Below are 144,179 nucleotides of genomic sequence, written 5' to 3'. Positions count from 1 at the left end.
ACTGGTAGGCTATTAGTGATAGCCTACTAGTAGCAAAATTCAAAACAATGGCGGAAAATTCGCGTTTCGCCGAAGTATCTGAAGATTTTTTGGACGACTTGTTGGACAATTCCGTACCAGAAAAAACAAAAAAAGCAACAAAATACGGAATTGCAATTTTTAAGGGTAAGAAAATACATAAAAATAACGTATACTCAATTGAATTTTTATATTTAAACTGAATTTTAAAACATTTTACGCGAACAACAATTAAAATATTTTCTTCCTTTAATATACGAAATAAATTTCAGAATGGTTTGCAAGCCAACAAGAATTTTATATTGTGTTTCCTAGTTGTAAATTAATGTTATAGTTTATACTAAAACAATTAGACAACTCGGCCTCGTTGTCTATGAGCAAATAGTCAACTCGGCTTCGCCTCGTTGACTATTCGCTCATAGACAACTCGGACTCGTTGTCTAATTGTTAATTAGATATTCAGACAACACAACGTATTTCAAAAAGTGTAAAAGTTCAAAATTAAAAAAAAACGTTTGTTTACATACGGACTTGATCAACACATTAATTGTTAAGGTAATCAACCTATAAAATGAAATCCCTAAAATAAAAAATCTAAACCCCTGATAGCTCAGAAAAAAATTAAACTTCTTCTTCTAATCTTTTGCAACATGTTTCAGTTACTTTGTCTTGTTCGTCTTGACACGTCCGAAGATAACCATATCACCAGGAATGTACACCTCTTCCAGTTGAAAAACATCCATGTTCGGAAAAAGAACCTGCGTAATGGCGAATGTTGAAATATCTCTGAAATTGAAATCTAATTTTTTAAGGTAACTTCGAAGTTGCGCCTCGATTTTTCTTTTGGCTCGTCGTAATGAGGTACCACTGTTCCAAAATATATCCCATCCTGACACGGAATCCGAGTGAACATTCACCGTCGCTGACTCGCCTGTATACGTAATGGTCTGGGCCTGATCGATATTTGGCTTGTAGTACTTGACGAAGTTCACATCAAAGTTTTTTGTCTTTTTTCTTTCTTCGTTCCAGCAATGATACGCAACATGTCCGGCGCATTTTTCTACATAATATGGTATCCTTATTGGCTGGTTTTCTACTTCCCAAGTCACTTTAATCTTCTTTCCTCTATTACTTGATCGAACTTTGAATTTTCTTGCACTAATCGACACGTCAACTTTTCCTGCTTTTGCGAACAATCTAAAATGGTACTTCGCGTCCTGAACTCCGACGACATACTGGGATTGCTGGCTCTCGGTCATACCTGGGAAATTTTTCGTCTGCACATCAAATGATAACTTTTTCCTGATGTCTTTCACCATGATGTCACCGAAGATGATTTTGTTGTTTATAAATAAAACTACTTCGTAACCATTCGGAATGACTTGTCGGTCGATCGTAATGGGATCGTTAAAATCCCTCGGTGTCGCACCTGTCGCCGAGGAGCTGGTGAAATGTGTGCGGAAGAAAATATAGAGACTCCCATCACCTGAGCCGTCTGGTTTAAAGCCGCCTAAAAAATTATCGAAATGTTAGTGCCTCGTCTTCTGGCGTCTCACGCTCAGAATCAGTATGGTGAATGGGGCAAAAGCAGGGCGCTTATATATAAGCCCTGATTGGCTGTTGAAAGTTCGGAAAATCACGAAGGCCAAACCAATGAAGAAAAAATGTCTTCGTGATCTCTAGAATTTGCCTACGATTTTTCCGATCATGACGTTTGTCGAGTAAATTGCATCCCGCCTCTGTTTAGCAAAAATTTCGATAAAAATACACTTTTTATAATTTCCAAAATGGAAGTATTTTTAAGTTGTTTTTAAGTCTAAAAATGACTGATAAATTTAGTAAACATATCCAAGGTATTTTGTATCCAGATTTTTTTTTCATGAAACTAGGGTAATTTTTGTGTTTCAGGCGATGGTATATATTAATGTATGCATTATAATTCTTGTCAGAAAGTTGCCAGCCTTAGGATAATTATATACATAAGATATGTATGTGGTACCCGCATTGACCAGGCTGCCTATGATCTGATGGTATTGAATTACACTGGCAACGATACACATATTTCGAGATTCCACAGTCATTAACATAACTGCATCTCGAACTAACTTTTTCTTTTAGCGCGCAAATGGCGGGAAAAGAATGAGCGGAAACCGATATTAGCGGAGAGTTTAAGACCTACGACACACAAGCAAAGTAACTATTAACGTGAGGCCAAAACTATGAGCCGAAACTGAAACTTTCGTGTCGAAAATGAAACCTCGTCGCCCGATCTATCGCTTCGTATAGATCTTAATCTCTCCATTTTGATTGTAAAAACATCCTATTTAACTATCACATCACCTGTAGCTAGGTAGAAACGATCAGGTACAAGGGAACGAGGCGTGAGAGTGTCTTCGTACGTGATTCGAGCAACTTCGAAATCGCTGGAATTTAAACGTTTGGCGAAGAAGGCTCTAATTTCGGTTTCGATTTTTGATTCAGTTAAATCACCATTTACTAAATGAGGAACGTTAACAATTGCGGTGGACAAATCCAGGACCACTAATGACTCCTTAGTCAATCTCCCTTTTATTTGAGTTAGCCTAACAATAGCTCTTACTGCAGTATTTCTATTTACTGTCTGATTGAAGGCATCAAAAGCTTTTTTTTTAATTCGTCCCAGTATTTTTTTGAAGAAAGTGAATTCAACTTTCCCACTCTTTATCTTGAACGTCAGCGTAACCTCGTCATGATTATGTTGGATAAATTGAATTTTTGGCGGCCCAACCTACAGTAGTGAAAAGCAAGAACAGAAAAAAAAATACTTGGAATCGAGGATACTTGGAATAATCTAAAAGTAAGTCTGTAGGCTGCCATGTGAAAATAATATATTTTATGCAGGATTATCTAGAATTTTCAACGCCTCACTGATAGCTATCGGATTCGGATAGCTAACAATTATAACGAATATTTGGTCGAGAGAAATTTAGTCTTTGTACGTACCTCAAGAAAGCATCTTGCATACGTTATCATCTTAGGATAATCGGTAGCCACTGCCCTCTCTGTTACTATGCTCTTCACAAACCCAGCTTTAGTTTGACTGTCGTATTGTTGTTTCCAAATTTCGTTCACGCGTTTAGCGCTAACTGCCATTATTGCGTCCCAATTTCGAACTAAAGAGCGACCATTAATTCTTTGGAGAAGATCATGCTTGCTACCAGAAACATCACTTCTGCGGATTCTTCTTCGTCGACTGGATAATCGAGGAGGGTCAAAGATTGCGTTGATGTAAAACCTAATTCTTAGCGTTGTCAGTTCAGACGAGAAGCGAAGATCTTTATTTGTAGTGACGTTTGGAAGCCGAAAGACCCACTTGTCAAATGGTGTCATTTTAATGAATTTTGATTCGAAGTCAGATGATGGTTGCGAAGTGATAATTGCCTCTTTAGTAACTATATTGTAGGTAAAACGGTAACTTTTCGGCGCGGTAGTAAATGATATAGGATTACGGTCTAAGTCTCTGTCTTGGAAGGACTCGCCAGAAGCTGTGGCTTCTATGTAGGCTTCGTTGTTTGACACATTCGCGATGTTGTCAGCGCGCACTTCAACTCTCAGAATTCGCACACGAATATAATTCTGAAACTCTGCAGAACTCAATTTAATTTCTTTCTCGCAGCCATCAGAGGATAAAAGCTCTTGTACGCGAACCCCTGGGATATTGTACTCGATGGGTCGTTTAAGATCTTCTGGTGCAGAAGGAAACCTTTCCAAAATCGTAATACTTGATTGGACTTGTTTCGCAGCGGCTCTTTGGATAGACAAGGTATCGTAGCGTTTGATCACGGTTGGTTTCTGGAAGTAGTAGTATTGTAAGGCAGCGTCCATGAAGCCAAACGATTGAACGAGATATGTTCGAACTTGGTTCTCTCTCATTTTAATGATAGTTCCAATTTCAAAGAGGTCTGTTATATTTGCTGTATTGTCTGTGATATCCTTCTGGATCACTGTTGTTTTGAGGGCTCTTAGACGATCGCTTTGTCGTTTGGCAAGGTCTCTTTGCATTTCAAGGTTTATTTGTTTGTATTTCATGGCAGCAATATTTGCTGCAATGCTCAAGTATTTTCTGCCTCGTGCTGATAAACGTTTCGCAACACGTTGGAAGTCTAGTGCTTCTCTGTGAACCTGATCAGGAAGATAAGACGTATATGACATCACGTCTACATCAAAATCTTCCCACTCCAGATCGGTTGGAAAACTGTCCGCATCGACCTCAAAACTCGGTATATTTTCCATCGCCCTGTTTACTTTCCCAATATCATTCCTCAAATCTCTTCCGAGACTGTACATTTTATTCACTTGTTCTATAATGCCTATAGAAATTTCTACTTTCTTTGCCACTCGAACAATTCCTTCAATGTCCTTGGCTATGTTCAGAGCGCCAACTCCCCCGGTGAATAGAGATCCGACTACGTTAATAACACCAAACACGGCCGAAAAGATTTGCTCTGTTTTGTATTTTTCTATTGCCTCTTTTAAGGCAATACCGGCGTCTGTTACTTCCTTTTGTGTGTTAGTAATTTCCGTCCACAGAATCGCTGCCTGTTCTTGCTCACGACTTATTCTATCACTTTCTAGGTCATGCAGTTGTTGATTGGTGCCAGCAATGTCGTCTTGATATTGGGCGCCTACTTCGGTTTTCTGCACAAGGAATGAGCCAATTCTTTTGACGTTGTCGTTCAGTTCTTTCATTGTCTTTGTAGTTGTTTCGCGGGACTTATGATAAAATATTTCGGTCGAGATAGTTTGAAAGGTATTCTCGTACGCGGAAACTTCGGCTAACAGTTTATCGTAAAGTGGCTTATACACTGAAAAAGTTAGTTTAGGTACAAGCCGCTTAAACTGAGCATACTTATTTAATCTTGTCTTGCTTATCAATAGAGCCCTCCCCAATGCCATCTCCAAATCAGTGGGTAACTGAATAGTTCCGTTCGGTTTTTTCGTTGTGAGAAAATCGGTCATCCACTTTAAGCATTCTCTAGCCGTGTTCACAGAGTCGGTACTTGCACGAATAGCGAGGATGCTTTCAATCGTCGAGACTGATAGCTGAACACTGCTAACCAGACCTTCTTGTAACCACTTCATTTTGTTTAACGTATTTTCGGAAGAATATAACTCTGGCAGACTAATTCGATCAGGTTTGTAAAGCCTCTTGCTTTTATCTGTGCTGACGCTATATTGTCCGGAATGAAATGGGTGTTGTGAAATTTTATAAACTTCGTCGTTTGCATATGTGAAGTGTTCATTTGTTTTAGCTTGGGTGACTTTGAAAACTCCGCGCATGGTTTTTGCCACAATCTTGACAGTGGGTACAGTATTGTCATAAGCACCAACGACTATTTCCGGGACACTATTGTTCGATGATAGTGCAACCATCTCTCGACAAATAAGATAAATTTTCTGAGATCCTGGTAGCTTTATCATTGAGGCGCGAAGTTTTAGAACATCGGCGAAGATGAAAACGTGTGTTACAAAGGAAGGATTGAATATGAAAAAGTCGTTCAATACAAATGACATTCGCGTTATTGTGACATAGTTAGTTGCCGTTGAGGTGACGAGACTGGGATTAAAACTGTCGTAAAAGTCTTCAATTCCAGAGTCGATAATGGTGGGAAAGTTAGGTTGACTTTCTGGGCCAAATTTTTGGAAAACTGCCGCCGATAATACGTCGTTCCATACTTTCTGTGATCGCGAGTCACCTGGCAATAGTTTAGTGACCAAGGGTTTGAGATAGAGTTTTATCGGGATAATAGTTGTTAATTTTCTCGGTAGCAAGTACCCTCCATATTGAGCCACAAACATAAAGATACTTTCGGGAACTCTGAAGACATTATCTCGGAGCTGTGACGCGATATTTAGCCAAGCAGGGTCATTGCTAGCTGTTAGAACTTTGCCTGCTTCAAGACAAAATCCTACACCACTTTCTGTTTTTAGTTCAGTGTACATGCGATAGTAATATCCCCAATATCCAAAACCATAAGTGGGATTTTTATCAAAGGAAAATTTCAAGACTTTTTCCGCGTCGTTTTTATCGTAAACAAATACTTGATAGATGAGGTCTCCCATCTGGTAACCGGATACGTAATGGGTGCCGTACTCTGAAAATTTCTCAAGTATCTTATTGCTGCCAGAATTCAGGAAGACATTTGCTAGTGGGGATGTTGTGACGTCAACAGCCATGGTTGTGTTAAGTTTCTTCCAGTATCGGGCCAGCACGTACACTTTTCCCACGAGGTTTTCGGGAGATATTCCTAGAAGACTGGAATATTCGCTACTGTTGGTTTCTCCGTTGACATTTTGTCGATGAAGGAAGGGTCCCGCATAACGCTTTTCTTCTGAAAATTCCCACATGGAGAAGAAACCCTTTATCAAGTCATTTTCGTCTGCGTGGTAGGTTAACTGGATGAACGGACCAAATTGGGAATATGAGTTCTGGACTGTCTTCGTTTGGACATTTTGAAACAGGTTAGACCTTTGTACTGGGTAAAATATTTGGTTTAAGCTGTTAGCATTCGGGAACACTGGTTTTAGCCCGTCTAGAACGCTGAAAGACTTGCCAACTTCGAAGGCTGTGAGATAGAACAAAAATAAATGTGTCAATTTGTTTAAATGTGTAAGTTAATCATTACTAATTCTGGCGACATTTGACGTTTAATATAAACCGATTGCAATATTTCCATTAATTTTAGGAATCTCCGGTTTAAATAGTAGCTCTCGAAACAAAAGCAACGATAGCTACATGCAGTTTCTTGGAAACAGAAAATCCAAACCTATAGTTAAATAAAGTAATGAACTTGGCATGTGATAAAATAAACTAAGTCGCGAAGAATAATGCGCTCAACATGCACAAAAAATTAGACTCGTCATGATTAGGATCTAATATAAGTGCATGCTAGATAATGATGTGACATGATAAAAAAACCTTGGATGAAAAACCCTTGAATAAAAAAACGCGGTTTCTCCAAATTTAAAAAATAGACACTTTAGTGATCGAGTGTTTTCTCAACCCCCCAGATACTAGGCAATATTTTTGGTGTTTTGCTGATTTTGCAATTTACTGAACTTGTTTGTTACCTTGATAAGCGTGAATGATTGTCCACAAAACCACAAGAACTCTTAAAGGCATTGTCAATTCAAATGCTGCGACAGTCCTTCAGCAAATTAAATTCGTAGGCTGCAAAAAATCTTAAATTGCAGTAAATGAATGGTTGCATGATAAGCATTACCATGGAGAAATTCAGGACATTAATTATCATAATGCCAGGATTTCGCAATCAAAGATGGCTTCCTTGTTATTTCTGCCCGTCTTAAATCGAAGTCCGCAACTGCAATATGTAAGATAGAAGTTGCTTTAATTTCAAATTTTTTCTCTTGCCTAATATAATTCAATCATAACAAGGCAGCAATCTTTGATTAAGAAATCCTGCCATTATGAATTTTTATGATAATTAATGTCCTGAATTTCTGGTTATGGACTTTTCATTCAACTAATTTTATATATAGTATTTAAAACACGAGTAGGAGTGTTTTATGCGGTATAAAACGCGAGGCGCAGTCGAGCGGTTTATAGCGCATAAAACACGAGCTACGAGTGTTTTGAATAGCTTAAAATACGACATTAATATTCAATAGACGTTGCGACCAATCGGATTGAACATGAACTTTATATAAAGCCACATGTGTCTTTATATAAAACAGTGTCCTGATAGTGCTTTGTCGAGTATAAAAGCCTACTCACGTGTTTAAAAAGATTCATTGGATTGGTCAAAACGTCTATTGAATATTAATGAGTATTTTAAATCTATACAGTTATTGACAATATAAGAGAACATGCATGAAGTTTGGTGCTGCCGAGCGCCTGCGACCATCTAGGTTTTTCGCGTATTGTGGATTCGAAATATCGATTTGCGGATACGAATGAAAATTAATAAAAATCAAAAGAGTGAAGAGACAATGTGTGATTGATTGTGATGATCATTTAATGCTCAAAGTTTGGCTACGAATCTTGGCAAACAAAGCGAATTTCTTATTAAAAAACAACTAAAAAACACAACCAGTCAAATTCATGGAGATTTAGAACACAAAAAATATTTCATATTTTTTGTCCAAGAGGGACAAAAAATTAAGTTTCGGAAGTTGCGGATATGGAATATGGATCGAGTATAATTTGCATATTTGTTCAAATATCCGTTTCAATTGCATGCATGCAGCAACTATGAATTTCGCAAAATTTGAGAAAATCCTTGTGTATCTATATATATCTATATCTATATATATATCACATGTGAAGCACAATGGTTTGCATGTGTTTAGTCTTTTAGGCCTAAATCAAACGTCGCTCTTTTCATGCCCAAACCTGATGCAAATGAATTAAAATTTTCAGTATCTGTTTATTTTAAACAGCTGTATGGAACACATTTGATGGAAAAAATATTATTGGAGTGAGCTGCCATGCTGCTCTCAGTCTAACAGGACTGGTACAAGTAAAGATCTTCCTTAGCGGTACCAATTTAGGCCAAGACCGTCGCTTGACGGTTTAATTGGGTCATTGGGAGACGGTGTATTCATATTTCATGTTCAAAGAACCGTTAAAACAATCCTTTTCAAAAGAAATTGGTCGGGCATAGGACGAAACAACACCACGGGAAATTAAAGCGACGCCGGGTAAGTATAACTAAAAAAGTTTGGCCATGCAAAAGCAGACCAGTTTATTTATGAAACCTTTCTGTCAAAACCTCTTTTGGATATTTGAATCAAAACATAAAATGAATTTGGACCAAAAGATTTAGTTCACTTTCGGGACGATTATAGTTTTTCTAAAATCCTACCTGAGTTCGATGAGGAACTTCTGCAGGACTTTGTCTTAGTTCTTCGTTTTTAAAGTTGCTCTGTCTTTGTATGTTGCAAATGTTTAACTAGTGGCTAGCGCGCAAGATATCAGCGGCTTGTATGTGCACGGAGCATGAAATTAAATCGCGACAAACGCAGGAAGTTCACCTGCAATGTTAGGTGATATTGGGAGGATTTATTAACACCATTGATTTCTTCTGTAACAAGTAACTAGGCAGGGGTCGCGGAAGATCTTTATGTGAAGGCGGGCTAATATCCATATATTCACCTTTAGCATTATTAGTTTCTTTTCAGAATTGTTTCTTTTCACGAGTACATGAATATGAGCCTACCCCCACTTCCGGGGCCCCATGCATGGCTTAATATCGAGTTGCTTACTATATGTCTAAATCAAATACATTTTGTATCGCATTGTGAATCAGTGTGGCAGCTGAAAAAATCCATTAACACCAAATGGTCATCATGGTCTAAGATTCGAGATGTGTGAAATCTTGTATGATATCATTAGGTATATACAGGAGACCAAGTACTATAATTGGCTTTTGGTGTTCATGATTGAACTTAGGAGTTTGGTACTCGTGTAGGAGAAGCGTTTGGGACTATACATGGGTATTTGACAAACGCTGCTAGGTGTTTAATTACACTCAAAATGCTACTAATGCGTTAAAATTGCTACCAATCGCTGTAGGCGATTTGAGCCAACCCCATGCATATGTTCGATTTTGAATAAACTGACCAAAACACAGGTGAAGTAACCTTAGATATATACTGATATTTTAACAGGTCTTTAAACTAAACCATATAATTTGCATATTTGTTAAAATATCTTTCAATTGCTGCACTATGAATTCAGCAAAGTTTGAGAACATCATTGAGTATTTACAATTTGCCTTAGTTTTTTCTTGTAAATCAAGGCATATCGGAGTTTCTGAAGTAATCACTTTTGCTCCTGTAGGTTAATTTATATCAACTATATAGAAACGTTTTGTACGGTATTCAACGTGAGCAAAATTTGGAATAAGGAACCATTATAGCTAGCTAGTGAATAAAGGTCCTATCATTTTCGGCATGCAGGTTTAAAAAATTTCAAAACATATCTGCGCTAAATTAGATAGTAATATTAAATTAGATATATAGAGCGCATTACCACACATTATAATAATTATATAGGCGCTTTGTTAACTTGTGATCTTAAAATCTGCGATGCAAAAATAGATTTTCACTGGTTTGACCATGCAGTCAGATAATAAAATCGGTACGATTAGAAAAATTTTAACATGTTTTCTCGCACAGCTTACAGTTCTTTTAAAATCTTACCTTTTCGTTTTGATTTCGGACTTCAACTGCAGACCGTTGCTTCTTCAAATTTCTTCCTCAAACTTGTGATAGCTATAGTTGATCGTTCTACACCAGTCTGGCCGTCTTTGCAAATGCACGCAATGTTAGTGTGAGACTGTCTGTCCAGTGCAAATGATCACCAACTTATAGGTGGGGGTAACGAATGAACTTTACAAGGGGACAGGAAGTTCAATTACCAAGCAGAAGTCGGGTGATATAGTGGCTTGCGGGTGAATTGTCAAAGCCGACTAGCGGAGATTACCGAAATGCATATATACATATTGATGCAAAAATATATATATTACATTGATAATTCTCGAAGTGCGAGTTGTAAAATGTCTATTAAATACAAGGAACGACTCTTTTTGAGAGTCAAAATATGAATCAAACAAGAATAATACTAACTCACCTGACGAATGCCCTCAGGTTGCCGAAACGTCGAGAAGTGTTAGGTATTGTTGCTTTGGCGTTGTTATACCACATTTGAGAACAATACACAGGTTAAGGACCTGTAAATTTTCGACTTTATTTCAAAGTCATTTTCAGACAGAATGACATTGCTTCCACTTTAAGTTCAAATTTCCTTTTCGGAAAGTACTTTGAAATCTCTTGACAATTCATAAAACTCAAACAGCTATAAACGCCGTTCTGAGACATGAGTATATATATGTACACATGCGTGTAAGGTTATATAGTATATCAGTAGAAGAAAATTATTTACACGATTTTTCTTAACGATGTGCAAGTTTCAAATCTCCAGTGCAAAACGCATTTTGTTCGCATTCATAAATATTTTTTCTCACAATGTAAAAACTGATAGGTTAGAATAACCAAAAAAATAGGCTGTTTGGGCAAGAACGCACAAAGAATTTCTGTGTTTTTCATTTCGTAATGGATCGCCGGTTGTCGGTCCATTACGGGCGAGTGCCGGAAAGTAATGGACGGCTGAAAAATTCTTCTTAGCCAATCACTGTGCTCCATTTCACCGCAAATGACGCTTGCCATATATTAAATGCCTTATAATACTAGGCTTTTGGATGAAATACAAACACTACAAATTAATGCATGCGCATGTTGGTACTAGAACGTGGGTTACACTCCTTCCCCAGACCCTATGACATCAGAATGCATACCAATATTTCATCTGAATGCCATTTGAACAATTAATCATTTTGAAAAACTGCACAGTCATTTCTTTATTTGCTCATCTAGGGCGGGTTGCTTAAAGCTTGATATATACATAAATCCAGTTAATAGGTTTGTTTAAAACGTACGCGTCAACCCTTTACATGAAGATTTTTACCTAACCATGTAAACATCGCTCGAATATTTTTATCAGTAAATTCGGCTGATCTTATTTTGGCTGACTGCTGCATGTTTAAAAAACCGGCTTGCTTTAATAATTGTGCTTTATCTGGTAACCACGCACAGTCTTCTACTGCATACACTTATAAGTGTACGGTAATTAAGCGTGGCATCGGGTACTTTTTGCTTCTAGTATCATTCTTCATATCAAATTAAACACTTTATGGAAACCAATATCACACACACTTTAAAAAGCGCCAAATTCATTATGCGCTACTGTATAGATGATAATATACTATATATATATTAGACTCACTTACCCAGATTTTCTTTCATCAGCCGATCTTAGCGGTCGAAGCATCCATGTAGGAATACATCGAAAGCAGTATTTTCATTTCAAAATCACAGTTTGGATATACGAATTGTACTTGACACCATCTTGAATTGGTATTTAAAGTAAAAAGTCATAAACAATAATTGTTTAAACTAAGCCGAACAAAGGAAGCTTTGTCGAACGAACCCAAAAGCATATTGCCTTCGTTTGGATATTGTCTGTGTAATCTTTGCCAAGATTTTGTTTGTATATATAACTCATCCTGTAACATAACCCGGAATTACTGCCGAAATCATTCAGAAGTGGCTGAATCTTCTCTTTCAAGCCGTAATCAAAATCTTACTTTCCTTCTGCTATTGTTAAGAGCTTGGCCTGGGTGAAACTTCGCGCTATAACTATTCATGCACGCCAAATGGGATTAACAACAAAAGATAAGTGACTGAGTTGTCTTATCATCCATTGTTCAGTCAAATGCGTTGAAAACATGTGAGAACAACGTTTTATTCCGGGCGAGAGTGCAGCAAACAGCACGTATTACGCTTCTGTTTGGAATTTGAATGCATGCATGAGTACAACAGCACTATAGGGCCTGTTGTACACTAGTTAGCTTTCAACTGCAGTTAGGGACAGAATTCGCCAACCAGAGTTGTGTATTTCGGAGTTAACTAGGAGTTTTATACAACCGGTCCCTGTGCATTAATTATGACCATTGAAATTTCAACAGAAGCTTCATTTCAATACGGAGTGATTTTTCATGTACATTTTTTATGCACCCTGTATATTGAATTCTTAGGACAATTTCGATTATGCACCTTTTTACGATGAATACAAAAGTGTGTAATTCTGGGTATTATGAAAAAAGAATGGTTAAATTTTCAGATCATATACCATCAGCTTGATAAAAGAATGCCTTGTGCTGCAGTTCGAGTTGGTAATACACCCAGAACAGCGACGATCAACACATTTATTGGAGAAGTGACATTCATTTTCAGACATGACCAATATCACAGTCTGAATTTTGTCAAAACTTTGTCAGTATACTGCTATTGCAATCTGTAGGAGTCATGGCTGTCATGTATTCATCGGCGCAGGTAACAGGATCCAAATTATCGCAAAGCAACAAAGCAAAAACAATTACGAGAAGCCACTTCGGCATTATACAGGATGTCCCAAAAAAAAGCAAACTTAAATATGCAGAACATTAATACAGCTCTAAGGGGCTGTTTACATGAGCCCGGTTACCCGAGATTCAACGAAGCTTGAGAGGACTTTGAGGTATTGAAATGAGCAGATGCATGATCCTGGCAGTCGTATAATCACCACAACAATAGCATGTGCTTATTTGGTGTCAGAAAGACTTATTTCAATACCTCAAAGTCCTCTCACGCTTCGTTGAATCTCGGGTAACCGGGCTCATGTAAACAGCCCCTAAAGCGCAATAGATAAGCACCTTGGGAATTGAAATGGCTCTTAATCCTTCATTTACAATGCTAAAAGTCATTTTAGCTGAACTATGGTGCAAACCCGAACAATATTAATATTCTTGCATATCTAAGTGGTTCCTTTTTTTTTGGGACACCCTGTATACACAGACGCTTATATGTACAGGGTGTCCCAAAAAAAACGCAACCATTTAAATATGCAAGAATATTAATATTGTTCGGGTTTGCACCATAGTTCAGCTAAAATGACTTTTAGCATTGTAAATGAAGGATTAAGAGCCATTTTCATTTCCCAGAGTTGCTTATCTATTGCGCTTAGAGCTGTATTAATGTCTTGCATATTTAAGTGGTTGCTTTTTTTTTGGGACACCCTAGCTGTATATGCATGCTGTCCAACAAAATAACAAATTACACAAAGCCGTCTCTAAAAAAACTTATTTCGATATTAAAACATTCACATGTTGGGGCGACATATATCGTTTTGTTTTAGAAAGCATTTTTAGAACCCGTAATAATTTTTGAAAAGAGACATGCACACGCTATATCCAAATTAAAGTCCGAAGACTTTCCGATCTAATGAAGTCGTAGACCCGGAATTATTATTGCTTAAACTGTAATAATCCTGCCTCGCTCTATTATGATGCGAGCACTTTTAATTCATACACTTCCTGAGGTTCGCAACAGATTGCAAATTAATATTTTGTAAGTAATGCAAAGCTGTGTGAAGATTTTTAGCGTCCAAGACCTGAATAAGATCTGTCAAAGTGAAAAGCAACTGCTACCAACCGCTGCTTCATAACGACAAACGAAGATATCGTGACATGCAGCGAAACCGGTATCGTGTGATGAACAGGGCCTTAGTCAGGTGCAATGACACAACTTGCGACATTGAGTATAGGTGGATAAGGTTATTCTCTTTTGGCGCGCTTCCCGACCGCTATTCATTTCGAATCGCGGATTATGTAAAAAAGATGAATAATTATTCAACGACTTAATTAAAAAAACACATTTATTTTTCCAAAAAGTAAACCCCAAAAAACATTTATTACATTTAGTGACAACTATATTACTAAATTTTTTTTTAAATTTTTTAAAAAGTATCGCAAGAATCATTGAAATAAAAGCTTCCCATGCACACGGTGTCCCACTATTTAGCCTAAATAATGGGGACTTTACCATTCCTGATATAAAAGTTTAAGATAATCAAAATGTCTACCCTGCTAAAGTAGTAAAAGCTTCCAATTAAAAGTTTATATATCACCTGCAACAAACTCACAAGCGTTTGCTTTTCCAGGCTCATGCTCACATCCCTCAGATTTCTTATTTCCATACTTGTCAGTGATCACCACTCTCAAGACATCTGTACCTGGGTAACTCCAACTACCAAATGCGTACATTTCTCTCTTCGACCCAGACAACACAGTCGTCACGTCTTGGAAGATTTGCTGACCATTTGCCCATTCCATAGAGTACTTTCCCAACAACTCGAAGATTGCTTTCCATTTGTACTCCAAGTCCTGGACAGTTCTCAGAAGGTTGATGGTGATTTCAGTGTCTTTCGGTACTTCAATGGAAACATCTGTCTTATCCGTTGTCGTGTACGTTTTTGTCTTACTGGATTCGACATTAAAAGATCCTGTCCCAGTTATTTCCTTTGTAAGGGTTGTTTTACCACCTAAACCAAAAGCTCCTGCACTGATTTCCGTAGAGACTCCAATTTTCACCGTCAGCGAGAATCCTGAACCGATCTTGAGGGTGGATGAAGTTGATACAGAATGTCGTGAGCCACTTGGTGCACTTGTATGGATTAGGATGAGCGGAGCATATGACGGGACGAAAGCCTTCGACTGGTTCAGGTTTGGCGACGTTCAGTGGCGATTTATCTTCGATGTTGAATTTCACAGCATTGAGCGCCAACATGTTGTAGCGATCGGAAATACCTTTGCATTTGTATGTTTTGCTATCAGGAGATTTATCCATCGCATTCATTGTGCACTGTTTCAGCTGTCCGGATGTATCTTTAACTTTGATCGCAATATCTGGTCTTTCCAGGAACGAGTCGCCATTGTAAGCTCCCATCTGGCAGCATTTAAACTCTTCCAAGCAGTATAATTCGTCACACGAATTTCTGTATAACCCCGCCATGTAGTATCCAGGTTTACAATCGGTCCATCCTTTCTCATCAAATGAATTCCAGGCATAGTGATTGTAACAATGTCCCCAACTCTTTACCTGGGATTTTGGTCGGCAGCATAGCGCTTCTTCGATGCTGTATAGTTTATCTCCAGAATTTCTCCAGAGTCCAGCCATGTAGTAACCGTTATTGCAGGTAGACCAACCTTTCTCATCAAAACTATTCCACCAGTTGTGGGTGTAACAATCTCGTTCACCCCTTGCCGAAAAAAGGTAGTCGCGCGCATCGACACAATATGCTTCCTCGATAAGATGAATGTAATCGTCACTGTTCTTTCTGCTGTTCCTGTACAAACCCGCCATGTACCTGCCACGCCCACAGGTTGACCATCCTTTTTTGTCAAAGGTATTCCACCAGTTCTCGTTGTGGGTATGAATTTCTGGTCTTCTAACAAGTGATTTCATGTAATTCTTCCATCCGATGTTTGTCTGCCACTCGTGACTTAGTCTACGAAGAACTTGTTTCGCGACATCAATGTTGCCAACGACGCTCACAGAATAAGCACTGGGTCCACCGCAGCAGCTTTGAGGGTCATGACAGGGCGACCACGATCGACATCTGCTGGTGCATCGATTTTTTGCGACTTTATGTCCTCTGGGGTAAATGTTTCCGCACTGACATTGATCTCCCTTCGTCGCCGCCAAAATGTAACCCTTATCTCTGCATATGTCTTGACACTTCACGTTAGAGTTGTGACCCCCCATTTGTTTTGTCAGACCTGCGCCTGCAACAGAAGAGAAACATCCCTCCACGGTGTATGTATTTACAGATCTTTTTTCCCGCGGGGTTTCAACGTCTGCCGTTAATATGACCATCGGTAGCAAGACTGTCAACAAGACCAACACTTCTGGGAAAAGCATTTTGAATCTCTAATAATAATAAGAATAGGTCGTATTCAGAAGCACAGGGGCCGGTTGTATCAGGGTTTCACAACTTATTTGGATACGGCTATCCTCTTAGGGGGATGGCAATGACAAAAGAGAGAAACAAAGAACTTTTGAAAAGAATGCATAAAATATTATAGTGAAACAGACCCCTCCATTCCTTGTGGTTGCCAATTGCACGGAAATTTCCTTGCATTGTGGAAACGCTGGGTTGTATGAAAGCCGGTTGGTTTTTCCAATCGTTTTCATATCGTGCGTTGTTTGGTATAATTTTGATTAAATCTTAGTTCTCCTAATTGAGGATCCTCTTTAATTATTGTTGATTCCTAAGCTAAAATTTTATTGCTTTTCAAGCATTTTTAGAACAGTTGAAAAAATCAGTAACCGGTGGATAACGCCATACGGCTTTCATACAACCGACCACGAAAGCACTTCTTCTTACTTGGTTCCGATACAGTGTTTTTTTTAATTGTTTTCAACTTAAAAGGTGTTTCATTACATTTCACTAAGCCTTGACTCAAACTTGTTCTCGACCCTCGACAATATGTCGAATCTTCGAGGCTTTGTGAGCTCTTGATTATATATTACAGCACAAATGGGGCATTTCCTGACGGAAGTGCTCACTTCCAAGTATTGTATTAATAACGTTTTACACTTGAAAGGCTCTGTGAAGTGAGAAACAGCTTTCAAACGCTATCTTTGTTATTATTTGTGTATTTGACGAACAATCATATGAACAGTCCCTTAGAAGTCCCTAAGTTTTCTTGTTTATTTCAAGCAACTGTGCATAATAATGCATGCAACACATTTGATCATTACTGCCATTAGCGTTCAAGCTTTGAAGCGTGCAAAATATTTTGCGGGGTAATTAGCCACGTTTGGCCAAAGATATTGATTCGTTAATATGAGCTAGCCTCTTTCGCAGGCATCTCTTATGTATTAACGAAATGCATATTTGGCTTGGGCTAGCTGTGTCTGGGAAGCGTGAAAAAGACACAGCTAACCTATGCCTAATATAACTAATATAAATACATAAGAGATGCCTGCGGAGGAGGTTAATTATGAGTATGCAACGGTTATTATTAGTAACGAAAATGACATGTTTTGATTCGTAAAACAGCACGTTTGGTAATAAACGTTAAGTAAATATAATAAATACAATGAAACCCGCAATTTGATTGTAAATGGTTCAAACGTGCTGCTTGTCAATCAAAACATGTCAAAAAATAACCGTTACACCCTAATAACAAATGATCAATATCAAGCTGTCAAATTTCGCCCGAAACGTCGTGTTTTAAACGTAAACAAATGCAAATATTTTGCAAGCCTTAAGCTTGACCGCTAATGGCAGTATGATTTGATTGAAACAATTGAAAAAGTATTAATTCGAAAAAGCTATCGTTCTCCACCCGAGCAAGTAGGACTAGTACAAGTACAGTTAGTATACGATATCCTTAACTTGTACAAGTTTAGACCATGTCAGGAACGTCGCTTGAGGTTTAACTGGCCGGAAGTCTGTATATTTTCATATTGATATAACTCCTGATTTCAATCCATTTTTTTTAAAAAAATAGTCGGGAATAGGACGCATAACCCTCAACTTAAATCACCTATTAAACGCTATCAATGATTGAAACCTTAGACTAGAGTTTCAAGCGACGCTGGGCCAGTATAACTAAAAGTTGGGTCTACTTAAAGACCACTTAATTCACGAAACATTTCAGTCGAATCCTCTCTTTGTAATAGTTCAATAAGAGTATAAAATGAATATCGTGCAAAAGATTTAGTTCACCGTTAAAGCGGCAAATTAGGTCTTCTAAGATTATTCTCACCTGAGTTTGGTTTAGGTGACAGCAGGCCTTCGTTTTTTCACGTTTTTCCTGTGGCTTGAAATGGCTATAGATGTTTGTCAATTTTCACGCGTTGCTTCGTCTTTGTAGGTTGCAAATGTTTGACTGCGGTAAGCACCAAGCTTTTATGTGCACATGCAGACGTGCATGAAATCAAATCGACAAACACAGGAAGTTCAAACGAAATGTTAAGTGATTGTGGGAAGATTTGTCAACAACTTTGATTTCCCCTCGTAACACGTAACTAGGGGATCTTAGTATTGAGTTGATTGACATGTCAACAAAGCTAGCCTTTTAGACAAATATATTGGACAGTTATATAGTGTGGTGGCTTAGAAGATTGCTATATAGTGTAGTGGCTTAAAAGCATCTTGCCTTCGTATTGAATTCGCGAAGTGTTAGAAGTCGAATATGATAGAATATTTGGAGGACCGGGTACTAGTTTGTTTTTGGAGGCGACTAGGTCCTTATGAAATTAGGACTTTGGTCTTTATACGCAGGGCAAGATTGTCAGTTCTGCTAAATTAAACATCTTTAATTAAAGAATAGCATATGTAAAATTGCTCAGGTGAAATATACAAAAACGTCCCGGTCCTCTCTATATATTCGATCAAATACGACCTCTCAGTTCTCATAGCAATCCGATATATTTGCCTAAAAGGCTAGCTTTGTTGACATGTCAATCAACTCAATACTAAGATCCCCTAGTTACTTGTTACGAAGGGAAATCATGCAATGGTGTTGACAAATCTTCCCAAAATCATTTATCATTTCTTTTGAACTTCCTGTGCTTGCATGTGGATTTGATTTCATGCTCTGCTTGTGCACATAAAAGCTTGGTGCTCACCTGTTAGAATGTGGTAACATGTTAGATTGTCAAAAACATGAAAATAAGAAGTTCTTTATAAACAATTTTTGTAAGTATAATATGGTTTGTTTTTGGAGGCAATTAGGACCTTATGAAATTAGGATATTTGGTCTAGGGGGAAGATTGTCAGTTCTGCTAAATTAAACATCTTTGATTAAAGAATAATAGCACATGTAAAATTGCTCAGGTGAAGTATACAAAAAATATTTATAAAGAACCTCTTATTTTCATGCTTTTGACAATCTAACATATTACATGTTTGGTATTTTCGCGTGTATAGAGATCTTAAAAATTAATGTTAATTGCGTAATGCGTAGCATTGCTGATGCGTACAAACTACAACCAGCCGTCTTATAATGGAAAAAAAAAAGGAAAATTAAAAATTTATTATCTTACATTGAAATATACTAACAATTTAAAAACGTTTAAAAAGACTTTTCGGTTTGAGTTTTAATTTTTCTGAACGAATATTATTACCGTTGATTTCCAACAATCGATTTTGAAAACGAAATCAGTTAAGTAAGTATACGGTATGACAATGAAATGAATGAATAACTAGGAAGGCTAGGAAGCGTTCTCCTTCGTCGAACGTAATTAATATATACAATTTTCGTGCATTGGCCTAAATATACTCACGCGATTGGTCAAAATCGATCACGTGGTTTCTTGTTGCGTGGCGACAGATCATGGGAATAATAATTTATTCGCAATAACCCATGAAAATCGTGACTTATTTGCAATAACCATGAAAATCACGGTTATGCAACAAAGCTTGGATCTTCAATGCAGCAATGAACCCAGATGAACTACGGCCTCGTGCAATATTGAAATCTCGAGTTCATTGTATAGTCACCAAGTGCGTTCATTTCTCAACAAAATACTTACAACAGTCTCTAACCCTTAAATAACCTGAACTTTGAGTGAATTGCTGGAAAAGTATTTTAAAATTTTGGCTCACCACCGCGGATTAAGTTAAACGCCTCACTGGTGCGTGAAAAAGACTGACCATATTGTTTTCTTGCTCAATACCATGCATTTAGATTTTATACCGACAGCTTTCAACTGACTACAGAACAAAGGGTTTTGGCGCGTTCACTCGTACGCAATTGTAGTGGCTTTTTTCCACGAGGCGGAACTTTGTGCGCGAGCGAAATTGTTTCTTTTTCTAATATTACTTTTGCATGATTTAAGAGAGCGCACAGACAATGGAAAGTTTAATTCCGAGCGCAAAATTCCACCTGGTGGAAAACAGTCCTATTTAAAATTGATTATATCGTATCGTCCGGAGGCGGCAAGAGACACGATCCGAAATATCATGATATGGTGACGTCAACAAGGCTAAAGTACGGCTTTCTTATGTTTCCGCATGCGCAGTAATCATGCAAGAAAAGATTGGTTAACCAGTGGATGCAATGAGATTTAAACAGCCATTGAAATTTATTAAGAAAAAACACACTTACTTTGTTTCAACTATATTTCTAATTCCGTAATTTTCTCCAAGTTAATTAACAAAGAAAAAATCTTCTAACAAAAAGCGTTCGACTATATCTTAGCTACAATATTGATGACCTAAACGTCTCACTCTAAATGTTCAAAATGACGCGACTGAATACTTTAGTAAATGTTATAAAGTTCACAAAACCTGTTCATATGTTGTCTTCCTCACAAATCACAATTTTCTCCTTTTCCTGCCTCATGCTCACATCCGTCAGACTTCTTATTCCCATACTTGTCAGAGATCACCACTCTCAAGACATCTCTGCTCGGGTAATTCCAACTCCCAAATACGTACATTTGTCTTTTCGACCCAGATAGCACAGTCGTCACATCTTGAGAGACTTGCTTACCATTGCTCCATTTAGCAAAATATTTTCCCAACAACTCAAATGTTGCATTCCACTTGTACTCCAAGTCCTCAACAGTTCTGAGAAGGTTGATGGTGATTTCAGTGTTTTTCGGCACTTCAATGGAAACATCCGTCTTATCCGTAGTCGTGTACGTATTCGTCTTGCTGGATTCGACATTAAAAGAGGCTGTGGTCGTGACTTCAGTTGTAAAGGTGCTTTTCGCTCCTGTGCCAAAGAATCCTGCACTGACTTCCACAGATGCCCCAACTTTTACCGCCACAGAGATTCCTGAACCGATTTTGAAGCTGGATGAAGTTGATACAGATGTCGTGAGCCACTTCGTGCACTTGTATGGATTAGGATGAGCGGAGCATATGACTGGACGGAAACCTTTGACTGGTTGAGGTGCGGCGACGTTCAGTGGCGATTTTTCTTCGATGTTGAAACTCGCAGCATTGAGTGCCAAAATGTCGGAGCGATCGGAAATAGTGTTGCATTTGTATGTGTTGCTATCAGCAGATTTATCCATCGAATTAATTGAGCACTGCTTGAGCTGTCCGGAAGTATCTTTAACTTTTATCACAAGGTCAGGTTTGCTTACCCACGAATTTTCATTGTAAGCTCCCATCTTGCAGCATTTAAATTTAACCAAGCAGCTTAATTTGTTACACGAGCTCCTGTATAACCCCGCCATGTAGTATCTACTTTTACAACTGCTCCATCCCTTGCTACCGAACGATTTCTGGACATTTTGATTGTAACAATGTCCCCATTTTTTCACCTGGAACTTTGGTCGGCAGCATTTGGCTTGTTCGATTTTGTCTAATTTATTTCCCGAATTTCGCCAGAGTCCCGTCATGTAGTAACCGTTTTTGCATGTCGACCAACCTTTTTTGTCGAAACTTTTCTTCCAATTGTGGTTATAACAATCCCGATCATTTTTTGTTAAATACAGAAGGCCAGGAACATCGGAACACTTTGCCTGATCGAGAAGGGAAATAGGGTCATTTTTTGTTTTCTTCTTCCTATATAATCCCGTCATGTACCTGTCTTTTCCGCATTGCGACCAACCTTTTTTGTTAAAAGATTTCTTCCATTTCTCTACATGGTTTCCAATCTTTCTTGGAATTTTGCCTATTGCAACAAAATTTCTCATGTGATCTCTGTACTTCTTGTTCGTCTGCCACTCGTGACTTAGTCTACGAAGAACTTGTTTCGCGACATCAATGTTGCCAACGACGCTCACAGAATAAGCACTGGGTCCACCGCAGCAGCTTTGAGGTCCTTGACAGGGCGACCACGATCGACATCTGGCGGTGCATTGACTATCAGCGACTTTTTTTCCTTTGGGATACACGTTTCCACACAGACATTTATCTCCATTCGTCGCCGCCAAAATGTAACCCTTGTCCCTGCATACTTCTTGGCACTTTACGTTGGAGTTGTGGCCCCGCATTCGTTTTCTTAGACCCACGTTTGAAAATGAGGAGTAGCAACCCTCAACGGCGTAGGATACTGATCGTTTCTTCCGAGTGTCTACATCTTCCGCTGATATTACGATCGGTAACAGAACGGTCATCAAAACGAAAATTTCTAGGAGATGCATTTTGAATCTCTCTAAAAGTAATAAAAACATGTCTGTTTAAAAATCCTATCGACCTGATTCACATTACAGAGTATCCCAAACCACCCTCCCCCAAAAAATATCCCCAAGAACCATGCATGTTTGGACCCACAAGTGTATTAACCTTTGGCATAAGCATTTTTATTGTAATTATACACTTAACATAATTTTACACTTTACATGCAAATATGGATGACAATATTCAAATATATGTACAACCGAAGCACCATGACCTTTGACATACCCTTCTTTTATTTAGCATTTTATAAATTGCATGGGTTAATCCTCACGGGCAAAAATTCGCGCACAAGTCATTTAAATTTTGAATCATATCCATTGACGTATTTTTCATTTTAGATCATATCCGTTGTATCATTTTTCGATCAGACAAAGGATTTTGCACACCAGTTACGTAAGACAAAGGTCAAAGAACCTTGCAAAATTACATCTTAAAAACAATATATAAGACTATATTTCCCCATACAGTATATAGCTAATTTTGTCGGAAACTGCATTAAAAGAGCGAAGCTTTTCTCGGTTTTCAAAGGAAAATAATCCATAACATTGTGGCACTATTAATGACTGTACGGCGGTGGTCGGCCTACCCGGATACTGGATAATATTTTGGTTAAACGCACATTTTTGACCGATAATACAGAGGAAATGATAAACTATTGAAGCGCATCGTTGCGTTCGCCGCGTATAAAGGGGGTTTTCTTAAGAGAGTAAATATGAAGGAAAACTGATCTGTGAGAGCACATGTCTTGTTTGAACTGTGAAAGCGAAGCACGTGATGAAAATAAACCAATAGGAAATAAAGAATCAAAACAAATTAGAATTCATGAACCATTCCGCTGTCAAAGATGTATCTACACTATATAGACTGATGCATGCGGAGTCCAATACACCAACTGTAGGCTGTAGCTGGTACAATTCACATGTATGCATGAGTTACACAGAATGACCTTTCTGGGTTTGCGAGATATAATATTCATATTCAAGTAAGATGTAATATTTATTAAACATCAGTCTATTTGATCTACTTTAATGCGAAATAGAGTTTCGTGAATATTAAATTAAATTTTCATTAAAAGTTCAATAGAGTCCTAACAGTGTATTATAAGAGTTATTCACGGGTATGTTGAAAACATGTTACAGCGAGTCACTTGTCAGTTCTTACTTAAGTATAACGACAAAACGTTTAGAATATTTCGACATGGCAAATTGAAGTCTAAATGCAGCTCTTTTATATCGCGCAAAACAAACTGTAATAAACAAGGATCCGTTTCCTTCAAATATGAGCGCATTCTTTTCAGTCTTAGTCTACGCGAAATTTCCATTCTGAAAGAATATTTTGAGAGATATGGCACCAGATCAGTCAAAATGTATTATTATCTGAATGATAATCATTACCAATCTAGAATATCATAACATTGTCGAAATTAGCAGCTTTTGAAAACTGAAAGGTTTTTTTAAAAAAATCGCGTGGCGTTGGCGAATCCGTCATCCGTGTGTGTTGGCTTTGACGCAAATATCAGATTTGTCCGCGTCAATAGGTGCGTGCGCGCTTATATCTACATGAACAGGCCACATGCGGTCACAACTTGACTTCAAAAATTACGATTTTATCATTCATTACCCTGAAAAATAAAGATTTCGCACCTAATATGTACATAACCAAATGAACCCCTCTATATACATCATGGCTGGAGTGGACACGATAAACTTCTCACAATCAAGTTAAGCTTGACGAACATCATTACAGAAAGCCAAAGACGTTTGAATATTTGAACTTTTCGACAAAGATCGAGAAGCATAAAGGCATTAACATCGGTACAATGCATAAACTTATAAACTTTTATTAACGTAACAACATATATCATGCACCATGTAGAGATTTTAATTCAACCTGGAGCCGGTTGTATCAAGCCCGTTTACCTTGAACGGTGGTTATGTTCAAAATAGAAAGCAAGTCTATCGTTTTATTCAAAAGCAATCTAAATGTTTTCAACCTCAATACAAAGATACTGTTTACAACTACATGTTCAGTGCACATTATTCAAGTTGACTCATTGAAGAGAGAAGTAAGAGTGTTATTGAAATTTGAATTATCCTAAACTAAAGCTAAACGGGCTTGATACAACCGGCCCCTGTCAGATAATGGAATACGTATTACCAAAGATTTTTCTTTGGTGCCGTGCAATTTAGTTCTTACCTGAGTTAGGTTTGATGCCAGACTTTAACCGAATGTAGACGTTGTAAATTGAATTTTTTCTTCTCAGAGTTTGGCTAATTCTTCTTCGTGCAAATGTCTTCTCTATACGATGCTATTGTGAGACTGTGTGCTGTGCAAATGATTTCACCAAGTCCTACTTTATATGCGAGGGGAAGCAAATCAAGCAATTAAATAAACAAACACAGGAAATCCAAATTTCCCCTGTCGACGACCCAAGTACTGCGTAACCAGGGGATGTTAGTATTGGATTACTTGATTACGCCAGTAATATACTACGCTATTAAGTACCCATGACATTTGTGTCGTTTTGTAATGGTCGAGAAAATCAGATAACTAGGTTCGAGATGCAAAATGTAAATCCATCATCTAAGGGAACTGATTGTAATTTGCCGTCCCGCGGACTTAATAAAAATGCTATAATTTGAAAATATATACAATACTTTGCATATGTAGTAAAACTTGCATTAATTGTTAGTTATTCAGGACCTTACCAGACCTGTCTCAAACGTCGACCATTTCATGCGCCCAAATGCATGCAAATGAACTTAAACAAAGACTTTAGCACATAAACATTAAGTTCGGCACATGCAAAGTCCGACTACAATTACATGGTTTCGTTTTAAGATCCACCGCTTTTAGTAATACTTTTAAACACCACCAGCATGAAAGACTGTAATCTATGCATATGTTGGCAAGGTTGATGGTTCTCATTCATGCAAGCCTTCCAGCCTTCCAGCCCTTTCTTTACACGATATCCGGATTCGTTCGTCATGCACGACATATTCCGGTTGACGTCAATTGACGTCATGCACGACATATTTCCGTTGACGTCAATGCTGATAGATCTCGTGTCATTCATTATGGTCTCGAGCATTAAGACCTTCACCATTCATTAACCGCAAAATTTGACCAATTCGGAATTCGGATAGCAATCCGGCACCGTGAAAACGGGACCGAATATTAAAGAAGGAAATCATTTACGTAAATGAAGTTTTGTGTTTAGGAGTTAAGTGCAGTCTTCCGTTCTGGTGGTATATTTCAATTCATGTTCAAATTAATCAGGGGCCGATTGTACCAAGGCTGAATAGCGCAATCCACCGGATAGTGATTTTACAACCGTTCTATAAAAATGCTCCAAAAGCGATAAAATCTCATCTTTGGAACCAACAATGGTTAAAGAGGATTCTAGATTTATCCAAGTGATAGCAAACAACTGGTGATTTTAAAGCGATTGAAAAAATCACTATTCGGTGGATAGCGCGGTGATAATCACTATCCAGCTTTCATATACCTACGTATAACCGGCCCCAGCAGCTACTACAAGCAATAACAAATTAATAAAAAGAGATCTTCAGAAAATTAGCTGACTTATTCAAATTTCGTCTATTTGTTCTCTTGAAGCATGTATATATGGAGTTGACACATTCTCGTACGTTCCGATGACGTCCTTCTGGGTTATTTTCGTTAAAGTTCATTCACAACTTAGTTTACATTCAGCGCCGAAACTGTCGCGCAAAAGTTCGGAACAAATTGTGTTGATAGAAACGAAATTTTGCTTTGTTTACAAGGTAGCTACGAGGTTGTGAATATTCCGCCGGGTTGAAAATCATCCTATTTAGGGTTAGGCCTATTTCTACTAGGCGGGATTTTGCGCGCGGAGCGGAATTTTTTTGTCTTTTTCTCACAGTAGTTCTGCATGAAAGCGCGCAAACAATGAAAAATTCCGCATTGCGCGCAAATTTCCGTCTAGCGGAAAAAAGCCCTTAATTATATTCGTGTAGTCTAGCTAGACTGCACGAATAACTTGTCTTTAGATTCAATTTACAGAAATTTTTAGACAACAGTAACACAAAATATAGCATGTATTCTACACGAAGAACTATTAGACACACTTATCGGAACAGCAAATCATCTCTGTACAACGTTGTTAAAGAAAACTTTGTAAACAGACATCGTGCCCAAAGGAAAACAAAAACACATTTGTTATTTGTTCAAATCCTGTTCAAATATATCGGCTTAAAATCATCGCAAATTCCGTCGAATGCGCATTCCTTTCATGAAATATCATTTCCATTGAAAATTGTTTGAAAAAAGGGTTAAAACCTGGTATGATTCATACAAAAAATCGCTTCACCTCTTGTGACTAGCCCACGCAAAAAAGTGTTTTATACTTACAAGACCATCTTGGCTTCACTCATTAATAAGGGAAAGTCAGAGAGCTGACGATATTAAATGCTGACGAGGTCGATGTTACAGCACAGTTATACCTTCAGGCTTTCTTATGATGTTTTGCCATGCGCAGTAGCGAGTCATGCAAAAAAGGATTGGGTAATCAATTTGCGACACGTGATCTAAACAGCTATTAAATTTATTATTCAAAAATAAAGAAAAACCCACCTATTTCGTTACAACTGTATCGCTAATTCTAATGTCTTTTAAGATGTCAAAATTATAACAGAAAATGTCTAATAACATGTCCTCTTGTTTAGAATGACACGACTGAATACTTGGTAAATGTTATAAAGTTCACAAAAATTGTTCATATATTTTCCTCTTCACAAATTGCAACTCTCTCCATTTCCTGCCTCATGATCACATCCCTCAGACGTCTCATTCCCATACTTGTCAGTGATTACCACTCTCAAGACATCTGTACCTGGGTAATTCCAACTACCAAATGCATATATCTGCCTCTTCGACCCAGCCAGCACAGTCGTCACATCTTGAGAAACTTTCAGACCACTGCTCCATTCTACAGAGTATTTTCCCAACAACTCGAAGGTTGCTTTCCACTTGTACTCCAAGTCCTGGACAGTTCTCAGAAGGTTGATGGTAATTTCAGTGTCTTTCGGTACTGCAATGGAAACATCCGTCTTATCCGTTCTCGTGTACGTTTTTGTCTTACTGGCTTCGACATTGAAAGAGGCTGCGGCCGTGACTTCAGTTGAGAACGTGTTTTTCGCACCAGCTCCTAAGAATCCTGCACTGACTTCCACAGAGTCCGAAACTTTAACCGCCAAAGAGAATCCTGTACCAATCTTAAAAGTGGATGACGATGATACCAATGTAGAGAGCGTTTTGGCGCACTGGTATGAATTGGAATGAGCTGAGCATATGACTGGATGGAAACCATCGACAGGTTCAGGTTTGGCGACGTTCAGTGGAGATTGGTCTTCGATGTTGAAATTCAAAGCATGGAGTTCCAAAATGTTAGTGGTATCGGAAATACTTTTGCATTTGTATGTGTTGCTATCAGCAGATACATCCTTCGCATTCATCGTGCACTCTTTGAGATTTCCGGCAGTATCTTTGATTTTGATCGCCAAGTCTGGTTTACTTACCCACGAATTTCCATTGTAAGCTCCCATCGTGCAGCATTTAAACTCTTCCAAGCAGTATAATTTGTCACACTCGTTTCTGTATAACCCCGCCATGAAGTATCCAGCTTTACAGATGCTCCATCCTTTGTCATCGAATGATTTCCAGACATTTTCATTGTAACATTCTCCCCATTTGCTCTCCTGGGTCTTCGGTTTGCAGCATTTGGCTTCTTCGATGTGGTATAGTTTACTTCCCGAATTTCTATAGAGTCCGGCCATGTAGTATCCATCTTTGCATGTAGACCAACCCTTTTTGTCAAAACTTTCCCACCAGTTGTGGTTGTAACAATCCCGATCTCCTTCTGCTGAATACAGGTAGCCAGGCGCATCACTACACTTCACTTGTTCGAGAAGATCAATAGCGTCTTCACTATTTTTGCTGTTCCTATACATTCCCTGCATGTACCTTTCATGCCCGCATTGTGACCAACCTTTTTTGTCAAAAGATGTCCACCAGTTATCGTTGTGGCTTACTGAGGCTGGCATTTTGATATTTGCCATCATGTAATTCCTGTATCCGCTGTTTGTTCGCCACTCGAGACCAAGTCTACGAAGAACTTGTTTCGCGACATCAATGTTGCCAACGACGCTCACGGTATAAGCACTGGGTCCACCGCAGCAGCTTTGAGGTCCATAACAGAGCGACCACGATCGACATCTGCTGGTGCATTGACTGTCGTTCACTTTTTTCCCCGCGGGGTATACGTTTCCGCACTGACATTGGTCCGCTTTCGTCGCCGCCAAAATGAAACCTTTATCTCTGCATATCTCTTGACAATTTACGTTGGAGTTGTGACCCCCCATCTGTTTTGTCAGGCTCACGCCTGGAACAGAGGAGTAGCAACCCTCAACAGCGTAGGATACTGATCGTTTCTTCCGAGTTTTCAGGTCTTTCGTTGATATGACCATCGGTAGCAAGACTGTGAAGAAAACCAACACTTCTCGGAGATGCATTTTGAATCTCTCTAAAAGTAAAAAAAACAAACATGTCGGCTCAATAATCCGCTGTTCATTGCTTATACCCTAGCAGGTTTGGTTACAAAGAGTAACTGGTCGAATTAAAAGATAGAAAAGCAACTTTTCGTTCTTGCCATTTCTTTACCAACCAAAACATTACATGTCTTAATTTTTATTCTATCCAACCGAATGCAATTATGTTACATAATTATACATATGACTCTGGCTAGGTGCGCACGAGCGTCGTTTTCAAGCCTTTTCAAAATCGTTTTTGTCTATTTTATTGTTTCGACGCCCTGTCCACACGCTCGAAAGAAAAATATGCTTCATATTATAAATTAGCTTCAACTTCTTTCATAAATTGACGTGCTTGAGACCGTTTTGGCGTGAAAACGAAAATGAAAACGCTCGAAAACGTTACCGTGTGCTCATAGTTTTATTGATCAACTGTAAATCACGTTAAAAACAATATAGAATAACGCATTGCTTGGTTTTTATTTTTTGTTTGCTTTGTGGGGATATATCCAGGAACAAGCCGTTTCATTTCAATATTCTGGTGAAATGAAGGTTTATATTTAAAATAGTTTACCTAATTCCTCCTTCACACTGTTTTTTCACAAATATATTTAACCATACAACAAAGAAAAGTGACTCAACCAACCCATTTCTCTTCGGTACAAACACTTGAGTAAATATATGAATTTTTCGTGCACTCTTACCTTAGTTTCGACCGTCCACTGCAGAAGATATTAATTCAATTTCTCAGTCTTCAGACTTTGCTAGTTGTTCGTTTTTCACGTCTTCCCACTATACGATGCTAATGTAGGAATGTGTGGAGTGCAATTGATCTCACGAACTTTATATAAGCGAGGGGAAGGAATGAAATGACCAAACCCAGGAAGTTCAGACGGAAAAAAAGAGGACAAAAAGCCATTAACCTTTCTCTAGAAACAAATTCCTCTCTTGACAAACTAAGTAACCATGAGATCTCAATGCTAGATTACTTGAAATATGTCAATTATAAGCCACGCTATTAGGTACGGGTGATTTTTTGTATTGTTTTATTTGGTGGTATTCGAGAAAATCAAATAACCTCCATAACTCAAAGTGCAATATGCATTTCCATCAAACAAATGAAATGTAAACTTCGACAATATACAATACTTTGAAATAATACGAAAAGTTATTCCTGACGTTGGCTGTCGGGTGCTTAGGCTGAGGAACACTTTCAGAACCACAAGAATGGAAGACTTTCGTCCATGCAAACATGCATGTATGGGTATTCATGCCAAGGGAGCCTCTAACTCGTGTAAAAACATTTATAGGTTATACTCTTTAACATGCATGGATTTTTTCGTAGCTAGTTGTAGCCAATTGAGTTGTATCTAATTAAACTATCACGCAAAATTACAGATCAAACCTAGCTATACGGTTTAATTAAATCACTCCATCCTGAATGAGGAATCTTAGTTATGGGGAAAAAGTTAAATATAGCTCATCTTTTTGGACTACTTCGAACGACAACATTTGTATGATAATAAAATTATACGAAGTTATTGCATGATGATACAGAAATAATAATATATGTAGTAATATGATGTACGTTGCTTAATTGCGTTCGTTGTTTAAGGGGAACACAATTGAGAAATAGCGTCATTTCCTCTGTAAAAGTATAGGAAATACTACACGAAGCTTTGCACTTAAGAGTTAAGAGCCACCGTACGAAAATAGGAATGGATGGATGACAATCTTCTGTTCCGCATAGCCTTGAGTAGGATATTAGAGGAAGGGAAACCAATAGCATAAGTTTAGGATCTATTTGTGATATAGATCAGGGACGAGATGTATAAAAGACTAGTTAACTTTTAACTGTATTTAAAGATAGAATTGGCCAATCAGAGTTGCGTATTTCCGAGTTAACTAGGATTTAACTATACAAAATGTAGCCTTAAAGAGTTTTACAACCAGCCCGAATCATAAAGTCCCGTACATGCAGACAGACAATTTTTTTCATCTAAAAGTGTCCTACCCATGCTTCATGCGCGTTCAATTATTGCTATAGCTAAGCTATATAATTTCTGCACAAAAAGCAGTCTTTGAAAGATCCGCCCCGAGTATATAGCAATATTAAACAATTAGCTAATTATTTAACAGTTTCCGTGCTTGCAGGCCCTGATCCAAACACGCGGGAATGTTGCGAGAGAGGAGAAGTGCGCAAATGAAATTATTATTATATAGATTCACGCATTGAAGGCATGTATTTGCGTTTATGTATTAAAATTATTAAAGACTAATCAGTTCTCTGTTCGTAAAACTAAGTCAATCTTTTGAGTTAAAGTAGGTTCTATGAGAATATCGAGGAACGTGTTAAAACGGAACTGTTTATACGATACTGAATGTAAATGATTTTGTAATGTTTCATGGGGCTGATTGTACGATAGATAGCGCTATCTACTGGATAGTGAATTTTTGAACCGTTATGTAATTAAAAAGCAATAAAACTTCAGCTTTAGAGCCAACAATTGTGTAATAGGATCCTCAATATAGGAAGACTATAAGATTTAATTAATCAAAGTTATACGATACCGAACAACGGGTAGGCTAATTTCAAAGCGACAAACTACCTAACCATGGGTTCTCAATGCTGGATTACTTGAAATATGTCAATTATAAGCCACGCTATTAGGTACAGATGATTATTTGTATCGTTTAATTTGTGTGCAATATGCATTTCCATCAAACAAATTAAATGTAAACTTTGACAATATACAATACTTTGAAAAGAATATGAAAATTATATTCCGGACGTTGGCTGTCGAGGGCTTAGACTGAGGAACACTTTTAGAATGACCAGAATGGAAGACTTTTATCCATGCATACAAGCATGCATTGGTATGCACGCCAAGGGAGCCGCTAATTCGTGTAAAAACGTTTTCAAGACATACCTTTTAACATTCATGGATTTTATTTAGTCGTAGCTAATTGAAAACTATAACACAAAATTACAGACCAAACATAGCTATACTGTTCATCCTGAATGAGGAGTCTTAATCATGGGGCAACAAGTTAAATATAGCTCACTGGACGCCTTGGAACGACAATATTTGTATGATAATAAAATTATACGAAGTTGTGGTATCATGATACAGAAATAGTAATATATGTAGTAATATGATGTACGTTGGTTAATTGCGTTTGTTGTTTAAGGGGAACACAATTGAGAATCAGCGTAATTTCCTCTGTAAAAGTATAGGAAATACTACACCAAGCTTTGCACTTAAGAGTTAAGAGCTACCTTACAAAAATAGGAATGGGTGGATGACAATCTTCTGTTCCGCATAGCCTTGAGCAGGATATTAGAGGAAGGAAAACCAATAGCATAAGTTTAGTATTAAAACGAATCTATTTAAGATATATAGATCAGGGACCAGATGATAAAAGACTAGTTAACTTTTAACGGCATAACTATTAATTTTTAACTGTGTTGAGGAACGTGTTAAAACGGAACTGTTTATCACACACTGAATACAAATGATTTTGTAATGTGATCATGGGGCCGATTGTACGGTAGATATAGCGCTATCCACTGGATAGTGAATTTTTGAACCGTTGTGAAACAGGATCCTCAATATAGGAAGACTAAGATTTAATCAAAGTTATACCATAAAACAGGCGATTTTAAATTTAATAAGCGATTGAAAAAATCAGCTTACGATGGATTGCGCTATATCTGGCTTTTATACAACCAACGGGCCAAAAAACTCTGAATGAAATGCTGATCAAAGTAAACAGGTATTACGAAAAACATTCAGTCGCCTTGATAAAAAAACGGAAGAATGTTTAATGATGCGACAGTGGTTGCTTTCTACCCGGCGGAATTTCGCATGTGGAGGTGAAAAATTAAGGGAGAACTATATTCGTGAAATCTAGACGTGGTAATACCAGGGGCGGATCTAGACCGGTGCAATGGATGCAGATGCATCGGTCAAAATTGTGATATTGAAATTTGGTCAGATATAATATATTTGTATAAATTATACACATATAAAAATACCTGATAGCTAACTAATGTGATCACACCTCTCCTTGAATAAACTCAGAGTTTTTAATCACTTCAAACCAGCGATTTAAACTCATTATTATTGCCAAGTTATCGATATTTGCGATCAAAACATGATTTCGCACTTTCTTTTGTTTTTCGACAAGTCGTCGTGAATAATTTCGCGACAAAAATGGCCTCAACATGGATATAAATAACTTTTCATTACGTAATGCACAGTAGCACATGTGAATTAAGTGCACCGGTCCCGAGTCCTTTTCCGTGTGAAATCTACTGTTACGTCACATTGCCATTGTTTTGAGAGTAGATTTGGAAGTTTGTGCACCTGTGAGTGCACCGGTCCCGAGTCCTTTTCCGCGTGAAATCTACCGTGACGTAAACGTTTCCATTGTTTTGAGGGTAGATTTGAGTCCGCCGACCGATGCACTCGTGCAGATTGCGGGCTTTTTGCTACCTTTTCGCTTCAAGCCTCGTTTTGGATTCTACTGTGACGTACAAGCTTTCGCTAAATCGCTAAATCGCTTTGGCATAATGCATTTGCTCAGATTGCTCTCCCACGCATTATCGAAGTCATGACTACAACAGCAAATAAGGGCATTATTCAAATTGAAAGAAAAATAAAGTTTGAGGTCAAACGGTAACGTACTCGCATAATTTTTCAAAATAAAGAAATGACTGCATGCCCCTGGAGTCAATAATATAATCTCTATTCTCGAATACTCAATGGTTCTGGGCTTCTGGCCAGTTCTCCAGTTTGTTATTAAATATTGCGTATAAATTTAAAGTTGCTTAGGTTTAATATAAAGCTTATGTTATATTATAACATAAGCTATGTTATATTATAAATAAGCTTTATTTATAAAAGCAAAGGAATAAATGCCAATAATGGTCATATTATTATGACCACTAGACCTTACTATGACCACTTATTATTATTACCACTATACCACTAATGACTTTGAGTCACTAGACTAGGTATAAATTATAAACTGTGATTTACATTATTTTATTAATGATGTAAATCACAGTTTATAATTTAATATTTATACCTTAACACCATTACTATGCGTGCGAAATAAGGTAACTTGTGTAGCTGATGTCAAGATAATACGACAAGTTTGAGGTATTACAATGAAGTTGTTTTCTTGTTTAATAATGCTACACAACAGCCACAAAAATTATTAGGAATGAATGATCAATGATGTCCAGTTTAGGTCATTACCAATAGCCTTCTGAAGTGCTTACGTCACACAGTTTTCTGTCTATACAATTTTGTCCCACTTGTTTCCCAGATTGCATTGCGATTCATTGTTCGAGACCGACATGACGTAAGCACCTCAAAGGTCTATTACCATACAGGTAATTAGACAGTGTAAATTCCTTAACTTCTAGCTATGGTTGCTCATGGCTGTTTTGGTCACCAAAGACTGGTGAATTCCTAAGACTGGTGAATTCCTAAGACTGGTGAATCACAGCTAGTCTAAATAACTAAATTGCCTAATATAGTTCAAATTAACTCAAGTCTCAAGTATTGCTGTAAGTCACATGACTGCATTGCTTTAGTTTTAAGATTCTTGGGATAATATAAAAGTTATTTGGGATGATATAACTTTTGCAACAATATGGGAATCCTAAATGCCTGTATACACTAGTAATTGATTGTGAGGAATATTTTTATTACTCATTGATGTATTCACTGTTGTAACTCTTGAACAACAAAACTTTAGGATTGCATGCATACAACCTCATTTATAAATAGATGGACCTTGCTTTTAAGATTTGGCCAGGCAGGATACTACATAGTCTTGGCATATCTTCTATATTAGAAAGATTGTTTACATGAGCTTTGCTGATTAGTTTAACATAATTAGCCCCACTGCCCCAATCAGTGTTTGTCAGACTAAAACTAAAAAGTCAATTAATAAGACATAAACACTTGAATATTTGCCTTTTGCAAACTCTAAAAAGTGGTTCCTTCCTAGTCGTTTTGGAAATATTTTATTTCTAAAGGGAGACAATACTTTGTCAATATTTTTAATTAAAATTTGAATAACTTGCTTTGTACTACTCACAAAAATATTGATAAACATTATTAAGATTGATCAATAACTCTCTCTTATTTCAAAACATCAATTTTTTCAAATTTTTCAAATACTTTTTTGAATAATGAAATTAGTGAAACTCTTGTTGAATTATTAAAGGCCCTATTTCCTCTGAGCTTTATGGAAAAAATTATTTGAATATTTTGATTAGTATTGACTTTCAACTACTTTTGCAAACACCGATTTAATTCAAGATTTTACAATGTCTAAACTGCAGTTTATGCAAGATTCTAAAATGAACTCCTGAAATTGTATTATGAAGTACCTCTTTATGTTTAAAGGACGTAGTTTTGTCATGAATCTTTGAATGCATGAGTTGGTTTCTGTTTGAATGTCATTAAACTAGTCAGCCAAATTAAATGCAGGGAATCGCGTTTTCGAGTCTCGCATTCCTAGGCTTAAAATTTCCCGGGATAGGTGTCTCCGGCCCGCTAGTGGGTGGGGCCTTTGACATTATCCATGAAAGATGCATCGGTCAGGAAATTCGCTAGATCCGCCCCTGGGTAATACACAATCTCAAATATTAAATGCTGACGATATGGTACGGTTATTTTAAGGGTTTCCTAAATTATTTTAGCATGCGCAGTGGCGAGTCATGCAAAATAAGATTGTCGATCAGTTTGCGACATGATTTAAACAGCAAGTATTAAAATTTATTATTCAAAAATAAAGAAAAACACACTTATTTGGTGACAAATGTAGTCATGACCAGAAATGCAGGACATATAATTACCATAAAAGTTCATAATGCCAGGATTTCGCAATCGAAGATGGCTGCTTGTTATTATAGAATTATATTTGGCAAGAGACGAAATTTGAAATTAAAGCAACTTCTATCTTACATATTCCAGTCATAGAGCTTGATCTAAGACGGGCAAAAACTTAGTACTGTTATGACATTTTTTTCATATTTTATATTACCTTTAACAGGTTCCCCAGTAATTTCATTTCAGCGAATAACTATTATTTTACATACTTGCAATATAATGTTTATTTGCTGAAATTAGATTTATGGGAAACCTGTTAAAGGTAATATAAAAATATGAAATAATTTTCACAACAGTACTGAGTTTCTACTCGTCTTAAATCAAGCTCCGCAACTAAAATATGTAAGGTAGAATTTTTTTAATTTCAATTTATTCTCGCGCCTTATATAATTCTATAATAACAAGGCGGCCATCTTTGATTGCGAAATTCTGGCATTACATGATCTGTTATGGTAATTAATGACCGGAATTTCTGGTTACGTGCTAATTCTAATGTCTTGTAAGATGAATGAAAATTGCTTCTAAGTTCTAACATGTCCTCTTGATTAGAATGACACGATTGAATATCTGGTAATTGTTATAAAGTTCAACAAATGTTCATATATTTTCTTCTTCACAAATCACAACGCTTTCCTTTTCCTGTCTCATGTTCACATCCATCAGACCTCTTATTCCCATACTTGTCAGTGAGCACCACTCTCAACACATCTGTACCAGGGTAACTCCACCTACCAAATGCATATATCTGTCTCTTCGACCCAGACAGCACAGTCGTCACATCTTGAGAAATTTCCTGACCATTTTTCCATTTGACAGAGTATTTTCCCAACAACTCGAAGATTGCTTTCCATTTGTACTCCAAGTCCTGGAGTGTTCTCAGAAGGTTGATGGTGATTTCAGCGTTTTTCGGCACTTCAATGGAAACATCAGTCTTATCCGTTGTCGTGTACGTATTCGTTTTACTGGCTTCGACATTGAAAGAGGATGTGGCCGTGACTTCAGTTGTGAAGGTGGTTTTCGCTCCTGTGCCAAAGAATCCTGCACGGACTTCCACAGATGCCCCAACTTTCACAGCCAAAGAGAATCCTGAACCAATCTTGAAGGTGGATGAAGTTGATACCGATGTCGTGAGCCACTTCGTGCACTTGTACGGATTGGAATGAGCAGAGCATATGACGGGACGAAAACCTTTGACTGGTTCAGGTTTGGCGACGTTCAGTGGCGACGTATCTTCGATGTTGAATTTCAAAGCATTGAGCGCCAAAATGTTGGAGCGATCGGAAATACTTTTGCACTTGTATGTGTTGCTACCAGCAGATCTATCCATCGCATTCATTGAACACTGTTTAAGCTGTCCAGATTTATCTTTGACTTTGATCACTAAATCTGGTTTATTTACCCATGAATTTCCATTGTAAGATCCCATCTTGCAGCATTTAAACTCTTCCAAGCAGTATAATTTGTTACACGAGTTTCTGTATAACCCCGCCATGTAGTATCCTCGTTTACAGTTGTTCCATCCTTTGCGATCGAATGATTTCCAGACGTTTTTTTTGTAACAATGTCCCCATCGTCTCACCTGGGACTTCGGCCGGCAGCATTTGGCTTCTTCGATGTGGCTTAATTTATTTCCCGAATTTCTCCAGAGTCCGGTCATGTAGTAACCGTATTTGCAGGTAGACCAACCTTTGCGATCGAAACTTTTCCACCAGTTGTGGTTGTAACAATACCGATCCCCCGGTGATGAATACAGGTAGCCAGGCGCATCGACACATTTCGCCGCTTCGAGAAGGAAAATGGGGTCTCTACGTCGTCTTCTCTTGTTCCTGTACAATCCTGCCATGTACCTACCATTCCCGCATTGCGACCAACCTTTATGGTCAAAGGATTTCCACCAGTTGTCCTTGTTGCTTCTAGTGCGTGGTCTTCTAACACGTGCGATCATGTACTTCCTGTACCCGCTGTTTGTTTGCCATGCGTGACTTAGTCTACGAAGAACTTGTTTAGCGACATCAATGTTGCCAACGACGCTGACGGTATAAGCACTGGGTCCACCGCAGCAGCTTTGAGGTCCATGACAGGGTGACCACGATCGACATCTGCTGGTGCATCGATTGTCGGCCAACTTTTTTCCTTTGGGGTATATGTTTCCACACTGACATTGATCGCCTTTCGTCGCCGCCAAAATGTAACCCTTATCTCTGCATATCTCTTGACACTTTACGTTGGAGTTATGGCCACGCATCCGTCTTCTGAAACCTGCGCTTGGAAATGAGGAGTAGCAACCTTCAACGGCGTAGTAATTTACCGATCGTTTCTTCTGAGTTTCAACATCTTCTGTGGAGAATACAACCGGTAACAGAACGGTGATCAAAACCAAAATTTCTTGTAGAAACATTTTGAATCTCTCTAGATAAATAATAAGAACGAACTTGGTACCGAAAAGAATACAGTCGGGAGAAATGGTACACACCATCGAAAACTACCCACCATTATGGTCACGCATTTCTTTACCTACCCAAGTATCAGATAAGTTAATTTTTAAGCCCCGTTTACACTACACTGAGTTTATTGGCACGGCACGGCTAAAATAGGCACCCGTACCCAATTTTATTAGTGTTCAGGCTACCAAAACATAGGCCGAGTACAGATGAAATGGTTACAGGTGCCCATTTTAGCCGTGCCGTGCCAATAAATTGAGTCGTAGTGTAAACGGGGCTTTAATCTACGCAACCCTCCAATTACGCAATGAACAAACCCAAACACGCAGGAATGTTGTGAGAATTAGGACTGCTTTCCACTGTCGCATTTTTTGCACGTACGTATATTCATGTAAAAGCCTAAAATCTTCTAAGTTGTTGTATAATTAATTTTACGCCAGAAAAAACACACCAAATTACAAACAGCATGCAACCCTTTATGCATCTACCCAATCGCTGATTTCATAAGTATCATTTGAATAACTTTTTCGTGGGAATACGTACGCACAAAAAAAACGTGACAGTGGAACACAGCCGAACTGAAGGAACATTCCCGAGTGTTTGGGTCAAGCGATCCAAATACGGTAAACCATGAAATATCTTATTTTATGAAATATCAACAAGGTAGTATTCCAAGCCTTTGATTTCCGTGTTTGGAAGGCCTGATCCAAACACAGGCCTCAACCAATGAAAACACACGTTAAATACATGTTATTTTATAATTATGTTCCATGTATACATATGAATTATTGATACATGTACGCCGCTGTTAGTCACGGTATATAAACAATACAGAATTATGCATTTATTTCATTGTAGAATACATATTTTATAACTCGAGAAGGGACTTTTCATCATATTTAAAACGCGAGTTCAAGTGTTTAAATTACTTCAAATACGCCGCATTGTTGTCGACAAATCAATTTGCTCCATGTACGCAATGCGAATTAGGATGAAACATTATATAAAGAATGCTAATGAGGGTGACAAATTACATAATGTGCCATCCTGATTAGCATTCATGGTATTAATTTTACCACCTATAAGCCACCCCATGTGACTTCTAACGGTCCATTTCATAGGTTAAAGAATTATTCAAAAGAATTATTAATGAGCTGTTAAATTGGTTTTAAATATTTCGTTATCTTTGTGAGAATCAGCGTTTCGACAACTTATCTGCACAGGCAGATGGTAATGACAAAAGAGAGAAACAAAGAACTTTTGTAAAGAATGCATAATATATATCATGTTAAGACTAATCTTTTCCTGCCTCATGGTTGTCATTTTGAAGCAAATTTCCTTCAATTGCAGGGGCAATGGCGTAGCCAGCCCGACAATTTAGTCATGCTATGCTAATATTTTGGTGTTCATTGATTGTGAAAACAAAGAATTTCTAAAGAAATGAATAATGATAATAACATAAAATTTGCATAGCATGACTAAATCGCCAGGCTGGCTACGCCACTGAACGCCACTCAGGATATATCTAGGAACAATTCATTTCATTCAAAGCATTTCAATATTTTGTTCAAAGTAAGGTTGGTAATAAAAATAGGACCCATACAGCCAATGTTTTTTTCCCTTTGCTACGAACCCTTGGAAATGAGTAGCATCAAATGTGGTATAACAACTGCCTAAATAGACAAAACACTTCTCGAAGTTTCGACCTGAGGGCCTTCGTCAGGAGAGTTAGTATACTAAGTTGTTTGAAGACGCTGCCACGCTGCTCCTTGGTTGCCCTGAAATTGTATATGAACATTCCCTCAGAACATGATAACAACTGGGTTATACCGTATCTTTTGCTAATTTCCGAAGCCTTGCTATATGTGAACGCGCAATAAAGACTATCTTATCTAGTCATTCAAATGCTCTTCGTCAAGGAATGTGAAAAAAAAATATTGGACGGCACATGCTTTTTATAAGTTATAACCCATGAGCGCAAAGTGCGTGATAAAAAAACAACCAATGGAAAAAATCAGAAGAAATTAGAATACAATCCCGTTGCAAAAAAATCCACAACTTTAAGATTCATTTAGAATCCGATACAAATGAAACTGTAGTCGGAACAATTAAAATACTTTGTTACTCAGTTTGCATTTTTTCACAAAGTTCTTTGTCTCTTACTTACGTCATTGCTATCCCCAATTCGAGGATAATCATACAGTATGCAAATAACCTGTGAAAAACCTGCACGTGCATGGCTATACTAGGTATTGCAATGATCTTGTCATCATGTGAATGTGGCGACAAAATGAGCGGAGCAGGGTCGAAACTAGAAAGATAACTGGGGGGTCATTCATATATTCAGTTCTGCCCGATGGATTTCTTTTGTAAGTTCAGTAGCTTACAAAAGGAATCCGTCGGGCAGAACTGAACATATAAAGTGACAGCCCCCTCTCTCAATAATCGTTCTATGTAGTTTCGGTCCTGGTGTGAAAAAAGGATTCACTTATGATAGAGAGGATACAGATCATGATGAAATCTTGCACGATGCCTTACAAATACCACATTATGTTATGCATTCCATATATCAACCCATGCTGTCGCAGTCGTTCATTTTGAGACACGACAACAGGTTCAGAATCAAGGAACTGTTAAGAATGAGTTCATCGAAACAAGCAGGACACACGACAAGACTGTAAATTTTGAACTTGTATCAAAGTCATCTTCAGACATTGTTTAATACAATTTTCATGAGAATTTTCGTGAAACATTATATCATATATTGCGTGTGTTTACGACCGTTCACAACAGAGGCAATATTTTCAATGATCAAGTGGGATCAAGCCTCAAAAATTTTCCCGGCTCGCGCGAATCAAAGTAACGCCTCGTGAGTATGGACTCGACCTTCTTGAAAACAATTCTATGTATCTGAAATTTCATATCTAAATTGTAACTACCAGACTGTGGTGTTTAACTGAAAGCTATGCTTCCACTGGTTCATTAACCCATGCAAATGAAGTCGCTAAAATGGGGAACTTGCTGCCCAAAATTTAGTCTCTAACGGACTCTCTTCTCGCACTCTCGGGCCCTCTAAGGTTACATAACTTGAAAATATACGCCTTTTTCTAATCGCATACAATCGCATTCCGGTCCCGAAACTTACAAAATTTTTGGACGAGCGTAAAGTAAGGCGTCCACAATGCTCAGATTTGCGCCCCATATATTTATTCATTTTCTAAGCGATTATTTCCTCTGAATTGTGTCCTTGTGAAAAACCCTTTTTTAATACCTGAACTGTTTATAAGGAACAGGTCATTTATACCTCGTAAAACTTAAAATATGTCATGACAAGCACCTGGGTACAGGACAGTGCAGTGCTGTGCAAATATGGGTGAATGCATGTCGACGTCTGAGTTACAGGTAACGATTTTAGTTTGACTGGTCAGGTAATAGAAATTCGTATTGAAAGACTTTTCTTTGTTGGCGTGCAATTTAGTTCTTACCTGAGTTAGTTTTGATGCCCGACTTCACTGCAGATGTTGTTATTTTATTTTTCTTTCTTCAGAAGTTGTTCGTTTTGCACTGATCTTCTCTGCACGAGGCTAAATGTGAGACTGCGTGCAGTGCAAGTGATATCCAACTTTATACGCGAGGGGAAGCAATGAAATATCACAAACAAACACAGGAAGTTCAAACGGAGAATTAGGGGCCATTAATGTCGTCATCAACACCAATAATAGTGATAACAATATTAACAAGTAATAACCTTATTATACAGGGTGTCCCAAAAAAAACGCAACCACTTAAATATGCAAGAATATTAATATTGTTCGGGTTTGCACCATAGTTCAGCTAAAATGACTTTTAGCATTGTAAATGAAGGATTAAGAGCCATTTTCAATTCCCAGAGGTGCTTATTTATTGCGCTTTAGAGCTGTATTAATGTTCTGCATATTTAAGTGGTTGCTTTTTTTTGGGACGCCCTGTACAGGGTGGATTATCAAATAAATGCAACACTTATATTAATATTCATATATATGTTCGTTTCTATTCAATAGCAAAGGATCGTGCGCCTCTGGGAATTATAAAGGTTGCAGTTGTTTTGATACAACCTATATAAGCAAGGCTCCTTCTTGACACAAACTCACCTGGGTTGCCAGATTACTGAAAAAAGAAGTTTTTAGTCGGGCCTTTAATTTCTTTGTTTGAAACAAAGAATACAACGAATATGGTCATAATATTTGACTAATTGTTGAGTAATTTTGCAACCCAGATAAGCACTTCGTAGCCAGAGGATCTTAATATTGGATTAGCTCAGTGATATGTCAATAATTACAACGCTAATTACACATTGTTGACATTTTGAAATCTTATTTTTTCCCTGCTATTTGAGAAAATCAAAACACTACGAGGACTCGAAGTGCAAGTGCAAGCTAATATTGGCCGCGCTCTTGTGAAATGTAAACTAATATACAAGACTTTAAAAGCATTTGAAGTTTAGTTATTAATATAAATCGCCGCATGCTAGCAACTCAGGAAGTTGCCGTTGAGTGCTTAGATTATAAAGATCGCTTTAGTAGCACCAAGAAGACTGCCATCCATGCATGTTTTAGGCAAAGAAGATCTTAAGCTTGCCGCCTACGGGGGCTATCGGTTGAGCTAAAGACCTCGCGAGGCTGTTAGCTCAGCAAACGGATAGTTTTCGTGAGGAATTCACCTCGAGAGGACACCGCGGAAATTGGTATAGGCTTAGCCGCAATTCTCGATACTTAGACTTCAAACTTCGTGAGGAAAAAGATTTATAAATATTCAAGAAAATATGTCTTGCACAAAAGATTTGAAGCTTGCTCACGGTAAAAATGAATCGTCTGAATTAATAATCTTGTGTATACTTTAAGCCTCAAAATGGCCATTTCACAGCGGTCAGATGTGTATGATGAGCTGTCAAAAGATTGCAGAATGCGTATTCAGAAGAAAAATTGAACTTTTTTAAGATATTCAAAAGGTTTCTCTTTGATAGGGCGATACAGAAATGCACAATTGTGAACCAGCGATTAGATTTTCGGGTTGAAACGTCTTAAACACCAATTTCTGCGGTGTCCCTCGAGAGGCAAGTGTCTGTCGTGTGAGGATGATTTTCAGGCTGAGCTAATCTTAGCTCAGCTGATAGTTCTCGTGTGCGGGTTTTACTCGTACAAAACTTTTTATGCATACCTTAAGCATGTTTCATTTTGTCGTAATTGTTGTGAACTTCATTGTAATTGTGAAATAATCTGTATTAACTCAGGTTTTCTTTGTTCTCTGTATAGACTTGTCGCCATTAACGACATGCATCAACATAAAAATATTCTAATACATGAATGAGAACCAGCTCTAAACAAACCCCACGACCGGTATTCTCATTTACAGTGTATGTCGGAAGAAATCGCCGACAAAAATTGACCATTTCATAAGTACAACGAGTGCAACGTTTTTGTATATAATCGATATCGTAGCCTAAGAAACCAAATGACTTCTCAGCTTTAACTTTTCTCCTTTTGAAACAATCTGTTTGCCTTCCCCTATTCCCGCTTGAAGCAAATTTACCCGCTTTTCAAAACAAAGTTCATCGTGACAATTAAAACAGCGTTAACAAAACTTGGTTAGTCATAGGGGAATTATGCGTCGGTGTCTTTAAGAAACTCTGCCGAAGAAATCATGTTGCTTAAAAAAATAGTCGAACGCTTTTCTTGGTGGAATATATGATTTTTCTCAATATTTTTTGAGATGCACTTAGGAGTATGGTAAGTATATATAAACGGTTATGAAACCCCGGAAACGAGTTTGAGGGTTATTTTATGTGCTCTATATAAGCCGTAAAATCATTTGATAAGTGTTTATGTCTTAAACTAACACGCAAAGTTAACATGCAGATCAAGCAGATATACGCTTAGGTCATTGAGCAAAACTCAACTTGTGCTAATGCGCATAAGACTCCAGTCATTTGACACATTGGAACGACATTAGTTGCATGATAAGAATTATACGAGGTTAATTGATGATCCAGAAATAGCTCTCGTTTTGCATGAAAACCTGCGTCATTTCCCCCGTAAAAGAAAAGGTGATTGTGTCTGCCAAACACAATAGCAATAAATCTAAATAAAGGATCCTAATACCAATTTACAAAGAAGATTTGTGCGGTCTAACACATACATGTAAGACTGATTACTGAAGTAGGCAAGTTTTTCACCTTAAAAAAGTTTTGTATTTAAGAGTTAAGAGCCGCTTTGTCAAAACCGGCTTGGATCATGGTAAAACATCTTTATTGCGCTGGTGCTTTAAGGGCGGTTTACAGTCGGTAATGTAAACAACCGCTTTGTTTACAAATTGATTTGCTATATCTTCTTAAAATATCATGTCCTATCGCAATTATTGCCATTTCAATTCACTATATATTTTTAAATAAATAAAAGATAGAGTGTATGTTCAAAGGAATTCAACAGATGCGAAATTTGGGCAAATTCTTAATCATGGAGTCCCCTCAATGTAATGAGCAGAACCGATGAATTCACGTTGAATCATTGCTATATTCAAGAGATAAAAAACACCAGATTTGAGAACTTGGTGTAAAACATATATCGCAGTATATTACATGGACATGATAGCAAATTTAACTGGCGTTAACCGGGAATGTGCTTAGACAAAGACTTCAGAAAAGAGATTTGTGAATATAAATAATACAATAATATGGCAGGAATCGAACCAACGTCCGGTGCGGTTGTGCGATGTCGGTGATTACAGCCCAAAATATACGAGGGGTACAAGCATAGGTTTATAAGTTTCAAAAAAGTTGCGAGTGAAACTTTCTTTGGTTACCATCCCTTAGACGTATATTTATAAATGTCATATTTTTATCAGATACAATTTCATGAACTGTCTGGCGTCTGCAGCGGAGTGATTGGGGTGATTGGACGGAAGCGGCAACGAGACGCCAATTTTGAGTTTTCAGAAGCATATATATTAAATTCTTGAAGCAAAATTTTGAGTCTATGGACGCCAGAGCAGTCAAAGTGTATTATTGTTGTGTAATATATTCAAGAATATTATGACAGGCTAAATTTTTTCATTTTGAAAAAAAACTAAAACATTAACAATTCGCGTCCTCTCTGTGTGGGCCTAAGGCGATTCCCATTAAGTTCCCTTCCCCGCGCGAGCGAAGACACCTGCTCATGCGACCGTGACGGAACTAAAAAACAACGCGGACGAAATGGAGAATCGTCTTTAAGGCTGTTTTCTCCTTTAACCGTATCATAGGGACACGCAGCGTATATCATTTTCCTGGGCACTTGGATAGAAGGATTAATGACTTCGAAACAAAGGAATACGTACGCTACAGTTTCCTTACAATACGTTCGAAGTGGAAATCAGGCCTTAGCATCACATGTTTATTTTTGCACTCGGGTTCTGAGTCAAAACAGATCCGGCCTAAATAACGCTGGAGAAGTATTAGACAATTAGCCCAGTTTCCAGTTGCAAGCATTATGAGAAATAACTTTGGGTGATACCACAAAACAAGACCACTTATCCACTGCTGCAAGCTATGTATTTAACATATTTTTTCGAATTATATATAGGCAAGTTTAATAAAAAATATATAGCATAATCACCCGACCTGCCTGAAAAACACATTGTCAAAATTTAGTATTACTGTAATCTAAACTGTATGATTTGACGATTAGCTTGCTGTTCTTCTACATGGTATGTACATTGAAAATATTTGAACTCTCCAGGCCTTTTTTGTTCTATCGTTTCTGTCTTCCTGACCTTTGAAACTTTACGTTTACGTAGGTCAAGTTGCGTATTTTTTTTTACAAATGCTTGTCCTTTAGCATTTTTATAGATATCTAATTATATTTAGTGAGTAATAACATATTTTGATATGCAACCTTTTGGGTAGCCTGAGAAATTCAGAAATATTTTTTACGTAAGCACAAAAGTAAACATAAATTTAAAACCGTTCCTCCTATGACGGTTGCGAACGCGAGCGGCTTCACCACATCCATATGACCGAAGGCGAAGGCTTCATGTAACGGGTACGGGGCAACAGCAATCAGGGTTAGCATGGTAATATTTACTGCAACAATTAAAGAGTATGTCCATGCATAGTATCTATTTAGCCTCTTTTCATCATCTCTGAAAAGCTCGAAAAATGTCTTGGACGGATGGAGGATAAACGGGAAAAAAAGATACGCGAAGATGAGGAATATACAAGAAATTAATGGATATTTGAAAATTATTTCACATAAAACGTCCATACCGAAGCTGCAACTCTCCATGAAAAGTAGGCCAATCAAAAGGACTGTGATATGCATTAGAAAAGCAAGGAATATAACCCACCTAAACCTGTATGCAAAGAGAACAATTACCGTGAGTCGAGCAATAAAACCAAACAGCTCGTGAAAGAAGATTGCCACTCGAAAGAGTTTGCCCCTTTCTTCTTCCTCTTCATCCGGTCGTATTTCAAAAGCAGCAGTTGTCCATGTTAGACTAAGAATGGAAACCACGATGGATGTTATGGTGTACCATGGAAATTCCCATTGATCTAACATTATGTAAAACTGAAGGCACCACTGTGGAGCGGATTCGTACATTGCCTCAATATACCGCGCTAAAATGATTGATCCTTTTAAATCATCGGATCGACATAGCAGCCGAAAAAAGATCACGACCAAGCCAATTGCGAAAGGGGCGACAATGAAAATTACTGATAAAAAAAACCACCCCATGTCACCATTCTGGAAATGCTTTACGGCCACAAAGGTATCTGTGCCGAGATCAAATAGAAACAAGACCACGCTTACGATAGTCATTATGTTTTTTTTCCACATTTTCGTGCAACACGAGCTGTAAAAAAATGTTTACCAGATATCAGTTACGGTGGCTCCCTACAGTTCATTGATATTGTAAATTGAACAGGGATATTAAAGCATCCAAATTGTTGGATAAAAGACGAAATTTAATATATCTTCTAGCCAAGATATGTGAAGCCAAAATCAATTTCGAACTTTCGAACTTTTGCTACATAGGAAAAGAGACGTTTCAAAATGGCGGTCAAGTTTATATTGGAAACGAGTTCGATGACCCACAATTTTTTTGCATTAAAATTTTACACCATGCACGGATGCTTTTTTTGTATTTTTTGTACTTGCGAAAAATGTTATTTTAGCTCTTTAAAAATCGCACTGCACAGATTTCTTTTAAAAACTTTTCTATCAATAAGGATCCGAAGTGTAAAATTTTGATTAAAAAAAAATGGGGCTCCCCGAACTCGTTTCTAATATAATCTTGCAATTGATTAAACTCCACTTAGCGGCCAATTTGTTAGGAGCCACCTTAAATTAGTGCTTCTCGTGCTGAAAAAATACACTGTTTTGAGTAATTATACATATATCGATCAGAATAGAATTTGGATAAGGATACGAATTTGGGAAGACGCAATTTGCATAACTTTGATTTGGATTTGTCTGTGTTCTCTCAGAGTAACCAGCTGCAATCACTCTCCCAGCGAAATCAGTAGTCTCGCACGGCGCTCCCCGCCGGCTTGGGGATTATTTATTAATCACTTCATCACGTGATTTATAGACGCGTCATCGCTTATAATTCTTAACTAGACGCATGCCGACATGCGTAATATGATGCGGCAGGAATATACTGAGAAGTTTTAGCAATGCATGACTACAAGCACGACTACGAATACCAGATTCGTCTGCAGTCTCGCGCTTGTTTCCTTACGCCATAGTTTGCTTACGCCATGGTTTGCTTACGCCATAGTTTGCTTACGCCATACGCCAACTCGTAGTCGCTGCGTTTTTTAGTATGAGCTGGTTGATTATTTCCGCATTCAAAAGCCCAACGGCTACGAGTTTCGTCAGATGTCGTACGAAGGCAAACAGTTCCTTATTATTCAAAATAGTTTAAATTAGGGGACATACGATCGAAAAAACTGATCAAACGCGAGGATATCCACCCTTCGGGTATTACGACATAATAGGGAGTTTTAGCAGCGACTACGAGTGCGAGATTCGTCATTCTCGTGCGTTGTTTGCTTACGCCATGTCGCCATCAGCCAAAACTCGTAGTCCCCGCGCTTTAATTTGAGTATATATTATACGAGTTTGTTGGTTAATTTCGTACTCGAAAGAAAAACCTTTTTTAGCCAAATTACGTTGTTTTGGTATGTTTTAAAGCAATCTATACTACAGTGAAAATATGACTGGAATGTATTATATGTACTTTGTAATTTTTGATTTAGAATTTATTCTACACGAAATTAAGAAGAAGCATTCCTGGCATGCGTCTACAATAAACAATAGTGCCTATGCATTCTCGTGCAACAATACGGAGGTGACGTTATTTCGACTGATTCTTTCACAGCAGTTCTTTGTTTAATGAAATCTTTTGTAGTTCCGGTCAGTATGGTCTTATATATAATGCAAATAACTTAAAAGGGATTAGCATAGAAAATGTAATAATCACATTACCTGCACCTTAGCCACTGCATCATCGACATAACATTCCAAGCACAAGTGAAGTGTGGTATTAACTGGCACTGATACAGCAAGGAAATTTCAGATTTTGCAAGAACGAAATAGCTTGTCGTATGTTATGTATACTCTACAGCTGGACAAACGCATATCAATCATGTGATATAAGGAATTTAGATGCAATTTGATCGCGAGATATGTGTCGAAGGATATTGAGCAATCAGGATGTCCTATGGCTTTTCAAAAAATTTGGCTAGCATTGTTGATAATAACTTACATGTGATGTACCCAAATGCATGCATGTAAATGGGTTTCTTAGCCTTTTTAAACCGACTGGTGTTGAAAATGTCAGGTTCGCGGTCAATGTTTTCGAATCATTCGTATACTTACTACTATAGAAGTAACTAAAAGTAGTAAGTTCTGGGGAAATAACGTTTCCGGAAGGTAGCGTACATTTTAAAAACGGGTGGGACTAGTGCTTTTGTCTCAATTGAACTATGTGCGAAATAAAAAAGAAATTGATCATTAAAAAAATATGTTTTCATTTAGTCGTAATTGTCGTGAAAAGTCAGGGTGGCTGGTTTTATAGAATATGTAATAAAATCACGGATTTGAATACAGTGATAAAGAAGAATTTACATCCGGGCTATTTCTTATCATTGAGAATGATTTTCGACCGTTACGACAAAACTAAAACGAGGCTTATCTAAATATTTAAACACATTAAGTAACATTTCGTGTTCTCTGGAAATTATAGCATTGAAAGTGCGCACGCGCAGCAAAGGAACATACATACAGTACAGACCGTGAGACGATAAGGAGCTCCGTTCAAAAGATATAATCAAATTTGATAATGAGTAATAATTCCTCAGCAAAAGTTAGCTGTTGCATGGCGTAGCACTCAATAAGAAAGGCAAGTTAACGTGGACAAGATCGTACGAAGATTTGCAGATATTTGTAGAAGAAGTACTGAATTTAATCGACGGAGATTGGGGTTGTCCGGGAGGAACTACAAAGCAGTTTAAATCCGAAGATTTTGACTTGCGGTGGTATCCCGATTCCCTAACAGTCACCGTAAATGGAAAAAAGAAAGATGAAGTCACGGATAAAATGAAATCAGCTGCCCTAGTTGCATCCGAAAGTCTAGTAAATCTAAACAAATCGAACTAAGGTCGCCACGAGGACGAAGGTTATGTTGCTTCGACCCTGAATACTAATGAATCGGAAATTAGCAACGAGTCATACGACCCTAACCTCCCACTTGTTGACGAAGCATTTAAAGATGTTTTTAACTATTTGGAGAATAAAATCAATGATTGGAACACTACATTAAACAGGAAAGTTAATGATCTGAAACAAGAGGTGCTTCGAACAAAAGTTGATGACAAACACAAAAACGACATAACATAGTATATAGACCTACCTTGATTATATACAGGGTGTCCCAAAAAAATGTCCTCTCTATTGAAATCAAGCCTTTGTTAGAATCTGATTGCCTTAATATTATAATAAACCCAATTGAAAGCAAGACGACCCTTTATTTGAATGCCTCAACCTAATCTATGCTATTTACACCCTATACTGCGTTGATCATGCATTCAAATTCCAACAAAAGCTTCATTTCAATAGGGGGGACTATTTTTTTAGGCGCGTTCTGAATCGTTGATTTGTACCACGTGATGAATTTTACACAGCAACCATTTATTGCATTGGCAAAATGGCGATATTTAATACAGAAATTGTACACTTGTCTGTTCGTAAATGGTGTATAAAAAGTCAGTCACTACATAAATGTAATAATTTCACCAATTGCTACAGTCATGATTGTGTATACCAATAATATATAGCTAAGCTATGGGAATAATAAACGCTGTGTAATCGTATTAAAGCAAAAAAAAATGACATGATAATCTTTCTATTTTACAATACTTATTATGCTTGATTTTCGAGGTGTTTATCTTAGCATATTTGACCACTTCGAAATATCCTACCAATTTTTAGCAAATTATTTTGGGCAGATTAATGCGTATTTTACAGTTAAATATTACGAGAAGCACATACAAGCCAATCATGCATTTCCATGTGTTTGTCTTGTAAGCATTTTTAGTCCCTGATTGTGCACGAGACGCAAATTCACAGTAACAAGTGTGACACGAGCTAAGCTCGATTATATACTTGCGATTTTTGCTGCGATTTTCTCCCTTTGATACATGTGAACGAGTAATCAGTTACGAATGCTCTAAGGTATAAGACCTCTTACTTTAATATCACTAACCTATTCACTCGTTTACATTTATCAAAAGAAGAAAATCGGACATAAATCGCAGCCAAAATTACATTCCATTCTAACGATTTTCACTGTCGGTTTTCATCTCATCACAAATGATGAATTACAAATTTTCCATCGAAATTAGCAAGCAGAAATTAGATTTTTTGGACAACATGCACAAATAATGTATAAGATGAAAAATTACTAGAAGATGAAGGATTGTTCCTTGTTTTTTGTTGTTGTAAAGCCAGGTAATAATTATGAAGAGCTTTTCGTACACACATCCTGAACTTAAATCTCAAAACTTGCATGCATTTTCACCGATTGATCCCTTTTAACGTCGCTACATGCATATAGCTAATTTTGACAAACAAGCTCATAGTTATTGACGGGTTAATTGTTCCTTTGGTATTTTTTTGTCGAGAAAATTCTGTCTCAACGTGTTTAGTACCTATATTTTAATTTTTTATAGACTTATACTAAGATTGCTAAAATACATTATTTTCATAATTTCTCAGTTTCAACACACGCATTTGTAACTAAATCACAACTCAATCACAAATCTGAAACTCAATCACACACTCACACAACATAAAAAACACAATTAACACAAATGAAATAAAGCGGTTAAAATACCCCCTAAATGCTTTGATTTAATGTACAATAATTTCGTCAACCTGGCAATTTTGACGAATGTAACCGATAAATCCTAATGTCTATTTCATGCACATGGCGCTATTGCCAGTGGAGTGCTCTTTCACGGGGTATGTATTATTTCCACCGCACATTCGTTAAAAGAGACTTTATTATTAGACGCTGCGTCTTCTGTATCACATACATTTGGTGTGAATGAGTTTTAGATTTTAAACAATATATTCTCGAATTACGCAGTTTGAATGAATTTAGAGAAGGAATAGGTATTAACTTTGGATAAAAAATCCAAAAACAACCAAATCGATCGAAAAGCCATTAAGGTTAGCGAGGCATGCACGCAAACAATCACTGCTTGCCTCGCTACAATGCAATTGTTTTCGAAAATTCGTTTCCTTCCTTTACGTCTGCATCAACAAAATTAATTAACATTCATGCAAGTCGCTTTTTCAATGAGGCAGAGAAAGTCCTGGAGTGACGGATCTCACAATTCAGTATCAAAGACAAAAGAAGAAAAAGATGCATAGAATAAAAACATGGAAGCAAAATTCGAAATTTTTAAATCAATTTTGTCCGAATACACAGCAATGACTACATAAATGTACACATATATTCCTAACTTATATATAACTACTGAAAAAGGGTCTCGATTGCGAAAAATTATTTGATTTGTTCTGTTTTGTGCCTATGTATGTTCATACCTCCACCGCAGGCCTTTCTTTGGGCAATTGTGCAGGCGGTTATAATAACCTATGGTTTTGACGAACAGCGCTGTGGTAAAAAAAGTGAAATCTATGCACAGAATCGTCTTCATCACTGCTAGCTAGTATACCAGAATTGCTATGATAGGAAAATGACATAGTAAACAAGACATCTTTCCTCAGCCAGTTATACGAACATCCGAGCGCAACCTTAGTGAAATTTAAAGACAATTCAGACAATCTTGATTTTACGAAGTCGTATCCATTTTAGCTACATCTATTCTTCTGATTCATCTTCGTCATCACTGCTACGAGTAACGCCAAACAAACTTATGATATAATTATCACTATCACTATCTCTATCATTTGTTATTTTATCTTCCTGGATTGGTGTTTGAACTATTGATGAAGAATATTGGCTTCCTTGTGTGTGGCATGTTTTCTCTTCCAACTGAAAATTTCTAGGTAGATCAAAATTCGGAGGTAACCCTGATTTCAGAGCGCTGAAATAAACCATTCTCATCTGACCAGAAGATTCAAGGCAAATAATTTTGTCCTCGTCAGGAGACATCGCCATGCTGATAATCGATTCTAGCTTCACGTATGCGATGGATTTCCACACAGAGAGATCAAACAAAAACACAACACCATCGATACCGTAAGATATCAGATAGCGATTCCCTCGCAAAAAACTGCAATATTCAATTCTACCCAAGTGATTGAGTGGCACATTCCAAAAGCTATTTGGACCATTGACGGGATGGATCAGAATCTCATTTCCAATGCAACAAGCCAATAGCTTGTCGTCAGACGAGATGGTGCAGTGATTACATTTACGTTGTGCTATGCGATGCACGTTGGGCACATCCAAAAAGTTAAAAGAACTAGCAGAGAGCTTTGGAGGGTAATCTAGTACCATAACAGACAATGCGTTACAGAAATACAACTTGGTCCTATTTGAAGAAAAACAAGCACTTTCTATATTCATCATATATGGAAGGCTTATAGGATCAGACAAAACGCTATTCGTCACATTCCATACGTAGACAGACTGGTCATTGTCACCTTTTTGGATGCAAAATAGAAGTAAAGAATCATCAGTTGAAAACGTGAGACAAGGAAAACTGTGCTTACATTCTTCTTCGACATTAAAAACTGAGCAAAGAAACTCTCCACCTTTAAACAAAATGAGCTCAGATCCTTGGTGCATGGCGATTATTTTTCCACCATGAGAAAAAGTACATTTCTTCACGAGGTCCTTTGTTGAGTGCTCACTGTTACTTAAGTATTGAATGTCGTGCTGGATCATGTCTTTATCCGTTAAGTTGTACGACAGGCACAACCCATCGTCAAAGAGAAATATAATTGAATCAGGTGAGGTGAATGTAACTTTATCTGGCTGAATTGGTTTAGTATAATTTCTAAACCAATAACGAACAAATTCTCCAGGCAAATCTTTTAATGAGACAACTTTGGTCTCATTGTTAAAGCCTGTGAAAATATATCGAAATTCACCGTGGTGGTCGTGTTCAAATGACCAAGGAAGCGAAACTACTGTTGAAGTACTTTCAATCTCTTCGCCTGTCTGAAGAGAAACTGCGAACAGTTTCTGCCCAGAAACGTAGATAATATTATCGTCGTGGATGAAAGCAAGATTATCCACCATTTTCATTTCAAGTAACGCAGTTGGACGATTTTTCCAAACAGGCCTACGTTCCTTTATCTCTTCAAACAGCTTGAACTTACTATTACTAACTACAAGCTGTTTCGGAGGAATATAACTATAAGGATAACCTAAATTCTTTACAGACAAAGTATTCATACTTTTACCTGGAGAATACTGTTTTAACACATCTTTGTTTACAGTTGCTGCGAGAAGAGAATATTTGCTGTACAAATCTTTCAGCTCTGATAGAGACGACGATATATTTGAAACCGGCCTAACGAAATCGTCCTCATCTGAACGAAGACCTATCTTTTTCGATAGATAATCTTCTAAACCTTGATGGAAAATGTAATGAAGACTTTTCTTACTGAAACTTTCACTTGGCAGCTCATCTTCTTCTACAGTTAATGCACACGGAGAACAGTAGATGGTCTTTTGCTCCCTACGTAATTTTTCATTTACATAGGCCGATAAACTTAAATGTCGACATCCTCTAAAAAAGGTTGCGAAAAAAACTTCCTCACTGATGCTTGGATAGTCAGTTGGCAGATCGTCCACTACAGTGATCGGAAGACCAAAAATTCTATAAAAGGCGTGAAATATTGCAATGTCATGAAGCGCAATGTCTTCTGCATGTGATATGATATATTCAATAGGCATGACAGAAAAAATGTGCCAAAGATAGAAAAATGGCCTTGACTTCTGCGAGGAAAAAATCTCTTCTAACACAGGCCTTCCAGTCTTGACATCCCAGATTTGACGCTCAAAGATATCAGCATAATAAAAATAAATTATTTTGCGAATATCAATCGCCGGATTGTCAAGTTCTTTATAGTTCTTACAATTTTTGTGCCTTTCAGCAATCGGCGAGAGGATTTCAAGATGCATTTCCCGAGTATAACCTGACCATCTTTCTTTCGGACAAAGTTCACCAAATAAAGCCAACTCCTTAATAGCCCATCTAGAAAACATGTGACGCAAACAAAATGAATGTTTAGGAATTTTCCCACTCACCGCAATATATTGGCCATCAGAAATAAACGAACCCCATTCATAACACTTGGAGTTCCCTTCAAACTGAGTTTTCTTCACGACACATTCCTCCTTCACCGATAACCATCGGTCAAGTCTCCCAAAAAAAATGAGTTTGTCATCTGGCGAGAATTCTAAATGTGATATACATTGGTTACTTTCAATCATCACTTCAATTGGCCCGAAAATTTTTTGGAAAGAACCCGAATCATACAAAGATATATATCGTCCTTTCCCTCCAGCAAGGAAGCTTTTGTTATGAGAGAATGTACAGAACTCCATGTCACACAAAATATTCCTGAGTGAGATAGCATGATCGAATACATTACATGACTGGCCTTGGATAATTCCACTGTGAGCTAAAACATTTAGAGGCGTAATATTGGCCTGTGTAAGCTGAGATGCTTTCCGGAGACAAGAGGCGAGAAGTTCAGAACTTCCAAGAACAATATATTTGTCTTCCCTAAGAACCGAAGCGATGTTGTCTAGGATAGCTTCTTTCTCCTGATCAAACGCCATGTTGGCAACAGATAACTCTAGATCTTCAAGGAGAGAATAAATTCCCAGTTTGTTACTTTCTAATCGCTGCTTAAGAAAGTAGTAGTTTGTCAGGCACTTAAAAACAATTTCAGAGTTCACACACACATCTGTACCTGACTGATACAACAAACGAAATCCAATAACTAAGATATATGTCACTACATCGGGTGAAGTCTCATCAAACGAAGGGTCATTTTGTCGTTCAAGAAAAGAATCGAGAAATTCAACGATGATTTTTGTAAAGTATTTGCTTGACACAGCTTTGTCAATGAACAATTCTCGTGACGCCTTTTTTACATCAGTTAACCAGGACGGAATCAAAGCGTGAAGAAACGCAAAGGTTTTATCTGAAGTTCGGAAGGCAACAAACAGCGAGACAGCATCAATCACTTCTTGCTCATTTAGAGCGTTGTTTTCTTTTTTCAAAAGAAACGAAAGAAATGAAACAGGAAGTGGAGAAGGCGCCACCAAAGCACAGCCAAACAATTTCCTATAAATATCCTCACCTATTTTTTCTTTGACGCGTTCGAAATTTTTGTTGAAGAATTCGTTAATATTTTTAGGAAAAAGATCACCATCCTTAATCTGGTCAGGATGTTCCGCAATGTAGAAAGCGTACAAAAACATTCCATTGCATTTTTCTGTTAGTTGCTCAGCAGTATAGGGCAGACCCACAAAGTTTATCTTATTCTCTAAAAAGCGTTGAATATCCTGCTTATGCTGTTCATAAAAACCTGCACTATCGCTATTACCAGCACAAATTCGAATACATGGGTTGTACGTTTGCAATTTGAAATGGACGATGCCCTCCGGTCGACTAGTGATGAAGAAAACGAGCCATTCAGGAAGCATTGGAAAACGGTTTATTATGAGATCAAGAAAATCTTTTCTGGACAAATACTCTGCCTCATCTAGTGCATCAATCACAACAAGTTTTTTCGCAATACCACTGCATTTACTTAATGGCTCTTCTAGCAATTTTGTAAAGAGCTCCTGAACTCCTAGCTCAGCATTAGTCAACATATTTTGTATCCCGGACTCCCCTCCCACAACTCTACCATATTCTTTATTACAAATACACAGTTGACAAGCAATAGTAGCAAGCAGATACCTGGGATCACGACGTGTGCCATCGTAGTGACGACAAAAGTACGCCGCTGCCATGTTTCCATCCTTCTTTGCCCTCTGAGCAACGACAGCAGCCATGACACTTTTGCCAACTCCGGCATCACCCAGCAGTACATAGGCTCTGGAGTTATCAGAATCACTGAACCACTTGTTGAAATCTTGCAGTAGCCAAAGTCTTGTGTCTGGATCGTAACGTCTAGCAAAATGTTTAATGTCAGAAGTACAATCGGAGAAACCTAAAAATTTCAAAAAATTTAAGCCACAATTGTGAAGCAGGTATAACATATTAATAACTAAAACCCCTCTATAAGTAACTTGATTCATGGATTAACCAGATTAACCATTAGTTCAGGTATAGTATACTGGGCCAGTATTTCAATATTTTATTAGAACTGCGACATTACTAATGTTGCGAAATTTTATTTTCCTCAGTTTCAATTTCGCGCAATAAAATTGGTCGACAAAAAAACAGAACAAACTAGCGTGTGCGCAACAAATTGATTCGCAAATGGGAAAAAAATTCGGATCCGACATACAGAAGATAAAAAATGTCCGATTTAATCATACGTAAGTTTTATATTATATGATAACCAATTGCTACAGTTAAACAATACCGTAAAACGTGAAACGTTGTTGAATGGCTTCATATCCGGTCTGATGTAAATCAACTCTGACTGAAATAGAACTCTGTTCTTCTTGAAGAACTTCTTGCTTGGTTTTCAGTTGTTGTACTTCGTCAATTGTGGAACTTAGTTCATCTTGCATAGTATCCAGGGTAAGCTCCATTTGTTTAACTCGTTTCTCGCAATTTTGTAAATTTTCGTGAATATTTTCTAAGGTTTCTTTCAAGTTGCACAATTCTTCTTGACTCTCAAACGCCATCTTGTTCACATCACTTGACAATTTAGTAACATGCTCTTGCATTACTTTAACTAGCTCTGAATCAATTGAAGCATTCATACACAATGCAACACCTAAAACAAGAAAAACAAAAATTTCAGTAAAAATAATTTGGGGACTAAATTTCAAATCTAAAAAATTTGCTTATTTTTTCACGCAATACGCGGAATAAAATATGCAACAAGAAAATAATTACATAAAAAAATATATACCTTTGTATTTCCAGTCATTAAGACCCGCTAAAGCGTTCGATTTATTTGGAGGAGATAAACCAACTTTTTTTAGCAGTTTTCTCATGCCATCAAAACTCTTCTTGAAGTTTGATTCATTCCACTTAGTAACATCACAATGAGCCCAGACGTTTCTATCTTTTCTGACAACATTTGCCGCATTTTGGAGAGCAATGTTAACAGAAAACACTGGAATTCTTCCAAGTAAAGTAAGCACAGCGGATGCATCACAAGTTTCATCGAACGCGTTGAGCTTAGCCATGTAATTCTCCAGAAAGAGCTTGGCAAAGTCAACATGGGAAGTAACTTTGTAGTCAAACTTGGAGTAATCAAACTTTTGATAATGCGGGGCTTGTAACTTGGTATCATTCTTATTGATGTTCTCGTATTTTATGGCATTATCAGTTGGATAGTTCGATGAACGAAAGCTGTGTGTGGTCTGAACGTCAATATTGTGGTTCAATTTAAGGTCGTTGTACTCCTTGAGAATTTCCTGCTCTAGAACAGGACGTATTGCAGGGACAACGACATGGTTGAGAACAATTCCAAAGACGCACCATCGTTTATGGTCCTCTGTTAATGTGGTTAATTTTGACCTGGGTGACAAAGAATATAATTGTAGCATTTCATTGGTCGAAAGCGAATCACGCGAGAGTAACGAAATTTTGATGTCGCCAGCGCGACCCCCTGCAGAGTGAGATAACGTGTTATCTCATGGGAAATAACAACTTTCATCACGTGCGGCGCATCTGGACGTGCGACGTTTACACTGTTTATCCATTTTTTGAATAGATACTTTGTTGTTTACCTTGTAGTTTGGTTTTTCTTTGACAAGTGGTATATAATAAAAAACTTATTTACCGAGAAGTTAGAAAATTTTTTGTGGACCCTCGATAGGTCTCGGGTCCACAAAACATAATGTTTCCTTCGTTCGCAGTGAATAAGAGTTAAATATTATGATCGTGTTTTCAGTAGATATTCACCGCGCTTTCGGCGAATAATTATTCACTCATTAGCAGCGGGTCCGAAACTAGAACAATATTTGGGGGGGGGGGGGGTGTTTGCTCATTTATTCAGTTCTTTCCGACGGATTTCTTCTGTAAGTCCAATAGCTTACAATTATTGTTGTAGTTGTAGTTTCGGTACCGATTACCTTGTCTCAAGCAATTGTGTTTTAGTCTTCCCACGCACATGGTGAGTAGATTCACGTGTGCATGAGTAACACCGCGGAAAACGTCTGCGCAAGCGTCAACTCTGCCTGTAAGTGAGATTAAAAATAATTAAAAAGCGGTTCCGAAATTTTCCGAAGGCTAAGAATGGCGGCAAAAAGGAGTGATTTCATTCGTGTCTTCAAATCCATATTTCGAGGGCATAAATAAACATTGCATTATAGAAACTAAGAGAAAAAACGTCCGGAGAGTCCTAGAAGTGGCATGCTACAAAAACACCTGTAAAAGGTGACTGTTAACAAATTTTTCGTCTCAAACATTTTGTTTATCAAATAAGCAACGACAGTTTCCGAACTTTTAATTGAGACACGTTTTATTAAAAAAAATATGTCGCCAGATACGAGACGTTTGCGTGTTCTCAATGATTGAAAATTAATATGTATTTTACAATTTAAATATATTAGAAAGCTTAACTTTCCGCGGGTTTTCTTAACTTTTAGGTTTAAACTTTTGTCTCCGAAAAATATTCTAAAGTCACCCCGTAAATCAAAAGAAAATTTACCGTGAATTCCAGTTCGTTCGATACTCTAAATGCTAGAAGGCTTTTAATTTATGTTCTGTCTAGCCGTCTTGTATATTTTTTCCTTTTCTTAACTTATATTTTATCAAATAATGGGCATGTTTTGTTCCAAAAGTTGATATTTAGATTTACCATCATATTTTAATATTTCGGCGCGTGCGCAGACATTTTTCCGCGGTGTTCGTGTGAGTGGTGTCAATGGTGTTTTATAATTTCCTATTGACGTGAAAAAGGCACCTACAGTAGGCTACGTGAATGTATCCATTAATATATCAATTAGTATTTTTACTTTCTTCCCAAAGTCAACGTTTTGGTTGGTTTCAACTATGGTGTGCAAATAGCTAAATTGTGATTCTTTATAATATTAAAAAAAATAATAACAATAATACAAATACGAATTACCTTTTATGTGAATCAGTTTTCAGTGTACTTGTCATTTTGTGGTTGTTTTCCGTAATATTTTTCAACAGTAATTTTCCACCAATAGATCCTTTAATAGTAACAAGTTTCAGTTGTTAGGGAAACGCAAAAATTATTTCCGTAAAAAATTTCCGCGGATAAGTTTCAATCGACACGCTTGCATGCATAACAATAGGAAGTTTACGATTTACGACGCAGTTAGCTCGACGATGGTAGTAAATTATTTTGCTATAAATAAGCTACCAGAAATTTATCCGTACTCTAAAATAATCATACAAACGTCTCAATTGTGTTAAGAACCTCCGACATTTAGCTGATATTGCAGTTTTATATAACCTGTAAAACAGCTATCACGTTGTGGCTGATGCCTCATTGGAAGGTGTCGTAAAAATGACAACGCTTTCATGTGACCACAAATTATGCATTCTTACTGTCTCTCGTGCTAATTTTCTTTGTTTTCCAAGCGCGTCGTCCAGCTACCTGCGTCCTGAATCGTAAACTCCCTAATGCTTCCTTCGTTCGCAGTAAATATGTGTTAATTAGCAGGAAATTGAAAAAGCAGGCTTCTTGCAAATTCTAGAGGTTCAAATAAGGCAAATTCATCTTCAAATTAAGGCAGGTTTTATAAGGCAAACTTTAGAGGTTCATAGGGTCTTAATTTTTGAGTCAAATACACCATTATTATACGCCTAGCTTGTTTCTTTTGAGATGCTCTACAAGTATCCAGCAAGATAAACATTTCTGAATCAATGTGAAATTTTACAACTTAATATGATAATTACAAAAGTTAACGACATGGTTGGCTGCGTAAAATAAATTATAAAATTGTCTCTGAATAATTTTATGCCTCAATGCTGTTTTAATAATTAAATAAATTCAATAATATGAAACCAGATAACCTGCATATTTCGCTCGACCGCCGAGACCCGAGCAAATAAAGTAAAATAGTTGAACGAATACCGGCGTACTCAACTCTTATTTATTTCAACATTACTTTTAAGCGAATTTTGCAATATAGTAGCAATTAAAAATCCAAATCCACCTTTCTGTTTTCGCTGCGGCCACAAATACTGGTTGTTGGCATAACAACAAAACAACAAACTAACCTAACAAACTTTCAAACTTTCAAACCCGATAGCAATGTATCTGCGCTCGCAGATACAAAAATCGGCAAAAATCCTCTAAAGGCTCGATTTTGACGCTAAAGATAACCCGTTTTGGTTTGCATTTTGGGCAATATTTTATAGATTAGGCCGCTTTGATGTGTAATATTGAATAATAAATAAATCGCATATCAATCTAAAAACAAGCATGTATCTACTGAGGACAATTATCTCTTTGAAATGGTTCTATTTTTATTAAAATCAGTCCAGTATTCCGACAGAAATCGCGAGTTAAAATGAGCTAACCACTTTGAGATGCCATCTGATCCGATGACAATAAGTTTTAACTTCAATTCTATATTTAAAGTCATATTATCGTTAGTCGTCTATATGCCAGCTAGGCCGGAAGCTACTATATAAAGTATAAACCATCAAACACGTTAACACATCCTTTATTGCCAGTCTACTATATAAAGGTTTGTTCACACTATCCAACTTTGTTGGATCCAATTCACTTCTATCGTATGAAATATAGTTGGTTATTGATAAAGCAGTACTGCATTGGCTTCGGTAGATTTGCTGCTCGTATACATTACAAGAAAACAGACCATAAAAGCATCCATCAGAGGTGAATTGGATCCAACAAAATTGGATCGTGTGAACAGACCTTAACAGCGGTGAAAACCACATCTATGATTTGATCTATACCATCACTCTGACGGCAGAGTTTAGAAACTTGCCTTGAGCATCGCTTAACAAAGATATATAAGTTTGTATTACCTGCACTAGTAAAAATATCACCTTGAATCTGCCCGGCAAATCTCTCGCAGTTAAATTCCTCTAAAACGTCGGGGTTTTAAAATTTTATTGTCATTGAAGACTTTCGAATTGAAAGGACTCATTTTCAATCCATTTATGCACTAAATGAAAGGCGTTGATTGCGATATGTCACATGAATTCGGTGTGTTACTGTTACAGCGGATTCCGTTTGATTGCAAAACAACAAGCGTTCGCAACGCAGGTTGAGCAGTGAGGTTGAGTCGTAAACAACAAGCCTTCGCAACGCATGATGGGGTCGTTTAATAGATGACATTTGAAATGTCACATGCACTGTTTCTAAGGAATGGGCGGAGCGTTCCATTTGTGCTTTGCCTTTGACATAGATGCAGTGTTGTTGAAAAATCAAAAAATTGAAATGTCTCTTGTGGAAATAAAAATAGTCTATGACTATTACTCAAACAAAAGAGTCACTCCACTATTTATGAGAGAAGAAGAACTTTTGAATCTCCGCTTCGAAGACTTTAAGTCGCGTTTATTATCCGAAGTTCCGTATGTAAATAAATTGGCCACATCTTTATGCGACTGACAGTTATCGAAGATAACTCGGCGGTAGATTTGTCCCCTATATATTTTAGTTTTCACATCACAGGTATTTTAGAAAAAAAAAACAATAATTGTGAAGGCTTTCGTTTGACTCTCCTGGTCTACCACCTTCTCACACCGAAAAAACAGTGTAAGTGACATATTGAATAGCGACAACAAAAATGCAGCATCTCAAGATACTCGCAAAGCCCAAACCATTCCGCCGGCGAAAAGATCGTTGACGTTTACAGGAGGACAAGACGATCCTTTATATGACACGAGTGACAGTGACTCAGATGGCGATTTTCCTACTTCACCCCGTAAAAACCCGCGTATATTACTTCCATTAGAGAGATACGCTAAAAAAGAACAGCAAACCGGGAGCGATATCAAACGTTCGTTGCAAACATAGATGCAGAAGCTTGCATGCGAGATGTCGTGAGAAGCTGAAAATCGCATCACATCAAAATAAGGGAAGTAAAACTACATGCGGAAATTGTCATCTAGAACGTGGTCATATACAAAAAAAAGTTGCGATTTCAGTCCCTGCAGATCCGGCAAAACATGCCAGCGAAAAGATCTTGGTCACAACATTAGAAAGAGAAACTGCTCGGCTTGAACGAAGTTTAATATCGGCACAAAACGAGATTCAAAACGCAAAGCTTGCTGTCGACGAAGTATTAACATCAGTTCTTATCAGTTCTTTATATCTTTTTTATTTCCATCACTTTCCAGGTTACTTGAACCCTAATGCATATGATAAAGAAACACGTAATGTATAAGGCGATTATGATATTACAAGTTTATTCATTATCAAAAAAGATGAAAATTTCTAATCATTCACAATTTCTAATCAGCAACGGTTCGGGCATGCGATTTCTATATATAACTGAGATATAAATTTCTCAGAGCCTAGCAAAGTATTTACATGAAGTGACTGCATAAGTTGTTGAAAGATCGCAAATAGCACTAAAAAGTGTCTGTTCAAGTATATTCAACTGCTTTTGTTTGGTTATGCCCGTATGTATTATATCTTAGGGCTGCTTTCCACTGTTTAAATGCTTCCAAATTGTTATATTTCACAAATGGGTCAACAAATGGACATACTAAAGTATACGGAAAACTAAGTTTTTCGCGTTTTTTTTTGCAGGCACGTACCCGTACGTATACTTTTAAAACCTTCTAAGTTGTTACAAAATAATGCCAGCAAAAACATACCAAATCTTCAATAGAATTCAACCCTATTGAATCATTTAAAAGTATCATTTTAACGATTTTACACTATTAGGTGCGTGCACGTTCGTTCAAACAACGCGACAGTGGAAAGCAGCTCTTGAAAACATTATTCATGCAGAGACACCGGAGAAGAGTAGAGGGCGGGAGGGGGGAGGCGCCCTTTTTGAGAAAAGGCACGTGCGGCCAATTGTCAGTGCCTTGTTTTACCATATTTCTTTTAATTTGTAATTTTTTATTGAATAATATAGTTAATCTTTAAATGAGTTGAAAATTAGTTATGATAGAAACACCGTACGTACTTAGCAAACTTCACGTGCCCTCCTCTCCTCAAAGGTTCCCTGAACATTCCAGTGACACTGAATGACTATAACCCAGGGTAATTTAATCATTGACTTTTGAAGGTGTATTATCAGGTAATCCAAGTTATTCAACCTAAACCTGTTTTAATAATTAAGAAACTTGTCGGAAAATGCATTTTTCAACAGCAATCTGAATGTAATGAATAGAAAAATGATGATAATTTGGACAGTGGCGGATCTAGGCATAGTCAGAATAAATTACACAGCTAAAATTTAAATTCAAAACACCTTAATAATAACATTATTTTTTATGGATTTCAAAAGAATATCTTAAAATAAAAATCTACCGATGCAATTACGATTTTAAGCTGTAGTAATTTATGCTTACTTCCCCTAGATCCGCCACTGAATTTGGATTACCTCTTCCTTTTATACACAAAGAACCTTAAATTATCGTGCTTCATGAAGTTAGTAATATTAACAGTTCTAATAATTATTTTGTATGTTTAAATCACTTTGTTACAGAGATACACTAAAAGGATTACAGATTGAAATAAACCACAGATTCAACATGAAACGACCACAGAGTGACGACAGCAAAGAATTTAGAAAGAAGAAGGAAGAAGAGACGAACGTCGCTAAGCAATTATCCCAGAGTTGGAAGCGAGAGAGAATTTCCAGGCAGTGGCGGATCTAGGGGTTGTGCAAAATAAATTACACAGTTTAATTCTAAATTCGAAACACCTTAATAACAACGCTATTGGTCATAGATTTGAAAAGAATATTTTTACATTAAAATCTGCCAATGAGATTCCGATTTTAAGCTGTCGTAATTTATTCTGCACTTCCCTAGCTCCGCCACTGTTTCCAGGTAACGACTTTGAATAGCGTTATGGTCAACCTCATGCCAAGGTAATTATATGTTGCAATTAATCAAAAAAGTTTTATGATCCATTGTTTGTGTTCAATGTGTTCAAAATCTTTTGGTCATCAATTGCCGCCGAAAATGCATATCGCTAATGTATTACGACATATGAAAACCATACGTTATAATTAAGACTTCTCCTTCGTGCCAGACTAAAGAACCATTAAGATTTAAGATTAACCAGGCAAGCTATAGTTGCATGATGAACATTCTTAATTGATAATCAAACGTTCCGAACTACAAAACTTCGACTCAAAAAATGAGACAAAACATTTTAGCCTCGAAGCATTTGACGCACAGAATACGAGAGAGAATGTCCAGATATAATGGATGCCATAATTGATAAAGAAATATACTAGTTTTAACTCTTTATTCAAGGTGAAGTTGCGGATGATACTCGTTTTTCTTTCTAAATTTAGGTACTTGATATTCTTTGTAGCTAATTCTTTGGTTTATTGATCATCCTGAAAAACAGGGACATTACAAGATGTGATAAAGTTTACCGAGATCAATTCAAAAACGCTTTTGGCTGAAAACGCACGGATCAACTCGACGGGAAATTTTAAATTCACGTTTTCTACCCTACCCTTGCTACTGGAGAATTATTGGCTGATGATCGCTCTGAAAATATGGAACATTCATTTGTTAAGAAAAGATTCAATGATTTAATTTTAAAGACTCCCTACTTTCCAGTTACAGGGGTTTATAAAGGCACACTAATGAAAAATTAGAGAAAAGGTAACGTCAATTGCTTTGATATAAGATTCTGTGAGAAGATGAAATTGGATTTTAACCTTAGTACATTACTGAATAACGCAATGATTATTCACTACTCCAAATTAGAAAAAAATGACCTTTCATCTGAAAGTAAATCTGTCTCGTCTGATTCATCATCGTCGCTGCTTTCACTTTGATAAATAAACCACATTAGTTCATCCACATCCATTAAATTTTCGTTTTCACTATGTGTTTGATCCGGTGGTCTAACTACCTGCCGATCTTGTACTTCAGAATCTCTCTGCAGATGTCGGGGAATTGAGGGCAACTGGAAATTTTGTGGCAATCCTGTTTTCAACCCATAAAGTCTTATGATACTCACATCACCAGAAGAATAAAGGCAAGCAAGTTTATCCTCATCAGGAGAAATTGCTATTCTAACTATAGACTCCTGCCTTCGATATGCAACTGATTTCCACTCAAGAAGGTCAAACAAAAACACAACACCATCGATACCGTATGATATCAGGTAACGATTCCCTCTCAAAAATTCACAATATTCTATTTTACCTGAATGATTTTGTGGTACTTTACAAAATGTGTCTTGCCCGTTGAGTGGAAATATTAAAATATCATTAGCAATGCAACAAGCTAGCATTTTGTTATCAGAAGAGACGGTACAGTGACCAAATTTGTCCAACGCTGCGTATTTTGGGATAGTAAGTTTTGAGTGTCTCTCTGGTGTGGCATACTCTAAAACAAGGATACCAGAAATACTGCAAAAACACAGTTTGGTGTTGTCTGAAGAGAAGCAACAGCAGTCAAAGCGTATTAAACGGAATGGAAAGGGAGGGAGAATGGGGTCAGTCAAAGCCTTAGTGTTGACATCGAACACGTAGAAAGACTGATTATCGCTGCCATATTGGATACAAAAAGCAAACAAAGAGCCATCAGGTGAAAATACAAGACAAGGAACAGTGTATTCACACTTATCTGAAAAGACGGGGTAAAGAAGCTTACCAGTGCTAAATAACAATAATTCGCAACTTTCGTGTAAGGCAATTAACTTTCCATTGGGGGAGAAAACACCTCTCTTTACAGAGATTGTTTGTGAATTCTTTTTGATTTTTTGTTGAGCTTCTGTGTCCTCTGTGACCAACATATCCTGCTCTACTTTCCACAATTTGCACATTCCGTCTGAGTGAAGTGACATCATTGTATCAGCTGATGTGAACGAAACATCAACTGGCTTATCACTCAATGTGATATCATGTTCAGTATGAGGCCACAAAAGGCGAAAAAAATTTGCAGGTAAATCAGTCAACATAACGATTCTTCTTTCATTATCTCGAAGAAAAATATACCCAATCCCCTCAGCATTGCCAGATGCACAATGCACAGGATCTGCCCCCGAAATACTACGAAGTTCTGCGCAATTTTCCAAAGAAACAGCGTACAGATTTTTTCTTTCGGAATAAACAAACAAATTACTATCATTTGTAAAAGCACATTTTTCTATACCAAAGAAACCTCGAGGCGAATCTTTGCTTCTCCATCTTGAAATTTCACTTCCTCTAATTTTTTCGAAGATTTCAAGGTTATTATTTCCGTGTTTCGCAAGCCATTTTCCATTTTTTGAAAGATTTTGGAATGGGTAAGTTAAGCTTAAAAACTGGTCATAGCATTCTACGGATGTTTTTTGAATAAGAAGCGAAACGTTTTCATTCCGATGGTGCTCTGCTACGCTGTGTTCATCTTTCAGTTTTCCTAGCATTGCTGGAAACAATGCGCCCAGCCGTTCGTATGTGTTATTTATTTCATACAAGTAGTACATAATATTATATATAGCGAAATCAAACAATGAAATTTCACCAATCATGTCTTCAAAGTATTCTAGCCTGGAATTGAAATGCCAAATATAAAAGAATGGCTCTAACTGCAACGAAAACATCTCTTCTACCACAGGTCTCCCAGTTTGCACATTCCAAATTTGATACTGAAATAAGTCGGCATAAAGAACTACAATTTGATCACGAACAGAAGTTTTAATCTTTTCAAATACAGCGCATAAGCCTGTGCAATGTCGTTCGTGTTCACGAAAAAGCTCACGTTTGATTACATTGAAGTAATTGTCCTGTGTTTGTGACATGGCAACTACGAAATCACGCTCGTGTTCGGCCCACCTCAAGAACATGTACAAGTAACACCAGCGTCTTTTATAGAGGCTAGTCAAGCTCGTTAGCGCAATGTATTTACCGTCATGAACAAACGAACCCCAGCGATAATGTCTAGAATTACCTGAAAATTGTGACATTTCAACGACACGTTTCTCCTGCACTGAAAACCATCGGTCAAGTCTTCCAAAAAACACAAATTTATCATCAGGAAAAAATGTCAAATGCGATATAGATTCATTCATCACTTCAAAAGGTCCTAAAGTCGAATCAAAAGAACGTGCATTGTACAAATAAAGACATCGCTGTTTTCCTCCAGCAAACAGTGTCTTATCATGGGAAAAAGCAAAACAATCCATGCTATTGAGAACAGTTTTTGCATTGGAAGAAATTCTAATCCCTGATTCCATCCAACAGCTGCCTGGCCCAGTTTTAAAATCTGCACGGGTTAGTTCAGGGTCATTGCGAAGACAGGAATAAAGAAGTTCAGGGCAACCGGTAACATTATATTTGTCTCGTTTCAGAACGAAGCAGATATCCTCAAGATTCTTCTTTTCCCTTTGACCAAACGTTAGCCTGCCTAAAGATATCTCTAAGTCTTCAATAAGAGAGTAAATTCCGATTCTATTGCTTCGTATTCGCTGTTCAAGAAACCGATAGTTTGTCAAAGCATTGAATACGATCTCAGAACTCCTAGATTCTTCACTGATTAAGAAGCGAAAGCCAAAACACGAAATATAATTAACTAAATCCGGCTCGTAATAGGACAAATTGTCCCATCTTTCCTGCGTAAAATCACTTAAGAATTCGATAACAATATTTTTGAATAATTTGCTTCCCTTACGTCGGTCAATAAACAGCATTCGAGAGGCCTTTTGCTCATTAACTAACCAGGCCGGGATCAAACTGTGGAGAAATGCAAAAGTTTTATCTGAAGTTCGCAATGCAACAAAATGTGAGACAGCATCAATTACTTCCTGCTTATCAAGAGCGGAGTTTTCTCTTTCTAAAAGAAACGAAATGAATGAAACGGGAAGGGGAGAAGGCGCTACAAAAGCACAACCAAACAATTTCCTATAAACGTTTTCACCTACTTTTTTGTGAACACGTTTAAAATTTTTGTAAAAGAAATCGTTGATATTTCCAGGGAAAAGATTGCTACTTAATTGTGTCGTGTTTTTAAGAATTTCCACAAGGTAAAAAGCGTACAAAAACATTCCATTGCATTTTTCCGTTAGCTCTTCAGCAGAGTACGACAGGCCCGTGAACTTCACATTTTTCTCAAAAAAAACGCTGAATATCCTGTTTATGCTGCTGATAAAAGCCTGCGCTGTCGCTATTTCCTGCACAAATCCTAATACATGGGTTGTACGTTTTCAGTCTAAACTGCACGGAGTCTTCCGGACGACTAGTAATGAAGAAAACGAGCCATTTAGGAAGCATGGGAAAACGGTTCATTATGAGATCAAGAAAATCTTCTCTGGACCAATATTCTGCCTCGTCTAGTGCATCAATCACGACAATTTTTTTTGCAATACGACCGCATTTACTTAATGGCTCTTCTAGCAATTTTGTAAACAGCTCGTGAACTCCTAGCTTATCATTAGTCAACATATTTTGTACCCCGAATTCCCCTCCTACAACTCTATCATATTGACTATTACAATTACACAGTTGATAAGCGATACTACCAAGCAGATACCTGGGATCACGACGTGTGCCATCGTAGTGACGACAAAAGTACGCAGCTGCCATGTTTCCATCCTTCTTTGCTCTCTGAGCAACGACAGCAGCCATGACACTTTTGCCAACTGCGGCATCACCCAGCAGCACATAGGCTCTGGAGTTACCAGAATCACTGAACCACTTGTTGAAATCTTCCAGGAACCAATGTCTTGTGTCTGGATCGTATCGTCCAGCAAAATATTCAATGTCAGAAGTACAATCGGAGAAAACTAGAAATATCAAAGTATATATTGAAGGAGCAGGTAACACTATAGTAACTGAAACTTACTAGTAATTAAAAACTATTTAAGTGATTTGATTTCTTGATTAATCAGGTTATTAGTTCTTAAACAGCATGGCATACTGGGAAAGTCTTCAATGTTTTGTTAAAACTATCATTTTAATAATCTGGTGAAAATTTATTTTCATTGTGATTTTGTGCGAAAGAATTGGTCGACGAAAAATAGAACAGACTGCTGCATAGTATGTGCTAAAAATTCGCAAATAGGAAGAAACTTGTATTTTGACGGCAAATTCTGATCGCACAAACAGGAGAACAAAATGTCGGATTTATACCTCTTCACTTTTATCTTACGTAAGTTTTAGAAAGGTATTATAAGCAATTGTTATGTAGTAGTTAAACAATACCGTATGAAATATTTTGTGGGCGCTCTAGTTTTGTGACACGTTGTTGAATGGCTTCATGTCCGGCCTGATGCATTTCAACTCTGGCAGAAATAGAACTCTGTTCCTCTTGAAGAACTTCTTGATCAATTGTGAGTTGATTAACTTTGTCAATTGTAAAACTCAGTCCTTGTTGAAGAACTTCTTGTTCAGTTCTCAATTGGCTTACATCGGCAGCAGTAGACCTTAGTTCTTGTTCCATTGTATCCTGGGTAAGCTGCATATTTTTCACTCGTTCCTCGCAATTTTGTAAACTTTTGTGAGTATTTTCTAAAATTTCTCTCAAGTTACACAATTTTTCTTGACTCTCAAACGCCATCTTGTCCACCTCACTTGACAATTTAATAACATGTTCTTGCATTATTTTAACTAGTTCCGAATCAATTGAAGCATTCATACACAATGCAACACCTAAACCAAGAAAAACAACAATTTCAGTAAAAATAATTTTGGGACTAAATTCCAAATCTAAAAAATTGTCCTCTGAGCGACAGATAACAATATTTTTTCACGCAATACGCGGAATAGAGTATCCAACAAGAAAATAATTACATAAAAAGTATACCTTTGTCATTCCAGTCATTAAGATCCGCTAAAACTTTCGATTCATCTGCAAGAGATAAACCAACTTCTCTTAGCAGTTTTTCAAAACTCTTCTTGAAATTGGATTGATCCCACTCAGTAAAAACGCAATGTGCCCAAGTATTTCTACCTTCTCTAACAACATTTGCTGTATGTTGGAGAGCAACAGAAAACACAGGAACTTTTCCAAGTAGATTAAGCAAAGCGGATGAATCACAAGTTTCGTCGAACGCGCTGAGCTTAGCCATGTAATTCTGCAGAAAGAGCTTGGCAAAGTCAACATGGGAATTAACTTTGTAGTCAAACTTGGAGTAATCAAACTTTTTATGATGCGGGGCTTTTAACTTGGTATCATTCCCGTTGATGTTCTCGTATTTTATGGCATTACCAGTTGGATATTTCGGTGAAGGAAAGCTGTGTTTGGTCTGAACATGAATATTGTGGTTCAATTTAAGGTCGTTGTACTCCTTGAGAATTTCCTGCTCTAGAACAGGACGTATTGCGGGGACGACGACATGGTTGAGAGCAATTCCAAAGACGCACCATCGTTTATTGTTCTCTGTTAATGTGGTTAATTTTGACCTGGGTGACAAAAAATAGTATTATGATCGTGTTTTCAGTAGATTTTCACCGCGATTTCGGCGAATAATTGTTTACTCCTGATTAGCAGCAGGTCCGAAACCTGAACGATGTTTTTGTCTGCTTATATATTCAGTTATATTCGACGGATTTCTTCTGTAAGTCCAATAGCTTACAATTATTGTTGTAGTTGTAGTTTCGGTACCGATTACCTGGTCTCATGCAATTGTGTTTTAGTCTTCCCACGCAATTCGCATATGGTGAGTAGATTCACGTGTATCCATATGCACGCATGCGGTATTTTGCATGAATGAGTTTGCAGTGAGTTGTGACATTGGTGTCTTATAATCTCCCTATTGACGTGAAAATGGCACCTAGGCTACATGAATGTATCCATCAATATATCCATTAGTATTTCCACTTAATTTTTACCTTTCTTGACAAAGTGAACGTTCAGGTTGGTTTAAACTATGGTGTGCATAGCTATATTGTGATTCTTTATATAAAACAAAAATTAAAATAATACGAATTACCTTTTATTTGAATTAGTTTTCAATGTACTTGTCATTTTGTCGCTGTTTTTCGTAACATTTTTCGACAATAATTTTCCACCAAGATATCCTTTAATAGTAAAAAGTTTCAATTGTTATAGCTAGTAACGCAAAATTTATTTTCGTGATAAATTTCCGTGGATCAGTTTCAATCGACATGCTTGCATGGCATAACAATTATCCAATCACAAAGTTAACTGCCGAGATTTTATTTAACAATTGAGATTCTATTTAACAATTAGTTGCCGAAGGCGAGGTGATTACAACCCTATATTAGCTTGAATATATAGGCTTGTAATCACCTAGCCGTTTACAAATAATAATCATTCATAATTTCATGAAAATGCATAATTACTTCACCGACCCAGTGACTATTACTTCAGAGACAGTAAATCTTGACCAATCAGAATGCAGGAAAGCCAATAGTCAGCTCAAAATTTATACTAAATAGCTAGATAATTAATAATTTACATCTAAAAGAAAACATAAAGAAAAAGGGGATGGCTCAAAATTGATATTGATTTTCCTGGTAGAATAATTTTGCTGCACGAGGGAACTAGCGTGGTTTGCGAACTTTTCAAATACGTTAACTTATTCTACACGGTACTGTATTCGGGAAAGTAGGGCGCCTTAGTTTTGACTATACCGCCCGGCCGCTACGACGAAACGCACATCCCTTGCATACGTGCCACCTCGTGCCTGCCTAATTAAAGCTCGGCGTCCATTATACTAAGCGCCTTGTTTATACTGTCAAATATTGCGAAATATCTAAACTTACCATTTCGGAAAAGCATGTGATAAAAACCACGGTTAATAAGAAATTTCTCTTAACTATTTTCCAGAGAATACCCGAGAAAATATCAACTCATATATTTGCATGCTTTTTATAAATCGCGTAGTGAACGTGGCGGACGTCGCAAGAAATTCAATTTCAGACATTTATTACCAACACACCAGGATTTCGCAATCAAAGATGGCTGCCTTTTTATCATAAAATTTTATTATGTGTTTTCCATGAAAAAAACAAACAAGAAAATATACTTTTTAAATCGCGTAGTGAACGTAGCGGGAGCCGTGTATTCAATCTGTATAAAGCTCTCCAGCGTCGACACCGTTGAATACATTGTTCTGATGTCTTTTCACTTGGTAAATGTAATTGGAGTATTTACATTCCTCTTGGTATAAATTTACTATAAACTATTCCTATTAATTTTGTAGGTTGCCGGATAATCCGCGTGTATACATGCATGATTTCTTAGTGTTTCAAATTAAAGGTGGATTTCCACTTGCAGCGAAATCGTTCGCTAGCGAAATATTAGCATATTTTCTTTTGAATTTTAGCAGCATAAATAAATTAGTGCGACTTGAGTGTTCTCAATTCAAAAGAAAATATGCAAATATTTCGCCAGCGAACGATTTCGCTGTAAGTGGAAATCCGCCTTAAGCCTTGGCAGAAATTTCCTCTACTGGTCGCTGTTGGATCACATTTTATACAATTTATGTCGGTTGTATGTCGTCGTTCGGCGAAAATTGGTATTTATTATCCGTCTTTCTAGCAGTAGTCGGCATTTTAGTTTTTTCTAAGTATATTCTGCACCGCTTTGAACAGTTAAAGACATGTATATGCTCAAAAATGTGAAAAAGTGCTGCTCATAAACTGATAAACAAATGGCTGTTACGAAAAAAATGCTGTGTCAAAATGTTTTTATTTGAAGCCATTCAACCGGTTATTACATATCGAAAGTAGAATTCCGATGTAAGTTAACATAGAATTAATACCTATTCTGAAGCAGTGTTTCTTTAACTTACCAAAATAATAGAGATTTACAGGTATATAGCTAAATCTCACGATATATAGCAGTAGAACATTATCGATTGCGTTATATCAACTCGCGTATATACTGCGTTATATAATTCCAACAGACACTTGCTTGATACGTATTTCCATGTACCAACTTGCTTGAGTTTAAACATTCAGCTGTAAACGACATCGCTTCAGGCCAAGCTAGCTTAAACTTTACTTTGGTGGTACAATTACCATAAATTGTCGAGCTAGCATTAATTTTATTGCCAACATTTTCTATTACACCTTCGGCAATCGGGACATACTTTTAGATCATGCATAAACGTCTACACTAGCTAAACCGGAAGCTAACATACTGACTGTCAAACACATATCAACACGTCGTTTATTGCAAGTTTACTATATAACAGTGGCAAAAACCGCTACCTATTATGATTAGATCTATACCAGCACTGATCACTCTGACAGCAAAGTTTTTAAACTTGCCTTGAGCATCGATTAATTAAGATAAGTTGGTATTACCTGGATTGATAAAAATTTCACCTTGAATCTGCCGGGCAAAATTTCTCGCAGCTAACGCTTAATAATTCCTCCAAAACGTCGGTGTTTTAAAAGATTATTGTCATAGAAGACTTTCAAATTGATAGGAGTCACTGATAATTCAATTATTCACCAAATAAAAAGAGGTGATTACGATACATCACATGAAGTCGGCGTGTTAATTCGGTAGACGAGAAATAGTTTATACGAGCTGGTGTGCGTATACAAATTAATATAAGTCCAACGCATGCGTTAATCGGGGAAACTTCCCTTAAATGGCCTTATCTTTTTCACTTGGTAAGGCTGTTTCCACTAAGCGGAATTTTGCATGAAAGGCATTTTTTTAAAGGTAGAACAATTCCACCTAGGGAAAACATCCCTTAGCAGGAAATTTTATTTAGTATATATTTTTAAATTGGGAAACTATGGTTCACTTTGGATGAAGCTTTGCTTTTTTTAAGAAAGCAATTGCTCCTGACTTCTCTTTGTCCGGTTATTAGTTGTTACTCATAACTGTTATTTAGTTATTTAGGAATCTGAAATATGATAATCCATTTGCAATTTTTTTCCGACAAAGGCTTCCAGGGCATGCGCGCCTAAGCTCTCATTCAACACAAAATTATAGCGATAAAGTTTACACCCCAAAGTGGTGCTTTATTACACAAGAACGGTGTTTGTTTACCGACTTTTGGCGTAAGTTTACGCAGAAGAAGATTAATTTTAGCTATATCCTTAACCGTTACCGTGTTGAGAAAACACAATATTGGTGTAATAATACACCTCGAAGGGTAAATTTGCACTTTGTGGGTGCATGTAATATACTGATTTACACCAAAATTGTGTGCATTTCCACTTATTTGGTGTTTGCTGGACACTTCGAAATTTAGAGTGTTTTGACTTATGAGGAGGTTTTGAAAACTCCTAGATCACATTCTATACTATTTGCAGTGCTGTCATTGCTGCGAACCATTTATAGTGCATCCTTGATATTAAATACTTTACAGTTAACGTTTGGTTTACAGTCAACGTCATCGGCAAATGCTCACATCAAATATGCCTCGTAAAGGCTCTAGCTTTGTTTACATCACATTTTAGAAGCTTAAAAAGACGCAAAGATGTGTTCCCCAATGCGATGAAGTTCGTCAATTTCGCTCAGTGATTTTTGATCGCTATTATTTTCTTTTAGCTTTGGCTATGAATATTTTACACAAGTATCGTAACTAATAAGTGGCGTCGCCCCTTGAAATTTGCAGCACTTTAAATATAATTGGAACTTACTGAATATATACACAACAGCAATGCACCAATGCATGACTGGCTCCCAAGATTATATAATTTATGGAGGCCAGAATATTCTTTTGGTTTCATTTTATAAAATAGGAGATGCATCAAGGGTAATAACCCCTAAAAGTTAGCAAAGACCCTTTGCACCAAAGACACAATCTTATATACACACACTGACACCCTGATTATGTCTCTCTATATAGCATAACTCTATATACAATATTATATATACAATAAAACCATACGATGAAATACAGAAATTAAAATAAGCCATGCTCTCAATGTTATGCTTAGACAGATTTGAAACGACCTACCATAAGTAATTAGTCGACAGTGTAATGATTAGGATGCATATGGGTTTGCAAAAATACAAATAACATTCTATAAACCTACACTTAAAAAACTTCAAGATATTGGGAGAGATAAATATATTTAGATATATACTTCGACGTTGCATGCTAAACGAGGCCTGGGTACGCTCGCATGCACGTAACGTCGTGACCACTATGCTATAATTCCAGCTTGCTATATACAGCTGATTCAATTACCGTTGTCCTTCCAAAACTAAATAAACGTTAAAATCTGAGCCTCACGATAGAAATATACTCATCTACAGCATGCAAGTTTCTAAGTCAGCCCAAAATATACGAGGGGTACAAGAATAAGTTTATCAGTTTCAAAAGAGTTGGAACTTTAGTTACTTACAACCTTTAGACGTATTTATAAATGCCATATTCGTATCGGATAAAATTTCATGAACTGTCGGCAGCGTGATTGGGGATTTACATTCCTATATTCATGTTATAATAAACGATTAGTTTTAAAGAAATTAAATTAGTAGAGTACGACACAACTATATGAATATTCAAATTATATGAGCCCCCTGTTGAGGTTTGTACCGTTGCCATCGCTCTTTTATGAATATACGAAGCACAACATACCTAACACTTAGGAGTTTTACAAAGGAATATTTTTTAATCATACAAATCACTCATATACAGAATTATATCTATGTTAACTATTTTGACATATTACATTTCATTACCATACAAGGTTTACAATTTTGATACATGCAACAACTATTTTTATGTTGGTATTTCTGGTAATAAGAGATTACATTCATTCATACATGACATTGCGGTTCAGTTATGTTAATTATTCTTATATTGAATATTTAGAGCATATCTCCACATATCCCAGTCTGGTTTCTGGCTGCCTCGAACTGTCTCGACTGTATTCATATCTAGTTCTGAAATCGATTTCCATTATGTTCGCTTCGCCCGCGCGAGCCTTTGGAGAGTTTAATAAAAAATACAGTACTGTGCAGAAATAAACTAACAAATAACGCGGTTAGCCTAGGTCTAACTTCGGTTTGGTCGCGATTGAACTGTAGTCCACTGATTATTTCTGTAACTGTATAGAAATACGGAAAATGATTTCTTTTCCTTAAATAAAGAAGAAATTGCATCCGGGCTATTTCTTTCCAGTGAGAATGATTTTCGACCGTAACGACAAAATTGAAACCAGGCTAAATTACTAAAGTATTATATAAGAACATAAATATTAAGCAATTATTAACCTTTACTGCTCACTGTAAATTATGGCATTTAACGTGCGCACGCGAAGCAAAACAGGAAACATAAATTTAATATCGTTCCTCCTATGACGGATCCCATCGCAAGTGGCATCACTACATCCATTCGGATGTCTTCGCGTGGTGGATCGATAGCCACGACCATAACCAGCATACAAATATTTACTGCAACAATCAAAAAGTATGTCCAACCATAGTATGCATTCAGCCTGTCTTCATTGTCTTTGACCAGTGCGAGAACTGCCTTGGACGGATGGAGCAAAAACGGGATTAAAATATACGCGGAGCAGAGGATAATTCCAAAGAAAATACAACAATCCGAAAAATTGCAAATATTAGTGAAGTTTCCCGAGGAAAAGCAGCAACTCTCCATGAAAAGTAGGCCAATCAAAAAGACTGCGACATGAATTACAAAAGCAGCAAATATAAGCCTCTTAAACATGTAAGCAAAAAGAACAATCACCACGAGTCGAGCAATAAAACCAAACAGTACTTGAAAGAAAATTGCCACTCGAAAAAGTTCCTCCTCATTCGATTGTACTTCATAAGCAGTAGCTGTCCATGTTAAGCTAAGAAGGGAAACCACGATGGAGATTATGGTGTACCATGGAAATTCCCATTTATCTAACATTATGTAAAACTGAAGGCACCACTGTGGACCGGATTCGTACATTGCCTCAAAATAGCGCGCTAAAATCATTAATCCTTCGGAATCATGATCATCGCCGGATCCGCATACGGCTATTCTACAATAAATCACGACAAAGCTAATTATGAAAGGCGCCACAATGAAAAGTACGGATAATAAAAACCAGCCCTCGTCACCATTCTGGCGATGCGTTACAGCAACGAAAATATCTGTGCCGAGGTCAAATAAAAACAATACCAAGCTTGCGATATTTATTTTCCATCCCATTTTCCTCTCAGATGAACTAGAAAAAGAACATATCTGTCATTTATCAATAATTATATAAGCGGGTCTTGTGCTGGAAAAAACACTGGGACAATAATGTGAAGTCGAGACAAGAAATCTGTTTGCTTCAATTTAATTAATTTAGTCATGGTGGGCTCCCTCCTATCAGAGGCTGGCTGGCGAAACAGCTTGCAATATAAATATAATTCATGTATCTGCGTGCATGTGTATGTATATACAAATTTACTTATGCTAATATCATATGACAACTATGACACCCCCCTGTTTAAATGAAGCTTTTGTTGGAATTTAAAATGCATGATAAACGCAGAAGTGTGCAAATAGCATAGTTATTAGGTTGAGGCATTCAAATAAAGCGTTTTGCTTTCAATTGGGTTTATCATAATAATAAGGCAATCAGATTCCAACAAAGGCTTGATTTCAATAGAGGGGACATTTTTTGGGACACCCTGTATAATTTTATTATAACAAGGCAGCCATCTTTGATTGCGAAATCCTTCTTGTTTGTAATCACTTGAATTTCAGGAGATGGGAGCCGTATTACCGTATTTTTAGTCAAACTATAGAGCTTTCTAGTATAGACCTGACACTGACGTTTACATCTGTAAACTCTTTCTATAATAGGCCACGTTTATCGCTTCCGCACTGCAGCCCATATCGCAACATAAATAAATGAATGAACAATACTCTGGCGGAAAATATCGGCCAGATGAGCAACGTTTTCTGTGGGAGGACCGCATTATATTTAAAGAATCATAACAGTACTCTCGTTTGGATAAATAAATGGCATTGTGCCAAAGCACAATAATGTGTTTATTAATGAAAACAAATGTAGCAAATTACAAGAAAATTGTTACATTTTTTATCATCATACATAGCACAGAAAAGGTGGGGAGCTAAAAAACGCCCAAGTGTAATTAATTAGAGAGTGGAAGCGCCAAATGGGTTAGTGGAGGGAGGGAGGGAGGGAGGTGAAGGAGCGATATTCAGGCCGCGACGAAATGCTAAACAATGACCTGAAAGTGTTGTTCATGCTCACTTTTATACGGTAGGCTCGCGTATTCACGTACCGGGCAACTTTAGAAGCGGTCTTAAAGAGAACCACGGAGCCGAACAAATTTGAGTCCCCTAACAAGGCAAGTTCACGACCTAAAAAAATCAGTCGAGAACTGGCTGCATGATATATTGCTTTTTATATCACCCAGTGAACTTAGCGGGAGCCGTATACTCAATCAATATAAAGCTCTCCAGTATAGACCTGACACCGTCGAATATTGTTCTGATGTTTTCTCACTTGGTAAATGTGATTGGAGTATTTACCTTCCTCTTGGTATAAACTTACTGTAAACTATTCCTATTAATTTTGCAGGTTGTCGCATAATCCGGGTGTATGTATGCATGATTTCTTAGTGTTCCAAACTATTAAGCGTAGGCAGAAATCTCCTACTTGTCGCTGTTGGATGTAAACAACATTTTATTCAATTCATGTGGGTCGTATGTCGTCGTTCGGCGAAAATTGCTATTTCAAGAAGATCATTATCCGTATTTCTGTAGTTATTTTATTTTTTCCTAAGAATATTCTGCATCGCTTCAAACAGTTAAAGACATGTATATGCTCAAAAATGTGAAAAAGTGCAGCTCATAAACAAATTGCTGTTACGAAAAAAATGCTGTGTCAAAATGTTTTTCATTTGAAGGCATTCAACCGGTTATTACATATCGAAAGTAGAATTCTAAAGTAAACAAAGATAAAATTCTAATTCTGAAGCAGTGTTTGTTTAACTTACCAAAATAATAGACATTTTAAGGTATATAGCGATATCTCAAGATATATAGCAGTAGAACATTATCCATTGCGCTATATAAACTGATGTATACTGCGCTATATATTTCCAACAGACACTAAGTTGATTCGTTGAAAAATGTGCGGTATTTCCGTGTACCAATTTCCGTGAGTTTAAAAATTCAGCTGTAAACGGTATCGCACCAGGCCAAGCGAGCTTAAACGTTACTTTGGTCGTACAATTACCTTAAATTGTCGAGCTAACATTTATTGCCAACATTTCTATTACACCTTCGGCAATCGGCACGTACTTTAGATTCGGCATAAACGCGAAAAAAATGCTGTGTCAAAATGTTTTTCATTTGAAGCCATTCAACCGGTTATTACATATCGAAAGTAGAATTCTAAAGTAAACAAAGATAAAATTCTAATTCTGAGACAGTGTTTGTTTAACTTACAAAAAGAATAGACATTTTAAGGTATATAGCGATATCTCACGATATATAGCAGTAGAACATTATCCATTGCGCTATATAAACTGATGTATACTGCGCTATGTATTTCCAACAGACACTAAGTTGATTCGTTGAAAAATGTGCGGTATTTCCGTGTACCAACTTCCGTGAGTTTAAAAACTCAGCTGTAAACGGTATCGCACCAGGCCAAGCGATCTTAAACGTTACTTTGGTGGTACAATTACCTTAAATTGTCGAGCTAACATTTATTGCCAACATTTCTATTACACCTTTGGCAATCGGCACGTATACTTTAGATTCGGCATAAACGCGAAAAAATTGCTGTGTCAAAATGTTTTTCATTTGAAGCCATTCAACCGGTTATTACATAATTATCGAAAGTAGAATTCTAAAGTATACAAAGATAAAATTCTAATTCTGAAGCAGTGTTTGTTTAACTTACCAAAATAATAGACATTTTCGGGTATATAGCGATATCTCACGATATATAGCAGTAGAACATTATCCATTGCGCTATATAAACTGATGTATACTGCGCTATATATTTCCAACAGACACTAAGTTGATTCGTTGAAAAATGCGCGGTATTTCCGTGTACCAACTTCCGTGAGTTTAAAAATTCAGCTGTAAACGGCATCGCACCATGCAGGCCAAGCGATCTTAAACGTTACTTTGGTGGTACAATTACCATAAACCGTCGAGCTAACATTTATTGCCAACATTTCTATTACACCTTCGGCAATCGGCACGTATACTTTAGATTCGGCATAAACGTCTACACCAGCTAGGCCGGAAGCTAACATACTTACCGTCAAACACATCAACACGTCGTTTTTTGCCAGTTTACTATCTAACAGTGGTGAAAAACACAATCTATGATTTGATCTTAACATCAGGCATCACTCTGACGGCAAAGTTTTTAAACTTGCCTTCAGCATCGATTAATTAAAATAAGTTGGCATTACCTGGATTGATTAGAATTTCACTTTGAATCTGCCGGGCAAATTTCTTGCAGCTAGGGCCTAATAGTTCCTCCAAAACGTTGGTGTTTTAAAAGATTATTGTCATAGAAGACTTTCGAATGGATAGGAGTCACTGATAATTCCAATTTTTCACCAAATAAAAAGAGATGATTAAGATACATGACATGAAGTCGGCGTGTTAATTCGGTAGACGCGAAATAGTTTATACGAGTGTGTATATATACGAATTAATATATGGATTGTCCAGCGCATGCATTAATCCACTTGGAAGGCTGTTTCCACTAAGCGGAATTTTGCATGAAAGGATTTTTTGGAGAGGCAAAACTTTTCTGCCTAGTGGAAAACGTCCCTTAGCAGGAAATTTGATTTAGTATACTTTAAATTCGGAAACCATAGTTCAATGATCGTTTTTTACTAGTATTCCTTTGAAATATCGTAATATTACCCCAAAATATACCGCAACCCAGAGAATAATTCTTCATTAAAGTTTGAAACATGAGTCGAAAAAAAAGCTATTAGCCGGTTTATAAAAATCGCTATAATTATATTTAACAGTGCTCCTTTTTTAACTGTCTTTAAAACATCTGTAGATCAGATTTTATATGTTTTCATTGTAATCACTAATAAGAATCATCAATAAAAATCCCATAAGTGCTTGTAACTATACTACATGTCATATGACTTGATTGTTTTTCTTTATTAAACATTATGCTGTCTATGACTATGCAAATTATTAAGTTATGATTGTAATAATTATAGGGCTTATCTCTTTTAAATATTAGCCATTCTTGGTAATATCCGGTAATATAATTGCTTAGACCCCCATGGTTACTGTTTAGTGTTTAACACAACATATTTCGAACAGACGGTTCGGATACAATCTTAACCATACAACGCTGGAAGACTTCGTGTTTCTATTTCATTGAATATCGTCGCCACATGCTTTTAAGTCGCCCATAACGTACTATGCGGAAATCAATGTCTATCGTTATTTGGATTTTGGCAGTAATATCAATTTCCAGGAATGTTCATACTGAACACAACTTAGCGCAACATATCGAAAGGAAGAAAGGTATGAAAACTTTTTTTCGGGGTAAGACAAAATTGATATGAAAGATTTGTCATAAAAGTACCGAGTTTCTCATAACGAGAAATGGCTGCCTTGTTATTATAGAATTATGTAAGGCACGAGAAAAAAAATTGAAATTAAAGCAACCTCTGTCTTACATATTGCAGTTGCAGAGCTTGATTTAAGACGGGAAGAAATTCAGTAGTATTATGACATTTTTTTCATATTTTTTTATTACCTTTAACAGGTTCCCCAGTAATGTCATTTCAGCAACTAGCCATTATATATGTACTTGCAATATAATGGTTAGCTGCTGAAATGAAACTACCAAATAGACATTTACGGGTATAGCTATATCTCACGATATATCGCAGTAGAAGATTATCCAATCCGTTATATAAACTTGTGTATACTACGCTATATAATTCTATATAACAGACAGCTAAATTGATTAAATTTATTAAATTAAATTTGAAAAATTTGCCATATTTTCGTATTGCATCAACTTGGATGATGTTAAAAATTCAGCTTTAAACGACGTTGTTTTAGGAGACGTCGACAAGAAAAATTGTTCGAGTTACCGGGGTTTCGAGTTACCGGGGTTTCGAGTTAACCAGGCTTGGTGTCAAGTTACGTTTATATTTACTTCATTGGATCGCTGAAGTTATTGCGTCTATTTGCTAAAAAATCCTGCTTTATATAATAATGAAATACTGATTAAAGCAGCGACACCATAAAAGTTAACTGGACATTAAAGTTAACTGAAGTTAATATGTAGAGATGGTACAAAAAGAACTAAAAAAGCTTGATCAACAACGATCGTGCCACTACAGATAATCTTTTAAAATTTAAAATCAACTATACATTTATACACCGATTATTTGACTTATTTCGATAGTTCCAGTTGTCAAAATGCTATCTTCTCACATTTTAAAGTTTGCTGATCTATGATTCGAAACCAAAGTTCGAGAAGTTAAGCGGGGACTATTGTATATACCAGCTTTTAATATATAAACCGTCAAACACGTTAACACATCCTTTATTGTCAGTCTACTATATAACAGCGGTGAAAACCACTTTTATGATTTGATCTATACCATCACCCTGACGGTAGAGTTTTGAAACTTGCCTTGAGCATCGACTAACAAAGATATATAAGTTGGTATTACCTGCACTGGTAAAAATATCACCTTGAATCTGTCGGGCAAACTTCTCGGCTCTCGCAGTTATTAGGCTCAATAAATTCCTCTAAAACGTCGGTGTTTTAAAATTTTATTGTCATTGAACACTTTGGAAATGAAATTATGAAAGGACGCACTTTTAACCCAGTTATGCACCAAATGAAAAGCGTTGATTGCGTGTTACTTCGGGAGACGCGAAGTAGTGCAAGCAGTGTCCAGCGCATACGTTGAATTCCACAAAATACGCTTCCCTTAAAATTCCTTTGCAATATCCGGTAATAATAGCTTAGACCCCCATGGTTATACTACTTAGTGTTTAACACAACATATTTCGAACAGATAGTTTGGATAATATCTTAACCATTCAATGCTCGAAGAATTCGTGTTTCTATTTCATTGAATATCGTCGCCACATGCTTTTAAGTCGCCTATAACGAACTACTATGCGGAAATCAATGTCTATCGTTATTTGGATTTTGGCAGTAATATCAATTTCCAGGAATGTTCATACTGAACACAACTTAGTTCAACATATCGAAAGGAAGAAAGGTACGAGAACTTTTTACGATTTCTGTGTATGAATTTGAGTATAGGCTATAAGTATTACCACGAGTGTCAATTGAAGTATATCGTTGCACGGTTATGAATATTTTTATAAAGCAATTCGACAATGAGTAAAACAGATATACCACCGATTAATATTGCCGATTGTCAAGTATCTTGAGTGATCTCTTATAAATTGCTTGGATTATGGATCGATAACGATTTTAAATGGACGATCAATACAGAGTATATCGTAAAAAAGGCAAAAAGCGATTACATTTTTTAAAAATTTTAAAAAGGTACCGATCTGTCCTTGAATACGGTATCCATATCTGGAGTGGTGGACTTACCAAGACGCAAATGGCAATATAGAAAGAGTTCACAGAGAAGGGCTGTTAATATTATATATGGACATACTGGACAAAGGGATTACAGTAGCAAATTAAACGTGAGTAAACTGGAATCCCTGGAAGAACGCAGAAACAAAGCATGTATACAGTATACTGATGATTGAAGATTCGATCGACCCGAATCACCGGCTTCATGAATTGTTGTCAAAACAAGTAAAAAACGTTAGGGAAAAGGAAACGAGATTGAATAAAGGTAGATAATATAATTGGAAGGTAGATAATGTTGTGTCAACGTAGTCCATTAGTCCATGTTATACACTTGTATAACTAATTTTTAAATACGTAATCCCCGAGCGGGCGCGGAGCGCCTGCGAGGGTACTAATTCCGCTCGGAGATTAGGAGTTACACCCGGAACCCGGTAGAACATAGCCGAATCCAAAGTTGTCCAAATTCTTTGTCATGGACGGTCGACGTTGGGTGGTTTTGTAAGTTATGCGCATGCGCGAGTAACGTCTGGTAATCAACGAACGTTCTGATTGGCTAAGACAGAAAGTTTGTATTTCAATGAGAACGTCAGCAATTTAAATTAACTGTCATTTCGTAAACATTTTTGTAATTTGTAAAAGCGTTTCATAAACTTTGTGCAAAGAAAGTAAAACGAGAAGAAACAAGATATATGAAGCATGACAGTTAGCAAAGATGAACGTGAATACGGTTAAGACAAAGCCGTGTAAGAGGAATAATTCATAATCTGCAAACTTATAAATGTTTTCAAAGTCAAAGGGTACGTGTTTACTTTGTTTATTTCGTATTTGTTTCGCGATAAGAAAGCCGTATTTGTATACTTTTCAGCTTTGTATGGCGTTTATTTGTAAAATTTTCAGCTTTTTATGCAAACGCATAAACCTGTGAAAGGCTATTACACCTTTGCTTTGACTTCAAAAAGTGTTTTTGAAAGTGTAATTTGAATTTTTGTATCAAAAATACACACTATATTTATAAAGTATAAAACTTTTAGCCGCCGGCGTCGACTGCAATTACAGAATAAAATAACATTTGAAGTTTTTTCTTTGTCTGTGAAGATTTTGTACTGTTTTAATCGTTTGAAACTTCGATTTTAAACCGTTCCTTAATTGCTGGCATGGTATAATGCAGCAAAATTGAACGGGCAATGTTTACACTAGCTTTATGATTGTTTTTGTATTGAATGATGGAAACATTAGCTATAATATACTCAGTAAAATATAATAGGACTGATTTGAGTTTTGTGTCATTTCATAATATAAGTTTAGGTCAGGTTAACTCAGGAAATTGTGTACTTGGTTTGAAATAGCGAGGGGTTGCTGCATGCATGTATTTCTAGTTTTAGACGTATTTAGCATAGCTTAAATTTTTATCGTAGAACGTTGTAATTTAGTGGAGAGAGAGATGCGCTAAATCCAATAGAGACTGCATCCTCGTGGTCGACCTGGAGTATCGGGAAGAGTTGCACGACGATCACAACGAGTACCCGCTCGCTCCCAGGAGTCTCACCTCCTCCCTAATATCCACGACAAGAAGAACTACGTCGTGCGCTACAAGAGCCTGGAGCTATACGAGAGGATGGGTTTGAGGATCGCGAAGGTGCCAAAGGTCCTCAGCTTCTTAGAACAGCCGTGGCTGAAAGAGTACATCTAGCTCAACGCTACCTTAAGGACGAAAGGCACGACGAACTTCGAGAAAGATTTCTTCAAGATAATGAACAACAGCGTCTTCGGAAAAACCATGGAGAACAACTACAACCGCATGGACGTCCGGCTAGTCACAACGGCGGATAAACTCGAGAAACTGGCGAGAAAGCCAAACTACGACCGACCATGACCAGTGATATTCTCCAAGAATTTCGCGGCCGTCTACATGAAGTAGATCATAGTAGAGTTGAACAAACCCCGTCTACCCCGTCTATTTTTTTATCTCGAAAAGAAAAAAAGTTTTTCCAGACAGGGAGATGCCTTTATCCTACCTTTATCCTATGTACCGCGGCGGCTGCTTCTTCGTAACGAGCGGCGATTCCACCCAGCCGAGACCGTTAACCTGGAACGTCAGGTACCTTTTCTCGTCGAACGTTCCACGCGGACCGCTGACACATCGACGCAGAAGACCTGCGGCTCCTTGTCCAGGACCTCGCGCTGACGATCGTTCAGGAGCTCTACCTTGAGGTACAGCGTAGACGACTCTCCGTAAGCCTTGACTTCGTGCTTGCGAAACAGTTCCTGGATAGCGTCGCAATTCCCGATTCTCGATCGGGATCACGTAGCGTTTTCTCTTCTTGTCGTAGGCAACCCCCCACGTGCGCACCTTGCCGAAGAAAACGTTTTCCGGCGTAGCAAACCCCTCGAAGCCAATTTGTTATAAAAGGGTTTTTCAGCTTGAAAAAATCATTTATTTATTTTTTTGTTGAGGAGGATTGAGAGAGAATTTTTTTGTGCGTGGTAAAGAAGTGTTGAGAAGTATTGAGAGGAATTGGTAGAGAATTTTTTTTGTTTTTGTGGGTTATAAAAATAGAAATGTAAATATTGTTGAAAGAGATTGAGAGAAATTGAAAGAAATTGTAAATGTGCAAACTGAGCCAGAACCGGCCTTTTCTTCTACTAAAGCCGTATTTGTGTTAGCTTTTTTAAACAATCAATTTCCCTGAGCTTGTAGTGAAACGAGGGTTGCCGGCTGTAACAAGGGAAAGAACGATAATTATTTAAAGATCTTATTTCCATCACTTTCCAGGTTACATCAATACCAATGTATATGGTAGAGAAACACGCAATGTATCCGGGGATTATGATATTACAAGTTTATTTATTATTAAAAAAGATGAAAATTTCTAATCATTTACAATTTCTAATGCGAGTTCTATATTTAACTGAGATATAATGCGAGTTCTATATATAACTGAGATATAAATTTCTCAGAGCCTAGCAAAGTATTTACATGAAGTGACTCGGTATAAGTTGTGAAAGATCACAAATAGCACTGAAAAGTCTATGTTCAAATATATTCAACTGCTTTCGTTTGGTTATGCCCGTATATATTATATCTTAGGGCTGCTTTCCACAGTTTAAATGCTTCCAAATTGTTATATTTCACAAATGGGTCAACAAATGGACATACTAAAATATGCGGAAAACTAAGTTTTTCGCATTTTTTTGCAGGCACGTAGACGTACGTATACTTTTAAAACCTTCTAAGTTGTTAAAAAATAATGCCAGCAAAAACATACCAAATCTTCAATAGAATTCAACCCTATGCATCTATTGAATCATTTAAAAGTATCATTTTAACGATTTTACACTATTACGTGCGTGCACGTACGTTCAAACAACGCGACAGTGGAAAGCAGCTCTTGAAAACATTATTCATGCAAAGCATAGACTATCGAAGGGAATGGACTGGAAACGCCAGTGTTTCTCGCGTTGCATATCCGTGATGCGGCCTGTAAAATTCGCGGTCTCATTTGAGCACAAATCAAATTCAAAATGGCTTCGAAGCGTCAAAATGAAGCTTCAAGTGCGGGAAATTTAGGATCTGAAGAAGAAATCAACTAGGATACCATTTTTACCGCTGAATTTGAACCCAATAGTGAAAGCGAAGACAGCGAAGGGAACTATAGTAGCGATGAGTGTTCAGGAATTGAAGAAAAACTGTTTATCAGCGGTATTTATATTTTTATTTGTTTGCAAGTATTGAGATACAAAATTGATGATTTGATATTATCTAATATGTTTTAGTATTTTCACATTAAAACTGTGTACGTTTTAAAGTTACTCACTCTTACAATTTATATTACAACGTATTTATTTTAATTTTATTAACTTTGCCATATTATATTATTTGCCATATTTATTACTGAATTAAATCACAGGCAATCAAATAGAATTCTATTTGCTTGTCTATGATTAAATATATACAGTATGACCACATCACAGGCACTACAGTATCTTGCAGTATTTTCAGAGAACATATATTAATTATTATAGTAATACACTGGAAACAACCCGATAACATTAGCATATCATTTCTTGCAGACAAGGCAGTTTCAACAAAAGTACAGGATGGTGTTAAGAAGCTAGACAGTGACAAAGAAACCTCTGCTTCTGGTAAAATACTTTACAAATTATACTCTGTCAACTAGAATTTTGTATCTACAATCAGTGACATAATTATTGGACTATTTGATTGTCTATGCACTGATATGGATATAGGTACATCACTAGGGGTATCACTCTTGTAGCCCTGAGAACGAGTTCATGAATAAACTTTCTATGTTTCAACCTAAAGCTTTTGTAGACATGAATGTAATATGTATATTTGATGTAATATTGTAAATATTTAAATTATTTTACAACAATTAATATATTAAATTTTTTTAATGATAACATGATTAAATTGCATAATTATACAGCGAATTTTTTTATGATTGAATTGCAAAGTTAATTTAAAATCACAATATATATGTCAAGATATCGGACCTTCTTTGATGTACAAATGTAACTCAAATGGCGTCACACTGCATTATATGATTTCTAAGAAGACTGTGTTTTAGACTTATAGCTTGATAAAATTGTCATTAGCCCAAATTTGAAGATGAAGTGATAGCTCTTACAGTATATAACTTTCAGTGTCGGTGGTATTATGATTATCACATATTTGGCAGGAAAACGTTTTCTTTAAAAAGAAACTCATTATGCAATATGATGTCATATCAGTTGCATGCCAATCAAAGTTGGACAGGTTTTTACTGTTGGACAGGTTTGTCATGCACTCTAAGAATCCAGGTATGGTCTGCATAAATTGTTAATGATTTTAGTATCATTGGGTCTTTCATTGGACTTTGTTTCCTTTCCTTCATATAAACTACTTTTAACTGTGAATCGTCACTTTCTACTAAAGTCCATCCAAATGAAAGGCCTACAAGTTTTACAGTATATGCTAAGCCCTTTAGACTTGTTGAGGGGTTTTTGTTTATTGGTTCTGCTAGGGGTTGACACCTGTTATTGTCTTCAGTGTTGACATTGCTAGTGCTTGTGCAGCCACATGTCAGTGCAAAAGGTGCATGTAATTGATTGTACATGTATTTGTCCTAAAGCAGGATAAAAGAACACAAATAAACAAGGAAATTTTTAGAACAACACACAATCTTTAACGCATAATTTTAGAGTTATTTTTTTTACCAGCTCATTGTTTTCTTTGTTCACATGTACATCCAGCACTGTGCCTGTGGCAGTGTTTTCCTGGTTTTTCTGAAAAACCTTTTTTATAGAATATCCTTTCTTGTATAGCATCTTCAAAAGTAATTGCAAAGTACTGGCTTAATTTAAGGTTGTATGTGTATACTTGATTATGTCATTACAGTAACTTTTAAAAAATGTTTAATATTCTGTAAAATATAATTTTAATTAGTTCATTTATAATTGCTGTTCGTAGACAGACGTATGGTCACAATCATATTACATTTTTTTCTGAATGGAAAATCGCACAGCAATGAATTAACTATAGTTTCGTAGCTTGATGACTGAAGAATTGTTTTAGCATAATCCTGTTGAAGAAAACACACTCGCGTTTAAGATACAGGGTTCCAAATGTGACCCTTGTTTCGATAATAATATTGTGTTTTTTGTCGCGTGCGTAATTACTAAATTCCGTATCACAACACTTTGCTGGCTATTTTTACGAAGTTTAGAACCACAAACGTACTTATTTTATGATGGTTTTGTAGTTAAGTAATCAAAGAAGCGGTATAAATAAATAAAAATGAATTTTATGAAACAAATTTTAATATATTGAATTACTTTTCACCTGGATATCGACAATAACAATGTCGATCGGCGATTTTTGCAAAAACAACCAAAAATTATTTGATCGGATTTATTGTCAAACAGGAACGTAAATAGCTACAACTTTTTTTTGCGTTTCGTTTACAAGACGTTTAAGAATAGTAATATTTCCTTACACAATCGTAAAACATGATGGTTATTGAGTTACAGGGTTTCAAAGTTTTGCAATTTACAACACTGACCTTACGTGCGCCATTTTAAAAGGTATCGCTTGCTAGCGGCTGCAGTTTTTGCTACTATCTACTATAAAAGTCCATTTTTTTTAACATAATAACCTTTATATAGTACTCAACTTTACATACGAAGTCTAATTTTTTTCTACAAAATCTGTATCTTTTAAAAAACGCGCTATAAACAAATTTTAAATTATGTAAATTTCATGTTTTTATTTGGCCCGTTTCCTGAGCAACGCGGCAATTGATTCGTGATAACCCATATCACGGATAGGCAACACTAACATTAGCGCTTTGCACTGGCGTTTCCAGTCCATTCCCTTCGATAGTCTATGTGCAAAGACACCGGAGAAGAGGAGAGGAGGGGGGCGACCCTTTTTGTGAAACGACACGTCCGGCTAATTGTCAATTTCTTGTTTTACCATATTTCTTTTAATTTGTATTTTTTTTAATGAATCATAGAAATATAGCTAATCTTTAAATGAGTTGAAATTAAATTGGTTATTATAGAAACAAGCAAACTTCACGTGCCCTCCTCTCTTCAACGGCTCCCCGCAATATTCCAGTGACACTAAACGACTATAACCCAGGGTAATTTAATAATTGACTTTTGAAGGTGTATTATCAGGTAATCCAACTTATTCAACCTAAACCTGTTTTAATAATTAAGAAACTTGTCGGAAAATGTATTTTTCAACAGCAATATCAATGTAATGAATAGAAAAATGATGATAATTTGAACAGTGGCGGATCTAAGCATAGTCAGAATAGATTACACAGCTAAATTTTAAATTCAAAACACCTTAATAATAACATAATTGGTTATGGATTTCAAAAGAATATCTTAAAATAAAGATCTACCAATGCAATTACGATTTTAAGCTGTAGTAATTTATGCTTACTTCCTCTAGATCCGCCACTGAATTTGGATTACTTCTTCCTTTTATTCACAGAGAACCTTAAATTATCGTGCTTCATAAAGTTAGTAATATTAACAGTACGATTAATTATTTTGTATGTTCAAATCACTTTGTTACAGAGATACACTAAAAGGATTACTCATTGAAATAAACCACAGATTCAACATGAAACGACCACAGAGTGACGAAAGCAAAGAATTTAGAAAGAAGAAGGAAGAAGAGAAGAACGTCGCTAAGTAATTATCCCAGTGTTGGAAGCCAAAGAGAATTTCCAGGTAGTGGCAGATCTAGGGGTTGTGCAAAATAAATTACACAGTTTAATTTTAAATTCGAAACACCTTGATAACAACGCTATTGGTTATAGATTTGAAAAGAATATTTTTACATTAAAATCTGCCAATGCAATTCCGATTTTAAGCTCTAGTAATTTATTCTGCACTCCCCTAGATCCGCCACTGTTTCCAGGTAACGACTTTGAATAGCGTTATTGTCAACCTCGTGCCAAGGTAATCAAATGTTGCAATTAATCAAAGTTGTTTTACGATCCATTGTTTGTGTTCAATGTGTTCAAAATCTTTTGGTCATCAATTGCCGCCGAAAATGCATATCGCTGATGTATTACGACATATCAAAACCATACGCTAAAATTAAGACCTCTCTTTCGTGCCAGACTTAAGAACCATTAAGATTAACCAGGCAAGCTATAGTTGCATAATGAACAATCTTAATTGATAATCAAACGTTCCGAACTACAAAACTTCGACTCAAAAAATGAGACAAAAATATTTTAGCCTCGAAGCATTTCACGCACAGAATACGAGAGAGAATGTCCAGAAATGATGGACCCCATAATTCATAAAAAATATACTAGTTCTAACTCTTTATTCAAGGTGAAGTTGCGGATGATACTCGTTTTTCTTTCTAACTTTAGCTACTTGACATTCTGTGTTAGTTAATTCTTTGGTTTATTGATCGTCCTGAAGAACGGGGACATTACAAGATGTGATAAAGTAAACCGAGATCAATTCAAAAACGCTTTTGGCTGAAAACGCACGGATCAACTCGACGGGAAATTTTAAATTCACGTTTTATACCCTATATACCCTTGCTACTGGAGAATTACCGGCTGATGATCGCTCTGAAAATATGGAATGTTCATTGTTCAGAAAATATTCAATGATTCAATTTAAAGATTTCCTACTTTCCAGTTAAAGGGGGTTAAAAAGCCACACTAATAAAAAATCAGAGAAAAGATAACGTCAATAGCTTTGATATAAGATTCAGTGAGAAGATGAAATTGGATTTTGAACCTTAGTACATTACTGAATAACGCAATGATTATTCACTACTCCAAATTAGAAAAATTTGCCCTTTCATCAGAAAGTAAATCTGTCTCGTCTGATTCATCGTCACTGCTTTCACTTTGATAAATAAACCACATTAGTTCATCCACATCCATTAAATTTTTGTTTTCACTATGTGTTTGATCCGGTGGTCTAACTACCTGCCGACCTTGTACTTCAGAATTTCTCTGCAGATGTCGGGGAATTAAGGGCAACTGGAAATTTTGAGGCAATCCTGTTTTCAACCCATAAAGTCTTATGATATATACATCACCAGAAGAATAAAGGCAAGCAAGTTTATTCTCATCAGGAGACATTGCTATTCTAACTATAGACTCCTGCCTTCGATATGCAATTGATTTCCATTCAAGAATGTCGAACAGCAACACAACACCATCGATACCGTATGATATCAGGTAACGATTTCCTCTCAAAAATTTACAATATTCTATTTTTCCTGAATGATTATGTGGTACTTTACAAAATGTGTCTTGCCCGTTGAGTGGAAATATTAATATATCATTAGCAATGCAACAAGCTAGCATTTTGTTATCAGAAGAGACAGTACAGTGACCACATTTGTCCAACGCTGCGTAATTTGGGAAAGTAAGATTTGAGTGTCTCTCTGGTGTTGCATACTCTAAAACAAGGATACCAGAAATACTGCAAAAACACAGTTTGGTGTTGTCGGAACAGAAGCAACAGCAGTCAAAGCGTATTAAACCGAATGGAAAGGGAGGGAGAATGGGGCCAGTCATAGCTTTAGTGTTGACGTCGAACACGTAGAAAGACTGATTATGACTGCCATATTGGACACAGAAAGCAAGCAAAGAGCTATCAGGTGGAAATACAAGACAAGGAACAGTGTATTCACACTTATCTGAAAAAACGGGGTAAAGAAGCTTACCAGTGCTAAATAACAATAATTCGCAACTTTCGTGTAAGGCAATTAACTTTCCATTGGGGGAGAAAACACCTCTCTTTACAGAGATTGTTTGTGAATTCTTTTTGATTCTTTGTTGAGCCCATATTTTCTCCGAGACCAACATATCCTGCCTTACTTTCCACAATTTGCACGTTCCGTCTGAGTGAAGCGACATCATTGTATCAGCAGAAGTGAACGAAACATCAACTGACTTACCACTCATTGTGACAAAATCCCAACAATAGCGAAAATTTGCAGGTAAATCAGTCAACATAACGATTCTTCTTTCATTATCTGTAAGAAAAATATACCCAATCCCCTCACCATCGTCAGATGCACAATGCACAGGATCTGCCCCCGAAACACTGCAAAATTCTGTGCAAGTTTCCAAAGAAACAGCGTACAGTTTATTCCCTCTGGAATAAACAAACAAATTACTATCATTTGTAAAAGCACAATCATAGGAATCTGGAACCAAATGTTCGCTTTTCCATCTTGAAATTTCACTTCCTCTCACTTTTTCGAAGATTTCAATGTTATTATCTTTGTGCATGTGTTTTGCAAGCCATCTCCCATTTTTTGAAAGAATTTGGAATGGATCAGTTAACCTTAAAATCTGCCAAAAGCATTCTCCGGATGTTTTTTGGATGAGACGCGAAACCTTTTCATTTCGAGTGCGCTCTTCTACGCTCTGTTCGTCTTTCAGTTCTCCTGATACTGCTGGATGCAGCGGCACCAGCGGTTCGTCTGTGCAAAATATTACATAGAAGCAGTACATATATTCAGCGAAATCAAACAATGAAATTTCCCCAATCGTGTCTTCAAAGAATTTTACCCTGGAATGGAAATGCCAAACATAAAAGAATGGTTCTAACTGCAACGAAAACATCTCTTCTACCACAGGTCTCCCAGTTTGCACATTCCAGATTTGATACTGAAATAAGTCAGCATAAAGAACTACAATTCGATTACGAACAGAAGTTTCAAGCTTTTCAAATTCAGCACATAAGCCTGTGCATAGCCGTTTGTGTTCACGTACAATCTCATGTTTCCTCACACCGAAGTAATTGTTCTGTATTTGTGAGATGGCACCTACTAAGTCACGCTCGTGTTCGGCCCACCTTAAGAATATGTAACAATAACACCAGCATCCTTTCCCGTTAATATCCAAGTTCGTTAGCGCAATGTATTTACCGTCATGAATAAACGAACCCCAGCGATAATGTTTAGAGTTACCTGAAAATTGTGACATTTCCACGACACGTTTCTCCTGCACTGAAAACCATCGATCAAGTCTTCCAAAAAACACAAATTTATCATCAGGAAAAAATGTCAAATGCGATATAGATTCACTCATCACTTCAAAAGGTCCTAAACTCGAATCAAAAGAACGTACATTATACAAATAAAGACATCGCCCTTTTCCTCCAGCAAGCAGTGTCTCATCATGGGAAAAAGCAAAACACTCCATGCTATTTTGAAAAGCTTTTGCATTGAAAAAAATTTCAAACCCTGATTCCATCCAACAGCTGCCTGGCCCAGTTTTAAAATCTGCACGGGTTAGTTCAGGGTAATTACGAAAAGAGGAATAAAGAAGTTCAGGAGAATCGAAAACAATATATTTGTCTCGTTTAAGAACGAAGCAGATATCCTCAAGATTCTTTTTTTTCCTTTGACCAAACGTTAGCCTGCCCAAAGACATCTCTAAGTCTTCAATAAGAGAGTAAATTCCGATTCTGTTGCTTCGTATTCGCTGTTCAAGAAACCGATAGTTTGTCAAAGCATTGAATACGATCTCAGAACTCCTAGAATCTTCTCTGATTAAGAAGCGAAGGCCAAAACACGAAATATAATTTACTAAATCCGGCTCGTAACGCGACAAATTGTCCCATCTTTCCTGTATAAAATCACTTAAAAATTCGACAGCAATATTTTTGAATAATTTGTTTGCCTTACGTCGGTCAATAAACAGCATTCGAGAGGCCTTTTGCTCATCAATTAACCAGGCCGGGATCAAACTGTGGAGAAATGAAAAGGTTTTATCTGAAGTTCGCAATGCAACAAAATGTGAGACAGCGTCAATAACTTCCTGCTTATCAAGAGCGGAGTTCTCTCTTTCTAAAAGAAATGAAATGAATGAAACGGGAAGTGGAGAAGGCGCTACCAAAGCACAACCAAACAATTTCCTATAAATGTCTCCACCTACTTTGTCGTAAACACGTTTAAAATTCTTGTAAAAGAAATCGTTGATATTTCCAGGAAAAAGATTGAAACCCAATTGTGTGGTATTTTTAAGAATATCCACAAGGTAAAAAGCGTACAAAAACATTCCATTGCATTTTTTCGTTAGCTCTTCAGCAGAGTACGACAGGCCCGTGAACTTCACATTTTTGTCAAAAAAGCGCCGAATATCCTGATTATGCTGCTGATAAAAGCCTGCGCTTTCGCTATTTCCTGCACAAATCCTAATACATGGGTTGTACGTTTTCAGTCTAAACTGCACGGAGTCTTCCGGACGACTAGTAATGAAGAAAACAAGCCATTCAGGAAGCATGGGAAAACGGTTCATTATGAGATCAAGAAAATCTTCTCTGGACCAATATTCTGCCTCATCTAGTGCATCAATCACAACAAGTTTTTTCGCAACACGACCGCATTTACTTAATGGCTCTTCTAGCAATTTAGTAAACAGCTCGTGAACTCCTAGCTTAGTATTAGTCAACATATTTTGTACCCTGGATTCCCCTCCCACAACTCTATCATATTGACTATTACAATTACACAGTTGATAAGCGATAGTACCAAGCAGATACCTGGGATCACGACGTGTGCCATCGTAGTGACGACAAAAGTACGCCGCTGCCATGTTTCCATCCTCCTTTGCCTTCTGAGCAATGACAGCAGCCATGACACTTTTACCAACTCCGGCATCACCCAGCAGTACATAGGCTCTGGAGTTACCAGAATCACTGAACCACTCGTTGAAATCTTCCAGGAACCAATGTCTTGTGTCTGGATCGTAACGTCCAGCAAAATATTCAATGTCAGAAGTACAATCGGAGAGAACTAGAAATATCAAAGTACATATTAAAGGAACTTGCTATAGGAATTTAAAATCTCTTTAAATGATTTGATTTATGGATTAACCAGGTCATTAGTTCTTAAACAACATGCCATATGGATATGGAAGTCTTCAATATTTTGTTAAAACTATTGCATTACTAATGTGGTGAACATTTATTTTTATCGTGAATTTGCACGAAAGAATTGGCCGGCTACATACAGAACAGACTGCTGCATAGTGTGTGCAAAAAATTCGCAAATAGGAAAAAAACTTGTATTTTGACGGCAAATTCTGATCGCACAAACAGGAGAACAAAATGTCCGATTTACACCTCTTCACTTTTATTTGACGTAAGTTTTACTAAGATATTATAACCAATTGTTATTTAGTAGTTAAACAATACCGTAAGAAATATTTTGTCGGCCCTCGAGTTTTGTGACACGTTGTTGAATGGCTTCATGTCTGACCTGATGCATTTCAACTCTGGCAGAAATAAAACTCTGTTCTTCTTGAAGAACTTCTTGATCAATTGTCAGTTGATCTACTTTGTCAATTGTAGAACTCAGTTCTTGTTGAAGAACTTCTTGTTCGGTTTTCAATTGGCTTACATTGGCAGCAGTATAGCTTAGTTCTTGTTTCATAGTATCCTGGGTAAGCTCCATATTTTTCACTCGTTTCTCGCAATTTTGTAAATTTTCGTGAGTATTTTCTAAAATTTCTTTCAAGTTGCACAGTTCTTCTTGACTCTCAAACGCCATCTTGTTCACGTCACTTGACAATTTAGTAACATGTTCTTGCATTACTTTAACTAGCTCCGAATCAATTGAGGCATTCATACACAATGCAACACCTAAAATAAGAAAAACAACATTCTCAGTAAAATTGGGGGGAAAATTCAAACCAAAATAATTTGCTTATTTTTTCATGCAATAATACGCGGAATAGAATATGTAACAAGAATATAATTACTCGGACTACCGTAGGTTTGGAAAATGGGCTCGTTTTTTCCTTTTGCGTCGTGACTTTACGAATTCACGAACATGCCATAACACCAAAAATTAGGCGTTACAAGCGAAAGCGAGATAACTGTAGCACGAATGAACGCCTGAGCAGGCGTCTTGTTACATAAAAAACACATACCTTTGTCTTTCCAGTCATTAAGATCCGCTAAAACTTTCAATTCATCTGCAGGAGAAAAACCAAATTCTCTTAGCAGCTTTTCCATGTCGTCAAAACCCTTCTTGAAGTTGGATTCATCCCACTTAGTAACATCGCAATGACCCCAAGCGTTTCTACTTTCTCTAACAGCAATTGCCGCATTTTTAAGAGAAATAGAAAACACTGGAACTTTTCCAAGTAGAATAAGAACAGCGGATGCATCACAAGTTTCGTCGAACGCGCTGAGCTTAGCCATGTAATTCTGGAGAAAGAGCTTGGCAAAGTCAATATAGGAAGTAACTTGGTAGTCAAAATTGGAGTAATCAAACTTTTTATAGTGCGGAGCTTTTAACTTGGTATTATTCCCGTTGATGTTCTCGTATTTCATGGCATTACTAGCTGGATATTTCGGTGAAGGAAAGCTGTGTCTGGTCTGAACATGAATATTGTGGTTCAATTTAAGGTCGTTGTACTCCTTGAGAATTTCCTGCTCAAGAACAGGACGTATTGCAGGGACGACGACATGGTTGAGAGCAATTCCAAAGACGCACCATCGTTTATGGTCCTCTGTTAATGTGGTTAAATTTGACCTGGGTGACAAAAATAATATTATGATCGTGTTTTCAGTAGATATTCACCCCGCTTTTGGCGAATAATTGTTCACTTATTAGCAACATGCAGGTCCGAAATTAGAGCAATGAAGGGGGGGGGGGGGGTAGTGTTTGTTCATATATTTAGTTTGATAGATTTCTTACGTAAGTCCAATAACTTAATAAATTATATAGCCTACTTCAAATACGAATTACCTTTTATGTGAATCAGTTTTCAATTTACTTGTCATTTTGTGGCTGTTTTCCGTAACATTTTTCGACAATAATTTTCCACCAATATATCCTTTAAATAGTAAAAGTTTCAATATTAGGGAAAGGCAAAATTAATTTTCGTGATAAATTTCCGCGGATCAGTTTCAATCGACATGCTTGCATGCATAACAACTATCCCATCACAACAGCCGAGATTTTATTGAAGAATTAGTCGCCGAGGTGATTACAACCCTATATTGGCTTGAATATGTATGCTTGTAATCACCGAGCCTGGGGTGACTAATTTAGTATAAATTTCGAGGTGTTTACAAATAATCAACATAAATCAACATAATTTCATAAAAAAATATAATTTCTTCACCGACCAGTGACTATAATTTCAGAGACAGTAAATCTTGACCAATCAGAATGCTGGAAAGTCAACAGTCAGCTCGAAACCTAACTAAATAGCTAGATAATTATTAATTTATATCTAAATGAAAACATTAAGAATCGTTCGGCGAAAATTGGTATTTTAAGGACATTATTATCCGTCATCCGGTAATCATTTTAGTTTTCCCTAAGAATATTCTGCACCGCTTTGAACAGTTAAAGACATGTATATGCTCAAAAATGTGAAAAAGTGCAGCTCATAAAAAAATGGTTGTTACGAAAAAAATGCTGTGTCAAAATGTTTTTATTTGAAGCCATTCAACCGGTTATTACAGTTAACATAGAATTAATTCCAATTTTGAAGCAGTGTTTCTTTAACTTACCAAAATAATAGACATTTTCATATCTCACGATATATAGCAGTAGAACATTATCCATTGCGTTATATAAACTGACGTTTACTACGCTATATTCCTATATATTTCTAACAGACACTAAGTTGATTCGTTAAAAAATGCACCGTATTTCCATGTATCAACTCGCGTGAGTTTAAAAATTCAGCTGTATAAACGACATCGCTTCAGGCCAAGCGCGCTTAAACGGTACTTTGGTGGTACAATTACCATAAATTGTCGAGCTAACATTTATTGCCAACGTTTCTTTACACCTTCGGCAATCGGCACATACTTTTAGATCATGCATAAAGGCTAATTTCCACTCAAGAAAACGAGCAGCGGATCGGATCGGATTTTTACCGAGCTGGTCCGATCCATGAAGTGATTTCGGATCGGATCAAAAAAAGTTAAAACTATTTGAACTTTTTTTTTATCCGGTCTCGGATGCTTTCGGATCAATATAAGCCAAAAATTTCAACAGACGGCGCACGCGCGGATTATCTTTCGTTCCGATCCGATCCGCTGCTCGTTTTCCGGAGTGGAAATTAGCCTTAAACGTCTACACCAGCTAGGCCGGAAGCTAACATACTGACTGTCAAACACATCAACACGTCGCTTATTGCCAGTTTACTATCTAACAGTGGCGAAAACAACAATCTATGATTAGATCTATACCATCACTGATCACTCTGACGGCAAAGTTTTTAAATTTGCCTTCAGCATCGATTATTTAAGATAAGTTGGTATTACCTGCATGGATTGACGAAAATTTCACTTTGAATCTGCCGGGCGAATTTCTCGCAGCTAGGGCCTAATAGTTCCTCCAAAACGTTGGTGTTTTAAAAGATTATTGTCATAGAAGACTTTCAAATTGATAGGACTTACTGATAATTCCAATTATTCACCAAATAAAAAGAGGTGATTACGATACATCACATGAAGTCGGCGTGTTAATTTGGTAGACGCGAAATAGTTTATACGTGTGAGTATATACGAATTAATGTGTGGATTGTCCAGCGCATGCGTAAATCGGGAAAACTTCCCTTAAATGGCCTTATCTTTTCCACTTGGTAAGGCTGTTTCCACTAGGCGGAATTTTGCATGAAAGGCATTTTTTGAAAGGCAGAACTTTTCGGCTTAGTGGAAAACGTCCCTTAGCAGGAAATTTGATTTGTATATAGTTTAAATTGGGAAACCATGGTTCAATGACCGTTTTTGACTAGTATTCCTTTAAAATATCGTAATATTACCCCAAAATAAACCGCAATCCAGAGAATAATTCTTATTTAAATGTTTGAAGCATGAGTCGAAAAAAATCTATAAGCCGGTTCACAAAAATCGCTATAATTATACGTAACAGTGCCCTTTCTTTTTACCCGTTCTCTTTACTTTAGGGGGTGCCATTTTATATAGTTCTTTTAAAACATCAGATTTTATATGTTTTCATTGTAATCACCAATAAAAAGTCATCAATAAAATCCCATAAGGGTTTGTATGGATAATACATGTCATGTGACTTGATTGTGTTAATTTCTTTGGTAAACATTATACTGTCTAAATTATGAAGTAACTGCGGTTATTATAGGGCTTATCTCCTTTAAATATTAGCCACTCTGCTAACAAAACTTATATTAAATGAAATTGTACTTGGTAGTATCCGGTAATAATAGCTTAAACCTCCATGCATGGTTACGTATACTGTTTAATACAACACAATTCGATCTGTCCTTGATATCTGGAGTGGTGGACCTACCAAGACGCAAATGGCAATATAGAAAGAGTTCAGAGAACTCTTAATATTATAATAATATAATATATTAATATTATCTCTTAATATTATCCCCGAGCCGGTGCAGAGCACCGTGCGAGGGTACTAATTCCGCCCGGAGATTAGGAATTACACCCGGGACCCGGGAGAACATAGCGGAATCCAAAGTTGCCCAAATGTCATGGACGTTCAATGGTCATGGTACTTGTGCGCATGCGCGAAATGCGAACGAGTGTAGACTGGTAATCAGCAACTTCCTGATTGGCTAAGACGAAACGTTTGTGTTTCAGTGAAAAACGTCAGCAATTTAAGTTATTTAACTGTCATTTTGCAAACAATTTTTTAAAAAAATGTTTCGAAAACAAAATATGAAATTTGGAATAAAATAACAGATAAAACACTGGGAAGAGTTTAAAATATTATCAGAACTGGTGGAATTAGCGGTGAAAAGGAACAACTCAATTATAATCCTTGAAATGGTAGGAGTCTATTTTGTTTATTTCGAGGTTTATTTCGTGTTTGCTGTACGAATACATTTTATGACCTTGGTACAGTATGTCGTTTTGCTCGGTTTTGCGAAGACGTGACCGACTATTTAAGGCTTTACATCATCGTTTTAACTTCCAAAAGAGTCCTTAAAAATGTAATTCGGAGTTTTAATATAACAAATATCACTTTAAATGTTTATATATAGTCGACTGCAATCACTGCATGAATTTAATAATCGAAAAACAACATTCGACGTTCACTGCTTGGTTATTTATATTATTTGGGCTGTTTTGATGATTTGAAGGTTTAGCTATAATGAAGTATAACTAAACTGCGAAAGTCTATAACTTAATGCAACGGAAAGCAGCAGGAAAACGGGTGATTTCACTTCACCTTTACGACTGTCAACTATGTTTGTTTCCGAAATATTTGAAACATCAGCTATCGGCTTTACATTTAGGACATTTCATAATATTGAAGGTTAAGTCTGGCTAGCTCAGGAAATATTTTGCTTCCTTTGAAATGGCGAGGGGTTGCTGCATGCATGTATTTCTAGTATATGGACATACTGGACATAGGGATTATGGTAGCAAATTAAACGTGAGTAAACTGGAATCCCTGGAAGAACGCAGAAACAAAGCATGTATACTGATGATTAAAGATTTGATCGACCCGAATCACCGGCTTCATGAATTGTTGCCAAAACAAGTAAAAAACGTTAGGGAAAAGGAAACGAGATTGAATAAAGATAGATTATATAATTATTTCTGCGGGACAGAATGTTGTATAGACGTAGTCTATTAGTCCATGATATAGACTTGTATACCTCACTTTTAAATATAGGTAATTTTAGACGCATTTAGTATAGCTTAAATTTTTATTGTACAACCTTGTAATTTATTGGAGAGAGAGATACGCTAAATCCAATAGAGGCAATCCAATAAACCCTTAGGGGATTTATAAATTATTTTTTTTTCATGATAAAAACTATTCAGAATGTTGATATAGGCATCAAAAGCGTCATTTCTTCTGAATACGAAAAGAAAGATATAAAGAAAGATATAAACGAAGAACAAATCTTTTTCCAAGACTTTGGGTGGAGCTTTGCTTATTTTAAGAGAGCAATTGCTCCTGACTTCTCTTTGCTCGATTATTACTTATTGCTCATAACTGTTATTTAGTTATTTAGGAATATAAAAAATGATAATCCATTTGCACTTTTTTTCCGACAAAAGCTTCCAGTGCATGCACGCCTAAGCCCTCATTCAACACAAAATTATAGCGATAAAGTTTACACCAAAGTGGTGCTTTATTACACAAGCATGGTGTTTATTTACCGACTTTTGGCGTAAATTTACGGCGAAGCAGATTAACTTTAGCTATATCCTTAACCGGTACCGTGTTGAGAAAACACAATATTGGTGTAATAATACACCTCGAAGGGTAAATTTGCACTTTGTGGGTATAATATACTGATTTACACCAAACTGATTGTGTGTATTTACACTTATTTCGTGTTTGCTGAACCCTTCGAAATTTAGTGTTTTGACTTATGAGGAGGTTTTGAAAACTCCTAGATCACATTCTATACTATTTGCAGTGCTGTCATTACTGTGAACCATTTTTAGCGCATCCTTGATATTAAGTACCTTACAGTTAACGTTTCGTTTACAGTCAACGTCATCGGCAAATGCTCACATCAGATATGCCTCGTAAAGGCTCTAGCTTTATTTACATAACATTTTAGAAGCTTAAAAAGACACAATGTTTGTCAATTTCGCTGAGTGATTTTTGATCGCTATTATTTTCTTTTAGGTGTGGCTATAATGCAATGCAACAATTTAAATATCAAATATTCAACCGAATATTTTACACAAGTATCGTAACTAAGTGGCGTCGCCATCGATAAGTGGGTGGACAATTCATTCCCAGCTTGAAATTTGCATCACTTTAAGGTCTTACTGAATATATGCACAACAGCAATGCACCAGTGCATGACTGGCTCCCAAGATTATATAATTTATGGAAACTAGAATATTCTTTTGGTTTCATCTTATAAAATTGGAAATGCATCAAGGGCAATAACCCCTAAAAGTTAGCAAAGACCCTTTGCACCCAAGACACAATCTAATTTACACACACTGACACCCTGATTATATTTCTATATACACTCCATATACAATATTATAGATACAGTAAAACCATACGATAAAATACGGAGATTAAAATAAACCACAACGTTATGCTTAGACAGATTTGAAACTGCACTCACGGCCTATCATGAGATAATTAATTATTCGACAGTCTAATGGTTAGGAAGCATATGGGTTTGCAAAAATACAAATAACATTCTATAAACCTGACAATTAAAATACTTCAAGATATTGGGAGAGATAAATGTATTTAGATATACTTCGACGTTGTATGCTAAACGAGGCCTAATTCAATTAACGTTGTCCATCCAAAACCATATAAACGTTAACTCTGAGTGCTCAAGGGATCATGATAAATTTAGACTTGTATAGTTGGAAATTTGGCAGTGCAAGAATATCCAAGAAGATTCAGGCTACGATTCATGCTACGTGCAAGGCAAGTTTCTGAATTGAAGGGATTAAAAGGTTCGCTCAGAGGACAACCTTGATTGAATTAGCTGTATACAAGTCACATTACAACTTGAAGACATATTCAAGATTGTAACTGATTAACCATGAATGACAATGTTAAGGGATACCAGAATATATCTGATTTGTATATTACCTACCCGCGTTTACTTCTTTAACAATCGATCGTATGAGTTATGACCATGTCGTTCTTCCGTTCTTTTGAATTTGGATTTTAGTCCAAATCTTCTCCATCTAGGCACAACGATCGTCCGTTGTAGCACATGGTTATACTTTTACAGGTAACGAGTGCTGGTGACTGATCTAATACAGCCAATGGCAATATATTTTAGAGCGTTACCGGTAAACAAGACCTTGAATTTGTGATGCTCACTTGTGTTGTGGTCACTGCGGGGTGGGGAAATCTTCGAATTCTTTGCATAGCTTCGAATTCAATTCTTAGTTATTCTATGTGGACTTTCAAACTGCATGATATGTACGTTATATACCCAACCAATTTTTTTGTTGTATAATAAGTGTATTATAACAACCTGTAGCGTTACCAGGCCTCAGAAAATCTTGAAGAAAAACTCATATTTACTGGAGAATATAGAATTGGGTGTACCGTTATTAACAGAAGCGTAGTCAGCCCAAAATGTACGAGGGGTACAAGCATAGGTTATATATTAGTTTCAAAAGAGTTGGAACTTTAGTTGCTTACAATCCTTTAGACGTATATTCATAAATGCCATATTCGTATGGGATAAAATTTCATGAACTGTCGGCAGCGGCGTGATTGGGGATTTAATCATATATTATTTTATAATAAACGATTAGTTTCAAAGAAATTAAATCACTAGAGTACGACACAACCCTATGAATATTCAAATTATACGAGCCCCCAATCTGGTGCCTGGCTGCCTCGGACCGTCTGACTGTACTCATTTCTAGTTCTTAAACCGATTTCCATTTTGTTCGCTTCGCCCGCGCGAGCCTTTAGAAAGTTTAATAAAAAATACAGTACTGTGCAGAAATAACCTAAAAAATACCGCGGTTAGCCTAGGTCAAACTTCGGTTTGATCGCGATTGATCTGCGGTCCGCTGATTATTTCTATAACTGCATGTATAGAAATACGGAAAATGTTTTCTTTTCCTTAAATAAAGAAGAAATTGCATCCGGGCTATTTCTTTTCAGTGAGAATGATTTTTGACCGTAACGACAAAATTGAGTATTATAAATTATGATTATAAGAACAAATTAAGTATTACAAAATTAAGTATTATAAGAACATCAACATTAAGCAACCTTTTCTGCTCACTGCAAATTATGGCATTTAACGTTCGCACGCGCAGCAAAAGAAACATAAATTTAATAACGTCCCTCCTATGACTGTTCCCATCACTACATGCATTCGGATGTCTTCGTGTGGTGGTTCGATAACCGCGACCATGGCTAGCATACCAGCATTTACTGCAACAATCAAAAAGTATGTCCAACCATAGTATACATTCACCCTGTCTTCGTTTTTGAACAGCGCGAGAACTGCCTTGGACGGATGGAGCAAAAACGGGATTAAAATATACGTGGAGATGGTGATAGTTCCAAAACAAACGCAGCATCCCAGACATTTGTAAGTATCAGAGGAGTTTCCCGAGGAAAAGCAGCAACTCTCCATGAAAAGTAGGCCAATCAAAAGGACTGTGATATGAATTATAAATGCAAGGAATATAAACCATTTAAACATGTGAGAAAAAAGAACAATTACCATGAGTCGAGCAATAAAACCGAACAGTACGTGGAAGAAAATTAAAATTCGAAATAGGTAATCTTTGTTTTCAACTGATTGCGTTTCAAAAGCAGTAGTTGTCCATGTTAAGCTAAGAAGGGAAACCACGATGGAGGTTATGGTGTACCATGGAAATTCCCATTTATCTAACATTATGTAAAACTGAAGGCACCACTGTGGACCGGATTCGTACATTGCCTCAATATAGCGCGCTAAAATGAGTGATCCTTTGAAATCATGATCATCGGATCTGCATACGGTTGTTCGACAACAAATGACGACCAAGCCAATTGCGAAAGGAGCGGCAATGAAAAGTATGGATAAATTAAACCACTGCTCGTCACCATTCTGGTGATGCTTTATGGCAACGAAAATATCTGTGCCAAGGTCAAATAAAAACAATACCAAGCTTACGACATTCATTATGTATCCCATTTTCTTCTCAGATGAACTAAAAAAAGAACATATTTGTCATTTATCAATTACATGAGTGGGTCTTGTGCTGGAAAGAAGCACTGGAACAATTATGTGGATTCGAGATCTGTTTGCTTCAATTTAATTTATTTAGTCATTGTGCATGGATGCATTCCTGTCAGAGGCTGGCTGGCGAAACAGCTTGCAATATGAATAGGTGTATCTGCGTGTGTATGTATCTATAACTATGTACAGTACGCTAGACTGAACAGTAGACGAGCATATCCGACCATAACTGAAATAACGTATAATAAAATGCTTCCACATACGCTTGTATTCTAAAAGCTCACACTCAAACTCATTGAGTCATTGAGACCGGGTCTCGATTAATCTTCTCATCACGGTATATCCACTCCAATAAGGGCGCGATTTTCAGTGTTTTACTTTAAATATTCCATTGACTCAGGAAGATCTAACTCTCATGCATCAGTAATAACAAAATTTATATATCACACACGATCTATCTGTTAGTGTCTATAATATTATCTTCTATATGACTACATTTTATCAACTATAGCATGCAGTTATTAATTTGTGTAGTTTGACATATGCTAGTGAACATGAACACTTACCTCAAAACAATAAAAAAGATTCTTGATGACTTACACCAACGTGGAAAAGACTAGAAAGGGATAGACGCTTTACGTTGGTTTATCTAAAATTGCATACAAACGAACAGAAAACGCTCTTTTACTTTCGTATTTGTATAAAATTATACGGTTTATATAACGTTCTCAGCGTGAAATTTGCATTCGCTTTGTGGAACTACAATGTCAAAACAAATTATGTTCTATTTTGGAAATTGAAATATTTGATTAATAAGGTTGCGATGTGTCTTTTCAGCCCGGGTTGTGTTTATGACGCGTGAGAATTATTTTAAGACCAGGGCTGAGCCGCTGAGTTTGTAAAGGCTGGTAAGTAGACCTATTTCCATTCTTCGAGCGCTTTAAAACCCGAATGACAATAACTTGACCTTTAACTTAAAGGGACTGTGATTGCACATGAAAATGAAATAAACAACAACAAAAAAGCATTATCAAGGCGAAGATTTCTGGTCCGGGTTTAATTTTGTTTACGATTACATGACAACAACACTAAGTTTCAGCTTGGGTGTAGCTTAAACCGGGCTGAAACTCAGCCTGGGCTGAAATTATTGTCATATATATATTTTTATAGAGGTATATTTAATTGGCATTTCATAACAATACCGGGCTGAACTTTCAGCTCTGTAAGCCGGGCTGAAAAGACTCCATGTAATCAGCCAAAAAATATATAGACTAGATTGTGCATTGTTTAATATATTTTCGCAGCCAAGTAAAGGTGGGAAGAACGAATGTTATGAGCTCTACCAATTACAAGACTGGCAAAACTTTTCAAATTATAGCTAAAAGATTTGTTGAACGTTTCTTGTTTCAGTTTTAAGTGCGGTTTACCAGTTTTTTAAATTTAGGACAAAATTTTTCGTTTGAATAAAAGATTTCGCTTGATTTCCTTTTCAATTGCATGTGACCTGTCAAAGGAATCTACCGCGGACGACAAGGGTTTGAGAGTATCGTTCCGTGTGCCATATGCTTGTTCTCGACTGGAACGAGCCTGGAGAAAAGCTCCTGTGGCATCGCTGCATTGTCCTTCTTTGTGCATTGCCTTAATTTTGTGAATTTATCGTCAATGAGTTCGGAACTGTTTCAATGGACCACTTTTATAACAGACAAACGTTTATATTTAGGCAACAAAAGAGGAATTTCCGAAAAGTTGCCAAATATTGTAAAATACCGAAGATAGTTCTTAAAGTATCAAGGCGTATTTGGAAAATTTTGCATTAACTTAATTTGCACTATGGCCGGAAGAGTATAACTAATACATTTTCCCCTGTAATACAAATGTATACAAAAAATTGCCTACATTGTAAATATGCCTATATTTTCCGTACTACTTGACATTTTACAACTAAACTTGGCAATTATATATACTTTAGTATATATACTCTTTTTAGCACTGGTGATTTATTTTCTTCTTATTACCTGCATGGATCACACGTTTGTCTATTATGCAAGTAGGCCATTACATGTGTAGGTTTCTTTAGAAAATAGCATTCAACAATCTTTATCTGGATCAGGTTAATTCAAATTGCATGTTTACGAAGATTTCAACTCCCCGCATTGATCCCTGCAGTCCCAAGAAAAACACAAAAATAATAGTCATGTCAAAACATACATACAGCTCAAGCTACTTTAATTTTGCTTTTATAAATTATACACTTTTCTGTTCGTGAAATTATATAAAAAGCAATCACTATAAAATTAATGTCCACAATCGTTGCATGCTATACATTTGTGATGTTTGTGAATATAATAGTACATTACAAATCTGTATGATGATATCTGTATCACAATAATCCTTACTTAAAACCGGACTTTCGGTGTATCTTTTAAACATAACTGGTTATCAACTTTCTTTTAACTGATGTACCCCAGAGGCCAGTTGTTCAAAGCTAGGTTAGCATATAGCCCTGGTAAAAAATTTTATCCAGTGTTTTATTTAGTTTACGTGCTTCTGAGCCATGCATGGTTCGTTTCAAAACTTAAAAATAGACTTCTATCAGTCCGGAACATATTTATGATACTTTGTAAGCAGTCGATTAAAAAAATTAATGTAAAGATTTGCTTTAACCCAGACTTAAGCTAACCGGCTTTTAACAACCAGCCCCAGGAGTGGTTTTATATCCTTAGTTTACTTTTTAATTTACGCCACGATTATTCAAGTTTCTTTTGGTTTTACCTGGTGCATGTATATATATAGCTACATATATCTCTCTACATAATATATCATATATAAACTGGCTTTACGACATCTACAACTATTTATATGATGTTAGTTGTATGCCGCCATGTTTGCAGAGATATTTAAAAATCGTTAATTCCATGCAGATAAATGGCTTGCATTCGATACTTTGAATTTATCCATGCATCACCAACATGGCGGCAAAAACATTTGAATTTTCAGAATCTTCATAACATATATTCGACACATCTACTATCCACTTTGGGCACATTATTTGCATGATTATACAGGGTGTCCCAAAAAAAAAGCAACCACTTAAATATGCAGAACATTAATACAGCTCTAAAGCGCAATAGATAAGCACCTCTGGGAATTGAAAATGGCTCTTAATCCTTCATTTACAATGCTAAAAGTCATTTTAGCTGAACTATGGTGCAAACCCGAACAATATTAATATTCTTGCATATTTAAGTGGTTGCGTTTTTTTTTGGGACACCCTGTAGATAAACAATAATGAGTACACCTTCATAGTTAAATATTGAGAAGCATACACATGCAAGCTTTAATAAGCATGTGCGTATAATCAGTGTTTTCCGGATAAATCAACATTAGCATTAAAGTGGAAGTCAAGTCCGTATGCAAACAAACTGTTTGCTTACATTTTGAACTTCTATACTTTTTGAAATACGTTGTGTTGTGCTGAGTATCTAACAACATTTAGGTTCGCTATGCCTTTAATTAAACAAAATTTTAACTAGTGTTTCTGATGAGAAAAACTCGAAACACGCGAAATTTGGGCAAAATATTTATCTAACAACCTCACATTGTTATGACGGAATCGATGCGCAGAACGGACTTTTGGCTTCCACTTTAAATTATGAAAATTTATCGCAGAAGATTGCTCGTTGTTCTTTGTGGGAATATTTAGTGAATTAAACAATACATGAAAGGTCTCTAATACAAATTTTAGAAATGATTTCATGAAGAGCTCTTTCCAAGGACGTATAATAACACTTACATCAACTGAGTGAAAGGTAAAGATAACCTCAATTGACAAAGAACGGTTACGATACCCGGGTTTTGGTTTTATTAATTTGTATAGGAGTAGCGGTGGTTTTCACCCCAAACCTCCCACTTTTCTGTCATATATAAATATACAATCAGTGTGAGTCAGTCTTTTTCGATTTTAGGAGATTATTTCAAGAAGGTACCTAGACTGAACTTTGTGAAGAAAAAGATATAACATCGAAAACTGAAGATCCAACAACTATACGTTGGTCGGAAAAGCCATTAAGATTAGTAAGACAAGTTAAACGAAGTATAGTAAAAACAGTCGCTACTTGTCTTGCTGCAGTTCAGTTGTTTTCGAAAAGCAGTTTACTTCCGATAATTTTGCATCCACAGTTCCACATTCAAGCAAGTGGCTTTTTAATGAGGCAGAAAAAGTCCTGAAATGACGGGTCTTACAATTCAGTATTAACAAAGCATTATTATTATGATACATAAGTGAATTCAAGTTTTAAGTCAATGAGGATCGGAAGCCAGTAGTTTTGCAAAAGATTGAAAGATGAGTACAGATTTTCGAGTTATGAAATAAATTTCGCCCAAATACACTGCAATGTAATTACAGCTGTAATTACAAATCAGTCCGGAAGATATTGATATGAAATAATTACTTTTTAAACTCAAGTCATGCAATTGCGTGCTTTGGTAATAAGCAAAAATAATCTCAAATTTCTCTATTATACTAAAGTTAACATGCAAGAATGCCTAAAACGTCTATCAATGTTTTGAGTTTGTGATATTTGGTTTTGAAAAGATATGTTGCATATTCTAATAATTTTTTTCTTTCTTTTTCAATTTTTCTCTATGTTACCTCAATTTACTATGGACATCGTCGCTAAAGTTTTAGCTTCACTTAGCCGCACCGACTCTATAGAAACAGATTTTTGAACGACTAAAGACAAACCACAGTTCATTCCAAATCATTCCAAATCACAGATCGCACTTTCAAACATAACGCATCACACTACAGATCGCAATTTCAAAAGAAACCTGTTTTTATGAATTACTGCATGTGCAAGGCCAAAGGTGAAATCTAACCTGATTCATCTTCGTCACTGCTGGTACTGCTATTGCTATAATCAGAAAATGTTATATCAATCAAATGCTCTTTTTCGAGTGATGATGGAAAGTTTTGTGGAAGAATTTTGCATTCTCGCTTTTCGCTATTCTCTTGCACACGGAAATCTGAGGGTAACTCGAAATTTGGAGGCAGCCCGTATTTGAGCCCGGTGAGTTTAAGCATTCTTATCTCCCCAGATGATCCAAGGGAAACAATTTTGTCCTTGTCTGGAGATATCGCCATGCTGATAATCGATTCTTGCTTCACGTAGGCGATGGATTTCCACACAGAGAGATCAAACAAAAACACAACACCATCGACACCGTAAGATATCAGATAGCGATTCTCTCGCAGAAAATTGCAATATTCAATTCTACCCAAGTTATTAAGTGGCACATTCCAAAAGCAACTCGGACCATTGACGGGATAGATAAGGATCTCATTACCAATACAGCAAGCAAGAAGCTTGCCGTCAGACGAGACGGTGCAATAATTACATCTACGATATGCTATGCGATGCACGTTAGGCACGTCCACAAAATTGAAAGAAGAGAGCTTTGGAGGATAATCAAGTGCCAGAACAGACAACGCGTTACAGAAATACAACTTGGTAATATCTGAAGAAAAGCAAACACTTTCTATGTGCATCGTATATGGAAGGCTTAAAGGATCAGACAAAACGCTATTCGTCACATCCCATACGTAGAAAGACTGGTCATCACCAGCTTTTTGGACGGAAAATAGAAGTAAAGAATCATCAGTTGAAAATGTTAGACAAGAAAAACTGTGTTCGCATTCTTCTTTGATATTAAAAACTGAGCATAGAAACTCTCTACCTTTAAACAAAATGAGCTCAGATCCTTGATGCATAGCGATTATTTTTCCATAATGAGAAAAAGTACATTTCTTAACGAGGTCCTTTGTTGAGTGCTCATTCTTACTTAAGTATCGAATGTCATGCTGGATCATGTCTTTATCGGTTAAGTTGTACGACAAGCACAACCCATCGTGAAAGAGGAATATGATTGAATCAGGTGAGGTGAATATAACTTTATTTGACTGAATTGGTTTAGTATAATTTCTAAAGCAATTACGAAGAAATTCTCCAGGCAAATATTGTAAGGAGACAACTTTGGTCTCATTGTTAAAGCCTCTGAAAATATACCGAAATTCACTATGGTGGTCTTGTTCAAATGAGCAACGAAACGGAACTATTCTTGAAGTACTTTCAATCTCTTCGCCTGTCTGAAGAGAAACTGCGAACAGTTTCTGCCCAGAAACGTAGATAATATAATTGTCGTGGATAAAAGCAAGATTATCCACCATTTTCATAATTTTATTAAGTAACGCAGTTGGACGATTTTCCCAAATACTTTTGGTTATCTCTTCAAACAGCTTTAACTTACTATTACTAACCATCACAAGCTGTGTCCCAGTAGTGAAAATATAAGAATCACCAAAACACTTTACAGGCAAAGCATTTATATTTTTAACTGGAGGATATTTGTTTGCATATACTGCGAGAAGAGAATATTTGCTGTACAAATCTTTCAACTCAGTTAGAGAAGACGATATTTTTGAAACCGGCCTATTACGAAGTGAAATTTTAAACAAATCTTTGTTATCGCTACTCGAAGAAAACCAGCTAAACAAATCGTACTTCATTGAACGAAGACCTGTTTTTTTCGATAGATAATGTTCTAAACCTTCAAGGAAAATGTAATGAAGACTTTTCTCCCTAAAACTTTCACTTGGCAACTGATCTTCTTCTACAGTTAACGCACTCGGAGAACAGTCGATGGTCTCCTGCTCCCTGCGTAATTTTGCATTTACATAATCCGATAAATTTAAATGCCGACATGCATAAAAAAAGATATCGAAAAAACAATCCTCACTGTAGCTTAAATAGTCAATTGGCAGATCGTCTATTACCGTGGTAGCAACACCAAAAATTCTATAAAAGGCGTGAAATATTGCAATGTCATGAAGCGCAATATCTCCTGCATGTGATATGATATATTCAATAGGCATGACAGAAAAAATGTGCCAAAGATAGAAAAATGGCATTGACTTCATCTGCGAGGAAAACATCTCTTCTAACACGGGCCTTCCAGTCTCCACATTCCAGATTTGACGCTCAAAGATATCAGCATAATAAAAAGAAATTCGTTCGCGAATATCCATCTCCGGATTGTCAAGTTCTTTATAGTTCTCACAAATTTTGTGTCTTTCAGCAACCAGTGAGAGAATTTCATGTTGCATTTCCAGAGTAAAAAAACCTAAAAATCTTTCTTTCGAACAAAATTCACCACATAAAGCCAACTCCCTAATTGCCCATCTAGAAAACATGTGACGTAAACAAATTGGATGTTTAGGAATTTGCCCTCTCACCGCAATATATTGGCTATCAGAAATAAACGAACCCCATTCATAACGCTTGGAGTTCCCTTTAAACTGAGTTTTCTCCACGACACGTTCCTCTTCCACTGATAACCATCGGTCAAGTCTCCCAAAAAATATGAATTTGTCATCTGGTGAAAATTCCAAATGTGATATACATTGGTTACTATCAATCGCTACTTCAATTGGCCCGAAAATTTTTTGCAAAGAACCCGAGTCATACAAAAATACATATCGTTCTTTCCCTCCAGCAAGGAAGCTTTTGTTATGAGAGAATGTACAGAACTCCATGTCACATAAAATATTCCTGACAGAGATAGCATGATCAAATACATTACATGACTGGCCTTGGGTAATTCCACTGTGAGCTAAAACATTTGGAGGCCTAATATTGGCCAGTGTAAGCTGAGATGCTTTCCGGAGACAAGAGGCGAGAAGTTCAGAACTTCCAAGAACAATATATTTGTCTTCCCTAAGAACCGAAGCGATGTTATCTAGGATAGCTTTTTTCTCGTGATCAAACGCCATGTTGGCAACAGATAACTCAAGATCTTCAAGGAGAGAATAAATTCCTAGTTTGTTACTTTCTAATCGCTGCTTAAGAAAGTAGAAGTTTGTTAGGCACTTAAAAACAATTTCAGAGTTCACAGACACATCTGTACCTGACTGATACAACAAACGAAATCCAATAACTAAGATATATGTCACTACATCGGGTGAAGTCTCGTCAAACGAAGGGTCATTTTGTTGTTCTTCAAGAAAAGAATCGAGAAATTCAATAATGATTTTTGTAAAGTATTTGCTTGACACAACTTTGTCAATGAACAATTCTCGAGGCGCCTTTTGTACGTCAGCTAACCAGGACGGAATCAAACCGTGAAGAAACGCAAAGGTTTTATCTGAAGTTCGTAAGGCAACAAACAGCGAAATAGCATCAATCACTTTCTGCTCATTTAAAGCGTTGTTTTCTCTTTTCAAAAGAAATGAAATAAATGAAACAGGAAGTGGAGAAGGCGCCACCAAAGCACAGCCAAACAATTTCCTATAAATATCCTTACCTATTTTTTCTTTGACGCGTTCGAAATTTTTGTAAAAGAATTCGTTAATATTTTTAGGGAAAAGATCGCCATCCTTAATCTGGTCAGGATGTTCCGCAATGTAGAAAGCGTACAAAAACATTCCATTGCATTTTTCTGTTAGTTGTTCAGCAGTGTAGGGCAGACCCACAAAGTTTATTTTATTCGCTAAAAAGCGCTGAATATCCTGTTTATGCTGTTCATAAAAACCTGCGCTTTCGCTATTACCAGCACAAATTCGAATACATGGGTGGTACGTTTGCAATTTGAAATGGACGATGTCTTCCGGTCGACTAGTAATGAAGAAAACGAGCCATTCGGGAAGCATTGGAAAACGGTTCATTATGAGATCAAGAAAATCTTTTCTGGACAAATATTCTGCCTCATCTAGTGCATCAATCACAATAAGCTTTTTCGGAATAGGACTGCATTTACTTAATGGCTCTTCTAGCAATTTTGTAAAGAGCTCCTGAACTCCTAGCTTAGTATTAGTCAACATATTTTGTATCGCGGACTCTCCTCCCACAACTCTACCATATTGACTATTACAAATACACAGTTGATAAGCGATAGTACCAAGCAGATACCTGGGATCACGACGTGTGCCATCGTAGTGACGACAAAAGTACGCAGCTGCCATGTTTCCATCCTTCTTTGCCCTCTGAGCAACGACAGCAGCCATGACACTTTTGCCAACTGCGGCATCACCCAGCAGCACATAGGCTCTGGAGTTACCAGAATCACTGAACCACTTGTTGAAATCTTGCAGTAGCCAAAGTCTTGTGTCTGGATCGTAACGTCCAGCAAAATATTCAATGTCAGAAGTACAATCGGAGAAACCTAAAAATTTCAAAAATTTAGCCTCAATTATGGAGCAGGTAACATACAAATAACTAAAACCTCTCTAAGTAACTTGATTCATGGATCAACCAGATTAATCATTAGCTCAGATATAGAATACTGGGCCAGGATTTCAATATTTTATTAGAACTGTGACAATACTAATCTTGCGAAATTTTATTTTCCTTGGAATTTCGCGCAATATAATTGGTCGAAAAAAACAGAACAAACTACCGTGTGCGCAAAAAATTGTTTCGCAAATGGGAAGAAAATTCGGATTCCATGGACGGAGAACAAAAAATGTCCGATTTCATCTTAAGTAAGTTTTATAAATGATAACTGATTGCAACATTTAAACAATACCGTAAGAAATATTCTGTCGGCCCTCTATTTTTGTGACGCGTTGTTGAATGGCTTCATGTCCGGCCTGATGTAAATCAACTCTGGCTGAAATAGAGCTATGCTCTTTTTGGATAACTTCTTGATTGGTTTTCAGTTGTTCTACTTCGTCATTTGTGGAACTTAGTTCATGTTGCATAGTATCCTGGGTAAGCTCCATATTTTTAACTCGTTTCTCGCAATTTTGTAAATTTTCGTGAGTATTTTCCAAAATTTCTTTCAAGTTACACAATTCTTCTTGACTCTCAAACGCCATCTTGTTCACGTCACTTGACAATTTAATAACATGTTCTTGCATTACTTTAACTAGCTCCGAATCAATTGAAGCATTCATACACAATGCAACACCTATAACAAGAAAAACTATAATTTAAAAACTCTTCTGAGGCCAATTTTCTTATCTAAAACTTTCCTTCTTAATTTTATCATGCAATACGGAATAGAATATAAACACCAAGTAAATAATCACATAAAAAATACATACCTTTGTCTTTCCAGTCATTAAGATCCGCTAAAACTTTCGATTCATCTGCAGGAGATAAACCAACTTCTCTCAGCAGTTTTTCCATGTCGTCAAAACTCTTCTTGAACTTTGATTCATTCCACTTAGTAAAATTGCAATGACCCCAAGCGTTTCTACATTCTCTAACAACATTTGCCGCATTTTGGAGAGCAGCAGAAAACACTGGAATTCTTCCAAGTAGAGTAAGAACAGCGGATGCATCACAAGTTTCATCGAACGCGTTGAGCTTAGCCATGTAATTCAGGAGAAAAATCATGGCAAAGTCAACATGGGAAGTAACTTTGTAGTCAAACTTGGAGTAATCAAACTTTTTATAGTGCGGGGCTTTTAACTTGGTATCATTCCCGTTGATATTCTCGTATTTCATGGCATTACAAGTTGGATATTTCGGCGAAGGAAAGCTGTGTGTGGTCTGAACGTGAATATTGTTTTTTAATTTAAGGTCGTTGTACTCGTTGAGAATTTCCTGCTCTAGAACAGGACGTATTGCAGGCACGACGACATGGTTGAGAGCAATTCCAAAGACGCACCATCGTTTATGGTCCTCTGTTAATGTGGTTAATTTTGACCTGGGTGACAAAAAATATTATTATATAACACTTGTCAAAGTTTGGTGTTTGTAGGATTTCATTGGTCGAGAGCGAATCACGCGAGACTGACGAAATATTGATGTCGTCAGCGCAACCGCCTGCAGAGTGAGATAACGTGTTATCTCAAGGGAAATAATTAACACTTATTTACTGCGACCGAAGGAAACATTATGTTTTGTGGACCCGAGACCTGTCGATATTTCACGAGGCGAAGCCGAGTAAAATATCGACGGTCGAGGGTCCACTAAACATAATGTTTTCTGAGGTCGCAGTAAATAAGTTTTTTATTATATACCACTTGTCAAAGAAAAACTAAACAACGAAGTAAACAACGAAATGTTTATTTATAAAACATGTAATTTCAAATAAAGAAACAATTAAGTACACGCAAAGTTTTATAAATGCAGAAGAAGTTCAAAAGTCTAAAACTCAACTGAAAACAGTTAAAACAGTCGCTAGTATTGCTGGCAAATCTTTCCATTCTAGTTTTTAACAGTTGTCAAAAACAAACGCTGCGAAGGACGAAGGTCAACTTAGCCCAATGTCAACTAAAGGTCAGATGTCCACGAGTGCAGCACGTGATTAAAGTTGTTATTTCCCATGAAATAATGCATTGTTTCCCCCTGCTGGGGGTCGCGCGGGCGACATCAAAATTTCGTCACTCTCACGTGATTCGCTCTCGACCAATGAAACGCTACGAACACCAAACTTTGACAAGTGGTATATAATAACAACTTTTATTATACATTATAGTAGTAAAAGCAATTTGATTAGCTAATAGTTGACAGATAAATCGTGCAATCACGCAAAATTCAATTATCTGCTAGCAGATAACTGAGTTATCTGCAAGTGAGCCTGCGGTGGTTAACAAGCGGTATTCATTTCAATGTATTTATGTATTAATAATTAATGTATTTTTGGATGTTGCTATTAAATAAGGTTTTTCATTCGTTAATACTATATATTATGATCGTGTTTTCAGTAGATATTTACCGCGCTTTCGGCGAATAATTATTCACACATTAGCAGCAGGTCCGAATCTAGAACAACATTTAGGGGGGGGGTGGTGTTTGCTCATATATTCAGTTCTTTGCGACGGAATTTTTCTGTAAGTCCAATAGCTTACAATTATTGTTGTAGTTTCGGTACCGATTACCTGGTCTCAGGCAAGTGTGTTTTAATATTCCCACGCAATTCGCATATGGTGAGTAGATTCACGTGTGAGTGGTGTCACTGGTGTCGTATAATTTCCTATTGACGTGAAAAAGGCACCCAGGCTACGTGAATGTATCCATTAATATATCAATTAGTATTGCCACTTAATTATTACTTTCTTCCCAAAGTCAACGTTTTGGTTTGTTTCAACTATGGTGTACTATATTGTGATTCTTTATATTAAGTAAAAATAATACTAATAATACAAATACGAATTACCTGTTATGTGAACCAGTTTTCAATGTACTTGTCATTTTGTGGCTGTTTTTCGTAACATTTTTCAACAGTAATTTTCCACAAATAGATCCTTTAATAGTAAAAAGTTTCAGTTGTTAGGGAAACGTAAAGTTAATTTCCGTGATAAATTTCCGCGGATCAGTTTCAATCAACATGCTTGCATGGCATGACAATAGGAAGTTTACGATTTACGACGCGGTTAGCTCGATGACGGTAGTAAATTATTTTGCTATAAATAAGCTACCAGAAATTAATCATGCTCCAGAACTCTAAAAAACATACGAACGTCTCAATTGTGCCAAGAACCTCTGACAGTTAGCTGATATTGCAGTTGTATATAACCTGTAAAATAGCTATCACGTTGTCGCTGATGCGTCGAAGAATGACAACGCTTTCACAACGCTTTCATGGGACCACAAATTATGCATGCCTATTGTCTCTAGTGCGCGAATTTTCTTAGTTTTCTAAGCGCGTGGTCGAGCTGGCCGCGTCGTAGATCGTAAACTCCCTAATGTTTCCTTTGTTCGCAGTAAATATGTGTTAATTAGCAGGAAATTGAAAAAGCAGTCTTCTTGCAAATTCTAGAGGTTCAAATAAGGCAAATTCATCCGCAAATTAAGTCAGGTTCAATAGGGCAAATTCTAGAGGTTCATAGAGTCAAATACACCATTATTATACGCCTAGCTTAAATCTTTTGGGATGCTCTACAAGTATTCAGCAAGATGAACATTTCTGAATAAATGTGAAAATTTACAATTAATAAGATCATATACTGTTCACATTTTTATATAAGAATTGGTCTTCCAAAAGTATGCATAACTGCATGTGTTAAATATTGCAATTGTGTTGTAATGAATTCAAATATTTGGGGTATTAATATTTAGATAAATAACTATAAAACTTCGTTATAGTTATAGGACTAACATAACTTAAACATGTTGCTATTTTGTTTCATTGGTGACCTTGTGCACGCTTGTAATATTTGGATACTTATTGGACTAAAATGGTAAATAATGTTTATACTTTGTTTCATTGGTGGTCTGTTGAAATATTTGGATAAATAACTGAAAATGTTATGATTATATGACTAAAGCAGTGTTTACACTACAACCCTAGGTGTACCTTTGTACCTTTGTAATTGAAGTCACTGGCGTAGCCAGCCCGACAATTTAGTCATGCTATGCTAATATTTTGGTGTTCATTGACTGAGAAAACAACGAATTTCTAAAGAAATGAATAATGATATTAACATAAAATTTGCATAGCAATAAGCTGGCTACGCCACTGATTAAAGTACATTTCAGGCTGGACCAGTAAATCTGGATCACCTAGGCTTGTAATGTAAACACTGCATAAGTCACAGCTCATGCTGGTATTTCATTTCATTGGTGACTATACATGAATATGAATATATGTATCATACTAAATGATGACTGTTGACATTTTCATTTGCAATACATGTTTGTTAAACTTTAAGCATATTTTGTTTCGGCAGAATGCATGGCTAGAATTAGATGTAGATTGACTAGCCATGTGACATGCTAAAACACAAAATATGTCACAATCATCCTTTGAACCCCTAGCTAATTTTCATACAAGCTAAATTTGTCAAATTATGTACAGTCACAACTGATTTGTACTGATAGTAAACTTGCTTGCAAACAGAATTTTAATTTGCAAATTAATCTACAAACTAAGGCAGGTTTTATAAGCCAAACTCTAGAGGTTCATGCGGTCTTAATTTTTGGTTAGGTGCGTAAAATACAATATAAAATTGTCTCTGAATAAGTTTATGATGCTTCAATGCTGTTTAAATATTATAAAATTCAATAATATGAAACCAGATAACATACATATTTCGCTCGACCGCCGAGCAAATAAAGTAACATACTTGAACGAATGCCACCGTACTCAACTCACATAATTTATTTCAAAATTATTTTTAGGCGAATTTTGCAACATAGTAGCAATTAAAAATCCAACTCCACCTTTCGGTTTTCGCTGCGGCCATTTTGTATCCACAAATATTGATTGTTGGTTTTTGTTGCATATAAACGAAATAGAAATCTAAAATGTTGCTCGATTGGTTGTCATTTAAGTACGTCGTCCCTCATTGGCTGCGAACAACAAAACTAAATGGTAATGTGTCTGCGCTCGCAGATACAAAAATCGGCAAAAACTTCAATTCTATGTTTAAGGTCATATCGTCTAAATGCCAGCTAGGCCGGAAGCTACTATATAAAGTATAAACCGTCAAACACGTTAACACATCCTTTATTGCCAGTCTACTATATAAAGGTCTGTTCACACGATCCAACTTTGTTGGATCCAATTCACTTCTAACGTATGAAATATAGTCGGTTATTGATAAAGAAAGTACTGCATTGCCTTCAGTGGATTTGCTGCTCGTATACATTACAAGACAACAGACTATAATGCATCCATCAGAGGTGAATTGGATATCTATGATTTGATCTATACCATCACTCTGACGGCAGAGTTCTGAAACTTGCCTTGAGCATCGATTAACAAAGATATATAAGTTGGTATTACCTGCACTGGTAAAAATATCACCTTGAATCTGCCGGGCAAACTTCTCGGCTCTCGCAGTTATAAGGCTTAATAAATTCCTCTAAAACGTCGGTGTTTTAAAATTTTACTGTCATTGAACACTTTCGAATTGAAAGAACTCACTTTTAACCCATTTATACACCAAATGAAAAGCGTTGATTGCGTGTTACTTCGGGAGACGCGAAGTAGTGCAAGGAGTGTCCAGCGCATACGTTGAATTCCGCAAAATATGCAAAATTCCCTTATTTTTTCCACTTTGTAAGGCTGTTTCCACTAGGCGGAATTTTGCATGAAAACGTACCATTGAAGCGTGCGGACATTGAAAACTTCCGCTTCGCGCCCAAAATTTCGCCTTGTGGAAAACGTCCCTTAGCCCGGAAATTTGATTTAGTTGGCTTTATATTCGGAAATAATTTTTGTTTTAAACCAATAATCCTTCACTGAAAGACTACAGGGATACCGGGTAATTTCCCGGCGTGTTTTTCATATTTATGCTGCTTGTCGCCCATTTCCAGTGACTGTCGTTCATGTTTCAGTTGCAAATGGTGCCCCCTATCTGAATCTTCCCGGTAAGTCTGGTATTTATACCAGTCTTTTAACCGACTGTAAATAATTTACGGTCACCGGTTAACAAAATCGCTATATATGTGTGGGGATGTCATTTTATAGTTCTTTTAAAACATCTTTAGATCAGAATTCACATGTTTTGTTTGTAATCCCCTAATGAAACTCCCATCATAGGAATCCCAATAAATATTTTTGAAATAATAAGTAAATAGTCCATTTACGTTGTGAGTTCAGTGACGTTAGTGATCGCGAAGCATAAGATATATAACTAGGTTACCTAAAGGCAGTAGTGCTGCCTATACTCTTATAGAAATAGCATGCGCAAAATGCTTGCTTGTTAAAAATTCATACCATGGTTACGCAAATTATAGTCAAATGTTATACGACACTTCAAATTACAATAGATCAAAGGTCAAATTCCAAATGCGCGAGGTATTTGTGAAACTAAAACCCTGAGGCTTTAGCCCCTTAAATAAAACAATCAAAGAACTAACTTAAAAGTTAAATACTCATACATACTTTAGTTACGCCACACAGGTTTACCCCAATGATAAAAGTAAAAGAAAATATGTTTCAAACCTTTTAAAAAAATCGAAATGACAAAGCTATAAAACAAGTGACAGTCAAATGTTATACGACACCATAAAATCACAATAGATTAAAGTTCAAATTCCAAACGCGCAAGTATTTGTAAAAGACCAAAAGCACAAGACTCCAATTGCCAAGTAACGGTATGGTTCACCACGTCGCTTTTGGTGTCCGTTTATACAACAGTGATGCGTCATGCGAGCACAATCTCACGGCTAACTCAGTGACAGTGTCTGCCTTCCAAAAACACTTTGAATTTGAAACACTGACCGTATAAAGCATGGAGTCGTTTTATAGTATACTGACCGCATTGCATTGTGGTAGGAGATCTTTTACCACAATGCAGTGCGCTATTTCGTAAATTTGCTTCCCCTACTACACAAATTAGGGACTGCTGCCTTGCTCGGTCGCTCAGGCGACCTCGCTGCGGCAGCAACTACATCTTATGCTTCGCGATCACTGACGTCACTGAACTCGCAACGTAACTGGACTATTTACTTATTATTTCAAAAATATTTATTGGGATTCATATGCTCCCATATAAGGAGTTGAAAATATATAATATACGTCATATGACTTGATTGTTTTTCTCGCTGATTAAACATTATGCTTTCTATGGCTATGCAAATTATTAAGTTAAAACTCTTTATCAAATGATTGACATTGAAATTATTGCAGTAATTATAGGGCTTATCTCCTTTAAATATTAGCCACTCTGCTAACAAAAGTTATATTAAATAACATTGTACTTGGTAATATCCGGTAATAATAGCTTAGACCCCCATGGTTACTGTTTAACACAAAACATTTCGAACAGATTGTTTGGATACAATCTTAACCATACAACGCTAAAGCCTGAAGGACTTCATTGAATATCGTCGCCGCATCCTTTCAAGTCGCCTATAAAGTACTACCATGCGGAAATCAATGTCTATCGCTATTTGGATTTTGGCAGTAATATCAATTTCCAGGAATGTCAACACTGAACACAACTTAGTGCAACAACATATCGAAAGGAAGAAAGGTACGAGAACTTTTATACGATTTTTGTGTATGAATTTGAGTAGGCTATATTACCACGAGTATCAATTGTAAGTATATTGTTTCGCGAGTCCGTATGAATATTTTCATAAGGCAATTTGATAAGGCAACAATCTAAGAGCTCTAAATTTGATTAGTAAGCACACTGCGTAGGCAACCAGTCGATATTTGCAGTGTGTTTGCAATCGTTAACAAGACAATAAAACAGACTGTTTTAGAAAGAGATATAACTGGCCAAAAACACGCGAAATTTCATGTCAAATATCCGATGAAAGACCTTAATATTAAGACTTCAAGGGAAAATCCCTCTGTATAATTACGGTCATAAGACACTGTTGATGGAAAATTAAAAGACACGCAATAAACTTTCATGATAAATGCTGAGATATAGATTATAGCCCGTTGCAATTTTATATACTATTTGGAGCTTCATAATCAAATGTTGAGTCCGCTTTCCTCGTTTGATTACGAGTTTTACATCACATACTTTTCGTGAAAAAATTCAGATGACATGCATACGAATACTTTTTTTACAGCTTCCTTGATGGTGCAATAGATCAAAAGTTAGTAATATAATAATATTTCAACTATATGTGCACGCAATCAATTTCATTTCCATCCCAAACGACTTTGAAGAGAATATCATCATCGCATATTACAACAGAGAAACGAATTATTCAGTCACACAAAATAATCTATGCCTGGGCATGTTATCATACGCAAATGTTTAGAATTTCATGTCTGCGTCTGAAATACGAGTATATATAGTTTGAATGGTGTATTCAGGTTTCATACCCAGGGTTATAACCCAAATTCAATCTCTGTGGAAATTATCTTTGAAATTAAGCTTGCTCGATCGAGAGAGGCATATCTAAAGAGACTTTTATCGTTAGTGTCTTTCCAAAAGTATGAAATACAAGTTTCATAAGCTCCATGAAATATAAATTCCAAAATACCATGCATACAATTTCATTAGACTAGGTTTTACGAAGAAAATGCAAGCCGTGAAACCATATGTGAAAACTTTGTATTTGAAACCATACAATTTAATTGCTACACTTTTTTAGCACTTGCACAAGACTCGCAACTCGTGGAAATATCGTACATCTCAAAGCCAAGTGTATCTGCGATAGACGTCTCGTGTCGTGCGCCGATTGCAGCTCTTAGTTTCAAAATCGTGTGCCCGGCACTTGACGATCCACCTGATCTTGAAAATTCCCGTAGTTCAAATGACGCCGGCGAATGCAACTCGGATGACGAGTATTTCCAAGGTCGTGGTTGTTCACACAGAGTTCGTAGAATCCTTTCGAAGCAAGTCGAAAATCTTGCTAATTTCACCTGCTTTTGCTGGATAAAAGAGCAAGCATTGCCGGAGAATGTAAAAAGCAAAGCTTCAGTTAAAATCATAAATCATGGTATGTAACCTTGAATCCTCATATTAGCCCCGTTTACACTGTCTACACTCGATTTATTGGCACGGAATTTGTTAAAATTGGCTATATGGCTATGGCAATAATGGCATGGCTGTCATTTCAATTTAACCCATTTGAAATGTTACAATCTAATTGTAAAATTCAAAGGGAAAAATAGGAATTTAGAATTGCTGGACTTGTTTCACTCGAGGCACCACATGTTGACTAGTAGATTAAGCTTTTTGTAACAGGGCTGCGAGATTTATACCGGCATGTAGCGTCTTCAAAATTCTTATATAGTATAGACTGGGGCCGTTTGTTCGAAAGGCGTTCAGCTTAAACGGTTGGATAAGTTCAAAATGGAAAACAAAATGATCTATTTATTGAACAACTGAGCTGAAATATTTCGATGTAAATAGTTTAATTTTCAATGGAAGTGCATATTTAATGCACAAGATGCAGGCTCAATCATTCACAACGTCTGTAAGAATGTTTTTGAAATTTGGCTTATCCACCGTTTAAGCTAAACGCCTTTCGAGCAACCGACCCCTGGATCTCCAAACCGCATTTTTGGTAAGAGTTCACAATGTACACCAGGGGGAAAAGCATTTTGAAACGGAATCACAAAGACGCATCGCAAATTATTGCTATGATAGTTTGTTTGTTACTGACATTTAGATAATGAAATATATTTGCTTTAGGAGTTCGTTGGACATATTTCTCAGCCTTTAACTTATCTATATTACTTAGGGAGCGAAACAACCACAAAGACGTTTTTGCGAAGACGAATTAACGAAGAGAAGAACATCCATCTTGTTTGCCCCATAACTGGCTTCCCTCAGCCGAAAATTACCTGGTATAAAAATCAGCTTCTGCTGAATACCAGCGAGATTACCGTCATCAAGAACGTGAGATATCGACAAAAAAATCGTAGTTTAGTCATAAGTAGGACTAATTTAAGTGGTTCTGGAAGTTATCAATGTTTAGCCAGAAATGCTGCTGGAATGGAGAAAGGAGGAATTTACGAAGTTGAATTTTATGGTAAGATTAATTTTCAATATTCATTTTATCATCTTCTGTCCAACAAAAAAATTTCATTTGGTTTACCCTCAATGACAAATGCATTAAAATATGAAGAAAAACGGCTTAATCGTGATATATTATAAACACCACTGGCTACACAAAAATGTGGATACTGTTTGATACTGTTCTGTATACCGATAAAAAATGTTGCTGAAAAGTGAATGAAACTTATTACACCACTCTTTAAATGCTAATTTTGAAATTGGGTAGTTTTGAATTGAATGAACGCTAAGTCCTTTTTTAAAGCACGAGTAAACCTATTCTTCTCATGGCGTTTAGCAAATTATCGTAAGTCTAATTGGTGCATGCTATGTTAAATTAAACTATGAAGTTATAATAATATATCTAAAGCCCCGTTTACACGGTCACAGTTAATCTGGTTTAACTTGATCTTTGATCTTTCGAATCGGTGTAAATTAAGCGGGATTACTTTGCACTACCTGCGCAAGGTGGATTAAACTACCCGGATCATTTTAAAATTTCTTAAAGTGGTCATGTAAACGCAGTTATGGTGCCAGTTAAACGAGTTCAATTTAAACCGATTTAAGTTTGTACCGTGTAAACGGGGCTTAAGAAAGAACCTTCTTTTGTGCAGTGTTTACATACATATAAACAAACTATTTTCAGAACCCGAAGCTATCTTTAAAAATGGATCCAAGCGACAAATTATAATCAAGACAAATCATTTCACGGGTAAGGATAGCTACTTAGGAGAAGAATGTCAACACGTTTAAATTAACTTTAAATGTTCTCTCTTCGCATCGCTTGCTTCTTGAGACACACATCTGCATGCTAGAATCCTAAACTTTTCACTAATATTACACGTATAGAACTAAGACCTACGTTATACGTCTCACTTTGGTCGCGTGAAATGCAATTCGAACAATAGATAGTGAGATGGTAATTAGGCCTATATTTTTATCATCTCACTATCTATTGTTTCAACTGCATTCGACGCGACCAAATTGCGACCTAAGCCAGTCTTGTGTCAGCCTAGGAGAGTCTTGTGTCACGTTATATGTTTGAGTGAGTGTTAGGACAGGAACAAAGTTAACTTTATCTCTGCCCTACACACAAAACCACGTTGGCCTACATCCATTTGGTTACTAGGTTTTAACTTACGTATTGCATGGTGATAAATAATTTGATAATGTTTTTGGTGTGAGACCTATATAAAACCACGAATACCTTAACAACATCGATCTGTGATGAACAGTCCTTAAGAGAGAACTTCGGTAAATCTTTATAGAGATATAATGCCGAAATTAATATAATGTGTGTTAAGTTTGCATTTCTGTATCAATAAAAAACGTTGTATTTTACACTAGTCAATCACATTGCTACAACTGAAATATCGAAAATCCCAAGCATTACCGTCAATACCAGGAAAAGAACAGAGGAAACTGGTAACTAAACCACCTTAATATATAGACCTTCATTACAATGCAGAACAATACTTCTAATTGGCAATTGATTCGTCACGCGCAGGCAGACACACGAACACACTACAGGGTGTCTCAAAAAAACGCAACTACTTAAATATGCAAGAATATCAATATTGTTCGGGTTTGCACCATACTCCATAGTTCAGCTAAAATGACTTTTAGCATTTTAAATTAAGGATTAAGAGCCATTTTCAATTCCCAAAGGTGCCTATCTATTGCGCTTTAGAGCCGTAGTAATGTTCTTGCATATTTAAGTGGTTGCGTTTTTTTAGACACCCTGTATGTGCGTAAACTATGTAACAGCCATGCAGTGGCCTCAGCCCAGTCATTTTTTATGATAATTTACATGCCAATTAAAAATTTGATGGTAGCTTAGAATAGCGAAGGATTCTAAACAAGGTTTGCCATATTACTGAATAAATTATCCAAATATTACTACCATAACCTTAGTTTTCTTTGTTTGAAACAAAGAAATCAACGGGTCCACCACAACAATGTTGCATGCCTTTTTTGTTCAGTAATCTTGCCCCTGATCGAAAAATACCAAACCGGAAACGATAATACGAGCTATGTCGTTGTTCTGAACTTATTTTTCTATTATAGCTGCCGATTTCATCAAGGGAAACAATATAACTTTGTATGATAACAAAGGTGAGGTACATGCACCTATACTTTGTCTGTATTTAAGTCCCAACTTTAATCATACAGCGTAAATGCGGCATTAAAAAATTGCAAAATTACATGTTTTCATTCAATGAAATGTTGATTGTTAAATATTGATATGACAGAAATTTAAAGCTTCGTGATGTTTGCATGCCAACAACTTTAATTTGAATTAATTTAGTCGGTTATCAGATTAGAAAACCACAAGTTTATTTTTTTAATTTAAAGGCGGATCTCTGTTGACATTCGCTTATAATGATGCCAATTATTTACTGAATATCTTTTGTTAACACTGTCTATATACTGCATGGTCAAATAATCGACAGCTTAATTCTTCAAAAGTAGTATCTCATACTATAAAATTTATACAAATATAATTAATTTGTGCTTTTAACTTCTTTTGTTGTTTAGAAGAATTAGATAACGAAAGTGAAAATAAAGAAGGCAAGTCCGGTATGTATATATATAATATCTTTTCGCACCAGTATGGTACTCAAAATCTGTTTGGAAATTAACACTCTTTAGTATTTTTGCACAAGTGAATATAACAAATCTACGGTGGCTCACAGGGGCCACCCCATATAAATACGTAAATACCAATCCACAAAAATTCAAAACACAATTTAAATATTTCGAAAGGCACTTTACATGTTTTCAAACGCACTTTGAATATGTGCCAACACACTTTAAAAATTTTTAAACGCACTTTAGGTTTTCCAACACACTTTAAATTTTTAAACACACTTTAAATTTTCTAACACACTTTAAGTTTTCCAACACACTTTAAGTTTCTCAAACACACTTTAAATATGTTCAAACACACTTTAAGTTTTCTAACACACTTTAAATTTTTGAACGCACTTTAATTACATGCGGGCTCATCGCATAATTACGCGCATGCGCAAGTCAAGGTTACTTTATTTTCTTTTTTATCCTGTCGTGCGCGGTGCGTTTTTTCGCTCAATCTAATTGAACTTAAAAGCTCACAGGAAAGCAAGGAGTCGAAGATATAAGCTGTACATAATTGATCATTATGAGTTGTGCAGGGTGCGGCAATGCTGCGGCTGATGCAAAAACGTACTGTGAGAATTGTGTATCGGTATGCCTATCCCTATGCGCATTCCGTACAGACTGTGGAACTGAAAACGTTCTTATGTGTGCTATGCAGTGCTATCTAAGGTCAGATGGTAATGATGAATGGGCTGGGGAAAAAGCTCATGCATATGGTTCATCTCCAGCAAACCAGAGAATAGAGGCTTGGTGGTCATATTTACGACGAAACAGGTCAGGCTGGTGGATTGACTTCTTCCAAGACATGATAGAACAAGGAATATTGGAAATTGGCAACACATATCACATGGAAGCATTATGGTATTGTTTCAACAAGATACTTCAGGATGATTTAACTAAAGTGAAAGAGCACTGGAATATCCATTATATACGCAAGCCCCAGAATGAAACAGTGTCTGGAATTCCTGATGTGCTGTATTTCCTTCCCAACTATTGTAGTGGTGATAGCTGTTTAATGGAGGTTTCAAAAAAAAAATTGAATGAATTGAAGGGAAGATCAACATAACTGATAATCGACGATGTAATCGTATCAACATAACTGATAATCGACGATGTAATCGTCTCGCCTTTCGCATTTGGACACCCTCTGGATCAATCTCTTACATTATTTTCGCTACGACATGACGACTAACGTTAATATGGTGGCGAAGCCTCAAAGCATGCCAAATACTTCTATATCAAGACAGCCTTCCTGCTCCTTCAACTTCTTCTTGAATTACTGTTCGTAAATGTTGCTCATCAATGACCTGCCCCTTTCCCTTTAAACCTAACGACTTTAAACGACGTTTTAGTGTTCTTAAAGACGTCGATACGCCAGAACTATTTAGAAGAACAACAGTTTCTCCATATGGGTATCCACGGTTAAAATAATTAACAATAAGATCCGTAGTCTCTTTCTTCGATACACAATTCTCACAATACGTTTCTGCATCAGCCGCAGCATTGCCGCACCCTGCACAACTCATAATGATCAATTATGTACTGCTTATATCTTCGACTCCTTGCTTTCCTTCGAGCTTTTAAGTTCAATTAGATTGAGCGAAAAAACGCACCGCGCACGACGGGATAAAAAAGAAAATAAAGTAACCTTGACTTGCGCATGCGCGTAATTATGCGATGAGCCCGCATGTAATTAAAGTGCGTTCAAAAATTTAAAGTGTGTTGGAAAACTTAAAGTGTGTTTGAACATATTTAAAGTGCGTTTGAGAAACTTAAAGTGTGTTGGAAAACTTAAAGTGTGTTAGAAAATTTAAAGTGTGTTAGAAAATTTAAAGTGTGTTGGAAAATTTAAAGTGTGTTGGAAAATTTAAAGTGTGTTGGAAAACTTAAAGTGCGTTTAAAAATTTTTAAAGTGCGTCTGAAAACATGTAAAGTGCCTTTCGAAATATTTAAATTGTGTTTTGAATTTTTGTGGATTGGTATTTACGTATTTATATGGGTGGCCCCTGTGAGCCACCGTACAAATCCTACATTCTGATTGATCAAATTTGACGTATTATGCTGTTATAATCACCTTCAGGTGACTATATAACAAAACCGAAATTGCAAAATGGCGGCTAGCCGTTTTGTGGACTTTTCTTACAAAGAGATAAGCGAGTTTAAAGAAAATGCAGTCCCACAAAATACAATAGATGTCACAAAATTTGCATTGAAGCTTTTTCGAGATATGAAGTCAAAAAATGAAAACTTTACCACGTAGAGTGGCTTTGTTAATAAATTGTCAAAAATATTTTTGAACAGAATGGTATGCACAACAAAGCGAAATTCACCCAGTGGCGGATTACCCTATAGCTAATTCAGCTAAATAAGAACGCTGTGTTTGTTAAAATATATATAATTAACATGCTAACTATCAAACGGTCAAGCCCTGTATCACACATGGGACTCATTTTTATTATAGCGTTTTCGAGCCCTGATATTTCCAACTAATTGGGCGAATTATGCCCTCGACCGTATAAGACGTGACGGTCCATAGCCCTAAGAATAACATCTGTAGGCCCAAAAATTTCTAATTTTTCTACCCTATTAGATAGTAATTAAAGATATGGGCATTCTGGAGATGAATGAATGAGACGAATGATCTATACTGTAAATGAACTCGATTGTAGGTTGAATGTTTGCTGGACGCGAATGTTTAATGCAAATTGTAATTTGGTCACATGATGTACGTGCCTTACCGGCGCGCATGCAATTTTTTTTAGGTGATAAAAATAATAAAACATGACAGGATATTCAGGTCCATAGTGTGTCAATTCACTTGTACAAAAGTACTAAAACAATTATTCGCCCTAGGCTCGGTAATTATCGGTGAATATTCACCTCGATCTTGTCTCGGTGAATATTCCCCGATAATCACCTCGCCTTTGGCCGATTGTTAAATATAAAAATGAATATAACGTGTGTTCTGGTTGTATTTGGATGACCTGATCCAAAGCATGTAACTTACATTGGAAGAGATTTCAACAGATATTTAGCATTGTTGCACTAGATAAGGAAAAATGTTTCTGGTCACATCCACAACTTTTCAACGCGTCATATAAAATGCACTAACATGTTATTTTTTTAAAATATATTGCAGGAGAAAAGATAACCGTGATAGCAGTAGTTGTCTCTCTATCATGCCTAGTTTTTCTCGTATTATTTGCTTCGATCAAATGTATTCCAAACCTCCTTAAAAGACTGCATGCATCAAATGGTAAGTATACTTATACTTTATACTTATATTTTGTATATCCGAGCGTTTCTACAAGTGTGTGACAATAAAAAAAATTGTTGCAAGGCTGTTCCACCAAGTCTGGTACAAACCTGATCCAGAAATATTGCTACAAGCTTGTATTTCCAAGGCTGTGGTAACTTAAACCATCGGAATTTGCTACAAGTTAACGTTGTTAATAGCTTCTTCCAAATTGTTACGACGACTTGGAGCAGGCATGCAGTGCTAAAATGTGAACAAACTTGTCCTTTCACTAGGTGCAGACACAGGACGGTTAAATTCTGTTAATCACCTTGGCCCAGACTTTCATCCTTGTCAAGCGGCACCATTGTGCAATATTTACAACCACAAATCTGTTCCTAACCAAGATGATCCACTTTTTGGTAAACTAGTGGCGTTGCCCGATGTGATTTCTAAACCAGAAAAGGACGACGAAATCATTAATTTATCAGGAAATTCAAGCATCCAGGAATATCAACGCGATCCTGAAGCTTCATTTCCTTCTTCGTCAAGTTTTCTTCGCGCTTCTAGTTTTCATGATCCAGAAAAAACCCGCGCTTTAAATACACCATGTAAACACAGTATAACATCGTCGGATCTAAGTGAAACGTCATCAAAACAGCGTGATATTCTGAACTCCTCCGGATCGTTTAACTCATTTTCTGAATATAATCCATCAGATGTATTTACCTTCTGCCCCACTGCCGACCCCTTTTCTGATAGTAAAAGTTTCGATGCTACTAAAGATGATATTTCAACAAACTCAAAGACGTCAGCGCTGTTGAATGGGTTGATTTCAGTTCCTCCAAATGCTGATGAAAGGTAAAAATTTGCATTTTTAATTCTTTTTTATTTGCATAACAATATAATTATATTTACATTGTACAATAGCAAGTGACCGAAAACTTGGAATGCACTTCGTTTTACCCAATCAGCAGCTTTGTTAACATTTTCAGTAAGCCAATCAGAATGCAAGAATATTGAATACTTCACCGGTAAATTGATGGCTTATATTAGCCTAAAAAATGTAAGCATATTTGCAAACAAGCTCAAAACGAAATTCCTTCCCGTTCAGCTTAGAAAAGTAAAATGCTTTACAAAAATGCTGTACCTAAAAAGTTTTGGCGGAAATGCTCGAATCATGCAAAAGTGCTTGTAACAAAGCTATTGTTTGGATATCTGTGTTTTTAAACTTTTTTAATTTTAAAGGTACTTTGCAAGTTCTCTGATTAACCATACTGGAGGTGAAGTCGCCTTACCTGGCACGGGAATAAGAATAGTTATTCCAGAAGGAGCTTTAGATTTCGGCAGAGAGGAAGTAATTCAACTCGCATTGACGGGAAATTCAGATTTTATTCCGAAACAATTTAGAGCCAGTATGCTCACTCCAGTTGTAATGTGCGGTCCACATGGATTACGATTCAAAAAACACGTTCTTCTCATCTTGCCCCACTGTCTGGCGGTTGGTGACGAGTCGGAAAAAGAGTTTAAAGGTTTGAATTTTACCATATGTATTAGGCTATGATAACCTTTATCTATAAAATACTGGTGAATTAGGCGCTTATACAGTTATTAAACAACAATAGTATGATTATACAGATTAAGCGCTTCAAAATAAAAAGTTTCAGTTAGTTTTGAGACCGACAACTGTAGACCGACGTACTGTCATCTCGTTAAATCTTGGTGAATTAGCCTTTCTCACGATCAAGGGCGTAGGAAGCATCCAGAGGTTGGGGGGGCACTAGCGTCTGGGGGCACTTTTGGTTAATAAAAACGGCGGTTAAAATGGTTAATAAAGATATACAAGGACGGTTTGATTCGTATTTCTTGGGCTTTGTACTGCTAGGGGGGTCCGGGGGCATGCTCCCCCGAGAAAATTTTGAGATATAGGCCTCTGAAATGGCCACAAACCCCTCTCAATTTAAGGATTATTGGGAAAATTAAGGATTATTTTTTCAAAAAAAGGGCACTTTTGGTCTCTTGAAAAATTTTTGGGGGGGCACGTGCCCCCAGTGCCCCCCCCTTCCTACGCCACTGCTCACGATGACGAATATCCGCCATTTTTGGGGTACTTTTCGCGCTAATTTTCGTAATTGATCCACATGCGTTTAAACAATAATAGCAATGTAAGAATAATTTCTTAAGAGTCAATAGACCATTTGAACAATAAATTAAGATAAAAATTAAAGATAGCCGCCCAGACAAGGTCTTGTGTGTCTTATTATCACTCATGGCGAATTATTACTTTCCTTTCTTCTAGTTCATTGCAGTGACACAGCGCCAGAGGATGCTCCCGTCTGGAAAGAGGTTTTCGACGCTAATGGAGAAGAACAAAAAGATGTGTTTTGCCACATGGGAAAACGGCATTTCAGCCTGTTTGTTCAACACTTCTCGTGGTACGTAATCGAGGGGAAAGGACATGCCAAAATCTTCAATCTGGCGGCCTACCATACTAGCTTTCATCAACCTAATGAAGACTTCAAAGTGAGAGTTTACTTTTCTCCGTGGGTAGAAAACTTCACGATCAGCCAACGGGTAAGTATTATAATTCCAAACTTATATACAGGGATGCATGACGGTAAACTTTCTCAACACAGCATAATGGACGATCTTCAATGTGTGGTGGAAAATTTTTTTGCAATGTTGTGCTATGCAAAAAGTGCATGCTTTGCAAAAACAAATTGTCAAACAAAAGATTGTCTCGTATTCATCTCTTATTGATCCATTTTACTCGGTAAAAACAACTCAAACATTGGTTATTTCACTTATATTTTGGTTCAATAAATGAACCCAATTATAAATATGTTACTGTTATCACAGTGTGTTTAGAAAAGTTTCATTAAAAAATGTGTCAAATACAGACTTCGGATACTCGGGGGCCGATCACACCCTCATAGGAAATACCCCCTTTGCTGTGACCCTAACAACGCGTTTTATTGAATGACAGGAAGTCGAAAAACATGAGCAACAACTTCGAGGAACTCTTGGTGATAGCGAAAAAACAAAAATTTTCTACAAGGAAGGTGGTGATATCAAAGTGGAAGCAATTGATATCAGTGAGGAGTGGAAGATACGAGGCGGTAATGTTCAGGTACCGTAGAAAATATGTTGTTCAAATCCTAACTTGATTTCAAAATTTGCTTAGGATAATTTTTCTAAGAATGCCAATCAATGTCGTGAAATTTTCTATGCTATTCGATTACATTTTTAGACTCAAGGTTACGAAGTGTTGCGTTATTGTCCCCAGTTGGCAACTCCTAACCTGACTTTCGTTTTTCAACACGAGGACACGAGACCGCAAAAGATATTTTGCAAATTTAGAGCTTCTCAAGATGCTTGCAAATTTGATAAACCTGTTGATATTACCATCTCGGTGCATTTTGAGGCGGAGGTAATCTTTACATTTGAAAGTAATTATTTATTACTTATTAACAAAATATTTGATCGATGTTTTAGGGCAACAAAAGATAAAAAGGCAGCAGTGAAGACCATGTTACACGGTGCAATTTCTTGCAAGTTGCACTGCAATCCTAATTTTAAGAGATGTAAATTAGTGCAGAGTATTCAAAATGTAGGTGTAAGAGACGTACATAGAGCGTAATAAAAATAAAAGTTTCGTACTTGCCAAATTTACATCTCTCAAAAGTAGAATTGCATTTCAGGAAAAACTGCAACTTGTAACAGGGCCTTGAGATGACTGAGAACGTTATAAATTGCTTGAAGGAATTTATGAATCATTCCGGCTAGATCTCGCGGCTGACTAAGATTTTGTTCGGTGAAATATAACAAGTGTTAAAATCTTCACCAACTTTTGATTTTTTGTCCGATAATGTCGGATCCAATTCACTGCTTCATTCAAAAAGATGTGTTATCGATACCAAAGTACCCTACCCACCTCCGGCAGAGAAAGGCCGCACAATATACCAGTTTACTAAAGAATAATGGTCCTATTGTTAGGTCAAAACAGCACAACAGAAACAACAAAACAACGCTCCTGCCGAAGCCAGAATTCCTTCTACTTCTTCCTCAGGCTACGCTGGATCCGGTGAAAACACGACCGTGGCATTCATTCCGACAAGACTTCGCAAAGACTTGAGAGAATTGTTAGATATAGAAATTGTCGGGATAGGAAATTATGAGATGTTAGCAGATCGTCTGGGTTATGACCTGCAGTTCATACGATGGTTGGGATCACCGAATATACGCAGTCCAACAGATACGCTTCTCATGAAATGGGAGAATGATCAGGGAAGCAGGAGTCCGAGAGATGCATTACGTCATCTTCAAGAAACACTTTCTAAAATGAATAGAGTGGACGCTGTGGACAAAATACAGGAATGCTTTGATGAATTTCTTATCGGAAAGGAAACGACGGTGTAAGGATATAGTCGATCAGAGCCGTAAATCTAGGCCCCGTAGCTCATTCCAATTCCTTCTGCTCAGTCCTTTTTGGGTGTTTTCAATAATGGCTTAGATGACTTTTGTTAAAGTGGACTGTTCAGTTAATAAAATAAATGGCAAGATTCTGAGCGTTTTCGTTAACAACTGAAGACATGATACTGTATAGCTCTATAAGTTCTAATGCCCATACTTCCATAATAAATGGGGCAAAATAATTTTGATCTAGGTAACGAAAGTATTTTCAATGTGTACTCAAAGTACGTGTGATAAGAGTAAATTTTAGGTTTAAGGATTAAGGATGAGCGCTTTGTATACAGTCTTGAATTTCTGAATTAGATGCATGTATAAAGGATTATAATGTTAACTGTAAAAGCAGCATGTGTGCATGCAAACTGCCTATATTGTAAACAAGGTTGTCAGGGACAATTAAGACTTAACGAGTTAGTGTCAAACATTTTATGAAGAATATACTTCCAACGTGTAGTTTTGATCACATGATACATATACATATATATATATATATATATGTATATATATATATATATATATATATATATATATATATATATATATATATAATATATATATATATATGGATGTGACAGGAAAATGATCCGGAACATTTATATATATATATATATATATATATATATATATATATATATATATATAATATAATATATATATATATATATATATATGGATGTGACAGGAAAATGATCCGGAACATTTCTGTTGACAAAATGGCTGTCGCTTGTGCGCTATAATTGCCATTTAATTCATACATAATGGCCTTCGAGTTATGGCCTGTACGGTCCGGATTTTTTTTGGCAGTTGTACGTTAAAAAATACTATCAGTTTCATAAGGCAGTTCAACCATACAAAGTGTATAGGGCACATTTGAACACAGTCGGCTGGCGGAACGTAGAAACACCCAAGGTAAGTAATTCGATCATCAAAACGTTGTAAAACGGCTGTTCTATTTGATCCAGAGGTCGGGAAGCAGTGGGCAACACGTCGTTGCCCGCCATTTTGCTTGTATTCTGAATCAATCCGGTATCGTGTAATCAAGACAAATCCAGTGAACTCGACAAATCCGGTACCATAACCCGGTAAACTGTAACTGGGGGCTAAAGGTGTACTCAGGGTGTATTAGATGTCTCTTCCGGTATAAAAGTTATAACCAAGTGCTAACACGGAAGCTGATCTTCGTCGAATATATACAGAATACAATTTAGTGATTTTAGACCAAGATAAAAATTCAAAGGGTAAACAACATATGATATGGTCACAAGTCTATAAAATGAAGAAATTTAGAAGCGTGCAGGTATTGTAAACACAACTTCTACATACGTATGTAAACGCACCGCAGCATTGTCATATATATGGTAAAATCAATCAAGCTGTAGACTAGTGGTTACGTGCAGCGTCGTTAGTTCAATGTCGTGTAGTTAAACTATACTATTACTATAGTACTATAGGACATGGGTAATAATATAGCAAAATGCGTCCGTGAGAACTCGTAGCAATTGCAATTCCTATGGCATAGTGGCATTGTTAGATATGGTTGTTTGAAAGACCATGATTTGATTTTGTTTTGGGTGTGAGCCTATGTAACTTAATAGGCCTGCTCATGAGATGCCACTATGTCATATGCTAAGTAAAAATTTGTTACTCGAAGCACCTATTCCTATATTCAGTGTTTGGCATGGCCTTTATAGGGTCTGATATCTATTTTCAGTATTAGTTGAGTAAATTGATGGAATTATATATTGGCCTTTGGTGCTTTTCCAATTTTTTTTTCCAGCAGAGACCAAAAGAGATTTAGATTCTGCCGAATACCCTTGTGAGCCCTAAACTTTGTACAACTCTAGTTTATGTTCAGTTGGTGAAGTATATGCTTTAACATTTCAATTTTCAAGCAGTTAACTATAATAACTCAGACTATAACTGAAAGTACTTAATGTTACTGGTTCAGATGCACCAGTGCCAGTATATGTATGTGTTTAAAAGAGATAATTCAGAATGGGAGTGATTGAGACTGGACAGAATGCCACTTGCATGGTAACCTTAATTTTAATATGTCTGGGATATCTCTACCCTTGCACATACCTTTTCAGTAAGCCTATTTATCACTCCACGCAGGGGTATGCTCACTTTGTCGAATTAAGGTTTGGTGTTCTACTATTTTTACTGTTTAGTGAACAAAATTACAGTCTCTTCCACTAGCCTACAATTTTATATTGACTAATGTGTAGGGAACAATAAGGATATAAAGGGTGATGAGATGACAAGGCTTACAAATTAAGTTGCTCTAGAAGATTAGGACACAATTAAGTATTTTTTTTAAGAAATAACTAATTTAAGGGTCTGAAGAGGTTTGACATGTCCCCCTTAGCACATTACTTTAATTTGGATACTTAACAGATCCGCCTTACCTGTAAATCTCACCCTTTGTGAATGTGACATGTTCATTTCAGTTATGTTTTATTAGGGAAAAACCAATATATGCAAAGTTTGCTAAAACAAACAAATAAAAGTTTAATATATTGATTATATTCTTGAATTCAAAACAAAAGATTCATTAAAAAAATCCATCAATTGGGTAGATGGAGATAAAGAAACATACTGCTGATAAACTTTATGTGAAAATCCACTCACTGACTTTTTTTACAATTTAGCAAATGGTCAATGTTTTGAGGTTAATTTTGAAACTGGAGAATGATGTCAACTGACAGCTAGTAAAAAAGAAAAAGTAGCAAAATGGAAATTTCTTGCAGTACTGATTCATATAAAGAGTAAGTTATTTTGATAATATACATTTAAGTTAATATTTAATATATAGATTGATTTTTGACAATTAATGCATATTGAGTTTCTAGTAGAAAGGTAATAAAATAGAATAACTTGCCAGTGGTTTCATAACAATTAACACTAATTAAATCAAGTAATCAGGCCCCCTGGTTAAATTTTCCATTAAGCCTCTTCCATAACCATTTTCATAACCATGTTATACCTTAAACATCCTTATGACTTTACTCTTGTACAGAAGTACAGTACATCCTGGGGCTGGGGGCTGGGGCCAGTTGTATAAATCCTACTTAACTCAGTAATATACGTCTGTGATTGGCCAATTCTGTCTTCAAAAGGCTAATTTGCAACTCTTATAAAGTATAAAGCCTAATTTTTATAAAATTTGTTTATCTTCCTTACTTCGCAAGGATATTGGCGATCAAAAACACCAGATATCAAAATAATCCGCCATCTTGCTTTATAATGAATGCTGATTACGTGACGTCAAGCAGGGTTGACGCTTAGCTGAAAAAATAACGCTTTAGTTAAGAACTAGCTCTTACAATTCAAACGTAATAATTTCAGATACGTGCGATTGTAATACCAATTCGCTGGATCGTTTGAAGTTACAAAATGAATTTTCACCGAGCTTATATGACGCAACGCATGTCAGGCATTGTATATATCAGATTATCAGTCTTATCAATATCTTTATTCGAAAATATCTTGAGAAGTGATAAAGTGAACAAAAAGCCGTAAACGAATTTTGTAAATAATCATGTCGTTCTTTTAAAATAGACAAAGATCATTTTTATTGCCGTATCGCTTTAACCGACTAATTGGTGTGGACACTCCCGCGTACGATACGCAGACTGTAAAGGCTCGTACAAATGTGTTTAAGGCTTTAACTACAGAACAGTTATAGGTTAACTAGTCTTCTTTACAACTAGCCTCTGGACAGGGGGCGTTCTTGGGCAGCTGCGATACAGCAGCAATTACAGCAAATTTGCGTTTGAATAGGACCGACGTTTTCTCGACTCACCCTGTACAGGTAGTTTAAAATGTCCGCTATCGGGCTTCATGTATAAAACGTAGTCATTTCGCATCTTATATATGCATATACATATTTATTCAAATGATACACAACATAACTCTTTTGATTCACGAGTTTTCCGGTATTGCTTAAAACTCAACACGACAGCCTCGTGACAGTCACGTGATTTCTTATCTAATGACATGTGAAATCTTTGTGAAATCTTTTCTCTGTCGTTGTATTTTCTAAGTTGGCTAATCATGTTTACTAATAAGAATGCACCATGCTAGAATATACAGCAACATAATTTGAAGAATTACCTACCAGTACCAAAATATTATTTTCATATCTGGCGAAATCCAGAATACGCAAAAATATGTCTTAAAAAATATTTGGACTCCCTACGGACAACTTGAAGTTATAACAATGGAGAAAAGATCTGTGGACCTGGGTGAACTGGAACAACTTTGAAACGAAACATCCTTGTGGCAAATCTGTACATGATGTTGGTTAAACAATTCATCCTTTCACGGAAATCTCGTATTAATTTTAATGATGCGTGGTCAGTTGTTGAAATGCCGGTTAACAAATCTTGAAATTTATTTTTCTAATCGCCTGTTTACAAAGTTGAATATTTTTTTCATAAATATTTTCTGGACCGATAAGAAAAATATTCCAATTTTAAATAAGTACATATAAAGTAATAAACCAAACAACTACAAGACGATAAATGATTCTTATTAGGTTAAAATAATATAAATATTTTAACCATTTCCATAGTTTAGTATAATCTATATGATAGTAAAATCCCCAGGTAAACTACATTAGACTTAAACTTTCGAGCGAACCTTGACAATCCGAAGCGTCTTAAACAATTATTTCTCCTTCATCTAGATGTGCATTAAACAATTTAACGGAGAACCATAAGCGATGGTGTGCCTACGGAATTGCTCTAAATCATGTTCTTATCACCGCAATACGTCCTGTTCTGGATAAAGAAATTCTGAAGGAGTACAATGACCTCGTATCAAGTTGTGGTATTGACGTTCAGACAAAGCACAATTTTCCTACTTCAAAATATCCCACTTCAATGAACTATAAGAACATCAATGGGAATGATAAGAAACCATTTGACTACAAAGTTACCTCCCATATTGATTTTAGTAAGCTCTTCCTCAAGGATTTCATGGCGAAACTTAGCGCATTTGACGAGACCTGTGATGCATCTGCTGTGCTTACTCTGCTTGAAAGAATTCCAATCTTTCCTGCTGATGTTCAAAATGCGGCAAAAGATGTTAGAGTTGATCGAAACGCTTGGGGACATTGCAATTTTACTGAGTGGAATGATTCAAAGTTTAGAAAAAGATTTGACTGCATGGAAAAACTAGTGGGGGAAGTGGATCCTGCAGATAAATCTAAAGTTGTAGCAGACCTTAATGACTGGAAAGAAAGAGGTAATTTTATTTATTCCTTAATTTTTTTATGTGTTCTTCATATTTACGTTCACACCCTAGGAAACGTTGAGATTACATTTTTTATTCATTCATTATGTATTTAAAGCCACTCTCAAAATGCCCTAAGTTCCCCACCCAAATTTGTTTGCAATCCGCTCGATAACGTTTTGGAGAAACCGGGGTTTTGGCGACGCCAAACAGAAAAAAAATGCCCATAACAAAAAAAATGCCCATAAATATGTTAAAATCACCTAAAAATCCTTTTAAGCTCGTAGTCGAGGACCAACGTCCTAACTTATTTTGTCGTTGTAAACAAACATTTTTGTTTTATCATCATATTACCTATGCAACTAGCCTGAAGTGACGACAAATGTGGCGACGACGAACGAATGTATTATTATTCGATCAGACTTAAAATCCCCATCAATTCTTAATTATGCTTACTGTACGTGCCACCAACGTTTCCAAAATGTCTAGTAGCGGTCAATGTTGAATTGATATAGTTTAATGTTTGTTTCAAATTTTGAAGGTGTTATATTGTGTATGAATGCAACGATTGATCCTGAATTAGCAAAAATGATACTAGAACGTGTTAGTAAACTGTCGAGTGACGTGGAGGAAATGGCGGTAGAAAGCAAAGAAGAAATTGATAACTTGAGGAAGTTGGACAATGCGATAAAAAACATTGAGAAACGGTTTGAAAAGATGGAGCAAAAATTTGAAGAGCTTCAAGTTAGTCATCATGCTGTACAACTTTGGGACAAGCATGGAAAAAATATTATTGACAAATATTTACACTATCGTTCTTTGAAGTTTTGCATGGTGTTGTTAAATAGTTCAGTGTCATTTATTTATTCCTAAGCTTTTTAAATTTCAGGCTCACGGGCCGAAAGCTTGGAAATAAATAAATTACATGGTTTATATCACAAACATTTAACAATATTTACATATATCCTTCATAAAACCGACCTCCTCCTCCCCGAAACAATGTTGATGAACACTTGAATTGTTATGGCGACTACTGCAATACTTTTTCCAACAACAACATTGTAGCCAAACAGGGGAGCGGGGAATACGACAGCACATGCGAAAAAATAATTGATCGACCTAAAGTTTAGCCATTATAAATAGCGTCCGCGTGTTTTTTGTCTAGGATTAATTGTAAGTCCCGCTGCTGACTAAGATATCGTTTTGTGAAATAACATTGTGTTTGGCATGTTAAAATCTTCACCGACTTTCGATTTTTTTGTCCGATAAAGCACCCGACGCCATCTCCCCGCTCATTCCAAAAGATGTGCTACCGACACCAGGCGCCCTCCCACTTTGGTAGAGATAGCCGGCACAATTTGCTAAAACAGAGTGGTTCATTGCCATTTTTAGTTAAAAACGGCAGAGAAGCGACAAAACTACGATGGATCCGGTGAAAACACGACCGTGGCATTCATTCCGACAAGACTTCGCAAAGACTTGAGAGAGTTGTTAGATATAGAAATTGTCGGGATCGAAAATTATCAGATGTTAGCAGATCGTCTGGGTTATGGAATGCAGTTCATACGATGGTTGGGATCACTGAAAATACAAAGTCCAACAGATACGCTTCTCGCGCAATGGGAGAATGATCAGGGAAGCAGAAGTCCGAGAGATGCATTACGTCATCTTCAAGAAACACTTTCCAAAATGAAAAGACAGGACGCTGTTGACAAAATACAGGAATACTTTGATGAACTTCTTATCGGAAAGGAAACGATAGTGTAATGAGATGGTCGATCTGGGGCCAGTTGTATCAAGCTTGTTTAGCTTAAACGGTGATTAAGTCAGTCAAAATAGAAATCAGGTCTATCGTTTTATTTAACAAGCAAAATAATTAATACAAAGATACTGTTTACAACTACGTATTCAGTATTCAAGTTGACTCATTCCAGAGAGATGTAAGAGTGTTATTACTCCGGCGTCAGCGGCGGAGTTGAAGATTCGCCCCGGTTTTTTTTTTTTTATTTTTTTTTTTTTTTTTTTTTATTTTTCGTCGTCGCAAGTCTGTAATGGCGCGAAATATACTAGTATTTAAAACATGTATGTGACCGTATTTATCTACGTCCCAGTCTTATCTCCCAAGACTTGTGGTGCACAGCTTTGGCTAATTTTCCAATGCGCGATTCGATTTCGCTCGCATGATACGGCAATTCCTCCAAGAGGAAC

At 36.6% G+C, this 144,179-nt stretch overlaps 7 protein-coding genes across 7 annotated transcripts; 2 read left to right on the top strand and 5 right to left on the bottom strand.

Moving 5' to 3' along the window:
- Window positions 1-497: 497 nt before the first annotated feature.
- On the bottom strand, window positions 498-3,052 carry LOC114537871. Its single transcript, XM_028558981.1, has 3 exons — window positions 3,001-3,052; window positions 2,359-2,785; window positions 498-1,528 (listed from the first exon to the last, which is right to left on the bottom strand). Exons 1-3 carry the CDS (start codon window positions 3,028-3,030, stop codon window positions 678-680), a joined length of 1,308 nt encoding a protein of 435 aa, XP_028414782.1. The 5' UTR covers window positions 3,031-3,052; the 3' UTR covers window positions 498-677.
- Window positions 3,053-20,610: 17,558 nt separating this feature from the next.
- On the bottom strand, window positions 20,611-25,219 carry LOC114537839. The gene is made up of 2 exons (XM_028558950.1): window positions 24,806-25,219; window positions 20,611-22,583 (listed from the first exon to the last, which is right to left on the bottom strand). The coding sequence occupies exon 2, from the start codon at window positions 22,570-22,572 to the stop codon at window positions 20,782-20,784; it is 1,791 nt and encodes a 596-aa protein (XP_028414751.1). The 5' UTR covers window positions 22,573-22,583; window positions 24,806-25,219; the 3' UTR covers window positions 20,611-20,781.
- Window positions 25,220-36,232: 11,013 nt separating this feature from the next.
- Window positions 36,233-42,107, bottom strand: LOC114537838. The gene is made up of 2 exons (XM_028558949.1): window positions 42,019-42,107; window positions 36,233-38,501 (listed from the first exon to the last, which is right to left on the bottom strand). Exon 2 carries the CDS (start codon window positions 38,488-38,490, stop codon window positions 36,706-36,708), a length of 1,785 nt encoding a protein of 594 aa, XP_028414750.1. The 5' UTR covers window positions 38,491-38,501; window positions 42,019-42,107; the 3' UTR covers window positions 36,233-36,705.
- Window positions 42,108-55,274: 13,167 nt separating this feature from the next.
- On the bottom strand, window positions 55,275-58,417 carry LOC114537856. The gene is made up of 4 exons (XM_028558965.1): window positions 58,138-58,417; window positions 57,640-57,999; window positions 55,340-57,261; window positions 55,275-55,286 (listed from the first exon to the last, which is right to left on the bottom strand). The coding sequence occupies exons 1-4, from the start codon at window positions 58,415-58,417 to the stop codon at window positions 55,275-55,277; spliced, it is 2,574 nt and encodes an 857-aa protein (XP_028414766.1).
- A 7,661-nt stretch (window positions 58,418-66,078) lies between these two features.
- LOC114537853 lies at window positions 66,079-121,988 on the bottom strand. The gene is given in 11 exon segments (XM_028558962.1): window positions 66,079-66,719; window positions 67,839-69,429; window positions 69,431-70,095; window positions 97,499-97,945; window positions 98,236-98,515; window positions 106,903-106,939; window positions 115,932-116,184; window positions 116,548-116,931; window positions 117,068-117,675; window positions 119,131-119,218; window positions 121,702-121,988. Coding segments are annotated over 10 exon segments (4,941 nt in total). The 5' UTR covers window positions 119,166-119,218; window positions 121,702-121,988.
- Window positions 121,989-123,556: 1,568 nt separating this feature from the next.
- LOC114537852 lies at window positions 123,557-137,036 on the top strand. The gene is made up of 14 exons (XM_028558961.1): window positions 123,557-123,898; window positions 124,983-125,330; window positions 126,078-126,368; window positions 127,038-127,103; window positions 127,739-127,816; window positions 128,459-128,506; window positions 128,930-128,971; window positions 132,168-132,284; window positions 132,560-133,124; window positions 133,512-133,795; window positions 134,563-134,837; window positions 135,250-135,393; window positions 135,514-135,693; window positions 136,260-137,036. Exons 1-14 carry the CDS (start codon window positions 123,790-123,792, stop codon window positions 136,680-136,682), a joined length of 2,970 nt encoding a protein of 989 aa, XP_028414762.1. The 5' UTR covers window positions 123,557-123,789; the 3' UTR covers window positions 136,683-137,036.
- Window positions 137,037-138,728: 1,692 nt separating this feature from the next.
- On the top strand, window positions 138,729-143,738 carry LOC114537851. Its single transcript, XM_028558960.1, has 4 exons — window positions 138,729-138,850; window positions 141,424-141,983; window positions 142,513-142,715; window positions 143,364-143,738. The coding sequence occupies exons 1-4, from the start codon at window positions 138,729-138,731 to the stop codon at window positions 143,736-143,738; spliced, it is 1,260 nt and encodes a 419-aa protein (XP_028414761.1).
- Window positions 143,739-144,179: the final 441 nt, after the last annotated feature.

This window comes from Dendronephthya gigantea, unplaced genomic scaffold, assembly GCF_004324835.1.
Source record: "Dendronephthya gigantea isolate DGI-Jeju-01 unplaced genomic scaffold, DenGig_1.0 000166F, whole genome shotgun sequence".
Lineage (NCBI taxonomy): Eukaryota > Metazoa > Cnidaria > Anthozoa > Malacalcyonacea > Nephtheidae > Dendronephthya > Dendronephthya gigantea.
Note: the sequence above shows the minus strand (reverse complement) of the source record. Positions and strands in the feature narration are given on the sequence as shown.

What these genes read in the sequence shown, in the direction of transcription:
- LOC114537871 (XM_028558981.1), bottom strand. Translation starts at nt 3,030, where the DNA reads ATGATAACGTATGCAAGATGCTTTCTTGAG. An exon ending in ATGCAAGATGCTTTCTTGAG is followed by an intron (nt 2,786 to 3,000) that starts GTACGTACAAAG and finishes TCACTACTGTAG; the next exon opens with GTTGGGCCGCCAAAAATTCA. An exon ending in TCGTTTCTACCTAGCTACAG is followed by an intron (nt 1,529 to 2,358) that starts GTGATGTGATAG and finishes ATAATTTTTTAG; the next exon opens with GCGGCTTTAAACCAGACGGC.
- LOC114537839 (XM_028558950.1), bottom strand. Translation starts at nt 22,572, where the DNA reads ATGCATCTCCTAGAAATTTTCGTTTTGATGACCGTTCTGTTACCGATC.
- LOC114537838 (XM_028558949.1), bottom strand. Translation starts at nt 38,490, where the DNA reads ATGTTTCTACAAGAAATTTTGGTTTTGATCACCGTTCTGTTACCGGTT.
- LOC114537856 (XM_028558965.1), bottom strand. Translation starts at nt 58,417, where the DNA reads ATGGCTAAGCTCAACGCGTTCGATGAAACTTGTGATGCATCCGCTGTG. An exon ending in TAATGACTGGAAATACAAAG is followed by an intron (nt 58,000 to 58,137) that starts GTATATATTTTT and finishes TTCTTGTTTTAG; the next exon opens with GTGTTGCATTGTGTATGAAT. An exon ending in ACAACGTTTCACGTTTTACG is followed by an intron (nt 57,262 to 57,639) that starts GTATTGTTTAAC and finishes TGAAATTTTTAG; the next exon opens with GTTTCTCCGATTGTACTTCT.
- LOC114537852 (XM_028558961.1), top strand. Translation starts at nt 123,790, where the DNA reads ATGCGGAAATCAATGTCTATCGCTATTTGGATTTTGGCAGTAATATCA. An exon ending in GAAAAGAACAGAGGAAACTG is followed by an intron (nt 127,817 to 128,458) that starts GTAACTAAACCA and finishes TTTCTATTATAG; the next exon opens with CTGCCGATTTCATCAAGGGA. An exon ending in AACTTTGTATGATAACAAAG is followed by an intron (nt 128,507 to 128,929) that starts GTGAGGTACATG and finishes TTTGTTGTTTAG; the next exon opens with AAGAATTAGATAACGAAAGT.
- LOC114537851 (XM_028558960.1), top strand. Translation starts at nt 138,729, where the DNA reads ATGGGAGTGATTGAGACTGGACAGAATGCCACTTGCATGGTAACCTTA. An exon ending in TAATGACTGGAAAGAAAGAG is followed by an intron (nt 141,984 to 142,512) that starts GTAATTTTATTT and finishes CAAATTTTGAAG; the next exon opens with GTGTTATATTGTGTATGAAT. An exon ending in AAAAATTTGAAGAGCTTCAA is followed by an intron (nt 142,716 to 143,363) that starts GTTAGTCATCAT and finishes TGCCATTTTTAG; the next exon opens with TTAAAAACGGCAGAGAAGCG.